Source organism: Capsicum annuum, chromosome 2, assembly GCF_002878395.1.
Source record: "Capsicum annuum cultivar UCD-10X-F1 chromosome 2, UCD10Xv1.1, whole genome shotgun sequence".
NCBI lineage: Eukaryota > Viridiplantae > Streptophyta > Magnoliopsida > Solanales > Solanaceae > Capsicum > Capsicum annuum.
The window spans coordinates 25,730,293-25,854,521 of record NC_061112.1 but is presented as its reverse complement, the minus strand read 5'-3'; the positions used below and the strand labels follow the sequence as shown (position 1 = coordinate 25,854,521).

The window sequence follows — 124,229 nt, the reverse complement described above, 5'->3', positions numbered from 1 at the left end:
AATTTTGTGATTGTTAGACCTTGCATAGTGTATTGCATCTCTTATTTGCAGATATGGTTCGTTCAAAGCATGTAGCCATAACCATGCCTATATTCTTTCTCCCACATAAAAAATCTCAAAAGGGTTCTCAATTTGGGTCACACTTAACACGAGTAAAAGTATGTGAAAGAAATTCTCATATAATTAGGGAGAAATGTTCAGAGAATAGCTCTAATTTTAAAAGGTATAACATCACTACTTCAGAGAAGGTCACCATTACATACATCCATGAGCAATTCAACACTTTAAAAGGTGCTCAACTAAATAAGAAAAGAGTTGACCAAACTCCACAAGTTACAGTAAACCCTCATCCTTGGGGAGTTTATCATTTCATCATTCATTTTAAAGTAGTCGAGAAGCTTACAATAATTAAAGAACAAAGGTTGAGCTTTAATGAGTTAGAAGGCAAGCATTACCAATGTGTTAGCTTTATTAAGGGACCACAATTTTGAGGCTTTCCCAGAGCCTCTTAAACCATTCATAGAAAGTTGGATGCCTAAGTTTAATGAGGCCTATGGTTGGTTATTGCCAGCTAACAGGTAGAAGATAAAATCTAATAACCCAAATTTTTCTTAAGCTTAATTTTGCCTCGAGAAGGTTAAGAAATGACTTCCTAAATAAGTATCATTTAAACCATATAAAATTTCCATAATTTTGACTTTTTATCATGTGGGAAATTTAATTAGCTTTCCAACGATATAAGATCTGCCCGAATCCGATAACCGGGCACGAAGTTATGGCTAATTTAAGTCCTAGTCGTAAAACAGCATCATTTTAGTGCTTGGCGCATCGCGGAGAGGGTCTACTTGACAATTGTTAATTTTCAGTAGAACTCCACGATAGTGGTGTCTCACGCTGAAGTTCCAGATGCTAACCAGTAGGACAATGCGATAGCACCGCGTTGCGGTGACCCCCAGAATCCCGTTTGTCAAATTCCAGTGAGCCACCACGATAGTGGCGCATCACGGTGGTCCATAAAATTGGGTTTTCCATTTTAATTTTTTCAACTTCATACAGAAGTTAAAAAGGGCACCTTGGACTTTTTCCAAGCCCTTTAAATTGTCCAAACGCCTAATCCAAGGTCATTACAAGCATCATATACGACTTTTCTCAAAAATTCTCTCAAATTAAAAACCCTAAGCATCGAAACCCAATTCCAAGAATCTCCTAAGTTCACCATTAATTCTTCAAATTGATTCAAGAATTGGATCCCTAAAACCAAGAGCATCAAGAATATCCATTCAAGTGTACGAATAGAGTCCCAAGGGCTAGAGTTCATCCAAAGCTCCTAATTCAAGGTATGTGGGGTTTGAATAAGAACACTTCTTTCATTCTTGTGCCCAAAGATTCAATTTTTATAAATGAATTTCATGTTTTTGCAAGTGGGTCTGTACCCAAATTATATTATTTTGGAGAATATGAATTAATAAGTTGTTCAAGCTTTGAATTGCTTGATTATTTCTCTTATTTATAATTTGAATTGATAATGCATGCTATAATTTTCACATTCCTATATTGATGTGACATTTTCAAGGGTTTCCAAGATTGGTGTCATGAATTAAGTTTTATTGTTAAATTGTGATCCTTTAAGAATATACATGCCTTAAGTCCAAGAATGAATTGTTGATACTTTCTAAAGTATTTCAAGAAGTGTATTGATATTTCCATGCTATTAAAGTTTTAAAGCCTATTGGTGATAGTCTACCAAAGTTTCAAGAAAAGAGTTGATTTTAATCCTAAGCTAAGAAAGAAAATCCACACCATTTGATTTAAGCTAAAAAGAAGCATAGTTGGCTTCCATTGCATATTTCTGAGTTGTTTAAGGTGAATTTTTCTTAAAAGTTCTGAGCTTAAGTAAGGGAGTAGTATTTAGCACCGAGTTGGTCTTGATTCTAAGGTCTCATGCCCCAGAACTACAAGCCACCATAGGATTTGATTTACCCCAAGTGGGTTAAGCTAGTGATCACTAAAAGTAAAAGGTTCTACTCTGATGGCAAGGATAGAACAACTCTCCCCAATGTGGGCAAGACATTGGACTCCATGTAGCTCACATGGTTTATGTCGGTTAGAAGAAACTCCCAATTTTCCTAGAGTCTCAAGTCTTAAAGTTATTAAGATTTTAAGTCCTTGAGTTTCAAAGAAGTTCCTTATTTTCAAAAGACTAAAATACATGTTCTAAAAGTTGTTGTTTTAAGAGTTCAACTAGTTAACAAGCTTAAGATCAAAGAAAGAATACAGATTTAGAATAAAGTGTAATGGCTCACGTGAATTATACTACATGTTTTATTATTCATGATTTATGAGAGTTTTATTCAAGCTATGCGTGTCATCTACAAAACTATGTATGTTTTCCGTACAGATTTATTGTATTGATATTTAGCTGCATACACCCGTATATACTCAGTACATTCCCAAGTGTTGATCCACATATACGTCTGTGTGCTACATTGTCTCATAATGTAGGTTCAGGTGCTCAGTCCCAACAGCGTCACTGATCCCGAGTACCTTTATCTACACCTCCACTGTAGTGATTCCTTATGGTTCGAGGACCTATCTCTAGACACTTCAGTATTTTTAGTAGTTGTTCTATTGCTTTTAGTTTAGTTCGAGTCAGTTAGGATCTGTCCCAATGGCTCTCTAGTTTGTTGAGTAGTAGAGGCTTTGTCTGACTAGATGGTCAGTATATTTAGATTTACAGTATTTGTTACTTTTACAGTACTCATTCGGATTTCAGTTAGACATGATATGACAGGATTCCTTATTTTGCTCTCATTATCTTTAAGTAAGCTTTATACTAAGTAGCAGGCTCAAAGGGTTAGCTTGGGGCTACTTGTAGCCTTAAGCACCGTGTGACCCTCCGGGATAAAATTTTAGGGCGTTACAAACTTGGTACAGATTCTAAGGTTTAAGAAGTCCTAGGGAGTCTGACAAGCAGCGTAAAGAAAAGTCTTGATCATTGGTGTGTAGCGAGCCACATCTATGAGCAAGAGGCTACAAGACGTTTTAGGAAAAAAAATTCAAATTCTATCATGACTACAGTTGTCTCTCCTAGCTATTGATTCGTGCTCTGTTATTTCAAAAAATGCCTCCCCGAAGAGCAAATGCCCATAGAAACAATAACGAGCAACCTCAGCCTGTTAATCCCTTGAATGATACTGTGTCTCATACTGAGTTTCGGGTGGCCTTTCAGGTATTAGCCCAAGCAGTTACCGTGAATGTGCAGGCGAATAACCAGGCCATAATTCTGCCTCATCAAGGAGGTAATTTATCCGTTGGTAGGATCCATGATTTCATAAGGATGAACCCTCCAGAGTTCTATGGGTCAAAGGTAGGTGAAGACCCACAGTTGTATCTAGAGGAGGTAAGGAAGATCACCCAAGTGATTCATGTCTTAAAAGAAGAAAGTGTTGTGTTGGCGTCTTACAGGTTGAAGGACATTGCTTATGATTGGGTTGTTGTATGGAAGAAGAATAGAGGAGAAGATGATGCTCTCGTTACTTGGCAGGTGTTCCAAGATGCATTCTTGGACAAGTTTTTCCCGCTAAAGATGAGGGAAGCAAAGATAGAAGAATTCATGAACTTAAGGCAAGGCTCCATGACTGTTAAAGAGTACTTCTTAAAGTTCTACCAGTTAGCCAAATATGCTCTTGATTTGATTTCTGAAACCCGAGATAGTATGAGTAAGTTTGTGGCTAGAATATCTAGACTGGTGTTGAAAGAGTGTAGGACTGCTACACTCAATAGAGACATAGATCTTGCTAGGATGATGATTCATGCCCAGTAAATAGAGGCAAACAAGATAAGGGAAAGAGATAGAGTAAGGGGAAACAAGAAAGCTAAATCCGAGCAGTATGAGTATGGTCAGGCTAGGTCCCATGGAGGGAACCGTTCATAGTTTTAGAGCCGTTCGTCCATGCCAGCACCTTTGTTAGCTAGTGCTCCTGCGCTCAGAAACAGGTAGGAGCTAGGGAACAGGCCTTCTATGTCCAAGTCCCAGAACAGTGTAAGTAACAGGCCTAATTATCTTCCATGTGCTAAGTGTGGTAGGACCCATCCCGATGAGTGTTTGGCTGAATAGAGGGATTGTTTTGGTTGTGACAAGTTGGGCCACAGAGTGTGTCTGCATGCCAGGCAGGGGAATAGAGATGCGCGACCTCAGACTCAGGCTAATAGTGCCCCAGCTCCTTTAGCCCGTCCAGCTCCTCCTCGGGGCGCTTCTTACAGAACTGCTGGTGGTCAGTGCTAGAACAGGTTCTATGCCTTACCATCCCATCAGGAGTAGGATAATTCTCCTGACGTTGTTACGGGTATGCTCCGTGTCTTTCACTTTGATATTTATTTGTTGTTGGACCCCAGGTCAAGTTTCTCTTATGTGACCCCACTCGTAGCTATGAGTTTTAAAATAAGTCCCAAAAAAATTCTTGAGCCTTTCCTAGTTTCTACAATGGGGGAGTCAGTTGTTGCTAAACAAATGTATAAAAAGTGTCCTGTTACTATTCTTCATAGAGTCATACTTATTGATTTGATAGAGTTAGATATGGTAGATTTTGACCTATTCTAGGTATGGATAGGCTTCATTCCTTCTACGCGTCTATAGACTATCATACCCGTGTGGTTAAGTTTCAATTTTCGGATGAGCCAGTCTTCGAGTGGTCCGGGAGTTCAGTATATCCCAAGAGTCATTTTATATTCTATCTCAAATCCAGAAAGCTAATATCCAAAGGTTGCATTTATCATTTAGTTTGAGTTAAGGACACTAGGTCCGAGGCTCCAACCATTCAGTCAGCCAACATTATTAATGAGTTCCCTGATGTTTTTTCAAATGATCTCCTAGGGTACCTCCCAATAGAGAGATAGAATTCGGGATTGACCTTCTTCCTAATACTCAGCCTATTTCTATTCCTCCCTACCGTATGGCACCTGCAGAGCTTAAGGAGTTGAAAGAAAAACTCAAAGATCTTTTAGACAAAGGTTTTATAAGGCCTAGTGTGTTACCTTAGAGCGCACTAGTTCTATTCGTGCGAAAGAAAGATGGTTCTTTGCGTATGTGCATTGACTATCATCGGCTTAATCAGGTCACGGTCAAGAATAAGTATCCTCTTTCGAGAATTGTTGACCAGTTTGATAAGTTGCAAAGTGTAAGTTATTTCTCGAAGATAGACTTTAGATCTGGCTATCATCAACTTAAAGTAAGGGAGTGTGATATCCCAAAGACAGCCTTCCAAACCTGTTATGGTCACTTTGAGTTTCTAGTTATGTCTTTCGGGCTAACCAATGCTCCAGTGGCTTTCATGAACCTCATGAATCGAGTGTTCAAGAAGTATCTTGATATGTTTGTCATAGTGCTCATAGATGATATCCTTGTTTTCTCTCGTACTGAGAATGACCATGCGAATCACCTTAGAATTGTTTTGCAAACTCTTAGAGATCATTAGTTGTTTGTCAAATTCAGCAAGTGTGAATTTTGGCTAAGATCAGTAGCCATTCTAGGTCATATCATTTCAGCCGAAGGCATTAGAGTTGATCCCCAAAAGACAGAAGTTGTAAGAAACTGGCCCAGACCTATCTCTCCATCAAGTATTAGGAGTTTCTTAGATTTAACTGGCTACTACCACCGCTTTGATCAAGGTTTCTCTTCTACTGCATCCCCTATGCCCAGTTGACCCAAAAAAAAGTTAACCTTCTTTGATCAGATTTCAGTGAGAAGAGTTTTCAAGAGTTAAAGACTCATCTCACCTCAGCCCTTGTGTTGACTTTGCCTGATGGTACGGATGGTTTTGTGGTGTATTGTAATGTCTTTAGAGTTGGTTTGGGTTGTGTGTTGATGCAGAGAGGTAAGTTTATAGCCTATGCCTCTAAAAGTTGAAGCCACATAAAAAGAACTACCCAAACCATGATCTTAAATTAGCTGTTGTGGTTTTTACTTTGAAAATTTGGAGACACTATCTGTATGGTGTTCATTTTGATGTGTTTATAGACCACAAAATCTTGCAGTATGTTTCTTCTCAGAGGGAGTTAAATCTTCGCCAAAGGATATGGTTAGAGTTGCCAAAATATTATGATATGAGCGTGTTGTACCATTTGGGCAAGGCCAATGTAGTGGCAGATGCCCTTAACAGGTTATCTATGGGTAGTGTGACTCATGTAGAGAAGGGTAAGAAAGAGTTAGCTCGAGATATGCATTGTTTGGTTAGATTGGGTACTAGGTTGCTTAATTCTGCTGAGGGGAGTATTTTGGTGCGGAGTAGTTCTGAATCCTCTTTAGTTTCGAAAGTGAAAGAGAAGCAAGACTTAGATGCAAGTTTGGTCAGACAGAAGGAGTCAGTTAAGGACTAAAAAGTATAGGTTTTCTCCCAAGGGGGAGATGGGGTATTGAGACTGAAGGCTAGATTGTATGTTCCTTGTGTTGATGATCTGACGCAGAGAATAATGACTGAAGCACATGGCGCATGGTATTCTATTCATCTCGGTTCTACCAAGATGTACCGCGACTTGTGGGAAATCTATTGGTGGAGTGATATGAAGAAAAATATAGCTGAGTTCGTAGCTAAGTGTGTAACTTGCCAACAGGTCAAGGTAGAGCACCAGAGACCTGGTGGTGTGATGCAAGAATTTGGTATACCCAATTGGAAGTGGGAAGACATGAATATAGATTTTGTGACTAGTTTACCTCTTTCGCGTCGTCACCATGATTCTATTTGGGTTGTTGTAGACATGCTGACTAAGTCAATGCATTTCTTGCCCGTGCATACATCCTATACAGCTGAGCATTATGCTAGATTGTATATTCGGGAGTTGGTCAGGTTGTATGGAGTTCCCTTGTCTATCATCTCAGATAGGGGTACTAAGTTTACTTATCAGTTTTGGAGGGAATTCCAGGAGGTCTTGGTACCCAAGTTCATTTGAGTTCCACTTTTCATCTGCAGACAGATGGTCAGGCTGAGAGGACCATCCAAACTTTGGAGGATATGTTGAGAGCATGTGCTCTTAACTTCAAAGGTAGTTGGGATGAGCATTTACCATTGATTGAGTTTGTGTATAAAAATAGTTACCATGTTATCATCAAGATGCCACCATTTGAGGCTTTGTATGGTAGAAGATGTAGATCACCCATAGGTTGGTTTAAAGTGGGTGAGGCTACTTTGATTAGACCTGATGCAGTGTTTGAGGCTATGGAGAAGGTGAAGTTGATTAGAGAAAGGTTGAAGATAGCCCAGAGTCGTTAGAAGCCATATGCAGATGTGAGAAGAAAAGACCTTGAGTTTGAAGTTAATGACTTGGTGTATCTGAAAATCTCGCCTATGAAAGGGGTGAAAAGATTTGACAAGAAGGGAAAGTTTACTCCCCGGTATGTTGGCCCCTATAGAATCCTAAGTCGGGTGGGGAGAGTAGCCTATGAGCTTAAGTTGCCTGTAGAGTTGTCAGTTGTGCATCCTATCTTTTATGTCTCCATGCCTAAGAGGTACATTGGTGATTCTGTTGTTATGGATCCTTCAGGGAGCCCAGATATACCGACTAGCCTTTCATTTAAGGAGATTCCAGTTGAGATTCTAGACCACCAGATCTGTAGACTAAAGAACAAAGAGGTTTCCTTTATCAAAGTGTTGTGGCGAAATCAGTCAGTTGAGGGAGCTACTTGGGAAGCCGAGTCAGATATGAGATCCAAGTACCCACACCTATACTCCGCATGTTCAGATCAAGATGAAGGTACCTTTCCTTTTTAATTCAATCCCTTTCTAATCAAAGATTCAGTTATATACCTATTCTTAATATAAGTTCATGCATTCTCCGAAGTATTCAAGAGTTTAGAAAGATATAGATTCAGTTTAGCCATTTGTCTCAGCTGTGTATCCTCAGTTTTCTCTATATTTTTAGCTTAACTAACGACATTCGAGGATGAATACTCCCAAGGGGGAGATATTATAATACCCTAAACTTTTCTTAAGCTTAATTTTGCCTCGAAAAGGTTAAGGAATGACTTCCTAAGTGAGTATCGTTTAAACTATATAGAATTTCCCTAATTTTGACTTTTTATCATGTAGAAAATTTAATTAGCTTTCCAATAATATAAGATCCACCCAAATTCGATAACTGGACACGAAGTTATGGCTAATTTAAGTCCTAGTCGTAAAATAGCGTCATTTTAGTGCTTGGAGCGTCGCGGAGAGGGTCTATTTGACAATTGTCAATTTCCAATGGAACTTCCTGATATCGGTGCGTCGTGGTGAAGTTCCAAGTCCTAACCAGTAGGACAACACGATAACACCGCATTGTGGTGACCCCCAGAATCCCGTTTGTCGAATTCCAGTGAGCCACCGCGATAGTGGCACGTCGCGGTGGTCCATAAAATCGGGTTTTCCAGTTCAATTTTTTCCAGCTTCGTACAGAAGTTAAAAAGGGCACTTTGGACTTTTTTCAAGCCCCATAAATTGTCCAAACACCTAATCCAAGGCCATTCCAAGCATCATATACGACTTTTCTAAAAAATTCTCTCAAATTAAAGACCCTAAGATTCCAAACCCAATTCCAATAATATCCTAAGTTCATCATTAATTCTTCAAATTAATTCAAGAATTGGATCCCTCAAACCAAAAGCATCAAGAATATCCATTCAAGTGTACGAATAGAGTCCCAAGGTCTAGAGTTTATCCAAAGTTCCTAATTCAAGGTATTTGGGGTTTGAATAAGAACACTTCTTTCATTCTTGTGCCCAAAGATTCAATTTTTATAAATGAATTTCATGTTTTTGCAAGTGGGTCTGTACCCAAATTATACTATTTTGGAGAATATGAATTGATAAGTTGTTCAAGCTTTGAATTGCATGATTATTTCGCCTATTTATGATTTGAATTGATAATTCATGCTATAAATTGCACATTCCTATATTGATGTGATATTTTCAAGGGTTTCCAAGATTGGTGTCATGAATTAAGATTTATTGTGAAATTGTGATCCTTTAAGAATATACATGCCTTAAGTCTAAGAATGAATTGTTGATACTTTCTAAAGTGTTTCAAGAAGTGTATTGATATTTCCATTCTATTAAAGTTTTAAAGCCTATTGGTGATAGTCTACCAAAGTTTCAAGAAAAGAGTTGATTTTAATCCTAAGCTAAGAAAGAAAATCCACACCTTTTGATTTAAGCTAAAAAGAAGCATAGTTGGCTTCCATTACATACTTCTGAGTTGTTTAAGGTGAATTTTTCTTAAATGTTCTGAGCTTAAGTAAGGGAGTAGTATTTATCACCGAGTTGGTCTTGATTCTAAGGTCTCATGCCCCAGAACTACGAGCCACCATAGGATTTGATTTACCCTAAGTAGGTTAAGCTAGTGATCACTAAAAGTAAAAGGTTCTGCTCTGATGGCAAGGATAGAACAACTCTCCCCAATGTGGGCAAGACGTTGGACTCCATGTAGCTCACATGGTTTATGTCGGTTAGAAGAAACTCCCAAGTTTCCTAGAGTCTCGAGTCTAAAAGTTATTAAGATTTTAAGTCCTTGAGTTTCAAAGAAGTTCCTTATTTTCAAAAGACTAAAGTGCATGTTCTAAAAGTTGTTGTTTTAAGAGTTCAACTAGTTAACAAGCTTGAGTCAAAGAAAGAATACAGATTTAGAATAAAGTGTAATGGCTTACGTGAATTATACTACCTGTTTTATTATTCATGATTTATGAGAGTTTTATTCAAGCTATGCGTGTCATCTACAAAACTATGTATGTTTTCCGTAAAGATTTATTGTATTGATATTTAGCTGCATACACCCGTATATACTCAGTACATTCCCAAGTGTTGATCCACATATACGTCTGTGTGCTACATTGTCTCATAATGTAGGTTTAGGTGCTCAGTCCCAGTAGCGTCACTGATCCCAAGTTATCTACATCTCCACTGTGGTGAGTCCTCATGGTTCGAGGACCTATCTCGAGACACTTTAGTATTTTTAGTAGTTGTTCTACTGCTTTCAATTCAGTTCGAGTCAGTTAGGGATATGTCCCAATGGCTCTCTAGTTTGTTGAGTAGTTGAGGCTTTGTCAGATAGATGGTCAGTTTGTTACTTTAAGTACTCATTTATATTTCAGTTAGACATGAAATGACATGATTCCTTATTTTGCTCTTGTTATCTTTAAGTAAGCTTTATACTAAGTAGCAGGCATAAAGGGTTATCTTGGGGCTACATGTAGCCTTAACCACCGTGTGACACTCCGGGATAGGATTTTGGGGCGTTACATAAACCTTAAGAGAAAAAAGACTTCATGAAAATTACATTATGAAAGTCAAGTGTGATGAGACCCTTATAAATGAAATTTATGGAAATAAGATGATTAATAGGAATTACTTTGCCTCCTCGGCATTGAAGCAAGTTGATAAATCTAAGGTTGGTAGCTTCATTATTGAGTTATGGTTTCCCTATGGCTTATACTTGGGGTCCCTATTGAGAAAACGGACATTAATATCAAAGCTCATTACTGGTTGAGCTTCAGTTTAGCAACCTCATTCCATCACAGAATGAGACCATCCTAGTACATCCTTAGGAGCTATTAGTGGCACAATTATAATAAATAAGTGGATAAATCTTGCTTTTATTATTTCCCTAGAGATTGCATGTTGGTCCCAATAGAAGAAGACTTTTATTTCTTTCACGAGCCTTATCATGGAGTTGTTCCAAAGATAAAAGGTTTTTGTGAACCCAAAAAAGAATCTTGAGTACACCCCCACATACATAGTTGATATCACCAGACTCGAAAAGGTTTGGGAAGTTAAAAATAGGAAAAACCGAGTAGATTATTTACAAGTGATTGATGTTGATACCATGGATAATGGTGAAAGCCAGCCCACTTCTATTAATGTATCCCCTTCTCCTCAAGTTCCTTCACAGATACCTCTTCCAAGCCCCATCGACCTAGTGGCCCTAATTTCTCAACTATCCACTACACCAAACACTTTAAGGGCTTCCTTAAATCAGGAAAATATTATCCAAATAGGCCATTTGGCCTACTCAACTAACATAAGTTCATTGAGGTTAGAAGCATAGATATTATATCTGATTGCTAATATGGTAAAAGCTACAATAATGCCAGTTTACGTTAAGATGTGAGATATTCACGAGACTCTGCATATCTATGTTGCCAAGCTATACGAGTTGAGCACCCTACAACATCCTTTAGTTCCAGATGCAGCATTGACTAAGATAAAGACTAAGCTTAATTCTCTCCAAGAACATATGGATGAGCTTCATTTATATTTTTTTATGTACATCAAAGCTTATCCTAGTGGTGATAATCATTGGTGTAGTCCCATTTTTTCCATCCTTTTGGTCATATTTCTTTTGGCGTATACATTTTGGTGGATGATGAAACATTGTTTTTTATAGTATTTGTCTTCCAAGAATAGGATTGACATGGGAAATTTATAATAGGGTGAAATTTCTGGGTTATCTTGGATGTTGTGGTTTTTTATTCCAACTGAACGGTGTATCAAGAATACCATTGCATTATAGAAATCTTTGAAACATCTAACCCAAAATTAGTATGGCTTGAACCACAAAAAAAAAATTCTATGAGTTAGTCGGTTTTGATTAAAGTAATTTAAAGCATCGCACTTGAACTCCATAAAGATGTAGTATTATAGGCACAGGTACCAGAATAACTAAGGGAGTACATGTGGAAAGTCATATGTTAGTGCTACAAACACATGGCAAAAAGAATATACTAGGTGTACTCACAATGACTCCAAAATAAATACTCTATATTTTCAGAATACTTGATGCTTGTATAAAGTTATTCTTTCTCAAATGATGTATGGGTCAAAATGATACGCATACTGGTTGAACAAATATGGAGGTGGTCTATTATTCCCGAAGATGGGATCCCTGAAATGTTGAAGATGAGAGTTTAAATAGCCAAGTTTTCATTGCTTTCTCCGATATTAGATATCATGTAGAGATCATTTACATAAATGTAGACTAATTCCTTGAATACATCTATGGATAAGAGGGTGTCCATTCTTCCTTCAGCGAGAAGACCGATTCAAGGTCCTCCTCTCTGCTGAGATAGATGTTTGTGTGATATGCTATCTCCTTAATGAGCTGGACAGAGTCCTTTGATTTTTTGTCCTGAGGATAGTTTCTTCCAAAGTTTCTAGGCATTTTGTAGATAAAGAAAACACTCTCTTTCTTATAGTTTATTAGGCTTCTTATTCTAAAGTACCTGGTCTGCCTAATTACCTTAGTCCTATTGTTTAGAGATTTGGGTAGTTTGAACCTCCTGAATTGTAGCTATTTATTAGACCTCACTTGGAGGCTTAATCAAGAGCAATTGGATTTGCTTTATCAAGAGATGGATTGTTACAGACGATCTACTTTAGTACAGATATCCTTGTGCATAAGTTGTCTAAGGTCTGGAAGATGGCCTTCCTAATGTAGCCTACCCATGGAACGGTTATAAATTTGAAATTTTCCTTCATAATAAGTATTGTGTAGCCTGCTAACCTCTTTGACAGTGACAAAGTATGTCTGTAGTGAAATAGGGAATAAAGTTGGATTTGGTAGTGAGCTTTGGGTTCTCTAAGGTTCGAATCTGTTGTATTTCAGGTGTTGGGTCTGTTCTTTCAAAGAAGCCATGTCTTTCTATTGTTGATTAAAAAAGATTGATAGTAAGGTGTCGAATAGACATATATCATACTATAGGGTTTAGAGTCTAAGCTTGTAATGACACGAGACTACCCCCTAGTCGTAACACGGTGCTCGAAACCACAAGTGATCCCAAGCAACCCATGAACAGGCATATTGCTGAGAACCGATTTAATATGTATAAAATAGCTGAGTTTACTATGAGAAAGCATAATCATGGCATAATCTAGATAAATACAATACTGATAAAGTTTACAATCTGATAAAACTGAGAAAGAACTCAAGTTACATGACTGACTCTAACTGACATCTATGAAGCCTCTACTATACTGACTATAGATAGCTGGGACATACCTCCAGCTACCACTAATCAATACATATGATTAATAAAATAATGTATATGAATAATACCTGATCGGAGTCCCCAAAATAGGAGAAACTCATCACCTACTGACTGAAAACTACAACTGTCTGATCTATGATGTGCGGGCTATAAATGGTACCTACATTATAAAACAATGTAGCCACATAGACGTATATATGCATCAGTACTTCTGGAATATACTGAGTAAGCGGGGCTGAATGCACTAAGAAAAACTGATTATGTATGAAATCTTAAACATGCATGCTAAGTGTAAGTAGACTCACCAAAAAGATGGAATAAACTGAAAGCTGAAAACATCTTAAAACATAAGTAACAAACATAATCTGATAAGCTGATGAATCACTACACTTAGTTTCTTAAAACTTTACTTTTTATAATGTAAGTAAGTAGAACGGAAGTTGGAAAATAGTAAAACATAGGTACTGTATGAATACTGGGTCTGAAACTACATGATGGAGACTGACATAACTCGAGGATCAGAATATATAATCATATGGAGCACGAATGCATAAACATACAAAACTAAACATAACATGTACTAAGCTTATCTGATTAACTGAATGACTAATACTTGAATATTAGTCAAGTAAGACTGAACTATACTTAGTCTGAATAACTGGACAGAAACTGTGGAGTACTATGCTTATGATGTAAGGACTATCAAAATAACATAAAATAACTGAGCATGAATACATAGAAACTGTAATATCTGAGAATGCAAGACTAAGTGTATATTTGTTACAATATTGAGATAATCTGTAATCTGAAACACTAAAAACTGTTAAACTACATATCTAGAAGTTTGTACACTTAGTCCAGCAAACCTGAACTGAAGAGACATTGAATACTGTGCTGAGACTATGGCAAGTATCATCTAACCGACATGCCTCGCTCTAAACTGATTGGGTTCCAACCTATAACCCCAGTTGGAAGGTGTCAGTACCGTGCCACGGGTACTAATACTGGCTGTATGGATCCACTAAACTGATGTCCCAAAGGATAAGGGTGTCAAGCCTAAACTGATGGGTGACCCTAAGAGGTAGTCAAGCCTAAACTGACGTGTGATTCCTTAAATCCTATGTTAGCTACGTAGTTATAGAATACAGGGACTGCTACTAATAACTCTGCTGGACTAATGGGGAAGACGTCATCCCTACATTCGCTTGGTGCTAAATCCTACTCCCAACTAAACTAACTCGGTATACTGAACTGTTCTAAGTTTAACTAATTATGATAACTAACTGACTGGATTGATGATGCTCATAACATATCTAAAACCATTCTGAAGATACTAAGACTAAGTTTTTGGGTATTCATAACCCCCAGGACTTGATAGCAATAATGACAGGGACATACTAAATCTTCAAAACCATAATAAGAAAGCATTATTTAAAGAAACACATTAGTTGAGCATTTCATCAAACACATGGAGATTAATACTTTAACATGGGGCAATTCATCAAACACATGGAGATCATGAACTTGAACATAGGAATATCTTAAACATGGGAACATAGCATGATTACATAACTAAAATCATGAATTGGGAAATTTATATCAAAACATGCAAAGATCATAGATTGAGCATAAGAATGTCTTAACATGACGGAACAATAGAGTTATAAGACAAAATTCATAGCTTTGGGATTCATCTTGAAATTGATTGAACATGATATGGGAATTTCATCAAACATGTGGAAAGAATGAATTTGAAATATGAGAATGTTGCTAAAATCACGAATTGAGGGTCTATCACGAAATTCACTTGAATAAAGCATGGGGAAACTTAAATTCATGGCATGAGGAATTCAAAATCTTGCATGGAATCACACATGGGCTGAATTGAATTAAATATACTATGAAAACATAAAATTCAATCTTTCTTGAACATCTAAAATAACATAGTGATTGAAAAATTCATTCTTTAATTGAAAGAAAAGGGTGTTGGGCCCCATGGGTGAAAGAGGACCCATGGATGAACTCCCACATACCTTAATGGACTTAACTTGGTGGAGAAACCTTGACCTTGAAAGCCATGGAGATGATCTTGAAAGCTATCTTGAGATCCTTAGATTAGGAAACTTAAAACATTGATTTTTCTTGAAAAGGAGGTGATGGAATGGATGATCTTAAGGAGGAATGATTAGGTCTTGTTCTTGAGAGTAAAATAGGAGAATGAGGACAAATAATGCCGTAATGGATGCTTAACATCGTATTTTTACCACCTAGTTAAGCTGGGAAAAGACTCAATTGACCCTCACTTATTCAAACCAAAAATTCGTAACCCGGATTGCGGTTTGAAGGCTAACCGCGATGCGGCATAATCGCAGTGGCTTACTGGTTCTGACGAAAATAATCATAACTTTCTGCTCGAGTGTCGAATTAAGGAAAAATTGGTATTGTTGGAAAGCTGACTCAATTATCTACAATTTGGTGCCTCTTGAGCTAAAAAATTCTACATACATCAAAAGTTATACACTTTCAAAGTTAACACTTATAGAATCGAACACCAAACTTTGAATGAATCTAAGGTTCTTACCTCAACTTATCTCAAAGTGATTTCTATGAACATTCTTCACCTAATTAGCACTTCACACACTAGGATAAATATCATGACACATCCATTCAAATTATGAATCAAGAACATGGCGAATACACCTTCACCACGATGCGATGAGTGTCTCATCATTATTCCTGGCACGATGCAATGGAATCACGTTGAGCTACTAGAATTGAAATCCAAACATGACCTAATCCTTGTCCAAAAGATTCAAAACTTACCCGAGACATGCTTCTTACACTCATGAACATAAATTAACTCAAAAACTAATGTCTCGAGGTCGGGAAGACCAAAATAAAAATCCTCAAATATTAGGGGTCTTGAAAATGGCTAACTCCCCAACACTTAGTAAATTTCAATACTTAAACCCCTTAGGTATGGAACTAAGAGCTGAATCAAGCCAGGATTAGTACGGGGTATTACAGAGCTCTAATTCTTTGATAAGTCCATCATGTTGACTAGATATTTGTTCTGTTTTCTTATTCATTGCTCTTATTCACCAACCTAGTCTCTATGTGAGCAACACTCTTAAGGTATTGTCTAATGTTGGACAATGTCCTATTTCAGCACATGGCATTTTTAAGATTGTCAATTGAGAGTTGCTTTTACATCTCTTAGGAGCATCTTCTCACCTATTGGTAGGATAACATTTTTTATTGGTAGTTGTGAAGTGTAGCTTGGGTTATCCTTTTCAAAGGGTTTATTTATTGGAAAGTCATCTGAATGACTAGAGCCTAACTGTATGGATCTATGTATCCCAAAAATGCAACACTAAAGAATCAAGATATGGCATTACATTAGCAACAAATAATCAAGCATAGGTACAAATTATACGACTCGAATAGATAAGCACCTAACAACATAGAATATCATTATACATGTCAATGGGGGAACAATCACGAGATATTCACTCTCACAAAAGAAGTTCCAATCAATATGCATAGAATACCATAGGCTTGCCCTTTTTTCTTTACCTTAGTTTTTTGGACAGTCAGACTAGGATCACTATAGGACTTTATTTGTCTTATAACATAGGCTTCGGGTTGTTATGGTACATATAGGACTTAAGTGACTAACCCTCCTTGACACTATAATTACGTTTGGGGTCCACTTCTCAACCACGACTTTTCTTTGTTTCCCTCTTATTTCTCTATTTTTTCTTTTTATTGCTCAATTAGGTTAGCTGCAGTTTCTCTTATTTTTTCTTTTTCTTTTTTTTTATCATTTTTATTTTTTTATTGTTTTTACTACTTTTTTCTCTATTTCAAACCCTTCTTCATACCCAATTCTAAGTACACACCCCGATGATAGCCACCCTCAACTTAGGCGATTTACTTAAGTTAAGGTGCACAATGTCCAAGGAGGGATCACGGCCAAAATAGGTTCATTGTAACTAAATTGGAAAAGTGAAAGGTGCAAACAAGAAAATAGTTTATATAGGATAAAAGTAGGGATCAAGGATACTTATTTATATTTGATAGATCATTTAGGTTAATAGTGGACTAAATTTAGAAATGGCATATGATCCTTTTTAAATCGACTATCCTATAACCTAGGCAAGACTAATAGGGCAAGTCCTGGATTAAATGTACAAGGGGAACTAAGTAAGAATCTCATATATACATGGCACCGGGTTATGTTACAAACTACTACCTATTCGGTTTGCAAATGCTAGCTAGGATTATTTTTTCCCCAAGTTCAAATGCCATAACAAGATTCATAGCGATCACATATATAAACATATCACACAGTTTAAAATATAAATTTTTAAAGGGGTATCATTTTTCTCAAAACATTTAAACAACATCAAAATATTTTAACTGCCCTTAGGTCAGCTATTTTTCTCCTAGTTAAACACAAACAACACATAACACATATACAACATAAATACAAAACGACCTAAACGTGCCGGCTCTACTATGATACCACAACTGATGGAAAAGAAAAAATGGCAAGAAAATCCCTCAGCTATGGTATACCCCCATCCTCAAGAGTGATGAACTATTCCTCTTGAGTAGCAGGAATAGGATGCTGGTTAAGTTTTGATGCAGCAATGTATTCTTTAACTCCTCTAGGTTATTTTATAACAAACTATGGATTTGTAGCCACAGATTAGACGTTTTCATTGCAAAAGTAGAGTATGGGTTCAATAGAGGTAGATATGTAAAAGAAAGTTTATTTTCTGGTAGCAACTCATCTATTTCATATAGGTAGTCATATTTATATGATAGAGTTTTACAGAGTATAGGATATATGTTTAATCTGGCTGGGGATTTACACGGATTAGATACACACGAGAAAAGTGGTAAAGACTCTGAGATAGATACATTTTTGTTGCCATTGGACTATAAATACTCGATATATATTTTTCTAAATATCTAAGGAAAAAGACTTGCAACACTATTTTTTATAAAATCTAGGGAAAGTAACTAAGACATAGATATTTGCAATACTTTGGTAGTAACAACAGAGAAGTAATGATTGAGCGAATTTAAGGCAAACACTGAAAATAAAGTAAAGCAAGGACTAAAATGTAAGGTTGGCCCTCGTACAACAACCGTAATAGATCTTATGTGAATATTATCATCCACACCTATTAAGATGATAGTTGATGCCATAGAGAAAGATGCAGTCTTCCCATATCCATCCCTACAAACCACTGTAGAGCTGAGCTGGACACTGATGCCCAAATAGAGGTTACTTCTGTGAGCCATTCACTGTCACTAGCTTAGCATTGTTTAGCGGTCCCTTTTACTCACTCTCTTTTAGTATTTTTAGTCCTATTACATTGAGGACAATACATCCTAATGAGTTGGAGAGGTATCATTTGTTTTGTGTATGTAATATTTAACCCTACCTTTGAGATATTTTGTTCTGGATACTTTATTTTTAGTCGACGAGTTCTAGTTTGTTTTAGATGATATTTTTGGATATTTGATTTTTGATTTTGGTTTGTGATAATTCTAGACAATTTCTATGTTTGAGGTTACTTAAGTGTGTGTGATTTATTTTTCATTTTCTTACCTTTTATTATAGTATAGTAATTGTAGTATAGTTATAAATAAAATTCTTTTTGGAATTGGTAGTTAAGAGAAAAAGTGCACTAGCAATAGAACACTTTGACTCAAATAGTACTCTTGGGGATATTTTTTGCATTCACGAATCTTAAAAATAACAAATCATTTGTGAATTACTCTATTTCTCAAAATGTGCCCCTTTTTAAAATTTTCTTTCATTTAGTTGAACTAGTTAGGCACTCAATTTTTTGGTGAATACCCGCATTTTATTTTGACTAATTGGGTGTCTTTTTTTATGTGTGTTATAAATGTGGTACATCAATTGAGAAAGGGTTTTTTGAGTATGCGATTAAGAGCGCCACGTATGGGTGAGGATTCAACTTGATCTTCTTCATTGTATCCACCTAAAACTTTCCAAGTTTCTTTATAGATAAGCAAAAAGTGTTGTGACACTAGAAAAGTGATTCTCGGATATTAATTGAAAATGAACCTCCAAATTAAGCAAATAGCCATCCCTATTGTGAGTTAGGTGACCAAATTTTTCCCTAGTTTATGCTTTGAAACCCTTTTTTTTGGACAACCTCTTTACAAGGCAAAACTTTCATAATTCTTTTTTGAACCAAACCCATCACGAAGAATTGGGTTAGAGGATTCATTGGGTTAGTTTTGTAATTAGAAGTGCATTGTGTTGGGGGCAATTCACTTCATCTTCTACCCATCCTAGTATTCCTTGTAAATACTTAAAAATAAAAATAATTAGAAAGGTGAAAAAAGGGTTTTAATTGTGTTCATAGTTTGTAAATATTTGAAGAAGTTTAGTTTTGAAAAGATGGGAAGAAGAAGATAGCATGAAAATCTTAAAGAATTAGTCCTTGTAATTCCATTAGAAGCAAGCTTTGGGAAAGAAATGTAAGGTCTCATTAGATGCTTCGTGAAGGTAGAGTCACTATGACCTTAAATTATCCACCCTACCCATTGCATATGCTACAACAATAATGAGGACCTTAGAGATCTCCAACGTATCATTCTTGATTATGGTAAAGTGGAGCATATGGGTAAGCCTATGGCATGGTACTCTTATGCATGATTGTCTTTAAGAGAAGGAGAGTGCTTATTGGCAGTCCCTTGATTACTTGTAGATTATTTCTTACGGTAAGGGACTTCTTTATTATGAGGGCACTCGGTTGTAGTTCTTGAGCACATTCTTTAACCTTAATTGAAGTCAATAAGCATATGCTTAGCTTAGTTATAGATAGTCAACATAAGAGGCTTGTTGATCATGAATTGAAAGTATGATAGGTGATACTTGTTCCATCGATTTCAAGACCATGAGAGAAAAGTTGTTTCCACAAAATAAGCATGTATCTAAGCTCCCAAGGAGTACCATTTGTAAGCAATATTGGCATTGTTGTATGTACAATGATTTACTTAAGAATGAGCAAAGTTTTAAGTTGGGGGTGTTGATGAGATGATAATTTGCGACTCATACGGCCTAAACATGGTAAGAAATTTAGTCTTTATGCCAATTTGAGTTAGTTTTAATGTTAGTTGGTTTATTTTTAGGGTAGAAACTAAAAAGTGGTTGATAGAGCATAAAAAGCAAAAAATATAAAGAATTAGAGATGAAATGCAAAAGAGTATCGCTTTTGATGTTTGGAAGATTGCAAAATTCATCGGTGTATCTCCTAAAAGAGGTTCTATTGCCAAAACTAAAAGTTTGACCAAGATCCAATCAAAGCAGTTTAGCAATTAGGAGAAGAAGTTTAGCGTATCCCAAATAGTTCAGTGAAGTAAAGTTCATCCCAAAGTCACCAGGCGCAAAATCATTCAAGCTTAAAGTCTACATCAATTTGGTGATAATGAAACGACATCGACGTATCACCAGAGACTTTAGTGATGTCAAAGTCCTATCACCGTAGTGTGCATGCTAGTATGTCCATAAATCTTTGGCCCATTTTTGCTTCAGTTATAAAAGGCTTCTTGGCAGCTTGGAACCCTATCTTTTGCTAATTTTTAGATCTAGAAACTTGTAATCGAAACCCTAATTTTGGGATTAGTCAATTTTGTGTTCTTTTACATTGAATTTGGATTTTTACTTGTGAATATTTAGATTCCATAGATTATTCCAATGATCATATAGGTATAATTTATCTTTCTTCTACAATGTTTGGCTAAATTTTCCTACTTGGAATATGAATGAGTAGTGATTATTGTATGGGTAGTGGTTATTTTCCTTTTTAATTGATTAATTATAGTGGGTTTGACTATTATTCGATGTTATCAACATAAGATTGGAGGTTACAAACTCTAAGTGAGCCTAGATCTTTCATCATCCTTAATAAAAAGGATGAGGGTGACGAGTAGTAGTCAACAATAACATAATTATTATGGTTTGATGGTAAATCTTAAACATAGGGCTACCAAATTGAGGGTTTAGGTTGGTTAAAATGAAACACTAGTGATGTGTTTGAAAGAACCCACTTGTAAAATTTCATGCTTTATTGAAAGATTGGTGGTAAAATATAAAACCTAGGCTACCCACAACGATTAGTTGAATCTGGGTGGATGTCGATATAAAACCTAGCCTACCCACAACAATTAGTTGAATCTAGGTAGATGTCTTTTTACCCATATTTGTACTCACACTCATGAAAGCATAACCCTAAGTGGTTTTAACCCTTGATTATAAATTTCTAGTACTTGTGTCAAAAACCTAGCTTACAAATGATAAACTGATTACAAAGATTTTTCAATAAAACCCCCATTTTATTTTTATTGTATTTTTACACATTATAAACAAACATTTGGTGACTTATTACACTCGATGGTCTACCAATATCCTTTATTCCCTATGGGATCGACCCCAACTCATGAGTTGGGTTAATATATTGCATAACGATCGTGTACATATATTTTAGATTGTATTATAGTGTGATTTTGGATCTAGAATAAAATTATATCAATATGGGTATTATTGGTCTCGTATTTATGTGTAAAACTCATATTTTAGTAGATTGGGCATGATTGGAGGCATTTCAGGAGAGTAGAGTTTCTTTTTGATTATTTAGAATGTGATTTAGCTTTGTGGGTCTTCTTTAAAGTAAGTTGGGATTTACCTTGACTCTTTTCTAAGGTGTTTATATGTTATGTGCTAGTTGCTTGTATAATGTGAATAACTAGGTATTTCGAGGGTCTCGATAGAGAATTTAACAATCATCTATGTGGGACTATGATTTACTATTGGGTTAAGAGCAATGTTTTACTATTGGGATAAAGTAATAAAATGAACATCTTGACTATTCTCTCTACTTGTGACATGTTTATGGTAAATTGTATTGATAAATGACTTATTTAATCATGAAAAAATTGATAGTTAGTATCTACATAAGGGTTTGAATCATGCTTAGAGAAATTTGATGGAATAATCGGGGTTTAGTAACCACTTCAGGTATAAAGATATTGTGGTTATAAATGAGGAAGTTAAAAGAGCAATTTTGGCATACTTGCTACGTATGTAAGAAAAAATGAAATTCGGAAGAAGCTTATTGATAAGTATGTTTCCCTTTAGAGTATTTGAGTCTAACTGCATCATAATTGGGAAAAAGTAGTAAAACTTATTATGTAGAACTGTAATGACCCTCTAGGTCATTTTCTCTGTTTCCATGCATTTTGTGCTTTTTCATAGCGGGAATAGGTCATTCATGACTTACAAGGATAAATAATTCAGTTTTCGGGTAGTTTGTTTGAGTTTTAAGCCTAATTTCCTATTTTAGAGATTTTAAAGTTGATAAATTGATCTTTGACCAAACACTTCTAGCAAAAAACTTGGATTTGCGATGCCTCGTCTTCCCTTCTTCAGGCTAGGTCCCTAAGAGAAAACTCAAAAGAAAAGAGTGTGGACTTGGGTTTAGTACAAAAATATATTCACATTGATAGGGGTATGGAACTGATAAGGATCATTCCTAGGCCTATCAAATAAATAATAGGCTTTTTTTTGTGATATGGGATAAAATATGTTTTCATTGATAACTTTCTTTTTTATTCAACTGTCTCTTTTATGTCGCTTCTAGTGAAGGTCGGGTATGTGCCACTTATACTATCAATAGATGGATTAAGTACCACTAGTTCCTTTTATTTTAAAAAGAAACTAATCTACATAGAAGTCTTTCTCTCTCAAAATCAACTTTCCCCTTTCTTGCTTTAGTGAAATAGGGGAAGCTAACGAAACCTTCCTTCAGGTGGCTTGGCCTTATCTATTCATCTGTTTTCTCAAATGGATATATAGGAATATCTCTTTTTCATAGATCTTGAAATCAAATTAAGGATCTAGATAAGAATGTTGACAGTTCCAATGGCTCCAAAATGTTAATTTTACACTAGAAGGATATGTGGTTCACGTCTTAGGCTTCTAGTCTAGTTTTAGGCTATTGAGTGGATTTTGATAGAATAGAATAATGACTGTGGGACCAATATTTTGTCTAACAACCTCATTTGGAAATTTTGATAGTTTTGTTGAGTTTGAAATACCGAAGTTAGTAGGATACCATAGTTCATTTATGTTCAAGGGGTTTCGAACGAATCTCGAGCACCAGTCAGAGTCCATTTAGACTTAGTAAAATTTCTAGTGCCAAGGTTGTTATTGCAACCGCTTAAGCGGCTTGCTAATTTTTTTGAATGATAGCTGCTTAAATAACAATTGGTCAGGAGCATTAAAATTAGTGAATTATTGATGATTGAAGACTGGATTAATGGGGAATATTGAAGTGAGCATTTTATGATTGGTTCGTGATTGATGCCCGGCCAAATTTCCTTTTTAATTCTCTATTTTATTTGTGATTTCTTTAACTTTGGGGCCTATTTGGGGGTTTAATTAAATCTCTTATTGTGCTCAAATTTTGAGCACTTATTCATTATCCTTTGAGAGACCTAATGATGGATTTAATTTTTAAATTCTATATGTGATTCCATTGGCCTATTTCTTATCTGATTCTTGCCTCGAACATTATTATTACAATTGGGTCTTGTTTTATTCATATTAATGTATAGGTTATGAATATAATAGCGAGATCAAATCTAAAGATCGATGAATGAAAATGAGTAGTTTGGGACCAATTTAAGACTGTGGTTCAGCTTCAAGGCAGGCTATGGTCTAATCTTCTCTATGAGATTATGTATCGTATAGATTGTATATGAGGTAGGGGTTATAGGATAAGTTGTAGGTTATATTGCATTTATAATCTTGGCCTTCCTTGGGAAACTTTAGTATAGAATAGTAACTTGAGCCTTAGTTTAGAGTGCCTATTATAATTGTAAGATTGTGCTTAGATCACTTATATAGATGTTGTGTCCTTAGGATGACACTAGTAATGACCTATTTAGGGTAACTTTAGAATAAAATTGTAGTTTGAGCCTTAGCCTAGAATACTGACTACAGTTATAGGGTTGTGTTAAGCCTACTTATATACTTAATGTGACCTTAATAGGGTTGTGTTAAGCCTTATTACATACTTGATGTGACCTTAGGTTGATCTTAGTAATACTTAATGTAGTATATGCGGTAGTACCTTTCTATAAGGATGATATTAACTTGCTAGATTCTCTTAACAACATAATACTCCTATTTACCTTAGCTTTCTGAGTTATATATTATTGGGCTCGAGGGCTTGGTTATGAAACTAGTTGGTTATCACATTAGTTTTTTATGCTCTAAAAGAGTTGTGATTTCAATTTGTAGACACTTGAGTGCTTGCATTTGTATTTCTTAGATACTAGTGATATCATGCATATATTTTTATGCATATGTGGTATGATTCCAACTAAAACCTTGGTTTGCGATTGTTTTAAAATAGGGAATTTATTTCTCACTTTTCACTTTTACAGACTGATTTTTAAATTAAGTCGTACACCCTTACTATTGGATGATGAATTCTAGGACAACGAGGCACATATTTTACTATTTCAATCTCGATTGATCTCATCCACAGGATTTTCTGGCTACTACTTATTAGTCTCAATTTGACTTTGAGCACTTACTACACATACTTACCTTTGGTACTAGATGGAGTAGACTAGTTATGGATTATTGAAAGTCCTATTGCAAAATATCCCGAGACCCCTATAGGCCTCTTTGATTAAAGAACCACATGTTGGAAGAAGGGATGCCATGCACGTCCTGCCTTGTGAGTCAGCGAGCTAAAAGAGGTGTACATACTTGGTACAATATGGCACTCAGTTGATATGAACATATTCGTTTTATGTTAAATTCATACATTCATATGCATTACCTATCACCAATATGATTATTTGTTGCTTGTACCTACCAACCATATGGGAGGTCGATTAGGTTATGTTTGTTGTTGTATACCTTTCATGGGTTCGATTAGGTTATTATCTATCGGGGCTTATTCGGCTGTGTTATTGTTTGGATACTGTTGCATAGTTTCTGACAGGATAATTATGGATTTGTACTCGAGTTGTAGGTACGCTTCTAGCTTCTTTCTACTTTGATATGACGAAACTGGTGATTATTCATAATTTAAGTTATTTGTTCTGACTATGCTAGAGCTAGCTCATTTCTTGTTTATAATCCTAATGAGATTTAGGTTGTTAGGCTAGCTCCCTCAGGTTAGTAGCTTTATGTTTAGCCTCTAGTATAATATTGTTATATGTCAATTTCTTCTTTAGCTACTCTTTTGTATATCACCTTCTTTCTTCATACTACTATTGTGGTGTCTTTCTTCATACTACTATTGTATATTGTTTAGCTACCAGTTGTGTCGCACTTTCGTCCTTAGTTACTAGTAGAAGGTTATTTATCTTTACCTCTCTATTATCCTTATTGTATTTCATTTCTTAACTAGTTGCTTGTTAATTTATATCCCTACTTACGTGTTATTTATACTTGCATTATATTTAGAGATCAGTTGGTTAATGTCTACTGAATACCCCGCATTTCATACTCATACTACATTTCTGCATCCTATAGATAATAGAATGAGTTATCGCTGCTAACCTGTGTATCATGCAGAGTTGACATGTATCGAAGATTAGGGTTGAGCTCTAAGCGTTCAGAGTAGTTCCTTCTCCCTCTCTTTCATGGAACTGATCTTTATTTTGTATTTTAGAGATGGTTCTATATATATTATGTTACCTTGTACTCTTATTATATTAGTGGCTCCTATATCGACTGACACCAGGTCTTAAGGAATATTTTCTTTTTTCTGGTTCTCCATCCCTTTGTTTTGGTGTATGATTTGTCTTTATTGGACTTGGTTTTCGTTGCTTTCCTCTTTACTCTTATTATCTCGTTACTCATCATTTTGGACTACGGGTTGACTTACCTACTGGTGAGTTATAGTAGGTGTCATCATGACTCGACAAATCAGATCATGAGAGAACATCCTAGTCGGGTAAATTCTTAATTTTTACATTATTTGGATTGATAATTATGACATGACCCAAACCAGGGCCTTGTCGTGACGGGTATCTCAAGTCCAACAAGGACCAGAGACCACCCCCAACACCCCAAACCATGGACCACCTTACAGCCATGTGGGATGAATTTTGAACATAAAACATGATAGTGTGCAATAGCTTAACAAAGTCTAATCCATGTCCATAACCAACCATCAACGACCGGCCAAACGATTGACCGACAATGCCCAATAACCACAGTAGTCCAAACAAAGCCTTCTAATCGGTGAACAAAAATAAAATATCAATAAAGTGTCGGGACATGCCACCAATAGCCAAAAATAGTATTCGTTAGTCTAAAACAAAAAAAATAAAACGTTATCATGAAATAAAGCCTTTCGAAGCATGGAAGCTCACCACTTCAAGTCGACTCTTGATCAATCCATGATCACTGGGCAGGACAAGTAGAAGTATGGCTAATTTCTGCATCGTGTCGAGAAACAGCTTTGGAAGACGGTTAGTTGGGTGAAAGCTAGCATGTAGCTCAGGAAAAAAGATAAAATAATGGCATCAATTCATCTCAAGTTAACCTATGCACAGTAACCATATGCAAATACATGTATAAATATCATGCGGGGATAGTGAACAAGGTTTAGCATCCACTTTAAAACCTCAACCTAGATTGTGTAGCTCAACCGTCATATAATAGCACCTTCAAGCTATATGGGCCCCACCTCTCACCGCCTGGTCAGGCCTCAGTGCGCGTAGCCGCACTAACCAAAGAATAATCTCATATATATGCACACGGGGGACTCAAACCTCCTAACATATACTAAGGTGACTTAAGAACCCGATCATATAATAATTTGCGGAGGACTCGAACCTCCCTAATCATAAAATAATAATAAGGAGGACTCGAACCTCCCTAGTCACTTTAACCCCCACGTCGGCAAACGCGGTTTCCAGTGTCGGTCAATAAGACCTACACTTTTATGACTTAGCTACACAACCCTATTTATAAACTAGTTAAAATATTTATCAGACAATCCTATTATTGAACCACATTCCACATTAAGTCATATATTGTTGGTATCGTCATACCAACTACACTTGTAAGGTAACAACAACATCTCAAAACAATTCCTATTAACTTGGAGAAAACAACTCCCTTAGTTTATTAATATAAGGTGGGGGACACCGACTCCCTTTGTTTATTAAATCAGACCATTGTGTTTCAAATACCTCTTTATATCATGTAATAGTTCAAGACTAGTTCAATTTTACAAATTCCCACCTTTCTTATAACTCAAAACCAATTTCACATTATGAGTTGGGGTCATAACCATTTCAAAAGTCACAAGTTTGAGAAAATCACAATTCTATAATTAATCCACCATACCCCTGCACCTACAAGTTCAAAACCATATTTAAAGCATGAATAATCATAGTTAAAACATGGAAAAACACTGTTCAACAATAAGCATTCAAAACCCACAACCCTTGTTTTCAAAACCAAAACAATTTTATGTGAATAATACTTTAATACATATACTTTTAAAAAAATTAACAACGAGGGAAGAGTCAAATGCCTGGAATAGTAAGATTTTCAAGAGAAATCCCCCTTGAAAGCCCTAATTAATCAACCTCTTGAAAAACCCTATGTGTTCTTAACCTTGAGGAATTTGAGAATGTTAAGAAGTTGCTTAGATGTGTTTATGAGGGCTAATAATTTCCTAAAGGGGTTATAAGATGTGGGTTTCTAGTTGGGGAAGAGGAGAAATGTCTAGAATGTCCTTAACTTAAAAGTTAAAAAAGGGTGGTCGTCTTTGACTACGAGCCAACCCTTGACTCGTAGCCACTCCATACGACTCGTCACCACAAGTTGTAACCAAGGAAGTACCACAAAAGCAACATACACTGCTGACCTTACTACTCAGCCACAAGAATCGTAATAGGACCCCACAACTCGTAGGGTCCAATCATAGTCAACACAGAACCCAAATTAGGATTTACACTAGACATCCTATAATTATACCTAACGACTCGTAGCATATTCTTATGGCTCTTAGTAAGTCACTCGTACTCAAAGCAAAACCTAGCCACAGACTTACTGGTTTGGTTACGACTTGTCCCAACAACTTTTTAGTACATCCTATGAGTCATAGGGCGAGTCAAAACCAGGGTAATGAGCTTAAAGCTCAAGGAATTTTAAAGAGCGAAAATTGGGGGTGTTTCAATTCTCCCCCACTTAGATCATTCCTCCTAGAATGATGGGATAAGGCATTTATTAGCATGAATTAACTCCACATACCTCTACTCTTACCTTTAACAAAGACAGAAAATGAAGATGCTAAGGGAATCACTCTTTCCTTTAACAAAGTCAGAATACAAAGATGTCAAGGAATACACATACCTTAATCATGATTATCCGAAGCGGAAAATAAGAACGGATACTTGGACTTCATATCCTCTTCAGCTCCCCAAGTAGCCTTTTCAACCTTATGGTTTCTCCATAGAAACTTTTCTGAAGATACGTCTTTCATCTGCAACCGACGAACTTGCCAATCCAAAATTTCAACAGGGATTTTCTCTTAAGATAAGGAATCCAAAATACCTACCTCCTTCAAAGGAAAAACCATTGAAGGATCACCCACACACTTTCTCAATATTGAAACGTGAAACACCGGATGAATAGAGCTCAAACTAGAGGGAAACTCCAATTCATACGCAACATTACCAACCCTCTTCCATACCAAGTACGGACCAACATATCGGGGGTTGAGCTTTCCTTCTTACCAAACCACATTACTTCCTTCATGGGGGATACCTTAAAGAGCACCAAATCACCAACACTAAACTCCAAATCTCTTCGCCTCACATCTATAGGAGTTATGGTGACTTTTTAGGTGGTTTTAAGACTATCCCGAATCACCTTCACCTTTTCCATCGCTTGGTAAACCAAATCCGGGCCAAATATTTCAGTCAGACCAACTTCAAACCACCCAATAGGAGACCTATACCTCCTACCATATGAGGCCTCAAAAGGAACCATACCAATACTAGAGTGGTAGCTGTTATTATAAGTAAACTCTATAAGAAGCAAATGATCAACCCAACTACCACCATAGTTAATCACACAAGCTCTAAGCATGTCTTCCAGTGTCTTAATAGTCCTTTCTGCGTACCCATTCGACTGCGATTGGAAAGCAGTACTAAGGCTCATCTTAGTTCCCAAACCTCTGTGAAATGAATGCCAAAATTGAGATGAAAACTAAGTACCATGATCCAACATGATAAAAACATGTGCCCCATGCAACATCACAATCTCCAGGAGGAACAACTTTGCATAATCCTCTGCCGAATAATTAGTCCTCACAGGTAAGAAATGAGCAGCCTTAGTTATCTTATCCACGATGACCCAAATTGAATCAAACTGATTCAGAGATCGAAGAAGACCGATAACAAATTCAATGTTAATCACTTCCCACTTCCATACAGGCAGCTCAATTTCTTGATGTGACCCTCTGAGCCATAAGTGTTCAACCTTCACTCGTTGATACACCATGAATTTAGCCATAAAACTGGCTACATCTCGCTTCATACTATTCCACCAATAAATCTCCTTATGATCATGATATATCTTCGTCGAACCAGAATTAATGGGATAACCCGATTCATAAGCCTCAACCAAGATCCTCTTTCGAAACCATCAACATCGGGAACATATAATCTGCCTTGGTACCTCAAGATACCGTCGCCACCAATTTCAAAAGATACAACCTTCTACTGTCCCACATCTCCCTCAATCTTCATTAAGACAGGATCCAATACCTATTTTTTCTTTATTTTAGTACCAAGAGAGGACTGCACCACCTTTTGGACAAACACACCCCCGTCCTCAGAGTCTAAGAGACAAACTCTAAGGTTAGCCAAATGGTGAATATCTTTCACCAATTCCCGCATATCCTCATGCATATAAGCTAGACTTCTCATGGATAACCTACTAAGAGCATCAGCAACCACATTAGTTTTACCTGGGTGATAATGGAGACTAATGTCGTAGTCTTTCAGCAACTCAAGACATCTCCTTTCCCTAAGATTCAACTCCTTTTGGGTGAACACATATTGCAAGCTCTAATGATCAGAAAAGATATCTACATGGACCCCAAACAAATAGTGACGCTAAATCTTCAATGCGAATACTACAACCAAAGACTCCAAGTCACGAGTTAGATAATTCCTCTCATGAGCTTTCAACTGTCTAGAAGAATAGGCCACCACCCTACCATGCTGCATCAACACATAACCAAGTCCTACACGGGATGCATCGTAATAAACCACAAATCCATCATTACCTTCGAGCAGGGTCAAAACTAGAGCTGAAGCCAACTTATCTTTCAACTTTTCAAAACTATCCTCACAAGCATCAAACCATAAGAAATTCACTTTATTCTGGGTCAACTTAGTCAGCGGGGAAGCTATAGTCGAGAAACTCTCCACAAATCTCCTATGGTAACTGGCTAAACCCAAGAAGCTTCGAATATTGATTGAAGTCGTGGGCCTAGGCAACTTCTTAGACACTGTAACTTTCTGCGGATCCACTATGATCCCTTCACAAGAAATGACATGACCCTGATAAGTAACAACTTTCAATTAGAACTCGTACTTTCAAAACTTAGCATACAAATGTTAATCTTTCAAGGTTTGTAATATGATATGAAGATAGTTGGCAAGATCTGCCACACTCTTAGAGTACACTAGAATATTATCAATAAACACGATGACAAACAAATACAGAAACTAATGGAAAGCCGTATTCATCAAGTCCATGAATGTCGCCGGGGCATTAGTCAAACTAAAAGACATAACTAAGAACTCATATAGACCATGCGGGGTTCAAAAGGTAGTCTTAGGGACATCCACCCCCCTAATCTTTAGCTGATGATAACCAGATCTAAGATCAATCTTAGAGAAACATCTATCACCTTGAAACTAGTCGAACAAATCATCGATTCAAGGAAGATAATACTTATTTTTTACCGTAACCTTATTCAACTGGTGACAATCAATGCATATCCAAAGGGAACCATCCTTCTTATGCACGAACAAAATAGGAGCACCCCACGGAGACATACTAGGAAGGATAAAATACTTTTCAAGGAGGTCTTTCAAATGTTCTTTAAGCTCTTTCAACTCAACCTGAGCCATTCTATAAGGAGGGATGAAAATAGAACGAGTGTCCAGAACAAGGTCAATCCCAAAATCAATCTCCCTATCGAGAGGGATACCAAGAAGATCATCAGGAAAAACCTCAAGAAATTCATTAACCAAGGGTTCGACAATCTAAGGAGGCATATCATAAGTGCAAACAGTCCATCCTCAATATGGCATCAAAATTAACCATGTCTAACTCTATCAGATCTACCAAAGTTTCTCTATAACTAACAGATACCATACAACCCCTATGGACTCTTCTAGCAATCATAGAGTCACCCACTAGGGTAGAAACAGAAAAAGGATCAGGGCTACACTCGCGACCGAAACCAAAATATACAGCCACAAATAGGGTCACATAAGAAAGAGTAGACCCCAAATTAAGAAAGCAATACACATCACGGGAGAAGAGTCGTAACCTACCAGTGACGATATCGAGAGATGTCTCAGAGTCGTAGCGAGTAGCAAGAGTATATAAGCAATTTCGGCCAGCACCAGTACCAAAAGTAGAAGCAGCAGTCTTTGGTGCAAGAGTTGATGAAGTAGAAGCATGAATCTTATTTGCCCCTGAAGAAACCTTAGAAGGACAATCCCTCTGCAAGTGACCAATCTGACCATATTTAACACACCTATTCCTTTTCTCTTTATAAAACCCACAGTGCGCCCGCCCGCAGAATCTATAAGAAAGATATGATGGAGCAGATTAAGCCCCACAAGCTGATATTGGGCACCCTATGCCCTAAACCCACTATTATACTGAGAACGACAACTACCCAATGACTTTAGATAGGGAGCACTAGCCATAGAGTAAGAACCAGAACTCCTCTACATTTTCTTAGACCATTTTCTACCATCTCTACCACTCTGTTACCGACCTCTACCCTGATCAAAAATCCTAAACTTCACCCTACCTTTCCCCTATATCTGTTTGCTTTTTTTTCTCCTCCTCAACCTGTTACATATATACAACCAATCTGGAGATGTCCATATCTTTGTTCAACATGGCAGCCATACTTATTAGAATTAAATCATGGGATAACCCAAACACAAATTTCCTCACTCTAGACCTTATGCTAAACACTAACTCAGAAGCATAACAGGATAATTAAAGGAATCTCAAGGCATACTCTTTGACCGTTATCCTGCCTTGCTTCAGATTCACAAACTCTTTCACTTTTGACTCTTTCAAATCTTGAGAAAAGAAGCGGTCCAGAAAAGCACTAGAGAAATCATCCCGCAGAATGAATTTAACATCGTCTCCCCTAGATTGTTCTCATTCCTTATACCATTGGTATGTTATATCCTATAGTTGATAGGCAGCGAATTCTACACCCTTCATATTAGAAGCATCCATCACATGGAAGATCTTCTCCATCTCTTCGATAAAGTTTTGAGGATCTTATTCAACTTTAGAACTAGTGAACACAAGAGGACTCAAACTCATAAATCGGCCAACCCTTGTGGCCTCAAAAGATGGAGTAACCAAAGCTACATGCTCAGACTTAAAAGCTACCAACTGAGTCAACATATGAATAGACTGATGAAATTCTGCATTTGACACATCAGCCTGAGGAGCTCGAGGAGGACTAGAGGGGACCGATGGAACTCCAGAAAGATAATCAAGAATTGGACCCCTGGACCAGGTTTGTACCCCATTAGCAGGGCGTGTCTCATCAGTATTGTCCTCAAGTGGGATAGAGGAGTTTCCATGAGCTTTAGATCATCTCCGAGGCATGATCTGAAAAGCGAACAAATGGGAGTTAGAGGAGATTTCAAGACCTTAGACTCTACATCCCGAAATAAGATAGCAAGAAAGGGAAATATTCTTAAATGTCTTATAGCCTCTCCTTTATAAGTATGGCACGCTACATACCCATAAATAAGACTCTACTTGACACGACTTTATTGGACACACAACGACACCAAACCTAGTCTCTGATATTACCTTGACATAACCCCTTCCTTATCGAGACAGGTATCTCAAGTCTAATAAGGATCGAAGGCCACCCCCAATATCCCAAACCATATACCACCTTACACCCATGTCGAATGAATTCCAAACATATAACAAGATAGCGTGCAATAACTTAAGAAAGTTTTAATGCATGTCCATAACCAACAACTGACGATCGGCCAAATGACCAACCGACACTGCCCAATAACCATAATAGTCTAGATAAAGCCTTCTAAGCAGTAAACCAAAATTAAATATCAATAAAGTATTGGGACATGCCCCCGACTATAGCAAAAAATAGTATTTGATAGTCTATAACAAAAAAAAAGAAACATAATCCTGAAATGGAGCCTTTCGAAGCATAGAAGATCACCACTTTAAGTCGACTCTAGATCAATCCACTGTCGCTGAGCAGAAAAAGTAGAAGTATGGCCAATTCCTACATCGTATGGGGATACAACATCCGAATATGGTTAACAGGGTAAACGCTAGCATATAACTTAGGGATAAAGATAAAATAATGCAGTCAATTTAAATCAAGTCAACCAATGCATAATAACCATATGCGAATACATATATATATCATGTCGGGATAAGGAACAAGTTTAGCATGCACAATAAAAACTTAACCTGGATTGTGTAGCCCAAACATCATATAATAGTACCCACGTGCTATATGAGCACCAACTCTCACTCTCTGGTAGGGCCCCAGTGCGTGAATCCAAACGAACCGGAGAATAATCTCATATATATACACACGGGGGACTCGAACCTTCCAACATATACTAAGGTGACTTAAGCACCCGATTATATAATAATTTACAGGGGACTCAAACCTCCCTAATTATGAAATAATAATAAGGGGGACTTGAACCTCCCTGGTCACTTAGACCCTTGCGTCGACAAATGTGGTTCCTAGTATCGGTCACCTAGATCTCTACTTTCACGACTCAGCTACACAACCTTATATATAGATAGTTAAAGCATTTATCACACAATCCCATTAATGAACCACATTCCACATTAAGATATACATTATTGGTATCGTCATACCAACTACACTTGCAAGGTAACAACATGCCAAAATAATTTTCATTAACTTGGAGAAAATAACTCTTTTTGTTCATTAGTACAAGGTGGGGGACACCGACTCCCTTTGTTTGTTAAATCAGACCATTGTGTTTCAATTACCTCTTTATATCATGCAATAGTTCAAGACTAGTTCAATTTTACAAATTCCCACCTTTCTCATAACTCAAAACCAATTTCATACTATGGGTTGGGGTCGTAACCATTTCAAAAGTTACAAGTTTGGGAAAATCACAATTACCTAATTCATCCACCATACCCATGCACCCACACGTTCAAAACCATAATTAAAGCATGAATAATCATAGTTAAATCATGGGAAAACATTGTTCAACAATAAGCATTCAAAACCCATAACCTTTGTTTTTAAAACTAAAATAATTCCATTTGCATAACACTTTAATAGATATGATTTTTAATAAATTAACAATGAGGGAAGATTCACATGCCTGACACAGTACGATGTACAGAGAGAAATCACCCTTGAAAGCCCTAATTGATCAACCTCTTGAAAACCCTAAGTGTTCTTGACCTTGAAGAATTTGAAAGTGTTAAAAAGTTGCTTTGATGTGCTCATGGGGGATAATGATACCCTAAAGGGGTTATAATATGTGGGTTTCAAATTGGATAAGAGGGAAAATATCTAGAATGCCCTTAACTTAAAAGCTGAAAAAGGGTCGTCCTTGGCTACGAGTCAACCTTAACTTGTAGCCACTCCTTACGACTTGTCACCATGAGTCGTAATTAAGGTAGTACCACCAAGGCAACATACACTATTGACCTTATGACTCAGCCACAGGAATCGTAATAAGACCTTACGACTCGTAGGGTCCAGTCGTAGTCAACATAGAACCCAAGTTGGGACTTATACTGGACATCCTGCGATTACACCTAATGACTCGTAACATATCCTTAGGCTCTTAGTGAACCACTTGTACTCAGAGCAAAATATAGCCACAAACTAACTGGTTTAGTTATGACTTATCCCAACTACTCGTCAGGATACCCTACGACTCATAGAGCGAGTCGTAACCAGGGTAGTGGGCAAAAACTCAAGGAATTTTCAAAGGTCAAAATCCAGGGTGTTTCAAATTATCATTGTGATATCCGAGTGGGAGCTTGTGTTAACTTTATTATTGATTGAAGAGATTATTATCATTGTGATGCTCGAGTCAGGGCTTGTGTTAAATTTATTAGTTTCCTATATGGTTCTTTTACTATTATAATGTGTTGAGGGCTTGTTGGAGATTTTATCAATACCTTGCATTGATTACATATTATGTTGCCATGAAAGGCCTTGTATCATATTTACTGAGATTTGTGTGACTTGGGTTAATTTATACCATTATTAATCTAATTATTGCGCATTGTTGATTTTTCATGATTATGCATACTCATTCATAATTTATTTTCACAGAACTAGTACTATTACAGAACTTGAATTCTTTGCGAAAGAAAATGAACCATTTTATAAATGCCTTAGCCAAGGAAAGTTTCAGCAAGGTTGATTGATGATATTGTGATTAGTATATGGATTGGGGACCCCTATGAGGTCATCTCCTGGAGCTTAGGCTTGAAAAGAGTACATAGGTTGTACTTTGGGCATTACATTTCATCTCATATCACTACATTGTATTGCACCTTCTCTTGGGTGATATTATGGTTTAGATATTACTATATGTTATGTATTGGTTACGACTTTATCCGTTAAGATTGTTGTGCTATATTCATTGGTTAGATGATATGCATTTCCCTATCTTATTCTGAACTACTGGTTTGACATGGTGAATGGATGTAATATAATGTGGTGATAAAGTTCTCTTCAATTATGACCTATTACTATTACTATTGATATTAAACCTGTATGTGTCTGCTTTAATTGAACTGATTTGGCTACCTTGTTAATTGTTCCGACAACAACAAAAACAAAAACATACTAGTATATTCTCCCAAAGTGGAGTTTGGTGAGGGTAAGTGTAGTAATTTATGCCACTACCTTAAAGGTGAGGTAGAGAGGTTGTTTCTGATAGATCTCGGGCTCAAGACAAAAATAGTTCATAAGAGCCTTAATATAGTAACAACAGGTATTAACAAAATAAATAATAACAGAAACCAGATTACCACAAAGTAATACTCCAATCGATTTATCCAAGATAACAAACATTACCATAACTCCACAAATAAGACGCTACAAACATATCGCTATGACCACTAGCACAGATAGCAAAATAAAGCACTACTACCTACCAGAACAAGGACACACTCCTTTCTACCAGCGTTCTACTCTAATACCTTCTCCATACCTTCCTATTTAGGGTCATGTCTTTGATAAGCTATAGATGCTCCATATCATATTTAAAACTTCCATCTAATACTTTTTCGATCTACCTCTCCCTCGCTTGAATTCGTCCATAGTCAACCTCTCACAACTCCGTACTGGAGCACCATGCACTACCTCATTATATGTCTGGACAATTTCAATCTCATTTTTCACATCTTGACATCCATTGAAACCACTCTCACCTTATCACGAATAACCTTATTTCTAATCTTATCTCTTCTAGTAAACCCACACATCCATCGTAGCATCCTCATCTCTGTCACATTTATTCTTTGGATGTGAGGGTTCTTGACTGGCCAACACTCCACCCCATACAATATATCAGGTCTAAATGCCACCTTGTAAAACTTGCTTTTAAGTTTAGGAGGCACATTCTAATCATACAAGACTTCGAATTCGAGACCTTGTTAATTATTGTTATCTGTTAAAATAAGTTGTGACTTTTTTGAGTACAGGTTTACATGAGGTAATCTTGGATAATTAGTGTGATAGTTCGCGCCATCACATTAGATTAGGACCGGTTGTCAACTATGCTTGCTTAGTATGTGTGTTTTGTACTTACCCCTACTTTTCTTTTACCTACATACAGGTATTGGCCGAGTAGCTGAGCATTGATTGTGACTCCTACTGTCGACTTTTCCAGAGACTGAGGCATCAATTGTCGGATCTCAGAGCTTACCCATATCTTTTCTTCTTTTATTTTATGTTTATTCGCATTTGAGGTACATCAAACTATTTCATTTTAGTTAGTATTAAAGGCTAGTACTAGTGACAACCAGATCTGGGATAGTGTGTTGATATTCAACCCTTTTTTTTATGTCTTTTGGGGATTATTTCTATTTCTTAGTTCTTTTGCTTTTGTGTTACTTCTATAATTATGTTCGGATTGTGATGGACTCACTTGTACCGGAGAGTGTGATAGATGTCATTATAGTCCTTATTTTGGATCACGACAGTATGTAACCTGCTTCATACTCAAAATCACAAAATGACCTTGATGGTCATCACAAAAAATTTAATCGTCTATAATTATTGTTAATATTTTTGCAATTGCAAATTTAATTTAATAATTAAAATTTTAGAAAATAGTCAACTTGATATTCGATAAAAAAATAGTGAAAGCAAAGATTTTCATCGAACGTTGCAATGAAAATTCTCGTTAATGACAATTTCTTTTCATTATCTAATCAAAGATTTTGAATATAGTTTAATTTTTATTCTAGTTATGCATTTTAATTAGGAAAGAAAAATATTAAATTTAACAATACTTTTTTAAATGCGTAATACAAGTGATCACTTATTAGGATATAAAATAGCCTCAGATAAGTAATATTGGTCATATTACTCACAAAATAAAATTTCTAGTTTCTGGAGATAAGAATCAAAGATATACGAAAGATTCTGCACCTGAAAAGTTATCTTCCTAGATTTTGTGTTTAAAGTTTAAACTTGTCGTTTGACCATAAAAATAATAATTTTTTGAAGTTGGAGTTGGAATTAGAGTTGAAGTTGAAGTTGGTGTTGAGTTTGATTCTGAATATAAATTGGAGTTGTTTTTGAATTCGAGAGGAATTAAAGTGAAAAATAATTTTTAGTAAAGTAAAATAAGTTTAATGGCCAAACAATACTATTTTTTTTTTTTCAATTTTCGAAAGGAAAAATATTTGTGGCCAAAAGCCTACTTAGTTTTGAGAGTTGGCGTGAGTTTACGGGTAACACGTCCGGTTATTGTGTCTCTGGAGGTTTTACATCAAGGACCAAACTAGCCCATTCCCTATACCTAAAACACCAATTTGATCATTTTCTGCAAGTAATTCACCGATCTGCTTAACCCCTAACGCCTTGCAAGGTTTTTGAGACAAAGCATGACTGCAGTTTGTGTTGTTGAAAATTAGCAGGATGGTTCTTCTTCCTTATCGCAGAATTGTTGTGAATAACTCTAACAAGTTTGTCATGGGCTCCAAATATTTTCTCCATAAGCCATCCATTGCTTTTACAACCATACGCAAGACAATTCCTGTCCTTTTTCAAACCCAAAGACTCATCTTTTCAACATTTGTTTCAAAACCCATCTTCCGAAATCGAGGCTTTTCATATGGGCCCCAAAGAATTCCTCTACCAGGTACCCTTTTGTCGAAGGATTAATTTCTAAACCCAATATCGATCTGTTATGTAGGAGACCTTGCACAACAGTTAGAAAAGAACCTTTTGTTTGAAAAATGTTGTGCAGAAAGACTTGTGCTTGGATGGTTGTAGTTTCTTTGAAGATTTTTCCATTACTGGAACACAAAACCTTTTTCTATAAAACCACTTCAGAACTCTTTTTTTTCCGCAAGATGCTTGCTGGAAAAATCTAACAAACAGCTTCTGATTTTTCGTTGCTAGATTTTAAAAAAAATTTCCATGAACAGATGCCACCTTTGTTACTGTAAGTTATTTTTTTTTTAATATAATTTCAGTTTCTGGAGTAATGCTGGAAGACCCAGCAGAGGAAATTGCAGAGTCAGAACACATGATGGCATTGAAGCAGAAATTGAGCCAGATTGGAATAGATATTGGTTCTTGTGGACCAGGCCAGTACTCAGGTTTGCTTTGTCCAATGGTGAGTTCCTTAGAGTTCTTTTGCTAACCCTTTTTTGAAGAATATTTTGTATGAACGAGAGAGTGTTCAAAAGGATGGTCTTCATTAGCTGGAAAAAAATCTCTCTATTGAGTCGAGAATGTTGCTTTGATTAGCAAATTGTGCTGGAAAACAGACCTGCTAGAATCTGTTTTGTCTTGGTCGTTTGCAATGACAAAATATTGAAATAATATTAATTTATATCATGGTTCTTATGCTAAATAAGAAGTAAGAACTAAGGGGTTGTTTGGTTTGAAAACAAGTTATGATGAGATTAGTTATCGTGATTCAATTTGTTATTGACTGTTTAGTTTGTTGTATTAAAAATAATATTAAAAGAAGGGAAGCCCGGTGCACTAAACTCCCGCCATGCGCTGGGTCCGGGGAAAGGCCCGTCCAAAAGGGTCTATTGTACTCAACCTTACCTTGTATTTATGCCAGAGGCTGTTTCCAAGGTTTAAACTTATGACCTCTTGATTACATGACAACAGCTTTATCGGTTACTCCAAGGCTCCACTTCGTATTAAAAATAATATGCATTGTATAATTTCTAAGAATAAGTTGTTTGTTTACAAAAATACCCTCCACGTTATTTAACTTTTTAAATTTTCTTTGCGAAGCTTTAGTTATTCATTCTTAAAAACAAACCCTCCCCCTTAAAAACAATGCAAATCTATCATCATGATCAGTTGAATCATGACAATAAGCTTTACCTCGAAGCTTTGAAATTTTGGCATGTTTAAGAACATCCACTTTGTTGATCTAATGGTCACAAATCACAACTATGGCCTATGATGATCTAAATTTTTCTTTTGATGGCTCTAGAAAATCATTTCCTTCTGGCCATTATTTTAAAAAAAATTCCCTTGTGATTACATCTTGTCAAAAAAAATATCAATGGGGAGAAAATTTTGCCAAATTATTGGTTGATTACATTAACTCACATTATTCAACCAAAAGGTGCAAAGTTAACCTACTGTACATCACTATATTCCAAGTATAGCAACCAAGAAAGGGTTTGAGGGGGTATTTTTGTCAATTTAACTATCTTATCCTCGGATAAGTTATCCTAGTATTGTTCATCCATCCAAAGATAGGGATATATCCCAGACTTTGTAGCCAAACAAGGGATTAAGAGGGATTGAAAATTTTTCCCATGATTATTTCCCCTTATCCATCATACCAAATGTCTCCTAAGTTCATTAAGATAGAAGTGTGATATGGTTGTTATTGCACTCGATTTAAAGAATGACATCAACATATTGTTTAGAATGAAAAAAGAAGATGAACAAGGAGCAATTATATGCAACTTCACAATGATTATACATATCATTAGTTAATTTTACTTATACTTATTTCTAGATTTTCATAGAATTGGTCAGGGCAACTCCAGGTAATATCATTGTTGGAGCTAGCTGAAAATTTGTTAGCTATATCCGGACAAGTGGATGAAGTGTTAAATAAACTTAGTCTTCATATTGAAAAATACAATTGAAAAGGTTTATGCTTGTACTAAATAAAATTGCATTGCATTTAGGTTAAATTATATAGTATTAACATAGGACTCAATTCGGCTACCTTTTCTTAGGAAGAGAGATAGAGGTTTATGCAAGGACTTCAAAGTTATTCCAAGTGAGCATCTTACAAAACCAACATAAGCTCTTGATAACGGATTCAGATATTATGAGCTATTTTGCTCGGACTCTTCAAAAATATCAACGGGTGCGTGTCGGATTCGCCAAAGCTAGTGTATTTTTGGAGAATCCGACACGGGTGCGTCATCGAAAGTGAAGAGTCCAGGCAACGTAGATTATGAGGAAAGAGAGGATGAGGGGTTTATATAATCAGTTAAGGATTAAGTTTTTTTTGGGGTGGTGGGGGGGGTTGACTAATGATAAAATTGATGAGTTCGAGAGAAGTTGATGGGTATGGGAGCTTGAGAGATTAATATGGATGCAAATGGTATGGTACTTGGATAGCTAATTGTATTAGGAACATAATTAGAGAGGTTTTAGGTGTCTCAAAGGTGTAACTTTGGTAGACATGGAGGGCACCAGTGGTTGAGTGGTTGAATGGAGTGGTTGAGTGGTTGAATGGAGATCAAGGGAAAGTGGGAGCCAAGAAGGTTTGTTTACGTGAAGTTAGTAGAGAGCAAAATAATGAGGAGGACATAAGGACAAATAGGTAGAGATACAAGACGGTGAGAAAGAAGCAAGGATAGCAGGTACGACAACTAAAACGGAAACATTTGAATGTTTGTAAAAAGAATTAAGGGACAAAGGTGGAGAGAATAAGCTGTATAAGCTCACCAATGCAAGAGAGACGAGTGCTCGCGATCTAGGCCAAGTGAGGTGTATTAAAGATGAGAAGGCTAAAAGTGGTGGAAGAGGCACAAATTAAGCAAAGTTGACAATCATACTTCCATAAGAAACTCTTAAATGTAGAAGGAGACAAGAATATTGTGCTGGGTGACTTAGAACACTCTGAGAACCGTCGAGATTTTGACTATTGTAGGTGTAAAGAGTTTGAGGAGGTTAAGGGGCAATTCGTAAATGAGAAGGAGAGGAGTGATCGGGCCAGATGAGATTGTTGTAGATTTTTGAAAGAGTGCAGAAAAGGTAGGTATTGGGTGGTTGATTGAGTTGTTTAATGCCACTTTTTTGGACAACTAAAATGCCATAAGAAAGGAGGCGGAGTACAATGATCCGATTGTACAAGAACAAATAGAGGTATTAAACTACTAAGCCACAGTATGAAAGTTTGGGAGAGGGTGGTAGGGATGAGGATGAGAAGGGATGTGTCTATTTTCGAGAATCAATTTGGATTCATGCCAAGACGATCGACTACAAAAGCCATTCATCTTTTGAAGAAATTGTTGTAGTAGTATTGAGATAAGAAAAAGGACTTCCATATGATTTCCAATAAACTTGAAAAAGGCATATGATAAAGTCTTTAGGGATGTTTTACGGAGATTCTAGGAGTCTCGAGGTGTACCTCTAATATATGCAAGTGGTAAAGGACGTGTATAAAGGAGCCAAAATCCGAGTGAGAACGTTGGTATGAGACTAGCAAGACTACCCCGTCGAGATGGGGTTCTTCAGGGATAACCTCTTAGCCCTTTTTTATTTGCATTGGTGATAGATGAATTGACATAACATATTCAAGAGGAGGTACTATGGCGTATGTTACTTACAAATGACATAGTATTGATTGACGAGGCACAACATGGGGTTAACAATAGACCGGAGGCTTGGAGACAGATCCTAGAGCCTAAAGGTTTCAGGTTGAGCAGGACCAAGAGAGTAAGCTTTAATTATTAGCACCCATAAAGATGGCTAGAATGGAAGGAACACATTTCTTACAAAGAAACCTTAAGAGTGACTGACGCTAGATCTGGGAGGAAGCTGCCAGCGGATGGATGCTGAAAGAAAACCTCGTTTCACACTGTCTAACGAGCATATCCAAAGACAAGACGTCTTTTTGAAGATTTGCGTGGTCGAATCCTTCCCAAAATGGGTTGGGTAGCCAGAGGGTACGAGGAACTGGGCTGCTGAAGCTTGGGGAGTCTCAGAGGGTTGGAAGATCACTCTACTTAGTGACACTCAGTTTTTGTATCCGACAGCTCATGTTCTAGAAACAGGGACAAGATGATTCGAAGGGATATTTTTGAAGCTAGAAATGTGTGCCGAATATATATATATATATACACATAAACATATACATATACATATTGATGGTGATTCAAAGGGTATTTAGAATTTATGCATATTGATCAATTAATTGATTAATAGCTTTCATTTGTTCATGTTGCTGACTGTGTTGTCGATTGTACTTCCAAGCTGTGATGACTGAATTTCATACATCAGGTTGACTACGTAGAAAAAGTTGAGATTTCAATGCATGCATGATCATCTCGTTGGACTGACAAATATTTCCTGATTTGATTTGAAACTGAAACAGATTTAAGGAGGTGAACAGTTAGGATGTAAACTATAAATGCTTACAACCCTTTCAGCGATTAAAGTGAATGGAGCTATTGCCTTGTCAAGTAGAGTGATAAAAGAAAGTGAAGTAAAGAAAGGAAATAGTTGTTGTATGAAATAGAAGAACAGAAAGTAATCATAAAATTACAGATGTTCCTTCTGGTAGTTGAATCTTTTTCTTAGAAAGAAAACTGTGATTCATATCTTCCACATGTGGCTGGGAAATAAATTAAACACGGTACTAATAGGTGTTATGTGTTTTAACTTTTACAAGTTGTCTAGTATTATTGCATCTGTAAGACACTTAGAATATCCCATATTGACAGTTAGCACAATGTTTTTGCTTTGCAGTGCAAAGGTGGGGACTCAAATGAAAAGAGCTTATCTCTCTTCATTACTCAGGATGGGTAACTAACTTTTTACTTTGCACCTCGTTTTCAAGGTATACTTTCTTTCTTCTCTAGCAATATATTGGTAAAGCATGTGAGTGATATCTAGGCATGCAGCTACATGGACATGCTTTCGAGCTAAATGTGGATGGAGAGGTGGTACGCGGGTATAATATGGTTTAGATACGCTCATTAAACCTTTTATGTTGTATTTTCTTTGGTAACTTCTTATATTCTCTTTGTCATGCGGTTTCAGGCCTTTGCAGATGTGAGGACAGCTTATGCTGATATGAAAAAGTTTGGAAAAGTGAATAAGAGATGTAGGCAGATAACGGAGGAGAGTTTGGGACTGGAACCTTTATGTGATGTGGTATGCTGATCTTTCTTTTTGTTGTCGCTTAATTTTGTATTTGTATATGCATGTAGTAGTTGTTTGCTTATGACCTGAGAGGTCAATAAATTTTTTTTTTTAAAACTTTGTGATATTTTGTATACATTTTCATATTTATAAATTTATGACTTAGGATTGTGGTTTCAATATTTCAAATTTAGGCCTGTGTGTATTCTAATTTCACCGCACTGACTGCAACTCTTGATCCAGTTTAGACAAATGCTCGAAGTTTGGTTAATTTTGAAGTTCCTTTCTTGAATGACAATTGTAGCTGATTTTATGATTTTCCTAAAAGGGTTCTACATTAGTCATGGAGTCTTAAGGTAGATAGGAGGACTCCTCCTTTATACAAGTTTGAAATGGTGAAATATTAACAAAGTAGACTCAAAAGACTGACGTGTATACTCTGTTGCTTCATCATTTGGGTCAATCCTTTTTTTTTTTGGTTGAAATCTGAAGGATGCCTGCTGTATCTTGTCTGGTATTAGCAGTGTTCTTGTCTGTTTAAGCAACCTTTTGTAGTGTTTTGAGGACTGTTCCTTTTGGTGTCTTTGTCTCTAGTTGCAGACTATCCTCCATTCCGTTTCCCTCCCTGTGGTGGTGCTGCATTTCAAACTTCTCGATGCCCATATTTTCCTTCATTTGTTCTGCATAGACCTCCAATTTCCAAGGCAGAACTACTGTACCTTACTATGTTGAGAAGCAACAGAGAGTCGGCTTCTAGTATGTATCTGTATGTTTATTTTCAAAGAACAAGTATATGACGTAGTAGCATCTAGAATAGAATCCAGAGAGGCCAAGAAAAATAATCAAGGAACCTTACCTTCCTTGATCCATTTGATACTTGCGAAGATTTCTTTTTCTATTTTTCCTGTTGGTTTACAGAACTTTTTTCTTGTATCAATAAACCATCACCCATCAATACAAAGAGTAGAAAATTCTGCCTCTGCAATGTTATTGCTACATTTTCCAAAATAGATATAGAAAAAGCCATTGTGAGGTCTTGTCTGTGATTTTTAGTCACATTCCACCAAGGTAAATTACAGATGCCTTACGTGGTTGTCTTCTTTGATCCTCAATACATTGCTTCTTGATTATGTTCTATTTGGACATGTATTAATGAGCTTCTGATTAGTTAATTTTCTTCTTGCTGTTCTTCAGTTACTTGCATACTTTTCTGAGCGAATAATATCAAGAGAAACATTGCAGAGAAATGCTGTTATGCAACGAAGATATGGTGATCAGGTCTGACATCCTGTCATTTTCTTACATATTGCTGATCTCTTTCTATTGGTCTCTATCCTAGTTCCATAGACTTGATCACCTTTTGCCTGCATGTTAGCACCCCTAAGACTAAGACAGACCTCTAAATTATATTCAGTTAAGTGTTCTATCAGATAGTGACATACTGGTTGACCATATGAGTATATGTGATTCCACTTGGTAGTACGGAAATCGATTAAATCCCTGCCCTTGCATTAGGTTTACGATGGAATATCTGTGGATGATACACCTAGAATGATTCATCCTTGGGTAAGGAAAGGTGATGCGATTCAATATTCTGCTCAGTTAATTGGATTGAACGTTCAGAAAATTCCTCGACTTGTCAAAATTTTATCTGCTTGGTTAACATAATTTAAACCTTCTCATAATTTCTGTCCAAAATATGGTGCATTTTGAATTAGTAACTTAGATGATGAATCTCGTATTACTTGATGTTTAAGAGGGTGTTTTGGATAAGGTTAAAAGGTAGTCAAATTAGAATTGCTTTTAATCACTTTTTGTCTAATTTTAGTGTTTGCCAACTGTGGGCTTTTACAACCAAAACAAACCAAAAGGCATGAGTTTGGTACCCTTTTTTTTTTGATCAAGTAAACATATTTCATTCATAAACAAGGCCATTAAAAGACCTTATACAAGTGGTATATCAAAAAGTAAAGAATCTACACAATCAATTGATTCTCTACAAACTCCGCCCATTTGTCTATACAATAGGGGACTTTCTGAGTGCACCAACAGAAAATAAGGGAATGAAGGCTACTCCTTAGCGGGGGAAACTCAACTATATACCTTCAAAAGCTCTTCTATTCCTTTCCCTCCAAAAAACCTACATTAATGCAAGTGGCACCACATTCCATGCCCTTCGTCTAATCTTTTTTCTCCCTCTCTTCCAACTGGACATCAACTCGTTCACCGTTTTTGGCATCACCCATGGGGTGTTGAACCATCTGAACATATTTCACCATAATCTCAGTTAAACCGCAATGTAGGAGAAGTCGATCTACATCCTCACCTCCTCCTTGCACATGTAACACCAACTGATACGTACAACCTTCCGTTTTTCTCAAGTTCTCCGCTGTCAGATGTGCCTTTCTTGCAGCTAGCCAAGTGAAAAAGCACACACCTCCCTTGGTACCTTTGGGTTTCATATTGCATTACATGGGAACACTTGCTCCTCCAACAGACTCTCATAGAAAGTTTTCACAGAAAACACACCATTATTCCCTATTCTCCACCACCAAGCATCAGGCTTATCAATCGGGTTACCTTGCTTATGTAATAAGGCTAATTATCTTTGGAGCTCACCTACTTCCCGATCGTTGAACACCATTTCAAACCTCAAATCCCAAAAAGTTTCTCTACGTTCAGTCCCCCTAATTTGTTGAATTGTCATCTCTCTTTGACAAGAAAATCTGTACATGCTCTGGAAGTCACATTTCAAAATATCGTCGCCGCACCATCTATTTCCCTTAAAATTAACCCTTCTCTCACCTCCGACCTTGAATGTGATGTTTCCCAGAACACATCCCATCCCTTCGAAATATTTCTCCACAACCCACACCCAAAAGGCAAGTTGGTGTCTCTAATTCTCCACCCTCCTTCCAAAATTCCATATTTATCCTTTATTACCCCCCTCAATAAAGTTTGTCTCCAACCCGAACCTCCATAACCATTCTCCCAATAAAGCTTTGTTGAAGACCTTTAAATCTTTAATTCCAAGGCCTCCCCATTTTTGGGAGGTGTAACAATGTCCCACCTCACCAAATGAAACTTTCTAGTCCCATCTGCCGCATTCCACAGAAGATTCCTTTGAATCTTTTCCAACTTCTCTGCGACCGGAGTTGACACGAGAAACAAAGACATGTAGTAGGTAGGAGTACTCGAAAGAGTACTCTTAATAAGCACTCCCTTCCCTCCTTTGCACAATTATGTTTTCTGCCACCCTTCTACCTTCTTCTCCACCCTCTGGATAACCTCTTCCTTCCCCTGGAAGAGTCTTAACCATGTTGCTTAAACCTTCCATAGCTAGTGTAAATATGAAAGGAGACGCAGGATCTCCTTTTCATAATCCTCTATGAGCACTGAAAAACCCACCATGTGATCCATTAATAAGTACTAGGATCCATTAATAAGAACTGAAGATCTGAGAGTAGATATGCAGTGTTGTATCCAATTTATCCATTTCTTCCAAAAGTGCATCCTTTCCATCAATTTCATTAGGTAACTCCAGTTGACATGGTCAAGTGCCTTCTCTGTCTAGTTTGCAAAGTATTGCTGGCTTCGCTTGCTTGAATCTTAGAGTCTATTGTCTATCTTTGATGAAATTCATTGGTTGAGAATATACCAGCCTTGCAATCACAATTTTCAATCTCTTTGTTTGGACTTTTTAGAACACCTTATAGATTTTACCTATAAAACTGTTAGGTCTGCAGTCTCTCACCTCCCTGGCTCCTGTCTTTTTAGGGACGAGAGCTATATATGTTGCATTGAAGCTTCTTTTAACAAATTCTTGATCATGAACTGGAAAACACCCATAATATCTTTGCTTCAAAGCCTCCCAGGATTTGATAAAAACCCCATAGTAACTCCTGATGCCCGGAGCTTTGTCTGCTACACACATCTTCAAACATCTCAGGACCTCTTGTTCCTCAAATCTGCCCTGAAGTGATTGCTTTTCTTCTTCTGAGATTGTAGGACAATTGTCAAATTTGCAACTTGTTTTCCATTCTGGTCTTTCTGAATAAAGATTCTGTTAGAACTCAATAATCTCCCCCTTGATTCTGATTGAATATAGTTATTTCACTTTGGATCAATAGTTTATCAATGTTGTTATTTCTCTTGTGTTGGCCATTTTGTGGATTTTTTTTTTTGGGTGTAGCTGTCACCTTCTTTTAACCAAAGAGTCTTGGATATCTGTCTCCAAGCTATTTCTTCCTTTTTGATGAGTTTCTCATACTCCATCAAGAGTGCAACCTTTTTTGCTATTTCCTACTTAGTCATATGTCTCACAATGAGAAGAACTGAGTCTAAATATGTCATCTGATTCAGTAAGGTGCTTCTTTGCTCACCCAAGTTTCCTGGATAACATTTGCTCCAATCCTTAAGCTTCATTTTGGGAGCTTGGAGCTTGCAAGTAAGTATGTAATCTGGCTTCCCTGTAAACGCAAAAGAACTTCACCAGCATTTGATTTTGTCAACGAATCCATCAGTGCCGAACAACCAATTTTCAAACATGAAATTGGATTTGGGTTGCTCCGAAGAACCAAATTGAAGAGCCATAGGAACACGTTCTGAAACTAGTTTCTGTACAAGAACTTGTTTTATATTATCCCATTCTTCTGAGAATACGAATTCTTTCGATTCTTGATGTTATTGTTTGGTTGTCCCCTTTGAATCAAGTAAAAGGACCTTCATCCAGTTGAAGATCAATAAGGCTCTTGTGTCATGGGCCTATTTTTAGAAGCGTGCGGACAGCTTAACACCCTCGAAAGCTATGCTAAACTCAGTCCTTGCACTCACTAAAACAGTCCCCAAGAATCAATGAACATTCACACAAACTAGTAAGGAAAAACGTTAAAGGAAGACAATGTTTTGGGAGGCCAAAGAGCCAAGGTTTTTCTGATATATTTCTTGAATAATACAAGTATGAGATGCTGCCCAAGAGGGTTTTACAACATATATTTAAAGTCCCTAAGTCAAAGGGTACAATAAATGCTAGAAAACGACTCCATACAATTGTCCACAACAAGCTAGTCAAACTTTCTATATTTGGCCATGCAAGCCATGCAACTAGTGAGATGCCTTTGTCTTGCTGCCTACTTTTCTGTCTAGCAGCTGGACAAGGCTCCAAAGCCTCATAAATGTCGACCCATGCTTGTAATTTGACCTCCCAAAGATGCCTCCACGTTGGCTTTGTCAATTGATCTCGTGGCAGCCCCGTCAAGCTTGGAAACATACCCGAACAGCTCGGAAACATGTCCAAAACGTGAGGAATTTAATGGGTAGTGACGCGGGGCGTCACATCTTGTCTTCAATAAAATCTGAGAACTCCATTTCTCTCAATCTCGTGTTGCAGTTCCTGTGAAGCAAACCTAGTGATATTGAAGTCACCACAAACAGCCCAACGTCCTACCACCAGTCCTCTAACTGCATTGATCTCATCCCAGACTGATCTTCTTTCACATACCACAATTGGGGCATTAACTCCTGTTTATGACCGACAAAGTCCTGCAACTGGGCCTCAAAACTACAGGTCAGTGTGTAGCCACCAATTTCCAAAATGTCCATCTATACACCTATTCAACAACCCAACGTTCCTTGTTCCAGAGAATTTAGATGTAGGGATGTAACCCTTCTTGTTATTTACAGAGGCTTCAGGAAGGTTTCTGTATTTCCATTTACTTTCTTGAACAACTTTTGCATATGGGTAGTTGAATTATGTAAATCTGGGAGGATTTGCCTTTTACAGGTGTCTTTAATGAAGCTCTCTTATCTTAAATGAAATATCTTGCCAGCTAGCATTCTAAGCTACTTTAGGGGTAATCAATAACGATCTCCTTTCATGTTGTAGTGACAAAATACTCATTTCTGTTGAGTTTCAAGTATTCAATTTCACCAATATCTAGAACTGCACAAAAAAGACTTAACGTAACTGGCTGTCTGCCATGAGCATTGTACTTTCTGGTACAACAGTATTCTCTCATAAGATCTTTGGTTTGCATCTTCTCACCACGTTCTTTTGATCTTTCGTTGCTTCTTTAAGAATGAAAAAAAATCCACTCCATGATCTTCTCTCTCATACATGGACGTCTTATCATATTACGGCTTCTGTCCACCCATTCAAACCAAATATTTTTATCAGAGGGCCATCTAGTGATTGAAAGATTTAAAACCTACATTGAAATATTTTATGTTTTCCCCCATCGTCAGAAAATCCACAAGAATAAAAGAAGAAGGTTTAATTAGTAATTACGAAAGGTGAAAACTATATTATGGTCAAGAAAAGAGGTGGTTTCTGGTGAAAGAACCTCCAGAAAGTGTATTCGGCACTCCTAAAAAGTAAGAGAGAGTAGAATCTGAGAACTCCAGAAAGAACCTCCAGAAAGTACCTGAGAGCATTTTTCAAAAACAGTCTAGATTATATGTATAAGAACTTCGTCTTCATTTCATTGTGAAATTAGCGAACTGTGGGTAGTGATGTCACTTCTTTCTGGTATAGCAATTTTGTTAGGATGTGAACCGAGCATCTTCTTTTGTGCACAACCTTCTAAGTCCTCAAACCAGTTTATTGTAACATATAATGATGTCTTTGGTCCTTTTGATGTCAATTCTGTCAATATTTCTTTTATTTAGCATTTCATTGGAGCTTATTTCACCTTGTACTTTTCAAATCTGTTTTGAAATGTTTTTCTTGAGCCGAGGGTCTATCAGAAATAAGCTCTTTGCCTCACAAGGTAGGGGTAAGGTGCAGCGCGTACACACTACCCTCCCCAGACCCCACTTGTGGGATCACACTTGGGTATGTTATTGACTTGTTATCATTGGTCCTGGTAGAGTAGCAACTTTTTTTACAATATAAAGTTGCGACTTTTTTTGGGTAAAGACAACAACAACAACAACAACAAACCCAGTACATTCCCACATAGTGGGGTCTGGGGAGGGTAAAATGTACGCAGTCCATACCACTACCTCGAAGAAGTAGAGAGGTTGTTTCCGATAGACCCCCGGCTCAAGATATGCTACTACACTAAACTAGAATATTTAGTTAACAATTAAAGCAACAAGAAAACAGACAGTAATTCTCTTAAAACTAAATGAACTGACATAGTGCACTCTTTATTTGGAAAAACACAAGACACGGAAAATTTGGAGAATCCTTCTAAACTGTGACAAGACTATATATCAGGGTCATTGAATTAAACATATTGATTAAACAGGCTTAATTTAGAGACAACACTATAATTTCAAATAACCAGAAAACCATTATAGACACTAAAAGTACAGAAAAATTTCAGACTATAAGTACAACTTATCCATTAAATGAGTTGACCCAATGCAGTACTTAATTAGAATAACACTGAAAATTTGGAGAATCCTTCTAAACTTAACAACATACCTAGTAGATCTCATAAAGTTGGGTCTGGGAAAGTAGAATGTAAATCTCATACCACCTTACACCTACCTAAAAAGGTAGAGAGGCTATTTCCTAGAGACCCTCAGTTCAAGGAAAAGTAGTCCAAAGCAGTCCCAAACGAGGGGAATAATACTACAGCTACTAGTATGGACAGATAACAAGATAACACACTGCTACCTACTAACACAACAAGATAACACACTTCTACCCCAAACTTGGGTCCCTAATACATGTCCTCCACAACTTATATATATATATAGGCCATTGAATCAACATCAAATAGGCCTAATTCGGTGAGCTGAAGTTGCACCATGTCGTAAATCACCCCTCGACAACCAAACTCTCACACCTTATTTCGAAAAATAAAATAGAGAAGTTGAAAATAAAACGCAAAAGAAATATGAACGAAATAAAAAGGAAAGACAGTAAGGCATATTAAAGTCAGGATGAACAAATAAAAATGAGGAAGAGGAATCTGAAAATAGAAGTAGGAAAAAAAGAGGCAAAAATATTACTGGTTCTTTTGCCGTATAAGATTTGAAGTATAAAGCCAAAAATTGTTTAACAAAACTATATTTATAATCAAACAAAAACTTTCTAAATCCAATTACTGGGCCCATGCTAGGTATGGATGGAAGTTTTCTAGTATATATGTATAGATATCTGAAAAGGTAAGGGAAGCTATTACCAGATATTGCTGAGAATAAGGCTGAATATATACAACGGGTAGAACCAGAAAACATAAAAAAGTTGTACCAGTCCAATAATGTGGCTAATAATGTTTTTTGTTGATGTTCATAATACACCATAGCAGTGTTGACAAAGGCGCGCTTAAGCCCTGAAGCGAGGTTCTTTTTTTCTTTTTTTTTTTTGTCCATAATTATGCCACAGCAGTGTTGACAACGGCGCGCTTAAGCCCTGAAGCGAAGCTTAAAACGTGTTGAGTGCTTCGTTTCGCTGAATGTGCTCTTCAATCTCGTCATCAAGGTTCTAAGACGTGCTTTTCCTCGTCAACAAGCCTCTTCTTAAGAGGCGACACTAACCAACTGATCACTTTATCATTTTTTTTTTTCAATTTCTTTGTTCATATATTTGTCATTCATGTGACCAGGAGGTTATGGGTTCAAGCCTTGGAAACAGCCTCCGGCAGAAATGCAAGGTAAAGGCTGCGTACGATAAACCCTTGTTGTCGGGCCCTTCCCCGGACCCTGCACATAATGGGAGCTTTAGTGCACCTGACTGCCCTTTTAATGTGTATATATATATGTATTTGTCATTCATGCTTAGTGCTTATAATTATTAGCCTTGGACTAAAACATATATATTTATATTTTTTTCCCTTTGCCCCTTTTCTCATTAAAGCCCACACTTTATTTGTGCTTTTCGCTTAAAGCCCCAAGGACCTTAGAGGTTTTTTGCGTTTTCTGCTTTTGATAACACTGCTACATTTTATCCACAATCAAACTATTTTACCGTTGTTATAATGAGAAGAATATTTTAATACAGCTGTGGGATTATTTTTGATGAAGTGGATTGTGCATCAAATTTTTTTTAAAGCACCCTTAACATGGATGATAACGGGATATACTTCAATACCAACTTTAAGTCCTTTGACATTACTAAATGGACATCTAGGAGTTCCGTTTGGTATGAATGGGTCGAAAGAAGTCGCAGGCTCATCAGATCGACAACACTGAGCAGTAGTATTGTGGAATGGATATGCTTCACGCTTAGAGAAGCATCTAGAGATCAGAAGAATGTGGTTAGGAGATGGAAAAGCACAGATGGAGGCTCAGAGCACTTTAGCTCCAGGAAGCACAACCAACATGGAAGATTTATGAGTATTCTGTCCTTTAATAAGGGGGAAAGGTCTGTACTGATTATACCAGAACCAGCCTTAAATGCATGTTGGTGTGATATTGCATTTAATATTTAAAAGTTCATCAAAGGCCCAAAGAGACAAGATGTGGTAGGCACCCCTATGCGAAAGTGGTACAGGAAAGCAAATGGCAAAACATGAATATTCGTGAAGCAGAGCTAAGAAGCAGTAAAGGTAGAATCGAGATTGGAGGGAAGTCTGATCCTCAGGAAGAAGGTCTGCTAGAGAGATGCTTGATTGGAGGTCTAGGAGTAGCTAGTAAGGAGAAAACTTCACCAGCAGATATCAGATTGTCGTCGCAAACTTGGAAAAATATTTTGGGGTTAACATCTATGAAGTTTATAATGACAAGTTTCTGTTCGAGTTTCCCACTAGAAACATGGCAGAACAAACTCTTCCAGGAAAATGGAGGTGGAAAAATCTGATATTCAACCTGGAAAGGTGGAATCCAACAGTGGGATGCAAATCAAAATCAATTGATTAGGGCAATCGGAATTCCCCTACATCTATGGTCTAATAGTTTTGTCAAGAAATTAGAAAATTGTGTGGGTGATAGCTGGCAACAGAGGAAGAGACGGAACTTAAAAATCATATGAAGTGGGCTCGAATTCTGGTCGCTAACGAGGATAGAAGCTTGCCAAGAGAAGTAACGAGATCTCATAACAGAATTTTGTATTTCATTCCAATATGGGCAGAATGCGAGCCAAGATACGATATGTCGCTGGAAAGAAGCAGAGAGACCATCGGAGAAGAAGAAGCACAGAAATATTTGGTCCAACCTTTTATCCAACAGCTTGCAAGCAGTGATTTTCAAAAATCCCCGCAATCTAGGGATTTGAAAATCAGAGATGAAGTGGTTGAGATCTCCGTTCCGGCTGGATCAAGTGGCAATAGGGAAGCACGTGATAGGCACACACCAATTTTTAATGAAAGCTTTCTTTTGGTCTCAATCCGGAAATCCACTCTGGACAATTCAAATTTTAAAGATCTTGGGCTAGATTTTGCAGCCCATGTCATCTTTAATTTGACCACACACAGGACTCTTGTTTACAAACTAGAGACGGTTATTTCGACATCTTCAGAGACTCACTCTCTTAAAGTCAGTTAAATCAGCCATGCAGATGACAGAGATTCCTGCGAATTTGCAAGAGAAGATTGTTGTGACACTAGATGAGAAGAGAGATGAAGCCCACAGGTGAGTTGATTGAAATAGAAGTTCTGGGGAGTTGGTAGAGAGGGACAAACAAATTGCAGAAGGGTTGACTGATTTAGTGTCGCAGAGGGGGAAAATTGCAATGGAGAATTGGGAAGTCGAGGATGCCGAACCTCTGCAACGAATGATTCAAGAGAAAGAAGGGTGAAATCACTGTGGGTTCGACAAAATATGCTGAAGCTAGGGAAACTGTTAGGGGCAGACTTTCAGGGACATGCGGAGGAAGCTGATAGAAACTAGATGAAGAAGAGAAGAAAATGAAATTTTACTGGTTAAGGAAAACTCCACGCAAACAGTGTGCTGTCCAATTTTGCACACGCGCTGCCCGTTTTGCAAATTCTTGCTTATAGTCATACTTATCCAGTCTGTTGGATGGCACACAGATGTTCATCTGGATGTTGAAACTCAACGGGTCCATAATTTTCTTGCATAACTTTAACCAATTCATCCCAGTAATAAATGGTCCTTTCACTTTTGATCCAAGCAAAAAGATCCAATACATCTCGTTCCAAAGACATTGAAGCCATATCGACCTTGCAATCATCTGGTGTTTGATAGTTTTGAAAATACTTCTGTGCTTTCAGAATCCAACCTCTAGGATCTCCTCCTGTATACTTTGGAAATTCCATTCTTGTGTGTGAACATGTAGTTTCTGGATGCCTCCAAGCTCTATCAACTTTGCCCTCTTCCAGTAAAACTTTAGATTTTCCTCGTTGATTCTAACTGTTTTGTGCTTTTAATGCAGCCACATCAGCAGCCAAAGCGTCCGTGGCTCCCAATTTTGCTGCTATAGTGGCCATTTGTTGGCTGATCTGCTTAGGAGTCTACATGATAGGTTCACTATGGGAAGCGTTGGTTCGTGTGTTAACCATGGCAGATCTTACTGCTCTGATACCAATGTTAGAAACTAGGATGAAGAAGAGATGAAAATGAAATTTTATTGGTTAAATAAAGTGCAAGAATCTTGAACACTGCATTAACCAACAACCATGTCCGTATGGTGTGGACAAATCTCCATAAATACAGATAATACCAATACTTTTTCTCCCCTGTCCAGAATTGTCCAGAATTCTACATACACATCTATTTAAACTAAGACATAAAGATAACTCCTAATACATAGACACAGTTTCTGCTGTAGATAACTACTAATAACTACAAGTAGCTAACTGTCTTTTATCTTATCTGTAACTAAGGAACAAAGTACATTATCTTCAAGAGCATTCCTGTCAGAAGCTCTGGAATTATTACTCCAAGTAGATAGCAGTAGAATGGCAAGAAAACGGAGTCTGATGTGATCAGTAACAAGACCAGGCTCAAAGGGGCCAAAGAACTAAATTTGGTTAATCTTGATGTAAAATTCAAAAGTGGTGGCGAGAGGGTTAAGAGGAAAAACAATTTGATCATTTTATAATGCATATTAAAGTTGTTTCATGGACTGTGAGGGGACTGAATTGCTGGGATAAAAGAAGACTAGGCAAAAGCATGGTGGTTAACTGGAATGCTGATATATACTGTTTCCAAGAAACTAAGTTGGAGGGGGACTTGACAGAGATCGTAAACCAAATTTGGGGAGGAAGATGGGTTAAGTTTGCCTGCCTGGAGGCAACTGAAACAAGAGGGAGATTTTGATGATGTGGGATAGTAGAACTTGGAAAGGTGAGATCTTAGAAGCAGGTTCATATACTTTAACCTGCAAATTTGGAGCTCAACTTCACGATTTTTCTTGTCATATCACTTGGCTTTATGCTCCAAATTGTTACTTAGAAAGGAGGTTCGTGGGGAGGATATAGGCTCTGTTAGGGGAATAAGGGAAGGACCTTAGGCTATATGTGTGGACTTTTATGTTTGCAGATTTATTTTAGAAAAAAGAATTGCATAAGAAGATCAAAAGGGATGAAAGAATTTTCAGACTTTACAGAAGACATGAGCCTTGTTGATTTGCCATTGGAGGATGCCAAGCACACTTGGTTTAGAAGGGACAACCAAGTAGCAGCTTCTGGAATTGATAGATTCCTAATTCCTGAGGATTGGGATGACTATTTTAAAAATCTGAAACAGAGTCCACTATAAAGACATCTGATCATACACCTTTAGCTCTACACGGAGGGTCTTGGAGAATAAGCAAAAGTTATTTCAAGTTTGAAAATTGGTGGATAACTTCGGAGGGGTTCATTGATAGAGTTAAAGGATAGTGGGACAACTTCAGTTCCAGTGGAAAACGAAATATATTTTCTTGCAAGTTGAATGCTTTGAAACACGAGTTAAAAGAATGGAGTAAATGTGAACAAGGTAGCTTAAGCTCCCAGAAAAAGAGTTTATTAGGGAAATTGTCAGAATTGGAAAGAGTCTTAGAAGATAGATTCTCACAGAAGAGGAAACAGTCAGAAAAACAGAATTACTTCTAGAATATGAACGGTTGATTAAAGAAGAAGAAATAGAATTGAGACAATGATCTAGGGCCTTATGGTTGACGGAGGGGGACACAAATACTAATTTTTTTCACAAGATTGTCAATTCAGATAAGAGGTACAACAACACAGGTCAATTGCTGATGCAAGATGTGGCTATAATTGAAGGGGAAATAGTAGCCTACTATTTCATCTCCGAGGTAGTAGTTGAACTGCGTACTCTTAACCTCCCTAGTCCCCACTTTGTGATAATATGCTGGGTATGTTGTTGTAAATAGTAGACTACTACCAAATCTTTATTTAGAAACAATACAATGTAGACCTGCCAATAATTTACCTAATTGCCCAGTGTTAACAGTGGATGAAAATGAGTCTTTAGGGAAGATTTGAAGAGGAGGAAGTGTTGAGATGTCTGAAGATATGTTGATGTGTGCAACAGATAAGACACAGGGACCCGGGGGCCTGATGGTTTTACAATAGGGTTTTTCATTAAATGTTGGGTGGTGGTGAGAAAGGATATTATGAATGCTGTCCATAGTTTCTATGACCAAGAAATATTTGAAATGAGCTTCAATGCCACATTAATAACACTCATTCCAAAGAAGAAAGGGGCCAAAAAGCTTAGAGTTTTCAGACCAATTAGCCTAATTGGTAGTGTATACAAAATCTCTCCAAGGTTGTCACAGAGAAGATAAAAAAGGTGATGGTAAGCTGGTAGATACACAATAAATGACATTTATCAGGCAGACAAATAATGGATGCGGTGTTAGTAGCCAATGAAACAGTGGGATGCAGACAGAGGCATGGAAAACCAGGCATTCTCTGTAAGCTTGATATAGAGAAGGCCTTTGATAATGTCAATTGGGTATATCTTTTAGAAGTTCTGGAAAGAATGGGTTTTGGACAGAAGTGGATACACTGGATAAAGTTTTGTATGTCAACTAGAAGGTTCTCAGTCCGTATCAATGGGGTACCAACAGTGTTCGTGAAAGCACAAAAAGGGCTAAGACAAGATGATCCCTTATCTCTCTTTTTGTTCTTAACGGCAATGAAAGGGCTCAATAATATGATTAAAACTGCCACCTCAAATGGTTCGGTTAGGAGTTTTAATGTGGCTAGAGGTGGTAGGAAAGTTGGAGGTGACTCATCTACAATATGCAGAGGACACTAATATTTTGTGATCCAGAAGAAGATAAACTTAGCGTTCTAAGGGTGATACTTGTATTGTTTGAAACGATGTCTAGACTACACATTAATTGGAGAAAGAGCTTTCTATATCCAATCAACGTTAGCAAATATGGAAAGTTTGAATGCAATTCTAGGTGGTGAGATAGGTAATTTACCTACCACTTACCTTGGCATGTCTTTAGGTGCTAAAACAAAGTCCAAAGAGATATGGAACAGTGTGGTGGAGAAATGAGAAAAGAAGCTGGCCAGATGGAAAATGTGGATGGAAAAAGCAGTATTTGTCACTTTGTGGCAAATTAACACTTATTGATTCAGTTTTAGATTCATTGCCAACTTACATGATGTCTCTGTTCCCAATCCCAGTAGGAGTCACCACTAGGCTAGATAGAATAAGAAAAAAGTTCTTGTGGTAGGGGAACAAGGAAAAGATATGCTACTATTTATTTAGTCAAACGGAAACCACTGATTGTGGATAAGAAGTTAGGGGTATTGGGGATCAAGAACTTGGGAAACCATAGCAAGGCCCTCAAAATGAAATGGTTGTGGATGTATGCCAATGATAAACAAACTCTGTGGGGGAAAGTGATAGAAGCTAAGTAAGAAGAGGAAGATAGGTGGATGATTAGCAGATAGCCTTGGAAAAACATTTGGAAAACAAAAATCCCTTACAAAGTAGCATTGTGTGGTTATTGGCTAAGGAAGCAGTGCTTATTCACGAGAATCTCATGAAGAGGGGGATAGTTTTGTGTCCCAGATATTACTCGTGTGGAGAGACCATAGAGATAGTGAGCCGTCTATTTTTACATTGGAAAATAACTAGACAACTTTAGAGATTATTTTTAAGTCTAAGTGGAACACTATGGTGCATTCCTGGAACTCTTCCAGAGGCACTTCTTAGTTGGGAACGGGCTGGATTATAGGCCAAGTGCAGAAGCAAATGGAGGATTGTTCCTGCAAGCATACAACAACAACAACAACAATATACCTATTACATTCCCCCAAAGTGGGGTCTGGGAGGGTAAGTGTACGCAGACAGTGAGACAGTGAGACAGTGAGACGGTGAGACCGTTTCCGATAGACCCCCGACTCAAAAAAAAAGTCTAAAACTAGTAAAGGGAACAAGAATAATAGGTGTTAATCACCAAATAATAACATAAACAAGAGTATCACTAAGTAATATGACAAACAAGAATACACTCTGGAACAAGACTAGTACTATGGCCATTAGCACAGATAACAAAGCAAAGTCCTACCTACTAGCAAGGACAAACTCCTACCTACTATCCCTCTACCCTAATTCGCATTCTCCACACTTTTCTATCTAGGGTCATGTCCTTGGTAAGTTGAAGCTACTCCATGTCATGTCTAATCACCTCCTTCGAATATTTCTTCGGTCTATCTCTACCTCCCTTGAAATCATTCCTAGCCAACCTCTCATACTTCCGCACTGAGGCATCCGTGCACCTTCTCATCACATGTCCAAACCATCTCAACCTCGCTTCCCGCATTTTGTTCCTGCAAGCATTTGGTGGACAATTTGGAAGGAAAGAAACTTTAGGTGTTTTGAGAATATAAAAAATTGTATACATCAGATTAAGCTATCAAAACAACATTTTATTCCTTTGTTTTTCGTGTAATCCATGCTTCACTAATGATCCTGTTTCTATTATTGATGTTTTAGATTCACTATAGATATAGGATCATAGTTTCTTTTTGGAAGGCTTCGTGTAGATATGGTTGTAGGACAACCTTTGTACTGACTTGTTTAAAGATGTATATAACAAAGTTACTAGTTTCAAAAAAGAAGTAGCACTTAATGAAGGAGGAGCAGAAGAAGGTTTCATTTAACTGAAAATTGCAGATATTCATAAACATAACAAAAACGGCCGTATACAAAGGTTATACCAAAAGATCAAGACTCTACATAATATGATTCTCTACAAACTCCATCCAATCTTCTAAATAACAGGGAACTTTCTGTTTACACCAAAAGAAAATAAAGGAGCGAAGACTACTCAGCTGTAAGAAACTCCACTCTACACCTTCAAAAGCTCTCGTATTTCTCTCTCTAAACTACCCACATTAATGCAATCGGAACCAAGTTCCAAGCCTTTGTCTTCTCATTCCTCTCTTACTCTTCCAAATAGGCATCAATTTTTTCACAGTTCTTGGTATAACCCTGGAAGTGCAAAACCATTGAAACATATCTTTATCATATTAAGGGCATTAGATCTGTTTCGTCGTTATTTGGTTAGTTCATCATTTTTTGGTTGGTTCCGAGTATCCAGGAAGGGTAATATCTATTCTCACCCTAATAGTAACTCTGAATATTCAAAGCAAGATAATAACCTTTTTTCTATGGAATTCACTAAAGACTTCCTCACAAGGAGATTTTCCAAGGAAAGCTGTGACCAACCACTTTTTCTCATTTAATATTTCCTTTTCCATTAAACAAAATCTGAAGAGAATGACTTCTCTTTGACATCTAAAAAACCAAGAATATGGGCCTGCCCACCATCCACACCAAAATATATAGAGTTTTTTCAAGAAACTATTGTTGGGGGGAGACCTCCTAGGGAATTTATGAAAGAGAGCCAAATGAAGCAATATTGTTCCTTTCTGGTAAAATCTTTATAAAAGGATCGAGTCACAGGCTGATGAACAAAAAAGTCTGAACCAATTGATTTTTCCTTTGCCTTTGTTCGAATTCCTAGATCGACCTATAGGTGACTTCAACTCGTTAAAGGGATGTTGATACCTTAGAGTTCAATGGAAGAGAGAGCTTCGATCTCTTTTTTTTGGGTTGAAATACGACTTACTGATTTTAATCTCCTAGAACCTTTTTAAATGAGAGTCATATTACAATAACAGTCTAATCCTTATTGTTAGAATATAAGTAGGAATAGGAATATCATATCGAATCATACTTGGAAAAAGATTCTAATGTAGTGCCTTATTTGGAAAAGGATTGAAATGTAGTGGCGATAAATAAGTTCTCAGTGTAATAATGTAGTTACAACAATTCAATAATATGCTTCACCTATATTTCTCACATGGTATCAGAGCCTCCACGATCTTGGTAGAGAATCAAAAAGCTTCCGCTGCAGGCGGACAACTATAACTCACATGTCGCCCGTCCGATCAATGATCATATTACCAGAAGATTGGACCATTGTGCTTCTTTCCGGTGACTACTTTCTCATATCTTTGCGTAGCACTGTGCATCTTTTCGGTGACTAGCATCATGCATCTTTTCGGACTACTTTCTCATATTTTAGTTGCATAGCACCATGCGTCTTTAAGGTGACTCCTCAGATCTGATTTTTGTAGGGTCGTGCCATTATTTTGACCCTACTCATATAATTTCTCCTTTTAAGTAGGGGCATGCCGTCATTTCGACCCTACCCATATAGTTTCTCTTTTTAGTAGGGTCGTGTCGCCATTTCAACCCTACCCATATTATTTTTCTTTTTCAGTAGGGTCGTTTCATCATTTTGACTCTATCCATAAAATTTCTATTTTATAGTAGGGTCGTGCCATCATTCCGATCCTACCCATATAATTTCTCTATCTTGTTAGGGTCATGCTATCATTCCGACCTTTCCCATATAATTTTTTCCCAGATTGTGACCACATTTCAACCATCAAATCTAATAATCCGGCGCGTGAGCATGTTTCGATCAGTCTTTTGGTGACTTTTGTGTTCAAGAACTACTCATCTCTTGATTCCGAGATGATCCATACATTTTATAATATCAGTTTTCGACAATTTTCCAGCGACAGACTTTTCGGCGAAGTTTACTACTTTTTTCGACCACTTCTTCAGTTTGTTCCTTTTCAACTGGGGTGTCCCAAGCGTCCAGAGCAGTCCTTACCCTTTTTCTTGCTGATATCTTCCTCAAGTCTCGCACTGATCCTTGTATTAATTACATCCATAACAAGCTTGGTACATATGACTTGTATGCACCTGTTTGAGGGGGTGTGTTAGACTATGTGTAGGAATTGGAATAACATATAAAATTCTACTTGGAAAAGGATTGTAATGTAGTGTCCTATTTGGAAAAGTATTAGAATGTAGTGTTTATAAATATGGTCTGAGTGTGATAATGTAGTTTCAACAATTCAATAATATTCTTCACCTATACTTCTCACATTAGCGAAAGTAGGAAACATAAAACCCTATTCTAGAAAGGCTAATCCTTGTGAAAGTAGGAAACATAAAACCCAAAACCCTATTGTAGACTAATAACTATAGCTATCATAGATCCTATTCTAGAACAACAATAAAAGATTTAAAAATCTAATTCATTTCTTATTTTAATTGTCTTCAACACATCCACAACACTTTATATGCTCAAGGGCCTTCAATAAGTCACTTCCTCGTCACGTCTTGACTGTTCAAACATTAATGTAAATTTGTTTTTAGATTGTTATTGCATTTACGTATCGGAGGGATGGAGCACTTGTAAGCTGCAAGTATCGGGACATGGCCAAGAAGTTTTGGCAGGTTAGTGTCAATGTTCTTGATTTGCTACTTTTTAACATATTTATTTTGAGTTGAAGGTAAAGATACTATGGAGTATTTGTTTGCAAATCATTTTAGTTGAGTCTTCCATCTCATGTTTAATGTTCACGCGCTTAACATCTATGTTGCTCAGACTCTTCAAAAATGTCAATAGGTGCGTGTTGGATTCTCTAAAATTGGTGTATTTTTGGAGAATCCGGCACGGGTGCGGCATCGAAAAAGTGAAGAGTCCGCACAACTTAGCGTAACTGAGTCGAAACTAAGAACCTTATATAAATTTCCGTGGTAAGAAAGGGTGGGAGAAACTTCAATTTAGAATGAAAATCCTGGGTTTCGTAACCAGTATTCTTGATTCAGTTTTGCTTTCTGTTTTCGATGTTCTTTTGGGCTTTAATAGTTGAAGACTGCTTGATCTTAGTGTCTGTTGCTGGTTCCTGTCCATGTTAATTGATCTTAGGGTCTGTTGCTCCCTAGAATGCCTCCCAACATCTGCTATAGTTCAACAGCTTTGTCAATTTCTCAATCATTTAGTAACCTCCTGAAACTGAAATTCCACCCCTGATGACTCCATAAATCTGTTATTTTGTCTGTAGGATTTGATACCAAACTAAATAGATCAGGAAATGTCTTTGATAGGTTCATGCCCAAGCCAGTTGTCACCTCAAGGCTGTCTCTCTACCGTTGCCTATGTGGTAGCCCAAAAATCTAGCAAGGTTGGACCACAAAGATCTGTTAGATCTCCAATTACTCACTCCATATGGAGAAGTCACTGTTTTAGTACACCATATAGATTCTTGTCCATATTTGCAACTGATAACTTGTCTCCACAGGGCATGTTCATAATTATACCTCCACAACCACTTTAACAGCAGACTTTGGTTGTTCCTCCTCAAGTTTCTAGTGGCCAGCGCTCCCTCTCTTTCTGTATGTTACTGATTTCTAGTTAACGAAATGGAATGCTCTACTTCCCTTGTTGTTTGCCAAATAAAGTTTCTTCTTAGAATCCAGTCTTTCTTCCACCTTAACTGGCTGTGAAAATTAAGACATCACATATGTGGTAATGGAATCCAATACACTATTCGCAAGAACTACTCTACTACCAGGAGAAAGATACTGGCTCTTTCATTTTGCTAACTCTTCACTTCTTTCAACCACCTCTTTCCGTATTTCCAGCGACTTGTTTTCACTCCCAGAGCTAACCCCAGGTAGGTTGTTGGCAGATACCTTATTTCACATCCCAGTGTTCCTGTGAGGTTCTGTATCTTACCTCTTTAATTGGATATAACATGCTTTTCCTCCACTTAATTTGTACCCCTGAAACTGCCTCTTGACTGAGCCTCATCTTCCTTTTCTGATCTATCGAATGGTTGCTCGTCTTCTATCAAGTTTTGGATGTACAAATAATATTAAATTTCAAATTTCATCTAAATTAGTAGTTTATGTATTAAAGTCTTTCTCCCATCTCTTGTTTTTAAGATGTTATTAGTTGAATTAACTAATAACATCGCTACTTCTCTTGAGGTAGGGGTATGGTCTGCATACACTCTACCCTCCCCAGACCCCACTAGGTGGGAATACACTGGGTATGTTGTTGTTGTATTAGTTGAATTAACTGGATCCTACACTTATTTTGACCCTCATTATTATACTGTTGACTTGTAGAAAGCTAATACAGGAAATATTATTAGTTGAACCTCATTAATATGTTGTTCGTTTGCAGGAAGCTGATACGTTAAAAATATTTTATGGTCTAGACGATATAAAGGGATCAAGTGATATCATCATTGTAACTTCTGATTCATCATCATTCCATTCTTGAAAAGACTTTTTCGTTTCTAGTAATATCTATTTACTTACCTTTTTTTTATGTTAGGTTGAGGGTGAGATGGACAAGCTTGCAATGGAAGAAGCTGGCTTTCGGAACTGTGTGAGCGTTCCGGATGGAGCACCTCCATTTATTTCAGATAAAGAGTTGCCGCCTGTGGATAAGGTTTCTGTTCTATAGTTTGTCCTAAAATATGAACTTTTAAGTAAATCCTTTATCATCATAGATTTTGTGTATTTGATCTAGTACCCAACTTTTGTTTATTTTTGAGAAGGAATGTCGTATCTTAGCTCATTTCTCATGCATTCGCTTCTTTGTTTTCTCATCAGCCTTTTATGGTTTCAGGCCAGAGTTACAAATTCTTATTTCCTTGTTCTTTTTTGTTTCTTCCCTCTCTAATTGTAATATAACCATTATTCTGACCAGTTCATCCTCGTATTGTATTATGACACTGCACCTTTTTGAGTCATTCATGCATTTACTGTGTTAATCCACATTCTGCTGCTTTTGCTCCATCCTTTACGAGAGTGCAGAGGCAGCTCTACAGTGAAGAGCTCCTCATAGTTGTACAATATTTAGCTGACATCTTAACATATGCTGGATCTAATGCTCCTTTTGGTGCATTTTGTGAAGCTAGGACACAAAGTATCAGTATCTTTGGAACTGCAAAGAGTACTTAGAAAAGGTTTGAAAACTACTTTTTTGCTTTTGTGTTTCCTATGTTTATTATGTAATCATGACTGGTTCTTTCACCAATATAGGCATCTCGCATAATACTAGCAACTGATGGCGATCCACCTGGTCAAGCATTAGCTGAAGAACTTGCCCGCCGCTTAGGGAGAGAAAGGTCTGGTATACTTTATTCAGTGCAAATGATGGTAGTTTTGATAGTATTATATTATAACTTAATAATGAGCCTTCTCAACATTTTCTCTTTGGCAATGTAGGTGCTGGCGAGTTACATGGCCAAACAAGACCTCTATAGACCGTTGCAAAGATGCAAATGAGGTCCTCATGCATGATTTTTTCTTACCTATTTGTTTGTAAGCGAAGAAAAAAAGAGATTCTTGAATCAGATCTTTTGTCGTACTCCATGAGCCTTCTGATTTATTATTGACAGTTGTGTACTTCCCCCGGTCCCTTGGTTCGAATTTGTTCAGTTCAATTTTATGCGTTGATTTTTCATATGGACTGCAAGTCTACGGTTGATAGAAGTCTTATTAAGCCTGCTGTAGTTCCAAGCACTAGTAAAATTGAGAGTTGTTTTGAGAGACATTTAGCTTGGTTCTCAAAATAGCATCCTTTCGCAAATATTGGTTGTTGAATAACCCATTTGTAGTTCTCTCGATGAAATTACACCATCATTTGCCGCCACACAGTTATTTAATTTTATTTGTCGCTTTATATCGTGCCTCCTCAATAACATCCTTCCAGAGGCAAAGCGGAAACCTGCATCTTTTTGATAAATATGGACAAAAGGTGATCTATGCCCATGATTCAGCATGCACGGATCTCTGTTTTTAACTTCTAGATGCAAATAGTTTTATCTTTATCTTTTATATTGTATATTGGATCATTTGTAGCCTATTTCCAGCCATTATGAGTTTCCATTTACTAACTGACAATACTTCTGTAGTTGTCTTACTCATTTTAGTTCATCAAATTATTCATTTGGCCTGTTTTTACCATTACTCTCTGGTAACCTCTAGTTAATCTTTCTGTATTTGGGCATTAATAGGTGCTTATGTATCTGGGGCCTGGTGCACTGAGGGAAGTTATTGAAGGCGCAGAGCTGTATCCAATACAAGGATTATTCAACTTTAAAGATTACTTTACTGAGATTGATGCATATTATCACCAAACAATTGGCTATGAGCTTGGAGTTTCAACTGGATGGAGGTCCTTAAATCAACTATACAATGTGAGTAGGTTCTTATTTGGGAATCAAGTGTGTGTCTGATATCTAAAGGAAGGCTAAAACCGAAAGTGGACACATAAGGAACAAAAAACCGAAAGTGGACACATAAGGAACAAAAAACAGCAACTACAATAAAAAGGAAAACACACAAAGAAGAAAGGAGATGAAGAAGATTTGCATAGAAATAGAAGGATAGATAATGAGACCCTTACTATTACTAATGATTAGCATAAGAAAGTGTATCAAACCTTCAAAGACACCTCACCAATGGTAGTTCAAACCTCACTCTTAGGTGGACCAAAGGAACTCACACTCCTCAATCACACCTTTCTTGCCAAATGTTCAACACAAATGAAAATCCATTCAATTGCATTAAAACACTCAAGTTTTGATGTCTTTTCCAAGACCTACACTAAGATGGCTTTTCCAAGCCCTACACTAAGGAAAGAAACTACACTAAGAGTAATACTCAATTTCAATTCATCAAAGTCTAATGAAAAGAGAAGCTAAAATGTCTATTTATACTTATTACAACACAATGACTAAAATACCCTTAACGAGGGCTTAGAAAAGGCGCCTCTTGAGTGTGGCCTTTTGTAGTGTAAAGACCTCCATGCCCTTAGTAATTAGGCGCCTCTTGAGTGTAAGCTTTCCTTCTCCCCTTTCATTTTGGTCACGGCTTGAGAAGGATTCCAAAAGGGTCTCAAATGTCTTGCCAATTCCGAGCTTGGTCCTTTGAGAAGTCCTTACAATCCTTATGCACTTTAGGCTTGTATCAGTGTCTCTAGCCTCTCAGTACTTAAACAGGATAGGGATGGATGTGTATTTGTGCCAGGGATTCCCGGCTAGACTGGGGGTTTGTGATTTACCGATTTGATTCGACAATAATGTAAAGACGTTTAATGGAGTGTAACCTTTTTGGGTATACTTTTGGAGCATGGATGATCCTTTTTATCTGAGATTTTCTACATTTTTATATGCTTTGTATGAGAGGATTTTCTATATTTCTTCAATAAGAGTATTCACTTATCAAGTCCCCAACGAGGTGGTCTAGCAGTTGAAAAGTTGGAGTAACAGCCTTGGCAACCAAAGCTTGAAAACCCAGCAGCAGATGAGACACTAGGTTAATTCTTCCCATCTACTAATCCTTGGTGGACTGAGTTACCCGGTGCTCCTGTTTGAGGGAAGTAGCAGGTACCTGGCGGAGATTAATCAAATGGTAAAAAGGTAATGTAAACTGCCTCTCTACCCCACTAAGGTAGGGGTAAGGTCCGCGTACATCATTCTCCTTAGACCTCACTTGTGGGACTACACTGGGTTATTGTTGTTGTAATCAAAAGGCAAAAAGGTAATGCCGGGAACAAAAAAATTATGAGAAGAGATATTCTGGGGAATGGAGAGGGATAGTACAGTGTTTACTGGCCTTGTGACACAAGTATAATACCAAAAGACAAGATACTGAAGTAAGAACCAAAACGATAAAACTGTCCCTGAGAATGATACGTAATCCGATTCTTCAGCATAATATTCTGAACAAGTATTATTACTCTAGATCAGTTGATTGGGACTTATTATTGGCATATTGGCATGAAAACAAGACATAAAATTATACAGAGTGGCTGATTTTTGTTTCTTTCTTCTTGATTCTGTACAGGTTGTGCCTGGAGAGTTGACTATTGTTACAGGAGTCCCAAACTCGGGGAAGAGTGAATGGATTGATGCTCTTTTGTGCAATCTCAATCATAGTGTTGGCTGGAAATTCGCACTTTGCTCTATGGAAAATAGGGTAAGCACTTTTGAATCCTTTTCTCATCTTATCAAACTGGGATAAATGATAGTGATTGAATTCGTTGGAAATTAGATGCCTTTTTTTATTTTTTTATTTTTTATTTGTTTTTGAAACCGGTAACTTAGATGCCCAGTTTATTCCCATATGGGTTTCCTAGATGAGGCTTGTCATAAATGGATCCTAAGAAGATTCTTAATTGTTACTTCCCTCTAGAAAGATTTATTGGTAGTATAATATTGCAGGATGTCATGCAATGGATAACATCTTTCTGCTTTTTCTAGCTCGTCTAGTTTACTTAAAATGGGAGTTCCAAGATATATAACCTGCACAAGAATTAAATTCCTCAGACTTTTATGAGGCATTTCTGAAAGAAAAACTCAAAATAACAAGTGATTTGCTTTTTTGCTGTGGTTTAGATGCTTAAATCATTTTGCAATTTCAATAAGCATAACAAAAGCTTTACTCATATTGTACTAACTAGGAGTTGAGAGAATCATTAAGTCAAACCATTATCAGTCCTACTTTCTTTACAAGCTTGTTTGGTTTGGATTACTTACCTGTTTTAGTAAGCTGCATTAGTTTTAATTGTATCAACACCGTTAATCAGCTATTCTTGTGTGAGTTTCACATTCATGTGAGTTTATATTACCGGTATGAAGCCTAAAGAGGTTCATCCTTTCTGTATTGGTGTTGGGTGGTGCTAGATACGAAAGGGCTCCCACATCTTAATGGATGATGATGTTAAAGAAGCCAGTACAAGAGATTCAAATTTAGGTAGGTAGTTGAGTGTTGTATCACTGGAAGAGAAGTCAATACAATTAGTGGATACTACAAAGAGGAGGTGCGTTGATATTGCATGTCTACAAGAGATTAAATAGATGAGAAAATGCTCCCCAGACCCACTTTGTGGGAATACACTGGGTATTTTGTTTTTGTTGTTAGAAAAGGCTAGTGAATTTCGGCATTGATTTTCTATTATATAGAAGAGGCTTGAAGCACCTCAATGTTGTCATGCTTGCTTCCCACGTAGGGGCTATTCGGGTATTTCATTATTACTAGCTTTGAGGCTATTGTACCAAATAAGTGTTGTTATAATTCCTTTTCACTGTTGGAGTGAAAAACCAGCAAACATTTGCTTTATTCTCTAGACGAAAAGATGTATACCTTTTTAGACTTGTGGGCCCCTTTTACTTTCTTCCTTCATTTATAGCTTTTTGAAGTTGCTGCATTAGTTATGAAATGGGTTCTCTCAAGATGAGTTATTCAAGTTTTTAACATTTACGTAATTTACAAGTGAATATCTTTTGCAAGGCAATAAAGAGAAATTGTAGTTCAATAACATTTACAATTTCTTTTGTAATGATAATTCAAAAAAAGTTGTTTTCTAGATTAAAAAAAGGGACTTTTAAAACTGATCAAAAAACATAATCTCATTTTTTAACATTTCAATTAATAATTTGTTCACCAAATTATTTTTCAATACCTTAGACTAAAACACCAATCAATATGGATATTGTGATAAAATACAATTGTCAATCATTAATTATTTTTTAAAGGGCATGCAACATCCAAACTAAACAGACTTGAAAGTGAACAAGGGAGTAGTTATTAGATATTTCTCCCGAGAAAAAGATTGGATAAACTTTAAATAAAGAAAATGAACTATAACACAAATGTCGTAGAATTTGTTAATTTTTTTAATTACATATAAATAAATTTATAAATCTATGGTTGGGCCCGTGCTGGCATGGGCTTCGATTTCTAGTGTCAATAGAGAAGGAAACAAAGTTACCTGAGAGAGAGGGTAGTGTTGATATTCACACAAGTTGATCCAACATTTGTTGTTAAAATATCATGGTCCATTTTTTGATCCGGCTAACTTATATTCCTCAGCATTAAGGGTAAGGGTATGCTGACCACCTCCTGAAATGAGTTTACAAGGAGAATATTTATTACAAAACTCGTAAGAAGTCCACTATCTGTACTTCCTCTTTACATTGTTCTTCACTCCAAAAACATAAAGATGTAATACAGTTCCATTTGATCTTTTATATGGAGCTGGATCTGCCTTCGAAAATCCTTCCATTTCTCTCCATTCGCATGTTCCACTACGTACAGGCTGGTGCTATTTTCACCACTGTTTTGGTCTCCTTACTATCCCCTTCTGATCCAGCCGGTAAATCTGCAGTGTGCTGTCTTTGTGCAATCTTCCCTAGCCAAATCGATAAGAAGTGCCTAGATTTGTGCTGTTACCTTACAGTGAAGAACAAGGGACTATTAGTTTCTGTTGCTTCCATACATAAAGGGCATCTAGATGCTGTCTGAATTTTCCTCCCAGTGTTCAGGGAAGCGTGAAGCAGAAAAAAGCAACAAGGCTCCTCTTGACGCATTAAGCGAAGTGCTTGCTATATTCAAATGAAGAACAATCTAAAAGTAAAAAATAGTAAACAGAGCAGCAAAACAGTAAGACAGAACTGAACAGACCACAACAACAATATAATCTGCAATAAAGACAACATATATAAGAAAAAGAATCATTTAAAAACCAAAATCAGAGGTTTGATCACTGAAACACACCTATTGCGAAACAGACCAGCAAAACATTGCAGACCACAACAACAAAACAGACCAGAAAAAAGGAGAGAAAAAAAGAAGAAAAAACAAATCAAAGTTATTAATGTTCACCATCTAATTCTTGTTCCTCTAAAGCTCTATTTCTTCAAGATCATCAAAATCTTGTATTCTTCCATTAAAGCTCTACTTCTTCAAGATCGCCAAAATATTGTTTTCTTCCTTTATCACCTTCTTCAACTTCCTCATCTTCCTCAACTTCATCAACTCGGCTTGAAGTAGCTACTTCTTTTCCCTTGTTTTATAAGCTTGAAATACGGTTCTTATCAACTCCACTTACCTCAGCAACAACACCCCTAGTGAAATCAGAATTTTCCTAAAATATTGCATCATCTTCAGCATTCTCAACTCCATTTAGCCATTTATTGACCTCATCAATAATGTCCGAACTAATTGGTCAATTTTATTGTCAGCGGTGTAACAACGCCTCAATGTTCTATTGTATTTTATGAATGTCAAATCGCTGATGCATTTTAGGGTTAGTCTAATCCTCTTCTTGGTATGAATCTGCAAATAATATCGGCAAGTAATTTGTAGGGGTTAAGACATTTGAGATTTAATATAGTTATCTCAATATACTAAAGCTTTCTTCTAAGTCGTACATGTTCAAACACACTCCAGCTTCTCTCACACCCGGATGAGGTACGAGTTAGATCCTAAACTCTGACGGCGAGCTTTTTTAACTCCGGAGCTTCTGAACCATAAAGCCTCCAACATTCAGCTATTAAAGCAGAATAATTATTCAAAAATTAGCAACTATAAAGAAATAACATAAGTGTTAACTCAAAAGAAACATAGGAGTCATTCACCCGGTGACTTTTTGTCTCTTGTCTTATGGCCGTTCGTAATCCAAAAAGTCCATCAGCACTGCGGTAAGTACTAATATTATCGGTTATTTTATCCTGCGTATCTTCATCGACAACCAACTTTGCAATTCGCTTATGGAATCTCTCCATCAGATTCCTATTCAATAGATCATTCTCACGTTTATAATAGAGTGATGGGTTCATGATATTACCAACTGCATGCAACAGTTGATGGAGCTGATCCTTCAACCTTCTGTCGATGATCTCAAAGACCTTTGCAGGGTAAATTTTTTTGTAATAATCTCCTTAGCGTTATCTATCGCTTCATAAATGTAACTCATTTATGGTTTTGCTTCACTTTCTACCAAACAAAGAAAGGGGCGAGAGACTTAGAACATAAACTACACCATTCTTCTGAAATGAACATGGTTTTGAGATTGCCATTTTGTTTGTGCATCCTTTGCAAGTTAAAAAAAGCAGTAGCAAATCTAGTCTGTCATGTTTCACCAAGTTTCTTTGTTTAGTGAATGTCCTCGTCTTTGAACAATGTAAGAATGGACCCTAATTGCATTAATGAAAACACCTTAGAAGGGTCTTTCCTTGACAATATTTCCCAATGTCAAAGTTACATTATGGGTTGCACATGGAGTCCAATATATGTGTGGGAACACTCCCTTTAACGTATTACCTACTTTAACATTTTCAGCTGCATTATCTATAGCAACTTGAACAACATTCTTTGGTCCAATCTTCTCTATTGTGCTCTGAAACAGGGAGAACATTTTGATAGAATTAGTAGACATTCAAGAAATAAAGCTTTCTTTCGTAGAATTCACCAACACATTGATGATCATTTTTCTAGGTTTTGTTGTCCACTTATCCATTATAATAGAGTATTCGAACTTGTTCCATTCAACCAGATCCTCTATAATATTGTGTCTCTTCCACTTCTTTATTTAGGTAAGTGACACTAACTTCATGATAAGTGGGGTGCTTCATTCTTGGACCATATTGGCCTACGACCTCAATGAAGGCTCCAAAAGCATCGGTATAGTCGACACAATTGGAGGGGATCGCTGCATCGTACAATCACCGTGAAAAGGCCGCAACTGCAGGATCCCTCAAAATTCCCTTGGCTGTATCATGCAAATTATTTTTATCATTTTCCCATGCATTATCTACTGGCTTCTGTGAAAGTAACAATCTAATGGACCTTTCTTATCGGTTGATCCATAACTTGAAGAGACAAATGCATTTTGCAACTGTTTTTGTGATTTTGAAGGAAGTGAAAAATCAATTGCTTCTCCTTCTTCCATTTCATCATCATCATCATCAAGATTAGTAATTTTTGGTTGAGATAACATTTGATGTTTTAGGTCCTTTTTCTTTTGTCCTCACATACTCTTTTATTTCTTTCCTCACAATATCCAAACATTATTTTACAGTGAGCTATATCGCTGTAAGTACCAATAAGATGTTTATTGGTGAAAAATTCCTCCATTAAATTTCAAGTCACAAAAAAGACATGTAACTTTGATACTATTGGTCTCACTAGCTCTTTTACCATAAACCCAACACGGATCAGATGTTTTGAATGACTCTTAAGATATAAGAAACAAATCAGCAACATATTCATGAAGCGAACAAAATCATAATTGAAAGAAAAAAATAGCAGAAACGAGAAAACGCCGAGCATTACATGAAAAAAGAACAAAGTAGAACTGAAAAAAATAGAGCACTGCTTTGTAAAAATAGAGCAGAACCAAAAAAAAACAAAAAGAAGATAAAGAAAGAAGAAAGAAGAAAGAAGAAGAAAATCGTAAGTCTGAACTCATTGAGACTGCTCGCACTTATCTCATTGAATCCCATTTTCCGTTGCGTTTTTGGGGCGATGCAGTCCTCGGATCTTGCTATATCATTGATAGAATGCCATCATCTTCGATTCAAAATTAGGTTCCCCAATCACTATTGTTTCCTCAGTCACATCTCTTCTCTATCCCTCCTGTCTTTGGGAGCATATATTTTGTTTATAACTTAATCCTAGGAAAAGATAAATTAGCCTCTCGTGCTCTCAAATTTGTCTTCCTTGGTTACTTTCGAGTTCAGAAAAGGTATCAGTGCTATTCACCTGTTCTTGGTCGCTATTTTATGTTCGCCGATGTCACATTCTTTGAATCTCAACTGTACTATACATTTTTTGATCATCTTGATATCTCTGAGGTCTTACCCATTCCTCCAGTCTTACATGCATCAACTTTTGAGGAATCTATAGTTACGTCGACATCTTTAGCTGTAGTGCCACCACTTTTGACTTATCATCACCGTCTGCGTCCAACATTAGTCCTAGATGATTCATGTCATGCGCCTGAAGCAACCCCTACTATGGACTTGCCTCTTTCTAGCCAATCAGTTGCACTTCGAAAAAGTAAACGATCTACTCGTAATGCAAACCCACACTATACTTTCTTGTGAGAGTTGAGGCTATGGCCTTTGTTGCTAAATAATATTGATGGGACTTACTTGAGGAAATCATTCCTCTTAAGGGTATCTCTATAGTATAGGTGCTTATTTCATGTGCTTGAGATCTTGATTCTAGTATAATCATGGTTGCCTATTAGTCTCATTCTTGTGTCTTGCTTTTGAGGTTTAGATGTTTATCATGAATATTAAGGAGGTCTTTAGTTTCATATAGTATTGGTTGTCTTGATTTCAATTTTTGTCTCTACCTTTCTATCCTTTTATCTTTAATTTCTCGTTTTAGTGTTAGGGTTTCCATTCTGCGTATTTTGTAGACTATTTTGATATGATATTTTGAAAGAGCTATGGCCTTTGTTGCTAAACAATGTTGATAGGATTGCTTGCTTGAAGAAATCATTCCTCTTGAGGGTATTTCTATAGTATAGGTGCTTATTTGGTGTTCTTAATAGGAGGTTTTGATTTTAGTATATTCATGGTTGCCTATTAGTTCCATTCTTGTGTCTTGCTTTTAAGGTTTAGATGTTTTTCTTGAATATTAAGGTCTTTACTTTCATATAGTATTGGTTGCCTTGATTTTTGTGTGTCTACCTTTCTATCCTTTTATCTTTAATTTCTTCTTTTAGTGTTAGGGTTTCTTATTAGCTTCCGTGTATTTCTTTATTGTATCATTTGGTATCAAGAGCCTACGTTTAGGTTTGTTTTCACAAATCTAAATCTTGGGATTTTGATCTATTCAAAAATTAAAAAAAAAAAATCCAAAAATCCCATAAAAAATTCAAAAATGTCTTTGTTTTGATTTGTTGTTTTCGACACTAGATCTTGATTCTCTAGTGTTTTTTGAGCCTAAATTTCGAATTTCACTTGATTTAGAGGTGTAGAATTGAAGATACCATGGAATGGTTTTGAGCTTTTAAAACTTCAAGGATTTTGAAAAGTAGGTTCCTTTTTTAGCTTGGTTTTGAAGGCTAAAAATTATTGGGGTTTGTTCGTGGCGTCGAAAGGAGTACGTGGGTGAAATTTTCATCGAATTTGAAGTTGAAATGAAGAAGTTATGAAGATGTGAAGATTGGGGTATTTCATTATTGTTCTCGAGCATCTTCATCTTGTTCTTGAAGAAGAAGATAGCAAAAGTACACTTTGATCCAAAAATTTTGAAGTCAAAGTGTTAGTGGGTCCATTTGTGAAATTTGAAAAAAAATCAAAATTAGAAAAAAAAAAAAAAGTAAATTGAAATCTGAATTTTTTATTTTGAAAATTTCATGTTGACATGCCATGTCCACAGTCCGTTCTTGTTTTCCCTATGGTTTTGCTAGGTTTGGATTCGAGGACGAATCCTTTTCAAGAAAAGGAGAATGATGTAGATTGAGCTTCATCAATAATGATGCAAATTGAGCTTCATCAATATCATGGAACGAAGAATTGAAGCTCAAGAATGTGCTTATGTGGAAATACAAGGAAGAAAGGTGAAAAAGGTAGAAAGAGGCTATGGATGCAAAAGTGGCAATTCTTGAAATTCAAGTCTCATGCTAAAGAAGATCCTTATTTCATTAAGGGTATTTTTATAATTACTAGTGTAGGCTATAAATAAGAGAGAATAACTCATTTTAGAGTAGATTATTTTGAATGATGAATTGATGTGTGATATTTTGAATGATGAATTGATGTGTGAAACTCTTGAGAGAGTTGAGGCTAATGTCATAGTTGCTAGGAAATGTTGATCGGATTTCTTGCTTGAGGATTTTATTCCTCTTGAGGGTGTTTCAATAGTATAAGTGCTTGTTTGGATTTCTTTTTTTTTTTTAGAAAGGTCTTGTTTGGATTTCTTTTTTTTTTTTAGAAAGGTCTTGTTTGGATTTCTTAATAGGAGGTCTTGGTTTTCGTATAGCCTCGGTTACCTATTAAATCCTGGCTTGTGTATTACTTTTATTGATTTGGTACTTTTTGGACTTTGTATTTGAAGGTATTGGTTTTGATATAGCCACTGTTCTCATTGGATATCATTGGATATACGGATGCTGGTTGAGCAGGATCACTCTCTAATAGACGTTCTACCTTCGGATATTGTGTTTTAGTAAGAGGTAATTTGGTGTCCTGGAAGAGTAAGAAACAGAGTGTGGTTGCTCGTCCTAGTACGGAATCAGAATATTGAGCAATGACTACAACAACTTGTGAGCTAGTTTTGATCAAACAGTTGTTAAGAGAACCAAAATTTGGAGAAACCGGTAAGATGAAACTTATGTGTGATAATCAAGCAATCATTCATATCTCATCAAATCCAGTGTTTCATGAGAGGACTAAGCACATAGAGATAGATTGTCACTTTGTCAGAGAAAAGATACTTTCAAGGAGATAATGTTACAAAATTTGTGAAGCCAAGTGATGATCACTTGCGGATATCTTCACCGCGTCCCTCACCAGTCCTCGTCTTAATTACATTTGTAACAAGCTAGGTACATTTGACTTGTATGCACCAGTTTGAGGGGGTAGTGTTAGAATATGAGTAGGAGTAGGAATAAGAATAGTATATTGAATCCTACTTGAAAAAGGATTGAAAAATAGTGCCTATAAATCGAGTCTCAATGTAATTATGCAAACACAACAATTCAATAATATTTTTTCTCCTATATTTCTCACAGTTCTATTGGATTACCTGCTTCCAAATAGCTTGACCCTCCTCATTATATCCCCATAACCATTTCATGTGTGAACTGTTATTTTGTAGCTTCAAGTTTTTGACCTCCGTACTTGCTCTCTGCTCTGTTGGACTCTTTTCCATTTCACCCGGTTGAAGCCTTTGGCCTCTTTGTGACCATGCCACATAAAGTTCCTTCTCAATCTGTCAATAGTCTTGATTACCTTGTTTGGCATGGGGAATAAGGACATAACATTTGTTGGTAAAGAAGCCAAGACAAAGCTTATTAAAATTAATCTTCCTCCTAGACAGATTTCCACAATGCAAAGTTTCTTTTTTCTGTCTTCTCTATGATGCCATCCCAGATCTCAAGTGCCTTGTGTTTTGAACACAAGCTCATCCCATGATATACAGTAGGCAACTTTCCACCCACACCCCCAAAATGTTTGCCAACTCCTGAAATGGAATAATCCAGAATTTCTAACTAAACTTTCCACCTCTTGCTTTCATAAAAAAAGAATTTAGGAGATGAAATTCCGATTACATTACTGCAGGTCAAAATTGGATTTGAAAGAGCAATCTGTGTAACGTCCTTAATAGGAAATATGTTGCTTTTCCTCCGGTTTACTTTCAGTCCTAATGTAGCTTCAAAAATGATTACCAACATCCTTAGGTAACTGATTTTCTCAGGATTAGCATCACAGAAGACTACTGCATCATCTACTCACAGTAGATAATAGATTTCCAGTGTCTCATCTACCCGGTTTCCATTTGTAAAGCCTTGTAACCATTTCTTCTGGGTGGCAATCTTCATCATGCTATTAAACCCTCCATGGCCATGATAAATAGAAAGGGTGGCAGGGATCACCCTGTCTGAATCCTCCTTTTGCTGGATAAAAACCAATTGGTTCTCCATTAACCAGAATTGAAGAACCGTGTTGTTTTTATGCATAATTCCATCCATCCATTTCAACCATTTGTTGCCAAATCCCATTTGTTTGAGATCACCAAGTCGGAAATTCCAATTGAGGTGGATATAAGCCTTCTCAATACCCAATTTGAACATTATACTAGACTCCATACCCTTTGTTCTAGTGTCAACACTCAGTTGCTATCAAAGCAACATCCATAATTTGTCTTCAATTTATGGAAGCTATCCGGTGAGTACTGATCAACTTATCAATCACCTTCTTTAGTCTTTCAACCAACACTATGTCAACATTTGGAATGCCACCAGCAAACATGGTTAACCTCTCCAGCTCAGCGTTAGTTCCTCTGCAAGTCTCTTAAATCTGAACTATGTCATCCACAAATAACATATGCCACGACACTTCACCTTGGATGTGTCATGTCAATTCATCAATACCTAGGTAGATAAAAATGGGCTTAGAGCTGATCCCTGGTGCAACCCCGTCACAACTGGGAAGTGCTCTGAGTCACCTCCCACTGTCAAAACCAGTAAATACTACATCGAGAGTTCTAATGGAAAAAGATTAAATATAGTTAAAATAATGTTTCAACTTATATAATCATGTTTTGGACCAATAATAATGCTTATTTTATGATGTTGCCACGTTAAATGCCTCGAAGGTCAACTGCAGTTACAACAGTTCCCCAGTCATTTGCTAGAGTTCTTTAATAGCCTGCAATCTCGTCTTTTCTTCAATAATAAATTTGAGCTTTTAAAATCTTTCAGACAGCTATTTAACAGTTTGGCTTCACCTTTGACTAAAGATTTGTCTCATAAAATTAGGGCGTTCCATTTTTTCTTTTCTGCCACTGTAAGGAACAGTTTATCCTTCAGTGCTTTCACCCTGCCCATTTGTCTTTGCTCATTTTGCGTGGTTTTTCTTACTTTCTGTCTGTTTTATTGGTCTGTAGGTACGGGAGCATGCTAGGAAACTTTTGGAGAAGCACATGAAAAAACCTTTCTTTGATGTGAGGCAAGTAGGAAACATCCTACACTTATTAAATCTGTCATTTTCCTTTTACTATTGCTAATGTAGGCAAGATGCCTAGCAATATACTTGATGCATTACGCATTTTAAGTTACATATTTGGTAGCATTGTGAAAACGGAGATGGTAATAAGTTGCATATTTGTACTCTAAATTGTTTAATAGATTATAGTATCATTCAGGGCATTAATTTTATAAAAAGCTTTGAGTAAACAAAGAATGAAAATGCTATGTATATTTAGAGAAAGCATGAAATTCTCATGTTGTTTTATATCCTTGGTTACCAATACTGAAAAGTAAAATACAATGGAAGGAAACAAAGATGGAAGAGTACCTCATTTTACATCTTTTGTTCATTTAGAAGAAAAAGAAATAAGGGTACGTTTTTAAAGAGCAAGAGTCAGACTACATGTGACAAGAGTTCTCTCTTGTTGCGTTTGTATTCTTCATGTGAAATGGACTTTGTATATTTGAGGAATAACATCTCATTTCTAGTTAACTTTTGTGCATCTGTGACATTCCTGGTTGTAACATTCCTGGTTGTAAGAACACTGGTTGTTGTTCGTAAAGAATTATGTTGTAGATTCTCTACTTGTTGGTGTATTGCTTGTATTCAGAAGGTTTTTCCATTATTAATAACACTATTTACCTGTAAAAAAAAATATTTTTTGTGTAAAATTGATTTATCCACATGTTTTGATAGATAGCTAGTCCTTTGGACTCATAATGGATTTTGTATTTTCTAACCTATATAATCATAATACCATCTTGGTCTAGTGATATTGAGTTCATGATTACTTGAAATAAAAGAGATGGGTAGTTAATTATCATTTTCACCATGAGAAATAGTTCATGCAATTGGATTTACCCCAAATATCATTAGTTAGAAGATAGGGCTTGAAATGATTACTATGTAAATTTATCCTGACATGTTATACTTGATAGCAAATTAAATATTTTAGGGAACCAAACAAATTATTTCAAACTAAACAACCTCTTAGAACGAGAAGTTCATCTTCAAAATGGGATTGGTTAGAACAACTTGTTTCTGATTGAATTCTCCTGCAAGAGACTTCATGACTCTCAGTTGAGTGAATTATAACGGCCCCTCAAGCGACAAAAGATGACAATATCAGTGGCTATTGAAAGGGTAACTGCATGGTAGAACCTATCCACAAAAAGAGGGGATAAGTCCCCTGTAGAAAATAATACCACCATTACAATCTTTAGTGTCGCAATGGGCAAAACCTACTATAATTGCGTTGTTGTGTTACTTTTTTGAATTATGGATGAGAATATATGTGCATTTAATTTCCATGTTCAAAAATATTTGTGCATGTAACTTCATAACTAGCACTGTTTACTTGAGCCACTATGTTGGCGAGTATCTAGTGTTGACCTATTACAAGCATTCTCTGTATGTTTAGGATTAAATTAGTAAAGTTTTGTAATTCATAATGACACAATTGGTGCGTGCAATGTTTGTATTTGAGGTATTTAGTTTGCTTTCAAAAATAGCTTTGGACGTATACACAATAGGACCATGCTTTGTGGAAGGAGGTAATACATCACAAATATGGTGAAGAGGGTCGTGGCAGGTATCCCGTAGATTTAGTCGAGGTGCGCGAAAGCTGGTCTGGATACCACGGTTATCACAAAAAAAAATGGTCAAGAGGGGCACTGGTGCACTAATGTAGTCACAGATACAATAGGTGTTGAAATGTGGAGGACCATCAGGAACTACTGGAAGGACCTCAAGAGTAGCAGTCTTCCGGTGGGCAGAGGTAATCAAACTAGGTTTTGGTTGGATGACTGGAGTGGGCAAATCTTAAAAGGATCTGTTCCCTTTAAGATTTGTTGTATAGGAGAAAAATATTATTGAATTGTTGTGTCTAAATTATTACATTGAGACCCTATTTATAGAAACTACATTAGACTACTATGTCGACTCATATTCTAACTCTTCCCCTCAATCTGGTGCATACAAGTCATATGTACCGAACTTGTTACAATTGTAATTAATATGAGGAAGTAAGGGATGTTGTGAAAATATCTGCAAGCTGATCACTCGATTTCACAAAATTTTGTAACAATATCTCTGGAAAGTATCTTCTCTCTCACAAAGTGACAATCAATCTCAATGTACTTTGTCCTCTTGTGAAATATCGGATTTGATGTGATATGAAGAGTTGCTGGGTTATTACACACAAGTTCCATTTCACTGATTTCTCCAAATTTTAATGTTCTCAGCAATTGTTTTATCCAAACTAGCGCAAAATTGACTACCGCCATTGCTTGATATTCTGCTTCTGCAGTAGATCGAGAAACCACACTTTATTTCTTTTTCTTCCAAGACACCAAATTACCTCCTATTAAAACACAATATCCGGATGCAAAACGTGTATCACAAGTTGATCCTGCCCAATCAACGTCTGTATATCCAATGATCTGCTCATGACCTCGATCCTCGAAGAGTAGTCCTTTCCCTAGAGCTAATGTAATATATCGCACAACGCGAACAACTGTATCATAATGACGATCAGAGGGAGAATCCATAAACTGACTTACAACACTCACAGAATAGGAAATGTTAGGTTCGGTCTCTATGGGATAATTCAACTTACTAGACGCTTATATCTTCCAGGATCATTGAGTGGCTCCTCTATCCTGGAGGGATTTTAGTATTCTATCACCTCCCAAATTAGGACCATGACCGACGCTAAAGAGGTTAGAACTCCAAAGCAAGGCTCGTCAATATTCTACAGAAAACTGGGCAGAGTTTCCTCTGTTTGTGGGCCTATCAAAAATTTTCCTATCTTAATTCAACAATACAACAACCAATATCACCAAAACCATTCACCAGTATCATCAACCTATTCACCACAAAATAACAATACAAAATCTATTTCCCAAATATGAGAAGTCAAATACTCCACAAGTCCGTAAAAATAGATGGATACTCACGACTCTATTAGAGGAAATGACTAAGGAGCTACTCTGACAGTTTTCAAAAAGACCAAACAAATAAATAAGTCTTAACCCACGCGAACAAATGCGTGACTCACCAGGAATATGCCAACTCGTAGGCTCTAGCTAATGAAATCCCTACCATCACCTGCGTTCTTTGGTAAAAATAGCGAGGAGTGAGACATTGACTCGGTGAGTAATAACACTTAACCACAATCGTTTTAATGGGGCAAGTCATAAAACTGGTTAATATGAAAATAAAAAAATTTCATGAAATAATGCTTTTTTAGAAAGTGATAACCATCATATAAGAAATCAATTTAACAATTTGATAAATCCAACAAATACTATCACATCAAGTCTTATCGTTTGGGAGGTTTCCAAGAATGAATCATGTAATCAGTGTGATATTTTACTTTCAAGAAATAGCCAATAACAATGGAGCCCTTGTGAAGGAGTCGAATATCATATCAGGAGGTCCTTACTTGAGGGAGATTAGTAACAGTATGCTAGTTCGACCTTCCCACTAGCGAGGACTGTAACAATAATCTTGTAAATACAAGGTGTACCAGTCTAACGAACCCGCCGTTAGCTAGGGATGCAAATCAAAGTCTACACCTTTTTAAACTTTCTTCTTAGACAATAGGTTCTTGATGAAAACATTTTCAAAATAGTACTAGACATTGAAGTTCATATCAAATTATATTGCATATAAACTTGTATAGAACACATGTCAAATACTTATTTCACAAGTGAAAACCTTCACAATAACTGTAATCATATCACAAATAATGGTAAATATGTCTTCTAATCGTGAAAACATCTCAAATAACCATTTCAGTATCATATAAGTAAAGAACTTGTCCTACATGCAATTTTAAAGCATTTAGTAATATCATTCAGAAAAATCATGTATAGACAATGCAATTTGTGATAACACAAATTATGGTACGGTTACTACTCACAGTACACTTGTCGAAATACCGAACTTGTCACCTTATCGTACGGCTTTCTTCAATCAATCTATAATCATATCATATCAGTCTCGTGTTAATTTCTTCGTTTACGCTAAAACATAACCACTTTAGACTACTCAACTTTAGAAATTTTCTTATTGGCTCTCAATTGTCAATTTATACTAAATTTGTGTTTCAGTCCAAGAAAACAATCTCATAGTTTACTTTCACACGATCATACACTAAAATAACCTTACTGCCCAAAATTTTATTTTTTGGTTAAGCTGAAAATATAAAAATTACAATCCTATCGCTTAATATTCTTGTTGCGTTCATGAGGATTTAAAGATTTCTCTATCACCTTTAACCCTTGATTCTTAAACTCTCAACCCCAAATCTATACCCATGAATTATACGAGTTAAATTTGTGGACCAAGTTAAGAAATTTACCTTCTTTTCCTACTTCTCTGTAATTATCTTATCAATAGTTGGTTCATCTTCGTGCTCCTCTAGAAAAATGCCAAAAAAATTGAAACCTTGCTACTTTTTTTGTTAAAAGAATTGGCTAGTTGAAAACTTTTTGTTTTCCTTTCGCAAGGCTGGGCAGAAGTCACTAATTGACTTAAGTCAGTTATGATGTCCTCATTCACGTATAATGGGCTAAGGCCTAATTGTTTCCTTTTCTTTTTTTGTCTTGAAGTTAAATGGGCTTTAGCCCATTGTTTCTCTTTCTTTTTATTTTGTTTTTCTTTGTAACTGTAATACTCATTATTTAATGATATGGAGTATCACATATTCGGATCCATAGGAGTGTCAATAGGTTTACATCCCATTATTCCTGTCTCCTCAAGAATGTCTAAGGCATACTTGCATTACGAAATAACAATATCTGATCTGGACTAAGCAACTTGAATACCTAAAAGTACTTTAGTATGCTGAGGCCTTTAGTCTGGAAATGTTGAAAGAGGTGTTGCTTCAAACTAATGATACCATCTTGATCATTGTCAGTAATAATGATATCATCAACATAAACCACCAAATAAATATATAAATAGTGATAGTTGGAAGAGACTATGGATAAACAATATTTGATAGAAGTGATTTATCACCAGAAATATGATCAAAGTACCAGAGTCCACACCCCATGATCCAAAGGTAGGAGATTGTGCAATTGAAGCTACTGGTAGAGATTTTTGCTTACTTTCTCGATACTGAAGATACTCATTATATTCCTTTTCAGTCAAATACACCCATTGATTACCTGTGGCGTTAGACTGAGCAACATGAGCATTTTTAGGTGGTCGAGCATGCAAAGAATAGCATATTCCACGTGTATGTCCAAGTCTTTACAATAACTATACTTAATGATGAGAATAATACACGTCACGAGTATGTCCAAGCCTTTTACAATAACTACACCTTGGTCGAGATCTTCCAAAATGACCTCCCCTCTTCGATTCTTCATGGACTGGGAGGTTTGATTTTTTGATATCCTCATTAAGGGTTTAGATTTAGTCATAAAGCAAAAAATTTGAAAATATATTGTTGGAATTTGAACTAAAAGTGGTCAGTTGAAAATCAGATTTGTTTGCCGGATAAATATATGGTCAACAAAGAGGTGAGCTTAGTGAAAAAAAAAATCTTGCCAGAAAGTGGCTGGAAACAGTTGCGTGTGATATGCGTGTTGACGCAGATCTGAGACTGCCGGTGGCGCGTGGCTCATCAGAACTGAGAGTGGCTCACTGGGTTTTACTCGCTTGTGTGTTTCGCACGTCATGGTAGTGTTGGTTTTTGCGCAATACTTACAGAACAGATGAGGGCGCAAATCAGCCTTGACAGTGGCCAAAAATTGACGCATGGTGGCGGTCGGGTTGAGTTTTCTTTCCAATAAGTTTCTCACCAGACTTGCTCATCTAAATTATTACATGAGACCCTATTTATTGGTACTACATTAGTCTTCTTTTCCAACTACGACACTGGCATTACAATCCCTTTCCAAGTAGGATTCTGAGTGGTTTCGGTGGAGGACAAGATGCGAGAAGGCAGGTTGAGATGATTTGGGCATGTGATGAGGAGGAGCACGGATGCCCCTGTTCTGAGGTGTGAGAGGCTAGCTTTGGATGGATTCAGGAGGAGTAGAGGTAGGCCAAAGAAATACTGGAGAGAGGTGATTAGGCATGACATGGAGCAGCTTCAGCTTATTGAGGACATGACCCTAGATAGGAAGGTGTGGAGGTCGCGGATTAGGGTAGAAGGCTAGTGTAAGTGTGTGGGTTGTGGCTAGGGATTAGGAGAGTTTGGGTGTGGTGGGTGTCTTAGGTATTGTGAGAGTATGTCACTACTAGGTGAGTATCCATTTTCTTATATTTATTGCGTATTGCTCGTATTTTCTCTTATTTCGAAATTCTCTGATATTTATTGTTATTATTTCTTATCTCTTATTTCTGTTTGTTTTATCCACCATGTCTCTTGTTTCATTACGGCCTTGGTATACTATTCTCATTCTTGAGCCGGGGGTCTATCGGAAACAACCTCTCTACCTCTTCGGAAGTAGTGGTATGGATTGCGTACATTTTACCCTCCCCAGACCTCACTTTGTGGAAATACATTGGGTCTGTTGTTGTTGTTGTTGTATTCTAACAGACTTTTCTCAGTTTGCTCCAATCCAAACAGAAGGATAGAGGAGATGGGGTCTTCACAGGGTTGGAACATAGTTTTTAGAGGACTGCTTATCGACTGGGAAATAGCTGGTGGGTGGTGGAGTTGCTGAATCAAATAGCGGTTTTCTCTGGTACTAGCTTGGAACCATACATACTAGTATGGGGGCATCACGAAGATGGGAAGTTCACAGTAAGCAGATTCTACAACTGGGATCTACTAGAATCTGCAGGTAGAAGTAGAGGCCCATGGACAACAATCTGGAAGAGTGTGACACCAACCAAGGTGAAGTGTTTTACTTGGCTAGCCAGGAAAGCTCGTCTGACCCATGAAGCAATGCAGAAGAGGTTATCAACATAGCGTCAAGGTGCTTCCTGTGTAAAGAGGCTTTAGAGACGAACAAGCATTTGTTCCTTCACTGTAAGGTAACAACACAGGTCTGGGCATTAGTCTCAAGCATAGCCATTATTAATTGGACTATGCCTGAACACACAGCAGACCTTCTCAGCTGCTGGATCTAGAGGGGAGGCAGTAAGAGTCAGAAGAGGTGGTGGAAAACAGTTCCAGCATGTATATGGTGGAACATCTGCAAGGAAAGAAATCAAAGAATTTCTGAAGGGAAAGAATGTAAAATACAAAAGATTAAGTGGAAAGTAGTTACTTCCTTAAATTTTTGGTGTAAAGAACAGGATATAGAAGAGATCCGACTAGTAGATTTTATAGGCTTTCTGTAAGTATTTCTGTTTTTCCTTTCTCATTGTAAAATCTTTTTTGAGGTGGCCAGCATAACCCTTAATGCTGAGGAATCCAAAGCTACCAGTTTCAAAAATAGAAGTATTTAGGTGTCCTAAACTGATTGCTTCCATTCTTGCAAATGTGTAGGCACATGTTTGAAGCCTTCATTCTTGGCGAGCATAGCTTGCAGGATGGACAAAAAACCTATTTTTATTTTACTAGTATATCGACCCATTATAACTTCTGTGCCCGCTGGTCCATGAAGTTTGGATAGTCATATTCTGCTACTATATTTGCTTATAAAACTTTTGTTGCTCTTCTCTTTCAATTTTTCCTTTAAACAGAACCTGACTTTCTTTTGCACAAAAGAAATATCTTACTCATACTTACGCGTTCAATTTTCTTTTATTCTTTGAGAATTTGTTTGTTAATGTTTTGATCACTGGCAATGTGTAGGCACATGTTTGAAGCCTTCATTCTTGGCGAGCATAGCTTGCAGGATGGACAAAAAACCTATTTTTATTTTACTAGTATATCGACCCATTATAACTTCTGTGCCCGCTGGTCCATGAAGTTTGGATAGTCATATTCTGCTACTATATTTGCTTATAAAACTTTTGTTGCTCTTCTCTTTCAATTTTTCCTTTAAACAGAACCTGACTTTCTTTTGCACAAAAGAAATATCTTACTCATACTTACGCGTTCAATTTTCTTTTATTCTTTGAGAATTTGTTTGTTAATGTTTTGATCACTGGCAATGCAGATACGGGGAATCTGTTGAACGGATGACTGTTCAGGAGTTTGAAAAGGGAAAGCAATGGCTTGGTGATACTTTTTTCCTCATAAGGTGATGGTTGTAGTTTCCTGAAATATGAATCATGATGCTTGCCTAACAATCTGACTGACTTCTATTTAGAATTTACAATGTTCTCTAAGTGTACTCTCCATGTTTCAATGTTTGTTTTAATGACAAATCCTGGATCAACTGATAGCTGATCCATATTAAGGATGCCAATTAGTTATGATTTGGTTATTAGGGATTCTTTTTTGATGAAATAGTTGTTGGGGATTCTTTTTTCTAAATAAAGTCTTGCATAGGTAGTATTCGAGATATTAGGAATCTGTTTTTATCTTTTGTGTCCCACATCAGTTGAGAAAATGGGCTATTGTCTCCTTATTTCGTATTGAGCACCTCTCTGCTCGTGAGCTAGCTATTGAGGTTGAGTCAGGCATAAGGTGCACTTTCTATACATGATATAAGAGCTAGACCCATTGCTTTTTTTTTTTTGTTATTTTGATCAAGTAAAAGTACTTTCATTCATAAACATGACCAAACGGTCATATACAAAGGTGAGCTCGACCTATTGCTATTTCTGGGTTTACCCAATATTAGGGCCCTAACTTTTGTTGTCCACACAATAGATATTCAACCTGGCATCTGACAGGGTACTACGTCCCATATTGATTTGGGTGTACAGGCTGTTGTCTCTTTATTTGGTCTTGAGATATCGTATAAAAATAATGGTCTTGGTAATTCTCACCTCCTGAGCTATTCTTTAGGGTTGAGACCCTGAGTTCGGCCCAAAATTCATGTTTCTTTACTGTGATCACGCAACAAAATGATGTGAACGAGGGGTTATTGCTTTTATTGGGTGAAGCGCAACGCGATTCGGAAGAAGAGCACATTTATGATAATGCTTCTCCTTGTGGTTAGCTACTAGGGAGGTGATTTGACGGCTGAGAATCTTAGGAAACGAAAGGTTGTTTGCTTGAGCTGGTGTTTCCTTTGTAAGGAGGCGGAGGAGTGCTTGCATTTTATTTTGTTATTACATTGCAATTTAGCCACGAAGTTATAAGGGGTGTCCCCAGATGGTTAGGCACTTCTTGGATAATGGCAAGTTCCATGAAAGAGTTGAGGTTCGGTTGGAAGAGTGGAGCATGGAGAAGGCTTCACAATGGTTGCAATGTTACTACTCTTGTTTTAATATGGGTCATTTGGAAATAGAGAAATGGGAGAGCTTTTAAGGGGCAGAGCAGAGCTTTGCTCAATTGAGTAGTTGTCTCCGATCCTTTATTTTCCTTTGGTGCACCCATGTAGATCCTATTTGTATAGAGGATTTGGTATCTTTTTGGAGAGAACCATATTTTGTAGCTTTCGCTTTTTTGGTATACCTCTTGTATACAGCTAAGTTGGCATTGTTATTATCAATGAAATCTTTTACTTGATTTTAAGAAACACCCCTATTCCTGTTAAGTTTCTATAAAATCTAGAATTTTATGTTCATCCTTTACATATAGAAGATTACACCAAAACGCCAGCAACCACATACATTTGTATTTAAGTTTCTCCACAGCATTTGTTATCCCTTCAAAACATTTGTCATTCCTTTCCTTCCATATAACCCAACAAACATGAGCACAGGTATTATATTCTAAATCTTCTTTAGTCATTTATTGATTCCTTTGAGTTCCCAGTTGTTTCATCGCTCTTTAACTTAGTATGGCATAACAAAATGTAACCTAAAAGTTGAAGAATGATGACCAGATCTGGCTGGTCACGGGAAAATGCAAAAAGAAATGGCTGTAGCTTTCCACCTCTCTATTACACATAATGCACCACCTGCAAATTGTCTTCCCATTTTGTGCAGATTGCGATGGGTGAGGTAAGCTTCATGAGTGGCCAACCACATAAAATAACTAACTTTGGTGTTTTCGATTTCCACCACTGCTTCTATGACCAATATGTTGGACTGTTACGCTTGTTGATCACCATCTAGCATGATTTAACAGAAAGTAGCCCATTTTGCTCTCTTGTCCGTCGATGCAAATAATGCAATCGTCAACTTCTGCAATAGTACTCACACACACTAAATCTGTTAACAGGACTAATCTGGGAAGTTCCCAATAGAATCAATTTCTTCTAAAATTTATGAACCAAGAGCTTGATTCCAGCATTTTGAGACAAAGCAACCTGCATTATTCGTGAATCCATAAAGATCCTGATACCTATCTTTAATGGTGAATCCTATCCAAGCATCATGCTGAAATCCTGAGTTCCTGTCATTGCCAATCGTGACCTTTGTGTAAGCTTCAAAACTGGGCCAAAAGCTACCGATATGCTTTCCATAACCTACGCCATGAGAAGCGTAGACAGGATCCCTCCAACTTTGATCTCCATATTTTGGTTAATTACTCTTCTCCAAAATTGTGGAAGCAGCCATTAATACTTGCATTACTATAGACTGTCTACATCACACCCCTTGAGGTCAGGCCCTTCCCCGACCCAGCTAATGCAGGATGCTTTGTGCAGTGAGATGCCCTTTTCCCTTTTTTCACTGTTCTCCAAAAGCTGTGCTTTTGTGCATCTCCACAACCATGTCATGGGTAAATTATTGTTATGTACTTTCAAGTTACTAAACCCCCTCCCCTTTATCCATCAAGACCGTATTCCATTTTACGAAGTGATTAGATATCTTATATCACATTCGCCGCTAAAAGAAACAAGGACATAAGAAAGGTTGGTAGCGAGTCAAGGACACTATTGACGAGAATCACACCGCTTTCCTGTGAAAGGTATCGTCTTTTCCATGTAATCTTCAATTTTTTCCCATGCCTGCTTTGACAAGTTTACCTAGATATTCTATAGGAAATTCTTTGATTCATTTGACAGCCCAGCATCTCCCCAGATCTATCTCCTAGAGGGGATCATATTTGTCATTTCTCTGTTTGCATTCATGGTTCTCCTTTATTTGCCATGACAAATTGTTTCTGGATAACTCTTTTTCTAAAGCCATTTACTGGCATTGGTGATTCCTTGAATAAGCTATGTGTTGGTTTCTTGCTACTACGATTAGATTACTGTATGCCAGTATTTTGGGCTAATATTGTTCAACTTCCATAAATCTTCATAGATAGGATTTTAGTTAATCACATTGGATGGTGCTGAAGAAGCTTTTACTTCTTGAGGCGTCTTTTTCTTTTTATTTGTTGAATCTCATATTCATGAAGAAGCTTTACTTTTAAGCCATCCATTTCTTTTTTATTTGTTGAATCTCTCTTTTCTTCACTAACCAGAAAAGTAGGATAATTGAACAGGTGTGAGAATGATTGCCTGCCGAATATTGACTGGGTTCTCTCGCTTGCAAAAGCTGCAGTTTTAAGACATGGGGTGAATGGACTTGTAATTGATCCATACAATGAACTGGATCATCAGCGTCCTTCAAGCCAGTGAGTAATCTTTTTTGCATTTCCCCTAATTGGTGAATCCATATTAACGTGTAGTCATGATAATCCCAGGGAAGCAAAGCTAGTTGCTCAATTTTATGCCCTGCAATTTTTGTTAATTTAATCTCTTCTTCAGATTTCTTTTCAGCAGCTTATTTTCATGTTTTTTTTTTGTTTGATTTTGCCGTCCTATGAAGGATCTTTTTGCATCTGCTTTTAGTTTTTTAATTGAAACTTTTGCTATTGGTGGTTTGAACTGTTGGAGTCCCACATCGGTGGATTAAAGGGTCTTGGTCTCCTTATATGGTCTTGAGCAATTCTCCCCTCATGAGCTAACTTTTGATATGAGCCAGTCTCACATGAACATAGAGGTTTCACTGATGTCACACCCCTATTTTTTACCGCATCCAACCCCGCTAAGGAGTTGGTTTTTGAGAAAATGGGCTTTTCCAATTAAAGTGACATTTAGAATAGGGATTATTTTATTTACAGAGTCGTCACTTGGAATTGAGTTTGGGTGTTCCAAGTCACCTTATTGAATCCCTATTGAACTAGAAATCCGGATAAGGAATTCTGTTGACCGAGGGGAAGGTGTTAGGCACCCCTCGAGTCCCGTGGTTCTAGCAATGTTGCTTTAATGACTTACGTCTGGCTTAAATTAATCTCTTGAATACATAATATTTGTTAACCTAAAAGTTACTTACATCCTGCTTTATTTATTTAAAATTATTTAATTATATTAATGTGTGGCTTGTCGGTAGCAGTACTTTCCGATCATGCCACGGGTTTGGATATATTTCTCATGCCTTTGAGTCCTTTATGGATCGTCTCATTTTTCCAAGTCTAGATAAACACCTAACAGGTTTAGAATCTACCCAACCCGGTTCAAACGGCTTCAAATAATCTATTAAATTTTATTATAACGAATGATCGGTAGCAGGGCTTTCCAACTTCATCGTTAACTATCACTTATATATTAAAATTTTAATTTCCTAAAAATTAATAACCTAACTCATTCTTTTACGAATTATAAAATCCTATTAATAATGAGTTTGGAGGTAGTGCTTGTGTCTCATCTTGTCTCGCTCTTTTTCATAGTAATAAAATCAATTTTAAGCCACGATAACATTAGCGTATATAAATAATAATGATTTGACAAAGTATGAAAATTACAAATAAATATAAGTGAAAGGGATATGAACTCAAATTAAGACTTAAATAGATTATTATATGGTAAGAACAAAACAACAAACATGAGAAAATTTCAAACTCAAATACTGGACAATGCTATGTATGGAATTTACATGTGAATGTTTATGAATACTTTTAACTCATTTATTGAAGGAAACAACATTCAGGATGCATGGATCAAAATATTTTATTAATTTCATAGCCTTAGTCAAATATGTTATGTAATATTTTTAAATTAAAGATAAAGAAAAAGAATTATTCAACTGATTAGAATAAAGTAAAGGTGCTTGTGCAACAATAGGATAATTTCATCCAAACTATTATATACGCCATGGATTTGCTTGTGCAACAATAGGATAATTTCATCCAAACTATTATATACACCATGAATTAGTACACTGGAATAAAACAATCCACCTTTGACTTCGTTTATATCACATGTTTGCTTAAACAGTAAAGTATGATATTTCTTTAACAATTAATTTTATCATGCTTTTTTTTTTTTACTTTTTTTGTTTGTTTGAAAATCAATTTGAATATGAAATAATTCTTCCGACTAATTATTAACTCTTAAGTGTATAAGCATAAATATTTAATAATTTAAACGTACCATTCAGATAAGAGTAAAGACTCACGTAATGAATCAATCACACATACTAAATAACATATGAAATTATTTAAACCAACTTTATTTATGGTTTAGTTACAATAAAAACTTATAAAATAAAAGATACGGGATCGGATAAAACCTGTGTAATGAATTAATTAAAAGAGAAGTAAAGATGTCTTTACCGGAAATTCAAACAGAGATCCCGAACTCAAACCCAAACTCAACTCGCGTCTCTTTTCTTTCGTTTCCTCTTTTTTCTTTTTTGTTTTCTTTCGTTTTTTTTTTTTTTTGACAGAATGTTATTTTTCAATGTTTGTCTTCTTCTGTTTCTTTTTTTTTTTCTCTAAATCGTGCTATATGTTGTGTTCTCTCTTTCTGTGTCCTTTTTTTAACTATCCGTGTATCTCCCTTTTCTGTAATGTCCTCCCTCCTAGTATCTCTAATTTTTTTTCTTCTTTTGGTTTCTCCCGTGTGTGTGTTTATATAGGGAGTACTGTGAGTGTATGGTGTTATGTGTGTTTGTAGTGAAGTTGGAGATTGGGGTAAGGGACTTGTGGATGTGTGTGTGTCGTGTGTGTGGATGTGGAGGAAGTGGAGAGAGGTTGAGTGAAAGTGGGTATGTGGGGGAGTAGTTTAGGGTTTCTTTTTTCTTTTTTCTCTTTTCTCTTTTTTTATTATTATTTTAAAATTAATGTTTTAAATAAAATAAAAATAAAAATAAATAAAAAAATAAAATTTTTTATCTAAAACCAATAAAATACACGTTAAATAATTAGTCTTAAAACATGATTACGGAGTATTAATATCACTAGATTATTTATTAAAAGTTAAAAGAAGAAAACAAATATAGTTTAGCAAATTTTCTTTTTCCTAAAAATAAATAAATAAATAAATAAATAAACAATAATAAAAAAACTTATTTAAAAATGTGACTCTATTTTTGTAGTTTTCAAAATTTTTAAAACATATTTAGTAAAAATTAGATAAGCTTAAAATATCTAATTTAGACCCTAAAAAAAACAAATCGAACACTAAAAAGACGAAAAAAAACCTAAAAACATTAGGTTTGGAAAAAAATTAGGTGTTTACAACTGATCTAGTGGATAATTGGTGGAACTCTTATGTAGCCGAGGGAGAAGCCTTGAAAAGAAGCTAAGGTTATTGAAAGAGGCTTTGAAAATTGGAACGAGTGTTTGAAAGTTGGAAGATGGGTAAAACAAAGCTCTGGCTAGGCTGGAAGAGGGTCATGGTGGGAGGGTGTTCACCTAATCATAATGCATTTATCAAAGTAAGATAGATTATTATGCTGCTATGGAAGAGAACGAGAGTGTTGATTCTTTGTTTAAGAATAAGTAGAAAGGGGTGTTTTGTAAGTTAGATCTTGAGAAGGCATATGATCATGTCAACTGCTCTTATCTGCTGGATGGTACTGAAATACTTGAATTTTGGTGAAAAATGAACTGAATGGATCAGATACTGCATCTAAGATTCTCCACATTGATAAATGGTTTCAAGTCTGGAAGGTGAGGTAGAGTGATCCTTTATTTTCCTACCTCTCCGCTTTAGTGAAGAAAATTCTTAGCCCTATGCGCAAGAAGGTAGAAACTCTTGGATGGTTAAAGGGCCTATAGATTGACAGCCATGCAGCTGAAGAAATGATATTTACCCATTTTCTATATGCTGATGCTACACTCCGTTATTGTGAAGCCGAAAAAAGAGAATTACTGTATCCCTGAGGGATTCTTTTAACTTTCAAAACATTTTCTGGTTTGAGGTCAATCTTTCTGGGTGGGTGTTCGGTTTGGTTCTTTGGTTTTCAGTTTTGAGGAAGTGTGCACCGAACACTGAACCGAATCGGTTTGGTTTGGTTTATTTCAACAACAGTTCGGTTTGGTTCGGTGCAAATGAAAAATAAAATGAAGACCAGATCAAACTATAAGAGACTAATAAACTTAAAATAGTACAAGCTACAACTTCAAGTACCAGCTATTCAAGAATGTGTGAAGGACTCCATTTTGCAGTGCCCAGGAACACCATAACAGTAAAGCGTATTTTCCTTTTTATAACAGAATCTATGTTCTTACAATTTTTTTTATACATTCTGCAAACTTCACATTACATACATACTTGTAATTTTTTACTTTTACATATACTTTGATATGTTTCAAAGAAAGAAAAAGGCCCGCTGCAGTCTGCTTGCGGCCGCATATGCTGCATGGAAATTAAGAATTACAATTAGCAAATTAGATTTAGGTCTGGAATAAAAATCTCATATGGGATCATGGGTTTGGGAATGACTTTTAAAAGCTTGGTCTTGAAAAGTTTTGGGTCAAATATGAGTTAAATAAAAATCGAAGAACCGCGATCCTTACACTGCCGAACTTCTGAAAAAAAAAATAAGGTACCGAACCGAAGAACCAAAGAACCGAATTAGTTCGGTTCAGTCAACATAAACCACCAAATAAATACACAGATTTGGTTTAGAATGGCGATAAAACACTGAATGATCAGCTCCACTACGAATCATGCCAAACTCCTGAATAACTATGCTAAACTTTCAGAACCAGGCTTGAGGAGATTGTTTCAAACCATAGAGTGACTTGCGCAATCGACATACAAGGCTAGTAGACTCCCCCTGAGCAACAAACCAGGTGGTTGCTCTATATAAATTTCTTCCTCAAGATCACCATGCAGAAAAACATTCTTAATGTCCAACTGATAAAGAGGCCAATGACGAACGACAGTCATAGAGAGAAAAAGATGGACAGATGCTATTTTAGCCATGGGAGAGAAAGTGTCACTATAATCAAGCCCAAATATCTGTGTATATCCTTTGGCAATAAGGTGAACTTTCAACCGATTAACCTGACCATCTGGACCAACTTTGACTATATAAACCCAACGACAACCAACAGTAGATTTACCTGCAGGAAGGGAAAGAAGCTCCCAAGTACCATTCGTATGTAAAGCAGACATCTCATCAATCATAGCCTGTTTCCATCCTAAATGAGAAAGTGCTTCACCTATAGTCTTAGGAATGGAAATAGAGGACAAAGATGATACAAAAGCATAATAGGGTGATGACAAACGATGATAACTCAAAAAAGTATAATGTGGGTTAGCATTACGAGTGGATCTTATACCTTTTTGAAGTGCAACTAATTGACTAGGAAGAGGCAGGTCCGCAGTAGGGGAAGCGTCAGACGCAGGACATGGATCATCTGGGACTGATACTGGACGTGGGCGGCAGTGATGAGTCAAAAGTGGTGGCACTGTAGCTGGAGATGGAGAAGTAACCATAGATTCCTCAAAGATTGGTGTGGGTAATACTGGAGGTTTGGGTAAAACCTCAGAGATATTAAGATGATCAAAAGATGTATAGAAAGGTTGAGATTCAAAGAATGTGACATCAGCGGACATAAGGTAGCGACCCAGATTAGGTGAATAGCATCGATACCCTTTTTGAACTCGAGAGTAACCAAGGAAGACACATTTGAGAGCACGAGGGGCCAATTTATCTTTTCCTGGGGCTAAGTTATGAATAAAACATGTGCTCCCGAAAACACGAGGGGGGATAGAGTAGAGATGTGACTGAGGAAATAGTATGGAATGGGGAACCTTATTTTGGATCGAAGATGATGGCATTCTGTTAATGAGATAGCAAGATGCGAGGACCGCATCGCCCAAAAAATGCAGTGGAACTTGGGATTCAATGAAAAGAGTGCAAGCAGTCTCATTGAGATGCCTATTTTTCCTTTCTGCTATACCGTTCTGTTGAGGAGTGTATGGACATGATGTTTGGTGAATGATTCCTTGATGAGTCATGAACTCCTGAAACTGGGAGGATAAGTATTCTAAGGCATTATCACTACGAAAAGCACGAATAGAAACACCAAATTGATTTTGTATCTTAGCACAAAAACTTTGAATATAGAGAATAACTCGGAACGATCTTTCATTAAGTAAACCCAAGTACATCTTGAAAAATCATCGATGAAAGTAACAAAGTAATGAAATCCTAAGGGTGAACTGACTCTACTAGGATTCCAAATATCGGAATGAACTAATGAGAAAATAGACTCTGAGTGACTCTCAATACTATGTGAAAAAGTAGCACGGGTGTGTTTCCCAAGTTGACACGGCTCACAATCTAATGTGGATAGACTAGACAAACTAGACACCATCTTTTGTGGCTTTGATAGACTAGAATGTCCCAAACGTTTGTGAATAAGGTCGGGAGGATCTATAGCGGAGCATGCTGTGAAGGAAGTTGATGAGGTAAGATGGTAAAGGCCCTATCATTCATGTCCTATGCCAATTGTCTGTCCCGTTTTGCGGTCCTGCATTAGAAAAGAATCATAAAAAAAAATTATACTATAATTAAGGGCACGTGTCAAACGACTAATAGATGGAAGATTAAAAGGACAACCAGGGACATAAAGAACAGAGTCTAGAGTGACAGAAGATAAGGATTTGGCTTGTCCAACTCCTTTTGGCTCTGTTTGAATTCCATTAGCTAAAGTAATAGCAGAAAGAGATTGTGAATAAATAATATCAGACGGAAGTGATTTTATCATGGTATCAGAGCCAGGCCCACCCAGTTCATTGTTTCCGATGTTGGGCCCCTCCCGCCTTATATTGTCTATGCTCCAGATGTCCAACCCTGGGCGTGGGAGGGAGCACATCGGTGGATTAAAGGGTCCTTGGCTCCTTATATGGTCTTGGGCAATCCTCCCCACATGAGCTAGCTTTGAGGTTGAGTTAAGCCCAAGGTCCATTTCTTTATCATGTTAGAATATGAATAGGGATAGCATATTCCACGAGCATGTCCAAGACTTTTACAATAACTACACTTAGGTCGAGAATAGCATACGCCACGAGTATGTCCAAGCCTTTTACAATAACTACACCTAGATCGAGAGCTTCCAAATCGACCTTCCCTTCGTTGATTCTTTATAAGCTCTGACATTTGAGTTTCTGATCTCCTCATTAAGATTCAGATTTAATCATGAAAAAGAAATACTGTTGGAATTTGGCCCGAAAAAAAGGAAAGTCCCCAAATATAAGATCTGATGTTCGAAAGTTGCTCGGAATTAGAAAATAATCATATGAGAAGCCTCAGAATGAATAAGCGAGGCTACTAAAAAAAGAAACTATCGAAAAAATCGCCGGAATTTAGGTCCCGGTGATCGGAATCTTGAAAGACTTGTCGGAATCAAGAAAAAACTATTGGTACAGCCTTGTAATAAAGTGGCGACCTAGCTGAAAGAAAAACTTGGCCGGAATAAACTGCACGCGCCAGCGCGTGAGGCGCAGATCTGAAAGTTCCGGCGGCGCGTGGATCGCCGGAGATAAGATTCGAGCACTGGGGTTTGCTCGCCTGGGTGTCTCTCACCTCATGGTGGTGTTGGTTTTTGCACACAACACTTAAAAAATAGACGAGGGCTCAAATTGGACTTAACAGTCGCCGGAAATTGAAATATCGGGTTGTTTTATTGAGTTTTCTTCCCAGAAATTTTCTCACAAAACCTGCTCTGATACCATGTGAAAAATATGAGAGAAAATATTAGTGAATTGTTGTATCTAAATTATTACATTGAGACCCTATTTATAGACACTACATTCCAATCTTATTCCTAATAGGACACTACATTACAATCCCTTTCTAAGTAGAATTCAATATGCTATTAATATTCTAATAGTCTCGTATGCCTTTTTTTGGGGTACTATCTTGCTATTGCTTATGTCTTCATAAATGTTGTGTTTTTGGTTTCTTTGAGCTTTTTGGAAGCAGCCTCTTTACCTAACAAGGTAGGGGTAAGGTCTGCATAGACTCTATTCTCTCTAGGCCCCACTTATAGGACTATATTGGGTTTTTGTTATTGTATATTTGGTTCGCAAATCACAACTGATGACTTCATTTCATAAGCAAATAGAGAATGATTTGCAATACCCTGGGCCTTGACCCTGTTCTACACTTGGCTAGTGTGAAAAATATAAGAGAAGAATATTATTAAATTATTATATCTACACTATTACACTGAGATCCTATTTAATATTTATAGATTCTATTATAATTCTTTTCCAACCAGGATACTACACTATAATCCTTTTTCAACTAGGGCACTGACATTACAATTTCTTTTCAAGTAGGATTTTGTTAGGGTTTTTGTCCTGATTTTCTTATCAAATTTGAGGTTGATTTTATCTTGAGAAAAAGTCAAAGTAGTACGATAATTTCTTTACTTTTTCTTAAAGGAAAGGGATAATACTCACAAAAATACCTGAACTTTGATCGGATTTTTAGTTGAGCATACTGAAATTTGCGGGGAGGGGGGGGGGGGTCCTTTTATCTTCCCAGATTTTTTTCGTATTTTAATAGTATATATCTGCCCACTTGGGCCATTGCATGTAAATTGTATGTTTTTTTTTTTTCATTTATATCTTCTTTCTTTTCCCTCTTCTTTCTTTCTTCTCTTCAATGGTGCTCTATTAGTGTTCCATTGTTGAGTTAGAATTGAATTGAACACAATTTCATCACACACACACACACCAAATAAGTTATCTTCAACACACCCAATTCAATTACATTAATTTGACCCAATTTCAATACACACACCAAATGAGTCTTCTTTAATTCTATCAAAATAGCAAAATTAATCCATCATTGCCATCATCAACCAACCCACTATTGGCGCCAGAAGGGAATTTGTCGGCACAATCTTGATAGTAATTGAAATTTCTAATTCTCAAGAAATCAGTGAAGATGATTTTCTCAAATTATGAATTTTTTGTTCTTTTTTTTTAAAATGATGCATTTTGAAGTTTCTTGTAGTTTACAATGGGAAGAAAGATATTTCAGAAAGTTGAATTCCTTGTATCTACATTGGTTGATCCAACCACTACTAATGGTGGCTTTGATTCTTTCAAGATTGGGTGATTTGGATTCTCTGAAGCAAAACAAGATATGGGTTTCACTTTTCTTGAAAAATTCTTGCTATTTTTTCCATTAAATTGAACTCGAGGAGTGTAAAGATTGAAACTTTCTGAGTTTTTGGTTGCTTTGGGATGTTGGATGCCAATGTTTTGGTTGTAATGGTGTTGTTAGACCTCTCATGTTTGTCTTCTACATTGTCCCCTATTTTCTTGTTGAAAATTTTGGTCTTGTATTTAAGTTATTCTTGTTTGAGTTATTGATGGAGATGGGCAATTGTGAATTTTGAAGAATAAAAATGGAGAAGAAATTAAATGTCCATTAAATTTCCAATTCAAAATGGAGAATAAAATAAGAATAGAAAATGAAGAAGAATAAGAATGGAAAAGAAATTAAATAAAAATTAATTTTAAAAAAAAAATTCATGTGTCAATATAAGATTGGCGCGTGTATTACACTTTCTACTTCAAAATCGGGTATAAGGTTTTAGGGGGGAGTTAATTCCACTTTAAAAAAGTCCAGGGGGTAATAAGACCCCCGCAAAGTTCAGTATGCTCAACTGAAAATTCAGTCAAAGTTCAGGTATTTTCGTGAGTATTATCCCTAAAGAAAAATATAATTCTCTTTCATATTTGGCTAACATCTTTCTTGGAAGAAATATTTTGTAACTCTATAAATTGAAGATCCCTCTTCTCATACATTAACATAATAACATTCACAATATAGTCCTCAAAAGGGTCTGGTTTAGGGGGATATTTCTCCTAATAGGTTTATGCTTTTTCATTATTAGTTTATAATATGTTGGTTGTTTGGCCAAATCATATTAATAATATGTTTTTTAGTATAGTTTAGTTTTATGTGTCATCTGAATTATCGTTTGTATGGTTTGCAACCAATAACTTTCTCATGATGCCCATGATTTCGAACCCAACAAGTGGTAACAGAGCTTAAGGTTTAAAGATCCGTTGGTTCAAATTGAGGACATGTTGTGATCAAAGTTGCTACAACCAACTTGACGATAGTGAAATCTTTTGTCAAAAAGAACATTAAAAAAAACTACATGTGGAGATATTTTTGGGGAAAAAGGTGCAAAATATACTCAAACATTGGCGAATTTTGTTGTAACACACCTGAACTTTGTGGGTGTTGTGTGACCCCCCTGAACTATTTATTAGTGTATTTTAGTGACACTTATAAGATAATAAAAAAATAAAAAATGCTAATAAATAAATTAAAAAAAAAGAGTTTGGTGCAAATAAATGTCTGTAAAATACGCTAATAAATAGTTCAGAGGGGTCATAGACCTCCGCAAAGTTTTGGGGGTCATAGGACCCTGCAAAGTTCAGGCGTGTTATAACAAATTTTGTCAAAGTTTAGGTATATTTCAAACCATTTTCCCTATATTTTTTCAATCATATTTTAGACAATCATGTTGCTACATATTTAAAAACAAAAATACTTTTAACCATATGAAGGGCTCACTTTTAACCCGAAAGGGTTCCAATGCTTTTAACCCGAGAGATCTCCAATACTTTTAACCTAAAAAGGCTCCAATACTTTTAACCCAAAAGGGCTCCATTTTAAACATGACAAGCAACAATAATAAAGATTATCTGAAGAACAAAAATCATGCACGTGATATGAAGAAGGCAGATCAAGTTTTGTCAAGAAAATCAGCTAAAAGAGGCAGATTTTTTAGGGGTTTTGCAGTGATTTTCTAACCAAATTTAAGGTTTAAGGAAAAGTCAAAGTAGTACAATAATTACTTTACTTTTTCTAAAAGGAAAGTATAATGCTCTTCTATATTTGGCCAACAACTTTCTTGGCGGAAATATTTTGTAACTCTATAAATTGAAGGTCCCTCTTCTCATATCATAGCACAATAACATCCACAATGTAGTCCTCAAAAATTCTAGTTTAGGGAAAAATTTCTTCCAATAGGTTTATATTTTTTCAGTATTTATTTATAATATGTAGGTTGTTTGACCAAATTATATTAATAGTATGTTTTTTAGTATAATTTAGTTTTATGTGTCATCTAATTTATCGTCTATATAGTTTGCAACTAATTGCTTCCGCATGACGCCCATGATTTCGAACCCAACATTCCCCAACATATAAGAAAAATTAAACCATATTAAAACTGGTGATACTAACGAAAATATTCTTCTCCATTAAATAAGAAAAAAGAAGTAGTATTTATGAAGAATAGTTTCGCTTTTTAATTAAAAGCAGGTGGTTAGAATTATTTTTAGCATCCAGTAACTAAAGAAATAATAGATAAAGAACTTTAAAAAAATTCTATATTGATTTGCTTTTCTATCGGCCTCTTCTAAGATGCTTGATGAAAGATCTATTTATAGATTTTTTCCACCGCACTAATTTAAATAACCTTCCCTTTTTGGTAAGTTCTGAAATACAACTTGAAACTGTTGCAATATTCTATATAATATTTTCTATTGGTTATTCCTACTCATATTCTAACACTCCCCCTCAAGCTGGTGCATACAAGTCATATTTACCGAGCTTGTTACAAATGTAATTAATACGAGAAAGTGCAGGACTTGGTAAAATATCTGCAAGCTGATTACTCGATTTCACAAATTTTGTAACAATATCTCTGAAAAGTATCTTCTCTATCATAAAGTGACAATCAATCTCAATGTGCTTAGTCCTCTTATGAAATACTGGATTTGATGCGATATGAAGAACCGCTTGGTTATCACACACAAGTTCCATTTCACTAATTTCTCCAAATTTAAACTCTCAATAATTGTTTAATCCAAATGAGCTCGTAAGTGGCTGCCACCATTGCTCGATATTTTACTTTTGCACTAGATCGAGCAACCACACTCTGTTTTCTATTTTTTACTTTTCCAGGACACCAAATTACCACCTACTTAAACACAATATCCGGATGTAGAACGTCTATCACAAGGCGATCCTGCCAATCGACATCTGTATATTCAAAGGTCTGCTTATGCCCTCGATCCTCGGAGAGTAGTTCCTCCATTGCATGTCTAGTTACTGATCCTCTGGATGTAATTCACAAACGCTTGGGACATCCTTGTTTGTTCAAGCTACAAAAGATAGTGCCTAGTTTGTCTACTCTATCCACATTAGATTGTGAGTTGTATCAACTTGGGAAACACACCCAAACTACCTTTGAACATAGTGCTGAGAGTCATGCGGAGTATCTTTTCCTCTTCCTACTCCAGTTCTAACCGCTATCAACTGATCAAGGTGGCACTTTTGACTGTTGGAATGCCGCCTGCAGTCTATATAATTTTTGCTTTTGAAATTTGTTCTGTAGATTTTTCCTGCTCTCTAGGAATTTTGAATTACTTGTATCTTAAGCACCAGTTTTTCCTACAATGTATGTTGGTTGGCCTTCTTGTTGGACGTTTTCCTCTCAGGAGGAACCTCCTACTTGGATCTTGAACACTCATTTTTCTCCACATAGATTGAGTACCCTTGTCAACCCCGAAGAATGAAATTTTGGGGAGTTCAATATTCTTGGTTATACGCCTTTCAAGATATTACCGACAGAAATATTCAACTTGGTGAATCATCAACTTGTTCTTGTCCAACTCTTGATAAACATCCTTAGGTTGCTCTCTTACCTATTGTTTCATTTCTATACTATGTTTCGTTCGTGAAACTAATATGAGTTCTCTTTGTGCTTGAAACATTGAATTGTAGTTGTAATGTTCCATGTTCATTACCATTCAGTTTTCTCAAATATCGAGATCTCTAGGAAAATGTTCTCTTTCATTGTGACTTGTTGGAGTTGGGTCATTTAAAATCATTCATTCAACTTTTCAGGACTGAAACAGAGTATGTCAGCCAGATGCTGACGAAGATAAAACGGTTCGCGCAACACCATTCCTGTCATGTTTGGTTTGTTGCACATCCGAGACAGGTTGGTTGACTTGAATTTGATACTTGCTGCTTTGTTTGCCTTTGTTCTTTTTCAATTCTAATAATGTCAATGACCATCAAAAATTCTTTTGCCAGTTGCATCACTGGGTAGGAGGTCCTCCAAATCTGTATGATATTAGCGGAAGTGCACACTTCATAAACAAATGTGACAATGGTATCGTTATTCATCGTAACAGAGATCCTTCGTCTGGCCCTGTGGATCAAGTGCAGGTTTGATTTGCTTAGTAAGATTACTAGTTGTTTTCCTTAGATATTGAATATCGCTGAAAGTTCGTTTTATCTAATTCTAGGTTTGTGTAAGAAAGGTACGGAATAAAGTTAGTGGAACAATTGGTGATGCCTTCTTGTCATATGACAGGTACTTGATTTTTTAATGCAGACTCTGCACACATTATTTGGAGTTTTTGTGTTATTATTTCTTCTTGCGACTTACTGCCTTCTACTTTTAACACTGGAAACTCACTCCTCATGACACAATCTATTCAGAATAGCAACTTCTTGACGTGTGAGATCTGTGATTCGTCACTGCTTGCCTCTCTTATTTTGCAGAGTTACTGGTGAATTCATGGACATTGATGAGCACCCAAGGAAAGGCTAGCAAATTCTCGATATTTTTCCATTGTACATAATGTGTGCGATACTTGGACTTCTGATGAGAGATCACAGCTCCTACAAGAAGTTTGGAGCCATTGTGTGGAAAATTCTGGCAGTAATGAGAGCATTGTGCTTAGTGATGCTCTTCGCTTCAGTGGCTCTTGTAAGATAAGGTAACAAGAAACTATTAAGCTGTTGCACCTTAGGGCATCCATTTTCTTAGGCGGCGCGAGATGGAGGTGTTGGAAGCCTTAAATTTTCACGCTTCAGCTGTTGTTAAATTATTCAGTAAGCGTGCTTGATGCCTGGCAGTTTAACTAGTCTGAATGTCTTTGTCAGTAGTGCTTAGGGAGCAGATGCGATATTCTCAAAGTTAAAAATGTACGTCTTATTATAATTTTTTAGTTTGTTTTATTTTTACAGTTTCTATGTTTTCCAAGGCGTATTTTTGATAATGATTCATGTTTTAGTGTTGACGGGGGCGGTTTATTGGTTATGTTAAGTTACTCCATCTCGTCGTTTAATTTATTTTTGTTGATGTTCAAAATGGGAGATTGTTATGTGGCTGTTCGCAACTAATCTTAAAGTGAAAATAAATTGCAATAACAAATAAACTATGATGAGATAAAGATTTTATTGTAAAATTTTCTGAGTACAATTTTCGTGATTCAAGGGCTATTAGTAATGTCTTCCTATGTTGAATGATATGGACGTTCCTTGTAATGTATTTGATCGCTATGAACGTCGGGTGGTTATTTTAACAATGCTTTTCATCTCATTATGAATATCTCAAGGGATTTCAATAGGCCTGAATTAGGATTTAGGATAGAAGAGTTTTCGAGAATTCTAATGACATTAGGTTCATCCGTAGAGTTTCACAAATTCTTAATGTTTATCGTAGTGTTGTGTTCCCAACAATGATTGAAGGCAGGCATTATCTGTTATCCTTCTTTCATGGGTCTTGAAAGGGAGCCTTGGAGTAACTGGTAAAGTTGTTCTTAAAGGAGAGCCTTGGAGTAACTGGTAAAATTGTTGTCATGTGATCAGGAGGTCACGGGTTTAAGCCTTGGAAACGGCCTCTGACAAAAATGCAAGGTAAGATTGCGTACGATACACCCTTGTGGTGGGGTCCTTCCCCAGACATAGTGCATAGTGGTAACTTTAGTGCACCAAACTGTCTTTTTTCTTCTTTAGTGCAACAAACTGTCCTTTTTCTTCTTTCACGGGTCTTGTTGGATCAAAACTGCTTTGCACATTTAATCTTGTGATATAGTCGAAGATCTTAACACTTTTAACTAAGTATTTTAAGCACCTGTTGGAGTCTTGCTGTGTCATTTAACGCTTTCTTGACAATCAATTAAACTTACCTGTATAATACATTAGGTGATGATATGACATGATATGACATGATGACTAATTAAAAGAGGGTGTAAATTTCTCAATGGTCACTCATGTTTGGAAAAATTGCTTATTAAAATTCCTTTCTTTTTTATTTTCTTTAATGACTACAATAGCACCGAACTAATACATTTTTTCTGAAAATATACTCAACTAATAAAAACATCCCTCTCTTCTAGTTCGATGTCGTAGCACATTAATTTCTTTTTAATAATTCATTTATTAATCCATTTAACACAATCATATATTAGACACGATAAAAAATGTACAAACACGCAAAAGATTTCCTATACCACTTCAAATACTTAATGAGGTGATTTATGGCCATGCAAATGTTAATATTTTTTTTGAATCATAACTTTTGAAGTTTTTTTTCTTAAATTTTGTCCGCAGTCAAATACCATCAAATAAATTAGGATGAAATAATAATAGAAAATCAAATAATATGACTTACTTAAAAAAAAACTTAGCTGCGTTTATTGGGGGTTTTAGCAGCTGCTGTTACATAAAGAAACTAACAGTAACTACAAGGGTTGGTGTGGTGGTTCAGCACCTCACCCCTTTAGCAAGAGGTTGGGGGTCTGATCCCCACCTCTGGTGAATGAAAAAAATTTTGTGGCCAATTCCCTACCGCTTAGTGCGCTGACAGTAGGAACGGAGGATTAGTCTCACGGCTGTCAGATGTGGGATACCTTGGACAACAAAAAGAAAACAAAGAAACTAACAGCTACCATCGAAGAAATCTGAGATTGTTTGCGGAGGTTATAGCAAGCTGATTCAATCAGGAAATAAGTAGGGTGGGTTATAAAAATGTTAAAAATACTTGATGCCTCTTACTTGTAAATATTTTTTGAATAATTTAATAATATAAAAAATTGCTTACTCTTATATACTCCCTCCGTTTCAAAAAGAATGACCTACTTTTCTTTTTAATCCGTTTAAAAAAGAATGATCTCTTTCCTTTTTTGGCAATACTTTAATATCAACTTTTCACATGACATGTTTAAGACCATAAGATTAAAGAACATTTTGATACATTTGACATAACTTTAATTTAAGGCTAGAAGATTCAAAAGTCTTCTTTATTTTCTTAAACTTTGTATCAAGTTAAAATAGGTCATTCTTTTTTAAACGGAGAGAGTATTAAACATGTGAAATCAATCTATTCCAAGTGCTCTTTTCGTTTTCTAGCTTACTCAGCCATAATGCAGACATCAAGCTAGAAAATCGGCCTAAAAATATTGAGTATATATATATATATATATATATATTACATAGCTTTAAGCTAGCCACAATTTTTTAAAAAATAAATTCAAAGCTCAAAGCATCATCTAACGAGAACAAGTGTCTTTACTAATTATTATTACAAAAGCCTTTTTGCCGATATTTACATGCACCATGCAAACAGATGAAATGATTTGGTATTGTTTTTTTACTGAATAGTGTTTGAAGAAATTTTTGGCGTCTTTGTATTATTTTTTCATCGGGTTTAAAATATGACTCTTCAATGAGTTAGTAAATATATTATTAAAAAAAGAAACAAATTTAATGCGACATGAGAATCCAACTAAGAGAAAAGGAAATTTTATTAATTAAATATCTTTTGAGAAAAATAGGGATAGTTAGAATGATATTATTGTCCTAAGAAATAAAAGTGATTTTAATAGACAATTTTCCAAATATGAATATTAAAAGAGGTCATGTGACATTTTGGAGTAAAATAACAATTTAAAAATAATTTAAAAAACATCTAATTTTCAAAAAGATAATAAATAAAAATTACCTGTTTTCGACACCCCCACCCCAACTTATCTCCTCACCCCCTTCCTCGTCCTCTTGAACTTCCCCCCTCCCTTCTCCCCCCCTCCTTTCATTTTTTTTTTTCATTAGTTTGTAATTTTCTTTTTTGGTTGTAGATTTGGTTTGGAGGATTAATTTGTCGATAGTGAGTCTTCGGCGAGATGTCGACAATGATGATAGGATTCTTTTAATGTTTTTTCTTTCAATTTTGGTGTTTTGTTTTTTCATCTTCTTGTAAGGTTTTTCAAAATTAGTGTGCTGGTTTTTAATTTTGTTCTTCCATATTTTGTAAGTTTTTCCACCAAGATTTTGCATTGTGAAAGGTGGAGTGGGTTGTAGGGATAAAGAGTGAAGAAAAAGAGGGAAAAGAATATTTTTACAAAACTAAATGCTTTTCATGTGCTAAGAATGAGTGCACACACAATGGGTCAAGTGAGCAAAAAGTGTCAAGATAACACAGCAAAATTTTATTTGAGGTGTTTAAAATGAACAAGATTTACTTGAGGTGTCTAAAGTGAAAGTTGGTGCCCACTTTTAAAGGACTGTTCATGGGTTCAAGTCTAAATTTTTTTTTGGTTCTTATAATAATGTGATGTTTATATATGTATAGTGACTTTAATGCATAAATCACATTTATTTATTACAAACAAAAGCATGTAAAAAAATGATTTGTTAATTGTGTATCATAAAGAAGGAATGTACTTTTTAACAAAGGCGTGCAAAAATTGAATCAACCGATAAATTGAATTGATAAAAATGTTATTGGCTTATTTCTATTTGGGTTATTGGGTTAATAATTTTTTAACGATTTTGTAAATTTTTTTATTGGGCTATCGGTTCATTTTCGATTTGAAGGTTTTAATTAATGGTTAGACCGATAATCCAATAAGATTATATTGAAACTATATTTTTATTCACACTTATATAATAGTAGTTTTAAATTCTATATACATATCTTATTGTCTTTTGTATTTTATAGTTGTTGTCTTAGTTTTTTTAATTTGTGTAAAATTTATACATTAAGATAGTGTAGAACAAATAAAAATAAGAGAAAGTAAAAAAGAATTAAGGGAGTATTTTCTTATCGGTTAAATAAAAAAATCGAACCGCTAAAGATCAAAAGTTGATTAACCGAAAACCTATATCGAATATCTTGTTGATTCGGTTTCGGATTAGCATGTTTAAAAATTAAAAACCGATCAATCAGATTGATAATGTACAAACTAAACTGAATTGATTGATGCACACCCCTACTTGTTAATCAATTTAATCAAAAAAATATAAAGAGTATGAATGTATTGTCTTTATTCATGAAGTTATGACCATAATTGATGGACATCATTTAAATTTACTTTTTTATTTTAGACATTCATACTTGAAGTATGATATGTTCATGATATTAATGAGGATTATCATAAATATTTTAATATTTACTTTTATGCGTAATATACTAATACAATTCAAATAACCTTCAGACCTCTGAATGGGATGCTCATAAAGTTAAAGGTGTTTGACGATTCCTTAGTGCTATCAGAAAGTGCCAAAGGATGAAGATTACCTTCAAGAAGGTCAAGGGGCCTTCGCAAGGTTAAACGGAAGCAAAAGAAGAGATGGAGAAGCACTGGAGGGACATGCGTGCCACATGCATAAGCAGGTCAAGGACAGGTCATTCCAGTGTCACCTGTGTGCCATAAGAGTGAGCAAGTAAAGGATAGGTCAAGGGCATGCATCAATTTTCTGAAATGATTCACTTTTGGACCCATAAGTTGTAATAATTAATCCTAAACTATAAATAGGAGTTCTCTTTCATTTTCTAGACCAACTTTGATGCTAATAAACTATTACTCTCTTGTGAGTGTGTGTGAACTTGGATTAGCTTGCGTTGAAACTTTATTTAGAAATATTAATTGCGTGGGAATCGATTCTCTTGTTGTCGACGTATGATTTAGGTGCTTGGTTTGGATTATTGAATAGAGGATTAAAGGTTTAACATATCCTTTATTTGCTTCAATTTCATTCTTGTGTCTATTTTATTGCTTGTTCTGTCTATCTTTTTATTTTCATTCCTTATATCGTAGTTAGTTTTTATTTTCGTAGTTTTCTTTGGTATCATTTGGTATCAGAGGCAAGTTTAGATTCATTCCTACAAGTCCAGTCTTGAGTGTGATAGCTAGAAAACTAAAAAAAAAGTCTCCAAAAATGTTCTTAGAAAAAATCCCCCTAATAATTTATGTTTTTGAGTCATATTTGTTGTTTCCACACTAGACTTGTTCCATCTAGTGATATATAGGTTGGATCTTGAGCCTTGGATGTGTTTGGAAGAGTATTAAAGTAGGCCACTATTGTTGAGCTTGTTCTTAAAGAAGTAGTGAATCGGGTCCTTAAATCTTGCTCATTTGGTGATTATTTGTAGGTTGAAAAGTATTTTCCACATCAAAAGAACCCTAGATCTATGTTGTGATGCTATTTGTAGAAGTTCCAAATTTTACCATTTTGGTATTCTTGAAGGTTGAAGAAACTAGCAAGTGGGTTAAAAAATTTGAAGAAATTGGGGCTTAAGATTGTTTGGAATGTGTTTGGGAGGTTGAAAGGAGCGTGGGTTTCAAATTTCATCGCATTTCGAACAATGAAGAAGTAGTTGAAAAATTTGGTGCTCATTGTGTTCTTGAAGACCTTCATATCTTCAAGAAGGCAATTTTATTCCTAAATTGTTGTTTAATCCAATAAAGAGAGAAAAAAGTGAGAAAAGTTGTTGGCATAAAGCATACCCCAAAGGGCCTAAGGAATATTCCAAGAGAGAGAAGCAAAGGGGGGCCACAGAGGGGGAAAATTTGGTCATTTCTAGGTGTTTTTCCTGGGCATCTGTGCCCCACCTGCTCACGTAGGTGGAACTTGTGCCCCATCTTCTCACGCAGGTAACTCTATCAAGGTCGTCCTTTGACCTGTGAAATGGCACCTACGAAGGTATGTGCCCACCTACAACCACAACTTATCAAACGCATGTTAGACACTCCAAAATTTCTTTTCACCCAGGTTCCATCATCCTAATTTATTTTCTTGATTTCTAAATACTAATTAATGACTAGTAATTGATCTATTAGCTGATTAATTAGTTTTAGAGTTCATTTTCTTTTTTGTATCCTTCTTGTGTGCTTTTCTCTTTTGTTTTCATTGTTTTTTCTTGATTCAAGTATGTTAGTTTTATTTTTGAGCCTTTCTTTTCAATTTCAAACAAGAATTCACTCTGATCACAAGTCACAATTGATGCCACATTTTCTAATTGGAGTACAAACGATCTTTCAATGCTAGCGACACCAATTAAAATAAAAGATCAAAGGTGTGTATCCCAAGGGATTGTAAGGTTAATTTCTTAACCGTAACTTGTTTGTTATTTTTGTTTAGTATTTCTTTTGTTAGGCACAATGGATTCGGATAATGATACCCCATAAGATATGGATAACAATACTTCAAACTCAATCTTAGCCGTACTTGAATCTTTTAGTCGAAAAATGAAAAACATGGAAAGATCCTTCACAAGGAGGATGGACAACTTGGAAAACCGTCTAGATTCCACTAATTCAACCCCTCAAAACTCTTATGCCTCTACTAATGGACATGATCAGAACACTTCTCTTACTATAACCCCCAAAACCCTACACCAAATATACCATCCTCAACCATAAAACCATGAACCCATCCCACAAATCACCACTTATCCACACAATTGAAATCCCATACGACCACTAAAGCCTCAATACCATCTTAAAATCCCATAAAATCAAGAACCACACTTCAAATTTCACAACCCCAAGGACTACCCCAAGCTCCACTTAACCAAAATCCATTATCTCGAGTCTTGACTAACCATAATCAACCAATCTAAGTTGAAGATATAAGGAAAGAGGGACTTTAAAGAGATTATGAAATGATGGATAAGATAGCCATATGTGAGGAATTTATACGGGATAAGAGAGAAATGTACAGGGGAGGATATAGAAGACGGGAAGAAAGATTTGGTTCAGTTCCCACAGAAGAGGAAATTTAGGAAACCAACCAAATTTGGGAAATATGGGTTGAGTCATGGGTCTTAACTCTATTAAGAAGTGATCCATCAATTTACCTTGATTAGGAAGTAAAATGCAATCAGATTTTCCAACTCAATGAGTTAACTGGATACAAGAAAGTCGTCCATGTAGTTGCTCAATTTGAAGGGTATGCTTCTACTTGGTGGGAAACTCAAAGGGTGCAATAAGAAAGAAATAGTAATCTAACTTTTTAGATTGGGATGAATTGAGGGCACTTATGAGGGAGAAGAATATGATAAAAAGGTTCAAACAAGAGCAACTCACTAAGATCTATAATTTGCGACAATGAGGTCGAGGTTTGGAAGACTACTTGAGGAATTCTAAACCTTGATCCTTCGCCTTGAGATTATTTCCACTAAATTATTTTATGGCTCAATTCAAAGGTGGTTTGGACTATGTCATTTCTTCTCAATTAGTATTCCATAATTTTGAGCAGATAGAAGACCTTGTTGAAGCGATCATTGAGGTTGAGAGGAACAATAATGCAAAGAACTCTTTTAATAATGATGGCTAAATCTCTTCTAGTTCATTCAGATGGAACAAGAACAAGGATTTCACCAAGTCCTATGAGAAGAAGCCTATTGAGAAGGACATCCTAAGGTATCCACTAAAGAATAAAGGTAATCACTATCCTAACAGCAATCATATAGGTATTGCTTAGTTTAAATATCAAGGTTGGGGTCATAGGGCAAGTGAATGCCCCAATCAAAGAAATATATTATTGGTGAAAGGTAATGCTTACTTTGTTGGGGATAAGATAAACTAAGAAGATGAAGAGGAGGAAGAAACCTAAGAGGGTGATGACTTTGGGAGTGAAGGAGAAAGAAGGATTAGTGTACCTAATGATTTGATGATGAAAGCTTCCAATGAAGATGTTTGGCCTCAAGAAGGAGAGATCATAAATTTTAACTTTATGATGAGGCGGAAGATGAGCAGTAAGGTTAAGGTGCTTTGGGCTCATAAAGGGGAGATTAGTAACAAACCCAAGCACTTGTTGTTTTCTACCTTTGGCACTAGTATTTTGCCAACTTCCAAGTTGATGCATGAGATGAAAAGTCCACATGGTGAAAGTATAGAAGGCAAGAGAGAAAGATCAAGGCTTTTCTCCAAAGATATGTACCTATCCCCTCTTACTCCTAGGAATCCTTAGAATCATGATGACATTAACCTATGGTAGATAATATCTTTAAGAGATTTGACTTAAAATTCTACCTAGATGGTGTTGATGTCTCTCAAATCACCTTGGAATGTCTTAAATGTGCATAGACTATGTGTCCTTCCCAACCCGAATGGCCAATTATTTGTTGTCTTGAGAAGACTCTATGGTCCCTACTTGACAAACAACTATTATTCATTGTCCCTTGTCATACTTATGTCGATAGAAAATCTATATTTCTTTGTGAGTCTTCATGTGATCTTGTCCTTGATATCACCTTAGATGATGTTGGTTCCTTTCATTCTATTCTCTTTTCTTGTAAAAATAACCATATTTATATTGAGAAGGTCTTGTGTATAAACATGGCTTGTTGTTAAAGGAAGGGTAATCTACACCCTAATGACTACTTGACTTTATCCTCGGTTGTTCCAACATGTAATGATTTTCTTGGCAATTTTGTTAAAGTAAATGCCTTGGAATAGTTTATTGATGTTTGTTGTAGCCAATTTCTTTATGCTCTAAACGATGAGATCTTTTCATTTAACCTAAGGGATGATTGGTTATATATGAAGTGGGTGTCTTCTTGGCATGAAAGTATTGATGTTAACCCTTGTGCTAACCCTCATGCTTTGAGGATGTATTATTTGTTTGTTCTTCTCTTGTGCTTGATGGTTACAGATTCGAGGACAAATCTTCTTTAAGAAAGAGAGGATTATGCAATCTAAATTTCCTTGGGACATTTGGATGAGATGCTCATGAAGTTAGAGGTGCTTGAAGACTCCTTAGTTCTATCAAAAGGTGCCAAAGGATGAAAATTATCTTTAAGGAAGGTCAAGGTACCTTGGCAAGGTCAAACAGAAGCAAAAGAAGAGCTTGGTGAATCATATGAGGGACATATGTGCCACATGCGTTAGAAGGTCAATGACAAGTCATTTTAGTGTCACTTACGTGCCATATGCGTGAGCTGGTCAAGGGCTGGTCAAGGACATGTGCCCAATTTTTTGAATGGATCACTTTTGGGCCCATAAGTTGTAATAATTAACCCTAGACTATAAACAGGAGTTCTCTTTCATTTTCTAGAACAACTTTGATGCTAATGAACTATTATTCTCTTATGAGTGTGTATGAGTTTGGATTAGCTTGCGTTGAAACTTTGTTTAGAAATATTGGTTCCTTGGGAATCAATTCCCTTGTGATCGACGTATGATTTAGGTGCTTGGTTTGGATTATTGAATCGAGAATTAAGGGTTTAACATACCTTTTGTTTGCTTTTAGTTACATTTTTATGTTTATCTTATTTCTTGTTCTATCTATCCTTTTATCTTTCATTCCTCATATCATAGTTACTTTTCATTTTTGTAGTTTTCTCCAACATCATATATTTCTTATTAAACACTACTCCATTCATTCTAATTTATGTGGTACCATTTGACTTGACTTAATGTTTAACAAAAAAAGAAAGACTTTTGAAATTTTTGATCTAAATCACTCCTTGACTATTTGTGTGGGTATAAATCATTTCATTAAAGAAAAAAGAAGAATTTTGAAGTTAAATTATTTCTAAATATAGAAATGTGACCTTTTTCTAAGGATAGACTATAAAGAAAAGTGTGTCATATAAAAATTATGAGCGAGGGAGTATACAAAATATTTCAGTATAATTGTTATAAAAAGTAATTTTATAAAGAATTTACTACTGTAATGAATGTCATTGCTCTTATAGGTAGAATATTATTATAAAATTCGATTCTAAAAAAGTTAGCTTACTATAGTAAGATATTATCATAATAAATTGTTATTATAATATGGTTTGTATAATAAATCCTATATGCATTTACTTAATATTGTATGAATTTTTCTAGCAAATTACATTGTAGTTGGTTAACGTTATCCTATTTTTGCTGTCTCTTAAATGCCCATGACAACATACAGTGGGATTTATGTCCCTGTATTCACCCATTTTTCCTTCATTAAAGAGCATGTATGAAGATTTAGACATTTTAAGAAGACCTATGGCAATATCTCAAATAAGAAAATTTCAAGACATGCTCAATGGCCTGAAATTAATATTTAAAAAGTGTCATTGATGGAAAAAGAGCTTCAATCCAATAAATATAATTTTTCATGTCTTATTAACCATATATATAAGCCAACAAGAAGAGGACCAACACTGCATCATCCAGCAGTACAAAAAGTTATATCTATTGTACTTTGAGGAGGACCAACGCTGCATCAAATAATTGTACTAAAAGTAATATGAATTGTACCCTAAATTTGGGCCCATTTTATTTCTTTCTTCTCTTGCTTAACCACGTGTCTATGCATGTAAATTCAATCTTTCTTCTCTTCTTCTATTTCAGTTCTGTTTTCTTAATTTCCTCTCACTATTTAATTTTCTTTCTCTGCCAAATTGATGCATTCGTTTGCTCCAAAGTGGTCCTTCTTCAACATTGGTGGAATCTTTTGAATGTGTTACGTTTTTCTTTTCTCATCAGTTTATTTTTTTGAAAATTTTATGCCTCTTTTATATTGAAACAATTGGATCGGGTAATTTTGTTTAAGGTGTTTCTTCAATTGATGATTTGAGAATAATTATATCCATTATTTGCTCATTATTTTTCATGACCTCTTATTGTTTGAAGTTTCTTGAATTTTGTATTTTTCATGAGATTTGGGATTGTGACATGACTATTCAAAGTTACTGCATGTAAGTATTTCGTCAATTTTTGCTTATTTTCTATTTGGAATTGAAAAGTCAAGAGGAGGTCGTTTTCGCCGGCTTGAGCAACAACAATTTCACGACGCTGTTCCTCCAGTAGGGCGGTTGATCATCGTTAACTTTGATTTTCTCTTTGGAGGTTTTAGGAACTGTTAAAATGGGTATGGGCTATTCACCTTCTGTTTTGTTTACCACTGTGGAGGTTTACTCTATATTAGAGACTGTCAAGAATATGGAAAAGAGTATTAAACAAGTCTTGGAGTAGATTTGCTTAAAATTTGAGATCTACATATATGTGAACTCTATGAACCTGGTGAATTTAGTACTAAATAGATTTCTTGAAAATTTTGGACATGAATTGCTATTCCTGGAAGTTTACAGGACTCTCTTTGAATCTTTGTTTAAAATTTGAGACCTACATATATGTGAAAACTTTATGAACTTGGTGACTTTAATACTAAATATATTACCTGCTTTTTGGAAAGGGATAGTTCGTGGTTAAGCCTTTTGATGTTTACTGCAGTGTGATGTTGAGAGAAGTGTAGGATGTGGGATAAGGTTTTATTTAAGACTAAGTTGTTCGAACTCTTCACTTTCGGTGCTGCATGGTGTCGACATGACATGGGTGTGGGGGGGATCCAGGATTCATATTATATAAAAGATTTTGTAAGAAAGAGAAATGTTAAGAAATATCACAATAACTCGGCAACAAACATTCAGAAATTATAATGATGCACTTAAATACCAAGATTTATACAATGGCGAAACAAGGGAATGAAAGGCCGCTTTGTGTTGGGTGCTCTTTAACCTCTCCATGATGATGACCCGTTGTCTTGGGATCAGAACCATCCAATGAAGAATAAGAGAAGAGCAAAGCACCAAATGGCATACCCTGTTGAATCCATTGAATCATATAGAAGCGGATGTAGTGTTTACTTGAGCTCAATATTTTCACACGAAACGTAAATATACCTGTTAAATTACTAAAATTTCAACAAACATCAAACTCTAAACTCATAATTTCAACAATAAAATAAGCACTTAAGACATTGATAATGCTGATGTTGTGTTTTCATTTGCTTAGGGAACTTTTACTCATCAAGATTTTGCTGGTCACAAGGGTACAATCAATACTGGTGATGTGCAGGTATAGAATATTCAGCTCTTTAACATTTTCACTTACAGGCTATGTTGCTCAAACCCTCCAAAAAAGCCTAACTTTTAGAGTATTCGACAGACATCCGACAGTATATTTGAAGAGTCCGAACAACATAGCTTACAAGAACAAAAGGAAAATTTTGTTTGCTGATATATGTTTCTTGCTTTGAATTATGTTGCAGTGGATGACAGCAGGAAGAGGTATAATTCACTCTGAAATGCCTGCAGGAGAAGGCAGTCAAAAAGGGTTGCAACTTTGGATAAATCTCTCTTCTAAGGACAAAATATAAGTTATTTTCACCAGCTGTCTTCTCTTTTCTACAGTCCATTGTAAACTTACAATTATAGGAAACTTTTAGTCTTATAATTCCTTTTGACCTATGTCGCTCGAACTCTTTGAAAGTGCTGGTGTACCTGTGTCAGACCTCCAAAGATGCACTACTGTTGGAGGATTCGACACGCACCCGTTAGCATTTTTAAAGAGTCTAAGCAACACAACTTTTGACCTGACCCCCTATATATACTTCACACACCACTACTTTATTGCACTTTAGCATTTAGTAGTAAAAATAATGGTTACCCTTTGTCACCACTGTTTCTTTACATGCTAAAGGACATGAATCAACTATTTTTGTAGGACAAAAGAACTTCAGTAGAAGTAGGCAAAGGTGGAGTAAACGAGCACGCCGGAAAGGGTCATCACTCTGGCAGCGGGACAAACGTCAACATTGGTCATAAAGGCGTTGGTGTTCACACTTGAAAGGGTAGCTCCATTAATGGTACAAACGTCAACGTTGGTCACGAAGACGTCAACGCAAACACCTCGCGTGGAACTCATGTTGGCGTTGGCAAAGGAGGAGTTGGTGTCACTACCCATGGCCACAAAGGAAAGTCGCCCGTCTATGTCGGCATAGGCAAAGGAAATTCACCTTTTGTTTATAATTATGCAGCTAAAGATGATTAACTTAATGATAATCCCAATTTGCACCAAGGGAGGAAAATGAAGCTGCAGTTTGAGGAAAATGAAGCTGCAGTTTGTGAAAACTGCAAATGGTATTGCTTTCTTGCCTCGTCAAGTAGCAGATTCTATTTCGTTTGTTCAAACAAAATTTCGAAAATTCTTAACCAGTTTTCTATTGATCTAAACTCTGAAGAGGCTCAAGCAATGAAACAGTCTGTCCAAGAATCTGAAGAGCCAGGTATACATAGTAATATCATAAATTTTCTTAATAATATAAAAACAATTTAACCATTATAGTGTAGTAGAATATTATCTGTCTATTTGTGCTGCTTTTATCTCTTCTCCACCATCGACCTCCGTCTGTCCCAATTCCCTCCAGAAAAAGTGAAAACATGTTGGCCATTCAGACGTTTTTCCTTCAAGTCTCTGTATCAGTTCTCCTTTCTTCTCATTCATCAGTCACCACTAGGTGCCGCAAAGTTTTCGTTAAATTCACCATCTTATGTTGGTCGGAGGCATCTCCTTTGACTATTGTGAGCGGTAATGTGGATAAGAAACCTTATGATAGAACCGAAGTTTGACTCGGCTTGCCTAGGAAAGGCCAATGGCTACTGACTCTCTCGATCTTCTCAAGGTATACAAATTCCTACGCCGATTTTCCTTGTAAACTACAATTAAATACTGAATTTTACTTGTTTATCTTTTTGTTGGTTAATTACATGATTGTCAGCTATCAGTTAAGCAGGTGAATCACGATAGTATGTTGCAGAAATTCCACAGGTATGTGGTGTTTGTGCTTTTCTGAAATCTGGCTTTAATATATTGTTAATTATTTTGGTTGCTATCAGTTTCAGCTCCTCATGTCAGACTCTACGAGTTAAGAATAGAAAACAACATGTATCCTGTTGTTTTTTTACTGGGTCATGAAAAGATGACTCTACCTATTGATGAGCTGATTGAAAAAGCAGAAGAGTCTTGCTGGTGTTTTTCCTGTCAAGGGTTGTGGTCCAGATTTACCTTTGGCTGCTAAGATTATTTTTAAGCCTACTATTTGGTAATGATGTTTAATCAAGTGTTAAAGCAAAATAAATATGAACATAATTTAGTTTGGAAAAATTCTTCATTCTTGTGATTCATTTTTCTTTAGCCTACAGTGCGCTACCTATCCTTTTTACTTCTTCTGCCTTTCTTTAGGTTCTTTCGAATGGTAATAGTAATTTTTTTGTTTCTATTGTTCCGAAGAAGAATTGCAAGAAGACGCATGACTTGGTTGCTGGTTCATGGAATTAGTTACAGTATCAAAGATTAATATTGGAGTACGTAGTAGGTAGAAATTGCATATAGTATTACATGTACTGAACATATCATGTTGTGTAATAAATAATGTTCTACCTTTTCTTTGATGATGATTATAGAATCTGGTAACTACGTTTCCTTCCCTATTTATTTCCAAATTAATAGCACGGGCCTTGCCCATCTAGTTTATATAGAGGCACAAACTAAAGTCAAAATGAGGTGAAATGTGGTTCCAAATTAAAGACCACAGATCGTACTCTGCTGACCACGAGCCGTGACTCCAACCTAAGATTCGTGGTATGCTGACTGGCTTGCCATTCTTTTTTAATTAAAGGACCATTGAGCCAATTGATTGAAACGAACAAAAATATACAAAATTTGGGTTGGCCTAAAAAGTCAAAGCCCCCCAAAATTAAACAAAATAACAAAAAAAAGACAAAAACTCCTAAACAATTTATGAAAGAAGAGTAAAATATCTAAAGCATCCTAGAAGCTGTCACAACCCAAATTAGGGCCTGACCGTGATGGGTATCTCAAGTCCCACGTGGATCGGAGATTAACCCCTTCACCTTACCGAACCAACACAGCATCCTCAAATATCGAATGAATTCCGAACATATAACAAGATAACGCATAATAAAACTAATGATAATTCATGATATGTCTATACCAACTACTGATAACCGGACAATCGTCCATCACCAAACAATCAACCACACCACCCAAGTCCATAGTAATCTAAGCCTCTACAAATCGAAGGTCAATAAAATATCGGTACATGCCCCCCAATAGCCAAAATCAATATCTAAAAGGTAGTCAAAACCTAAAAAGGAAACCACAATATGAACTTGGGTCTTTCGAAGGATGAAAGCTCACCACTTCAATCTGACTCGCTAGATGATCCCGAATCTATGTCACTGAGCAGGAGATGTGGAAGTATGGCCAGTTCCTGCATAGCGTGTGTAATAACCCCGGAAATTTTTCATTGAAATTTTGTGCGTAAACGTGTTGGAATCTATCTTCTAGAATGAATTATAAATTTTTCGTGCGAAATGTCTTAGATTATGACCCACCATTGCGTAGAGTATCGAATAAGCTTTCCAAATATATGTGGATAATCCAAAACGGTCACCCGAGCGACGAGTTATGAACATCCCAATCGAACCGTGAATAGTAGTGAACAGTAAAACGTGTAGGAAAACATACTGAGACCTGGCGTATTTTTGCTCCAACTTTAAACGATCATAACTCCTTGTACATAATGATCTGGGTGAACTACTATATATCAACGGAAAGCTCTGCGAGTCCTCTTTCAAATGAAATTAGTTTCATCCAATTTGTCTAACGAAGCAAAAAGTTATGGGCGATCTACTTCAGCCTATCAAAAGTGAATTGTTGGGTCAACTTCAAATCATCATAACTCCTCGTACACAATGATCTGGGTGAGATACTATATATCTAATGAAATTGGTTTCATCCAATTTGAATATCGGAGTAAAACGTTATGGTTGATCTACTTCAGACTATCAAAATAGTCCACCAAAGGACAGATTTGAGAATTTTTTTTGATTTTTAGGAGCGTTTTGGTCATTTCCCCTCACCCAAAATCCGTCCAAACCCTATATTAAAGCCTATTAGAAGCATTATATGTTATATTTCATCAAAATCCCTCAAAAAGAAAACCTTAAGCTCCTACATCCAACTTCAAGAACCTCCAAAGTTCACCATTAATTCTGCAAATTTATTCAAGATTCTAAGTTCCTAGTTCAAGAACTCCAAGAACCATCATTCAAAGGGACGATTAACATCTCAAAAACTAGTATCGATCTAAAGTTCATCATTCAAGGTATGTGGGGTTTTTCAACAAGAACTCTCTTTCGTTCTTGTGCCTAAAAGTAATTTTCTTTACAAAGGCATGATTTTTATTTGATTTTTATGAATTTGAAGCATGAACCCATATCTTATGATGATTATTATGAAATCTTGATGTTTATGATTTTGAAAGATGAATTTACATGTGTGGAGATATAAAGCATGAATCTTGAATGATATTTATCATGATTTTCATATTTGGGTCGTGAATCCCTATTGAAAATTATATTTTTTTGAGAAAGTATGTGTTATAAGAACGTTGATGTTGAATATTTGACATATTTTGAATGATTTGACCTTTTGGTCTTAATGGAGTTGGTTTGAACTCGAGTGTGAAAAAAATCCACAACGTGGTTGATTTTGATAGATGGGAAGCATGATGGCTTCCGATGTATATTTATATATTACTAAAATTGTTTTGTTGTGGATTGTCTTTGAAATGATCTGAGCTAAGTCCGGGAGAAATATTTAGCACTAAGTGGGAGGTATAAAGTGACCTTACTTCCCTAGAACTACGTGCCCCCATAGGAGTGAGCCTGAGGCTGATTTATATAGTGATTACTAGTTTGTGTAGATTTGATATCGATAGTCCTACTCCGATGGCAAGGATAGGACGGCTCTCCCTAACGTGGGTTGTACGTTGGACTCTATGTAGCTCACATGGTTTATGTCGGTTATAGGATCTCCTAGTGTGTGTGTGTTTCCTTGTGTCTATGGTGAATGGTGGAGTGATTTGAAAGTGGAATTGTGAAAGTTATTCTTTCGAAAGATTTAAATGATATTTACATTATGAGAATTTATATTCTTGATGAACTGAAAGTGATTGACAAATTATATGATGACTCAAATGTGTTATTACACTTATTTCATCCTCTCATGATTATGATGATTTTCTTCGGGCTATGTGAGTCTTTCATACATCCTGTATATTTCTTATAAATATTTACGATGATGATGTTTATACAACTACATATACCCCCATATACTCGGTCCCTTTCCATGGTACTGACCCACATCTTCGGATGTGGGCTGCATTTTCTCAGAATGTATGTTTAGGTGCTCAGTTCCAGGTTCGACAGTGATTCTTTAGGCACGCTATTCTATATTCTCTATTATAGTGAGTCCTCATGTTCCGAGGAAGTGATGTCTGATGTTGGTTTTACGGAATTGTTTACATTTGATAACTGAGTATGAGTCAGTTGGGACATGTCTCAATGGCTCGCTGGTTTTATTGATTTTCTTAGAGGCTTGTTAGACTAGTATAGATGTTGGGAGTTGACTAATAAGTCGTATTTTGTTATCTTTCTGAAATTCTTTTATTCTTGGAGGATGATTGCTCTGTTGATATTTGAGGGTTATTTATGGAAACCCCATTGATTTGTGTTGAACTGAATGAAAATGGCTCAAAAGGTTAGCTTCGGGCTACTCGTAGCCTCAAGCATCGTGTGTCGCTCCGGGACCCATTTTCCGGGGCGTTACAAACTTGGTATCAAAGCCTAAGGTTTTAAGGTGTCCTAGAGAGTCTGACAGGCCGCGTTAAGTAGAGTCTTGATCATCGGTGTGTAGCGCACCACATTTATGAGCAAGAGGCTACAAGACGTTTTAGGAAAAAGTGTGATTCTTTTTTCAGAAGTCTGTCGTGCTTAAAGTGTCTCTCTCTGCTATTGATTCGTGCTCTTCTCTTTTAGAAATATGCCTTCACGTCGAGTGAGAAGAAATAATGATGGTCAGCAACCTCAACCCGCTGACCCATTGAATGAAAATGTATCTCATGCTGAATTTAGGACAGCCTTTCAGGCGCTGGCCCAAGCTATTACTGCAAATGTTCAGGACAACCCGACCCTAGCTCCACAGCAGCAAAGAGGTGATTCAGCTGTTGCCAGGATCCGTGACTTCATGTAAATGAATCCGCCAGAATTCTATGGGTCCAAGTCTGATGAGGATCCACGGTTCTTTTTAGAGGAGGTGCGGAAGATTACTCAGGTGATGCATGTATCTGAGGAACATAATATGGAGTTGGCTGCGTATAGGTTGAAAGACCTTGCTTATGACTGGGTTGTTACTTGGAGGAAAGGTAGAGGTAAGAGAGTTGTCCCTACAACTTGGCAAGAGTTCCAGGATGCATTCCTAGATAAGTTTTTCCCTTTGGATATGAGGGAGGCGAAGGTGGAAGAGTTTATGAACCTGCGACAGGGCTCTATGACTGTTAGGGAGTACTATCTAAAGTTCAATTAGTTGGCCAAGTATGCTCATGACTTAGTGGCTAATAATCGGGCTAGTATGAGTACGTTTGTGACTGGAGTGTCTAGTTATGTGGTTAAGGAGTGTAGGTATGCTATGCTGAATAGTAAGATGAATCTTTCTAGGTTGATGACTCATGCCCAACAGATTGAGGCAGACAAGATTAAAGAGAGAGATAGAATGAGAGGGAATAAGAGAGCTAGGTCTGAGCAGCACGGACAGGGTCAGACTATATCGCAGGGAGGGAGTCGCCCTCAGTATCAGGATCGTTCGTTTATGCCAACACCGTCATCTGCTAGTGCTCCCGTTCCTAGAGGTAGGCAAGAGCAAGGTAGCAGCTCATATGCATCCAGGTCCCAGTACAGTGCTGGCAGTAAGCCAAATCGTCCCCTGTGTCCTAAGTATGGTAGGGCTCATTTGGGTGAGTGTTGGGGTGAGAAGAGGGGCTATTTCTGATGTGGTGATATGGGTCACAGAGTTAGAGATTTTCCACAGGATGGACAAGGCCATCGTGACTATCGCCCTCAGACCCAGACTCAGACTGTTAGTGCTCCAGTTCTAGCGACTCATCCAGCCCCAGCTCAGGGCGCCTCTTCTAGCAATGCTGGCGGGCAGCGCCAGAATAGATTCTATGCTTTACCATACTCCAGGAACAGAAGGACTCTCCCGATGTTGTTACTAGTATGCTTCGTATATTTCAGTTTGATGTGTATGCTTTGTTGGATCCTAGATCCAGTTTCTCATATGTTACACCTTTGATTGTTGTGAATTTTGAAATGAGTCCTGAGATTATTCCTGAGCCTATCCTAGTTTCTACCTCAGTGGGTGATTCGATTGTTGCCCAGAAAGTGTATAAAAAGTGTCCTGTTACCGTTCTTCATAGAGTCTTGTTGGCTGATTTGATTGAGTTAGACATGGTAGATTTTGATGTGATTCTGGGTATGGACTGGCTATATTCTTTTTATGCCTCTATTGATTGTCGGACCCAAGTGGTCAAGTTTCAGTTTTCGGGTGCATTCGTGTTTGAGTGGTCTGGGAATTCTGTGTTACCCAAGGGTCATGTTATCTCTTACCTCAAAGCTAGAAAGCTTATTTCCAAGGGGTGTATTTACCATTTGGTTAGAGTCAAAGACACTAAGTATGAGACTCCAACTCTCTAGTTTGTTAACGTCATTAATAATTTTTCTGATGTCTTTCCGGATGATCTCCCAGGGATACCTCCTGATAGAGAGATAGAGTTTAGGATTGATCTTCTACTCGATACTCAGCCCATTTCTATTCCTACTTACTGTATGGCCCCTATAGAACTTAAGGAGTTGAAAGAGAAACTCAAAGATCTACTAGATAAGGGTTTCATAAGGCCTAGTGTTTCTCCTTGGGGTGCTCTTGTGTTGTTTGTGAGAAAGAAAGATGGCTCTGTGCCGCCAACTGAATAAAATCACCATAAAAAATAAGTACCCCCTTCCAAGAATAGATGATTTGTTTGACCAATTGCAAGGTGCAAGTTATTTCTCAAAGATAGATCTTCGTTCTGGCTATCATCAACTCAAAGTTAGGGAGTGTGACATCCCGTAAACCGCTTTTCGAACTCGTTATGGCCATTTTGAGTTTCTTGTTATGTCTTTCGGGCTAACTAATGCCCCATCAACTTTCATAGACCTCATGAATCGAGTGTTTAGACCATATCTGGATATGTTTGTCATAGTGTTCATCGATGATATACTGGTGTACTCCCGTAGTGAGGATGAACATTCTGATCATCTTCGAACTATTTTGCAAATCCTTAGAGATCACAAGTTGTTTGCCAAGTTCAGTAAGTGTGAGTTTTGGCTAAGGTCAGTTGCTTTTCTGGGTCATATCATTTCTTTCGAGGGTATTAGAGTTGATCCCCAAAGGACCGAAGCTATTAGAAATTAACCTAGACCTATTTCTCTGACTGATATCCAAAGTTTCTTAGGTTTAGCTAGCTATTACCGCTGATTTGTTGAGGGTTTCTCCTTTATAACATCTCCTATGACTCGGTTGACCTAAAAGAAAGTGAAGTT

At 36.5% G+C, this 124,229-nt stretch overlaps 1 protein-coding gene and 1 long non-coding RNA gene across 4 annotated transcripts; both read left to right on the top strand.

Moving 5' to 3' along the window:
• Positions 1-38,329: 38,329 nt before the first annotated feature.
• On the top strand, positions 38,330-104,009 carry LOC107858471 (twinkle homolog protein, chloroplastic/mitochondrial). Its single transcript, XM_016703136.2, has 21 exons — positions 38,330-38,760; positions 39,098-39,240; positions 43,593-43,648; positions 43,740-43,797; positions 43,887-44,000; positions 45,183-45,266; positions 62,553-62,633; positions 64,372-64,437; positions 64,525-64,641; positions 65,114-65,161; positions 65,238-65,323; positions 65,424-65,484; positions 66,215-66,397; positions 68,049-68,180; positions 78,612-78,673; positions 86,767-86,850; positions 90,099-90,230; positions 102,788-102,884; positions 102,980-103,114; positions 103,195-103,262; positions 103,454-104,009. The coding sequence occupies exons 1-21, from the start codon at positions 38,538-38,540 to the stop codon at positions 103,500-103,502; spliced, it is 2,079 nt and encodes a 692-aa protein (XP_016558622.1). The 5' UTR covers positions 38,330-38,537; the 3' UTR covers positions 103,503-104,009.
• Positions 104,010-114,034: 10,025 nt separating this feature from the next.
• LOC107858472 lies at positions 114,035-118,215 on the top strand. Of its 3 annotated transcripts, none has more exons than XR_001671001.2 (3): positions 114,067-114,817; positions 115,741-115,803; positions 115,997-118,215. It is a non-coding gene; the product is annotated as an uncharacterized LOC107858472 (long non-coding RNA). The 3 variants fall into 3 exon arrangements; XR_007051401.1 differs by having other exon boundaries at positions 114,070-115,803; positions 115,997-116,104; positions 116,452-118,215; XR_007051391.1 differs by having other exon boundaries at positions 114,035-115,803.
• Positions 118,216-124,229: the final 6,014 nt, after the last annotated feature.

What these genes read in the sequence shown, in the direction of transcription:
- LOC107858471 (XM_016703136.2), top strand. Translation starts at nt 38,538, where the DNA reads ATGGTTCTTCTTCCTTATCGCAGAATTGTTGTGAATAACTCTAACAAG. An exon ending in CAGGTTTGCTTTGTCCAATG is followed by an intron (nt 39,241 to 43,592) that starts GTGAGTTCCTTA and finishes TTTGCTTTGCAG; the next exon opens with TGCAAAGGTGGGGACTCAAA. An exon ending in GATACTTTTTTCCTCATAAG is followed by an intron (nt 86,851 to 90,098) that starts GTGATGGTTGTA and finishes ATAATTGAACAG; the next exon opens with GTGTGAGAATGATTGCCTGC.